This window comes from Pelobates fuscus, chromosome 4 (assembly GCF_036172605.1).
Source record: "Pelobates fuscus isolate aPelFus1 chromosome 4, aPelFus1.pri, whole genome shotgun sequence".
Lineage (NCBI taxonomy): Eukaryota > Metazoa > Chordata > Amphibia > Anura > Pelobatidae > Pelobates > Pelobates fuscus.
Genome location: NC_086320.1, coordinates 355,015,218 through 355,159,396, shown reverse-complemented (window position 1 = coordinate 355,159,396; position 144,179 = coordinate 355,015,218). Strand labels below are relative to the sequence as shown.

Below are 144,179 nucleotides of genomic sequence, written 5' to 3'. Positions count from 1 at the left end.
TGTTATAACCAGGAGGTCAGCATAGAGAAAGGATACAGGTAAGAAGAAAAAAATAATTAAATAATTTTTTCTCCCCTTTAATTGCAATGTTTACCCAGCTTTGCGTTGCCTGAATTGGATTATGATGTAATTTGGTAAATCTTTAATATAAATTTAAAAGAAAATGAAGCATCATATGATAAAAAGTGTAAGCATAAGTTATAGGTTATTTTCAAACCTTTATTCAACCGTGTAAAGTCTAAAGAATTCCCAGTTCTCGTGTAAAGTATACCTGTGACTATAAGATGCTAGTGCCTTTGTAGATTTATGGTTTATAGTGTTACATGATACAGTATATCTAAATAGGGAGCTACCCTGTACAAATGCTTCCTTCCCCAATAAATTGGATTGGGGAGAATAGGCCTTTGTTCAATATTTCCTCTTGTTGACAGAATGTATATCCGCCCAGAATTAGTTTACGACTAAGAGATGCATGATTGTCTTTGTATTGTTTATAAACCGTCAACAGATGTAGTTATGTATATAGTAAATAAAAGATCTAGTAATCTCAAATTGTCTAAGTAGAGTCCATCGTCATCTTGTCCTCTATGCAGTACATGGAATATAATTTAGCAATTGCAGACAGTTCTAGTAAAACGTGCAAACACTCTAGAACCTGGTCCTAGAACATCTTCTCATTGACCTCTGGGGACTTGACAGCAGAAGGAGCTCCACTTTAACGTACATTCACTGTAATTAGGTCCCCGTTGCCATGATAAAGGAGTGATTTAATTAGAAATTATGTTTTGTAAATAATAAATGAGCAGTTATATTCAGAATACTTGTACAATTTTGTAATTTAAAAGCTTTGCTAAGTAGATATAAAAAAGGTTTTTCTCTTCAAACTGTAACAGCCAGAATATCTAGAAGTATATCGAACGCCGGTGAAATGAGTCTCAGACAAACCTGATAACAAATATCTGAAGGCCTGAGAATGTTTGTTGGCAGTGATGGAACTGTCTACCGCTCAGTACGGAGTCACACAAGTAGCTGTGATTTACATGACCTTAAAGTGGTGATAGGTCAATGCCCGGTGTTCTGTTGCTATGGCAGTACACAGCCCTCTTGTACCCTCTTGTTACTCTCTGGTAACAATTTTCATTCCATGCTGAATGAACCCAAAATATTCCCTCCAGTTCACACTCCTATTATACAAGTTATTCTATTTGTAGTCATTTACATTGAGCTTTATCTCAAGAACTTGCAGGAACTTGATGTACAGCTTTAGTTGCAACCCAATGCAGGACTGTGTAGGAATGAGCAGTTATTTGTGGAGGAATGAGCAGATACCTGTGTAGGAATGAGCAGTTATTTGTGGAGGAATGAGCAGATACCTGTGGAGGAATGAGCAGTTATTTGTGGAGGAATGAGCAGATACCTGTGGAGTGATCAGCTTCAACCTTCGAAAAATGAGCACCCAGTTGTGTAAGAATAATCACCCACCTGCTGAGGACTGAACAGCCACCTGTGGAGGAATGAGCACCCACCTGTGGAGGAATGAGCACCCACCTGTGGAGGAATGAGCACCCACCTGTGGAGGAATGAGCACCCACCTGTGGAGGAATGAGCACCCACCTGCGGAGGAATGAGCACCCACCTGTGGAGTTATTAGCAACCACAACATTATTAAGATAGGTATATGTGTCAGAATACCATCACAGTACATGTGCACGGTTGATGTTGAAGAATGTTGTTTATTTTAATTTTTTGCGTTATCTATCGCTGGATAGAACAATGCAAACGTTGCATTAATTTTTCAAATTGTGATCTTACGCAGAAAAGTTGCAAGAAAACTGACACAAATAGAATACAGTCACATGTGCATATTCCTAAATAAAAATTCTAAAGAAAAGGCTCTCCTTTAAGTTCTATCCATTCATGTAAACTATTGTGACGGTGTCTGTGTATAAATACTGTGGAACTCCGGTACGGAATGAAAGAATTGTTCTGGTTACATTGTTTAAATGCTCTCAATACAATGCACCACCTGTCCTGTGATGGCTGACAGTATGCATAATTCACATTGACTGATACAAATAAAGCATAGTAGGCAGGCTTACCTGGGATAAATATATTTTTGATGTTGAGATGCCGGTCTTGTAAGCTGGAGGAAGGCGCTGAGTGACTGTGCTTTTAATTACTCTTTGGATTGAAATTCAATATGAAACATAGCAAGTGATGGCTGTAATGCACCTCTCTCATCTCTGAAATTAAGCACTCGAAATATATTTGCATCACATCACACAAAAAAATCTGACTGCCAAAGTAGTTCTCTGAGAGCTAATAGCGCAAGTGTTGGACAAATGAAGACTTTCAATGACATACAAGTCCAATTTACGAAGCCAAATGACTCATATTCCCAAAGCGCTGAAAAATATTTGTTAAGAAATGTTGGATTAGTAACTCTATATAAAACCATAGTGATTGTTATTAGAGATTGTAAGCCGCGGGTGGGAGGGAAAAAAAATAAAAGAAATTGCTTTAAAAGTGAACTCATGAACAGCTGCTCGATTATACACCTTCAAATGCATTCGTTAACCCTTAGATTACCAGGATGCTAGGCAATTATAATAATTATAATAAAAACACTGCCCAGAGTCCATTGGTTTATCCCTCGGGTTACTATCAAACCATTTAAGAGCTGTTTGATATAAACTAGGGCTGTATATTATTATTATATAATATTTTAAAAAGCGCCAACATATTCTGCAGCGCTGAACCAAACTGGAAACATAGATAAATTACTGAATTTTTCCGATTTGGCTACTTTGGCCTTACATTTAAATTCTCTTTGAATTCCCATTTTAGTGAATAAACCTGTGAGGATTTTGTTTTCTAAACTCCAAATTGCAGAGTAAAGGAAAAATTGTCAAGCTGGGATTATAGCTGAGTAGGAGATTTTTTTCTCAATCACCTATTCATGCCTAAATTTTGCAACTCAGTTGTCAATCCACCCCAACTCAGTGTGTAGTGATTAGTGAATAAACAGCTTCGTGCTTTATAGGTTGTGACAGAACGCTGGTACGCCATCACTTGGGCATCAAGGCTCCTTTGTTTGGGTGGGCACTGGTGGGGGAGCCATTTAGACCGCCAAACTTAGACCTAGCCATAACTAGCCTTGTGTTTAAGAGCTTTTCTGGGAAGCTCCCACCCTACCTGAACACAATGCTTTCCCCAGCTGTTCCCACTTCCTATAACCTCCGATCCAGTACCAACACTTTACTTAGTCTACCTCAATACAAAAAGAAAGCAGCCCGATCCTCCTTCTCCTACAGAGCACCGCAATTGTGGAATGACCTCCCGCACAATTTAAAATCTTCCCTAAGCCTAAAGTCCTTTAAGAGATCCCTCTCTACATACCTCAAAACAGAATGCACCTGTCATGGTTGATTATATATTTCCTACCTGTTCTATGTTAAATTTTGTATTTATTGTGAATTAATATTGTTTTTGTATTTTATTGTACACTAACTGTAATGCAATGATTTGTGGACCCAGGACATACTTGAAAACGAGAGAAATCTCAATGTATCTTTCCTGGTAAAATATTTTATAAATAAATAAATAAAATAAATAACATGGAGCGACAAAATGGCGCCGAACCAGAGACTGTGTGACCACGTGGGTGGGGGTTGGGACTTTCCCCTATGTGACTGAGGGAGCTGAGTCACCTATTGTTGACTGTGTGTTAAGCCCTTTACCTCATGCATAATGTTTTCCTGTGTATGCAAAGTAGGTGTTCTGTGATGGTGTGTCCTATTGGTTATTAATGGGTTTAGTGTGATTGGCTGTTTGTTTAGGCCCAGTTTGATTGGTTGCTGTTCCAAACCTTTGTGTGTTTACTAATGGGTTTACTATTATGCAAATACCTGGGTGTGTCTAATAAAAGTCAGTTCCTGTTCAAACTGTGTGTGTCTGCTGTTCTTGGGGGAGAGGTGTTAGCTGAATGGGCTGATATCTGTAGTTTGGCTGGCGGGAGGAAGCTGTTCGGATGGCCCGGGCGTGCTCAGTCGGGGCACAGGGGACCCGTCACATAGGTGTTTTGGTGGTTTTGGCATCTTCCAGTTTTTTGGTGGTGTAAGTTCAACGCCAAATTTATCAATATCTGTGATCACTGATGAATGATGACATTTTCCCTGAGAAGTGTGAAAAATGGTCAAGTGATTGTTTAAGGTTTTGTTTTGTTCTTATAATTATATGAGAATATTTTGCTACACTCATTCCTATTGTCTAGTTTATATGATCCACTATGTCTATTATCTAACACTTTAATAAATATTGTGTATTTGCTGTTTTGTTGCCAAACCCCAGTATTCCCCCCAAAAACATGAATGCTTTTAAAAAATGGTGTTGTAGCCATGACTATGCTAAAGAGAAGTAAATTCTAAATCTCAATGTAAGGATGAACAATGACCGCTGTATTCACACAGTCAGCTTATAGCTGGAACATTAAAGTGAGTCACCGTCTGGGGACTTTGGAGAATTCGCTGAACATCGGTGACATCGCTGGTGGTGATCCGGTGGCCAGGTTGGGACAGGTAAAGGTGAGATTTACTTACCTGAATCTGTACCTCGCAGACGCAGCTATCTTCCTCCGGCAGATCCTCTCAGCCGACGTCCCTGCTAAACTCTTGCGTTTGCGCGAGAATACAACATTGAGGTCTATAGAGGATCCCACGAAAAGTGATAGGTGAATGATTATTGAGGGTATCTCTTCACCAAACATTGAATTGTGAGTAGAAGCACAAAAATCACAATAAAAAAACAAAACAAAAGGAATGAGGTAATATATCCTATTTGCTTACTTTAAATGCAAATGTGTTTACAATGTATCTTTACTCAAATCAGTGATTTAACATAGAGGTAACGAATTGGCAATAAATGAGCACATTATATGTTTATTCAAATATTTGCTATCATTTCAACTATTTTATAATATTGCATTATGCCCAATGTAAAAAAAAACAGAAAAGAAAAACTTTATTACAGTAGAAATAGGCACAGAAACATTTTGTTTACTTGGTTTGCCAAGAGATTTTCTGTATATACGTTCTTTGCATCAGTCTGTGTGTTAAAATATACATACAAAAGTAAACACTGCACTTAAACTCCCACTACTCCCGGGCAGCAGCAGCAATGGCTGTAATACACAGGCAACCCCAATACATACAATAAAAAACAAAGGAAAAAAACATTAATAGCCATTGGAGTGATATTAAAAAACTCCAGTTGGGGGGCGGGGCTTGACAGCCAAGATGGCCGGTCGCACACTCCAAGAGCTCTCTCAACACAGAGCATAAGAACGCTGATACCGATCAACGCAAAAGCTTTGGCGGCCCACGATGACCGGAAACAGATATAACACAACCAGACAAACAAAATGATACCTGTCCGACACCAACGGGACACTGAAAAGCCTACAACGGCCATGCGGCCTAAACAGGAGCGGATCCTGAGGCTCGGGGGAAGCGGCCGATCCCCTGGCGCGGGATGCGCTCACAAACAAGAATTCACCTTAGCCCTGTTACTCCCCCCCCCCTTTGGACCGGTGGGGGACATCCCGGTCCTCGCAGGGGACGGTTATCCCCACACAGCTGTCAGACCAAGCGACACAACCCACAACTAAGCGAGACCGACTAGGCCTCACTAAGATGGAGGCACGGACGCTACCCAAGGCCAAACATACAATTATTAAGCCACTAAGGGACACCCTGGAGTTCTTCAATCAGCTATGCACACACCTGTGGAGGGGGCACAATACCCAGAGACAGCCCTACAAGCGAGTGATAAGAGAGATGGCAGCCTGGATCTGCCCGGCTACCCGGCGCCGCATATGGGAGATCCCCCCACGAGAAGCAAAGGCGGCCTCCCAGCGGAAACGCAGCCAAAAATCAACTGGGATGAAGGGGGCACTGAGTTCACCGGACTCCAGCACTCAAACCCCCACACTCCAGAATAACTCCCGCCAGTGTGCCCAGCCTGTTTGCTGCCCGACGGCCCCAGCAACCCTCGACAGAGCGGGCATCTCCCTGCCCAGGGGAACTCTAAAACCTCACCGTAACGCCTAACAGGACATGGTGAGATTGCTGGCTGGCGGGCGGATGCACAACATAATCAAGGTACAGTGGGGGACCCTACCAGCGAAAGCCCATACCTGGCGATCCTCAATAATCGGGGGCAGCGGGCAGCGCCCACCCTGGCTACGGGACTCTATACGCCCTCAGGCGGGCAAAGGTTGAAAATACCTGAACCGCAAGGACTTAATGATCGTCCACCTTACCCACAAAAAAAGGGGGATTTGGCATACAGTCCACATACAAACCGGACGCTTTCCTGCTTCTTATTCCCCCTGACTTTCGATGTGAAACAAATTTTCAGTATACCCAACAGCCATGAGTACACCTTTCTCAAGTTACCTATTGTGCCTCCTATTGCATGCTCTCTATGTCTCACCCGTGTGATAAGCAATACCTGTATGTACATATAGAGAAATAGGAAGCAGCACCTCAAGAAACGTTACTCTGGCCGTTATGTACCTGCTGCCTACCATCTATTATTGTTTTGTTTTCTATTACTGGGATTGTTTTTTCAATCATTTCCTGCTCCCATATTGTCCCTGCCTCATCTAAACACCCAGTGGCAGTTAAACATTTATACTTAATCACATGTCACACACAACATGTCGTCTAGCTGACACACTCACACTGTCTATGCATGCAGCCAACCTACATCAAGCTTTCTGCTTTGATGCCATTTAACCCCCCCGATAATCTCTCCTGCCACACACATGGCACAGGGCAACTGTCATACCCACCATAGCAACACTCATACAATTAATAAGCCCTAGGGGCATCACTATTCTCGCAGGCGTAGACTACGCTTAGTCTTTAAATGTTCCTGATATTACTAGACATGTGTATTTTATTTCACGTAATTACCAGCCTGGATGAATCTAAGGTTATAGACAGTTCTACCTAGCCTGACTTCTCTTGTTTAAAAAAAAACAAAAAAAACTGTGCTGTTAATGATTGCCATGTTATTGATAATCTTGTTTTATTCCATCGGCTTGTATTTGCTGGCGTGGCAATATAAGCGTGTTTTGTTACTCTAAGCACAATAAAAATAAAGAATAAAAAAAGCACAAAAAAAAAACTCGAACCATCTAAATATGTAGCGTTTTTTTGTTTAATTATGTTTAACTTGTTTTCTTATATGACTTAGTTCCCTTACAGCCGCACCATGTGCATAGCGGTAAAATGTACAAGTCCGGGACCAACAGGTGGCGCAATGAGAGTCGTGAGAAACTGTGGCAGCTATGCAAGCAGCCATCAAGTCTGTATGTCAGCCATGTCTGTGGTGGATGAGGCAAACATCAGATAAGGACAACTTTTTTTTTTTTTTTTTTTTTATTCTTTATTTAGAATTTTTCATACAATAACAATGACAGTAGTAAATAGTACCCTGGGTTGCATTACAAGCCATAACATGTTCAAAATAGGCATTTAAATAGGGCAATAAACAGCAATAGGTGTGCGTCAATACAGTCGTCTCATACCAGGGGTGACAAAGAGCCCATCCGAGATCCCTGTCCAGGGCTCCTTTCTGGGCTATAAGCCGTGACCCTGGCCGAGCTCCGGCAGAGTAGCCCCAGCCGCACCGCCACCCCTACACAGGCCCTCTATCTGTCCCCTCATCCTGTGCTTACGTTTGGCAAAAATGCTAGAGCGTATACCAGCCTTGGCCCAATCCACCCCGCATACATTTATATAGTACAGGAGGACAAGCATGTGTGTTGTGTCATACCGTCACCGTAAGATGCGATGATAGTGATCTATGTGCATAGTGCCAGATCAATTGATAATGTAGACTGCGCTACAAACACTCTAGAAAAACACACACGCAAAACAGGGGCCCTCCTCTCATATCATCAACTGCCATTGATTTGCGAGATAAGAACAACTTTTAACCTATACAATCACTGGCAGTTTGGCTTGATGGCAGACTTGTCCTTCACACGATTAACAAAATGGCAGGTCGGCTTTTAATGGAATGGAAAAGGAACACAAAGTATCGAGCTCATGTCTTCATCAAGATGGCGCAGACCGTTCTCATTACTAAACCTTTGCAAGTGCATCTGTTTTTCATTCATTCACCTCGTGGATATATCTTTAACCATCAAACTTTCCTCCCTGACTATAATCAAGGCATTGACAGCAGGAAAATGTAAATGCGAAGTGTCCTGGCTGAAAAGACACAGATTTAAACATTTTTCAGATTCAGTTTAAATTTTAAGGAGTGTCCCTGGGTTATAATGAAAGGCAGGTTTAGCTGGGATGTGAAGAAAATTGGCCGCGCAAGAAACCTTTAATTTTCTACGGATCACTTTTTCCTTAGAACACGCCTGCAAAAAGTAATGTCAAACATTTTCCAGTGTAGGTTCCAGGTATAGTCACTTGGTGTGTGTTTCTGAGAAAGTACTTAAAACACCAAAATTCACAAGCAGATGTTCAGAATTTTGTATCTCCAATCATTGCAGGTGCCCTGCTGGCTACACTGTTAGATGCTAAACCTGTATTAGGCAACGACTCTTCGAGAGAAATCCAACCCCCTTTTCCTAACAAAGAAAAAAAATTAAGCCTTCTCTTTAGTGAGTGACAGATTTCTGGAATCTGTTTGTTTATGTTAATCACAATATAGGAAGGATTTCAAGCAAAAGTGTTTATTATGTTACCCTAGTAATTTAAAACATTTGTCCGCTTTAACATTCTTTCTTAAATGTCTGTATACGTGTTGCGAGTTATTCCTGGATGTTTTGATTGATCTTCCACAATATAAGAAAGAAGAAAAATCTCATAAAATGTCCAAAACAGAATATTCAATCTTAAAAATTAAACAATCCTATTGGCAATGCTGGCTGACAGTTCAGTTTCAATGATGACTGAGTATTTCCTGCAATGAGGGTTTCTGTAATTTAAAAACTATTAAAAAGGGATTAAAGGGCCGGTCTAGGGCAGGGGTAGGCAACCTTTTAGCAGTACTGTGTCACAACAAGATCTTGACGTCCCTTGGTGTGCCGGTCCTATTTTTTTTTATATGTGTATGTTGCCGTATTGTGCTTGTGTTATTTATAGGTGCTGCAGTTAATTTGTAATGTTGTATTTGTGCGTATGTGAGTTGTTGTATTGTCTATGATCATGAGTAGTTTGTGGTATTGATATGATAGCTATAAATGTGGGCTGTGTATGGGAAATTGTGCGTCTAGATGATATGTCACATTGTTTGGTGGTGTGTGTATTTGTGTGACTGCTTGTGGTATTGCATGTGAGGCTGCTTGTGGAGTTGTGTGCGTGTATGTTGATTGTCTGTGGTGTTCTGCTTGTGGGGACTGTGTGTGTGTTTGTGTGGGCTGCTTCTTTATTTGTATGAGAGGGAGGCTTCTCCTGCAGCTCTGTGTATATTTAGAAATGTGGATGGATACAGTGGCAATGGGTCTGGCTAGGTACAGTTCAAGGGCAGAAGCCGTGGTAGCTGCTGCAGTCTGCTCTTCTCCATTTGAAGATTCCCATTCACAAGTGCTGGGAGGATGTGTCCTGAGATCACTTCCTCTAAGTGATGCAATGTGTAAATTTAGGATTGTCCCTCACCACCTGCAATCACTGCTCGGTTTGCACTAGCAGATATCTGGAGTTCCACTGGAACTCCTGGTAGGCCAGAGCCTGTTTGGATCTGGCAGCTTTGAGTGCCGTGCAAAGACACCTCGAATGCCATGCATGACACACGTGCCATAGGCAGGACCGGCGCATCCTATCAGTCGCTCATTCAGTGCTCACTCAGTGTGCACCTCCTGTCAGGTGGGATAATGTATAATAAACACAGGTTACTGGCTATGGGAGGATAATGTATAATAAACAAAGGTTACTGACTATGGGGGGATAATGTATAATAAACACAGGTTACTGGTTGTGGGGGGATAATGTATAATAAACACAGGTTACTGGTTGTGGGGGGATAATGTATAATAAACACAGGTTACTGGCTATGGGGGAGATAATGTATAATAAGCACAGGTTACTGGCTATGGGGGGGATAATGTATAATAAACAAAGATTACTGGCTATGGGAGGATAATGTATAATAAACACAGGTTACTGGCTATGGGAGGATAATGTATAATAAACACAGGTTACTGGCTATGGGAGGATAATGTATAATAAACCCAGGTTACTGGCTATGGGAGGATAATGTATAATAAACACAGGTTACTGGCTATGGGAGGATAATGTATAATAAACACAGGTTACCGGCTATGGGGGATAATGTATGATAAACACAGGTTACTAGTTATGGGGGGATAATGTATAATAAACACAGGTTACTGGCTATGGGGGGATAATGTATAATAAACACAGGTTACTGGCTATAGGGGATAATGTATAATAAACACAGGTTACTGGCTATGGGAGGATAATGTATAATAAACACAGGTTACTGGCTATGGGGAGGATAATGTATAATAAACACAGGTTACTGGCTATGGGAGGATAATGTATAATAAACACAGGTTACTGGCTATGGAGGATAATGTATAATAAACACAGGTTACTGGCTATGGGGGATAATGTATAATAAACACAGGTTACTGGCTATGGAGGATAATGTATAATAAACAAAAAAAAATAATGATACAAAAAAAAAAAGAATGCAGCTTCAGAATGAATCTAAATTGTAAGCTGTCTAGGAGGTGGGAGGGTCTGGGAGGGAGGGTCTGCTGCTGATTGGTTGGAATGTGTCTGCTGACTGTGAGGTACAGGGTCAAAGTTTACTCAATGATGATGAATAGGGGCGGACCGAACATCGCATATGTTCGCCGTCCGTGGCAAACGCGAACATGCGATATTCGCCAGGAACTATTCGCCAGCGAACCGTTCGGGACATCACTATGTCAGTGTTGAAGGAGACCGAAGCTGCCCCTATTCTAAGTTAAAGACCCGAGACATGGATACAACCCAATCTTAGGAGTAGTGTTCTGATGTAGAAGATGGATTCAGTGAGAGTAGTGGTGAAATGTGTGTGGCATGACTGAGTGTGGGTAAGTAAGAGTCAAGTATTTTAACTGGGCACTAGTTCTAGGTGGGATAAATTGGTATAGCGGATGGATGAGTAGTTTGGTTCGTTTTAGAGGTTTGTAGAGAAAGTATATAGTGATCATGATTTTTAGCGATATCCAATATTTTTAAGGTGGTCTCAAACAAACATAAAATGCTATATAAAATTTGTGGGAATATCGAATAGTCGTGTACAGTAAATCAGAGAGGGCTCAGAATATCGAACCATCGATCGGTATCCAACCTTGTGCAAATGGGGAGTTTGCGGTTGTGCAAATGAACTGTTTGTGGTTGTTTGCGGTGCGTTAAACGGGGAGTTTGGTCTGTCACTGTGAAGCAGGCGTAACCCTCACACTACCTGATCGATACAACATCATACCTGATGTTTTAAAGCACGTTATTCCAAACAATTTAGGAATGTTAGGTGATTTATGCCCTTTATGGATTAAAACCAGACTCTGCATCAACTATGTAATTTTCCATGGGAGTTTTGCCATGGATCCCCCTCCGGCATGCCACAGTCCAGGTGTTAGTCCCCTTGAAACAACTTTTCCATCACTATTGTGGCCAGAAAGAGTCCCTGTGGGTTTTAAAATTCGCCTGCATATTGAAGTCTATGGCGGTTCGCCGGGTTCGCCTGTTCGCGAACATTTGCGGAAGTTCGCGTTCGCCGTTCGTGAAGGAAAATTTTATGTTCGCGACATCACTAATCACCACTATGTATCAAATTTATCTACACGTTCACTTGCAATTTTAGCCAGGATTCAGCTACATAAAAACCACAAATTTGGTATTTCACTAAAATTACACAAATTTGTTTCCTATAAATATGGGAATATAATATATTTCAATGTGGAATTCCCCCTTTTCAGAGGGAGAAATTCCAGTTATGCATTGTGATAATTGCTAACAAATGTATACTTTGAGATTATTTATATTTAAACATTTTATTCTTTCCTCTCTGTGGCAAAGAAAACACACAAGGGAAGCCATAGAATGAGTTTTGTCGTGGCAATGTGGGTTGTATTTAAAGCAACGAGATGTTTTATTTTTTTGCAATCCTCATTGTGGTTCCCATGTGTCTCTGGCATAAAGCGTGCCAAATCCAGTTGTATTTGAACCACTATGTGTATTTAACTCCTCACTTGCTACACAAAAAGTCCCATTTCTCTCCAATAAGAGGGTCCAGAGAACCCCAGCATAAGTTTTCATTTTATATTAGTTTATTTATTTTAATTCGTTGCCTTAGGGTTGCTAGCGATACTGTGTGTGTGATGCGCATGAATCAGCAGAGAAACATTCGTGATCTCACAGTGCAGTGCATGTAGAAATTATACGATCAGGTGGAAATTCTGACCCGTCGCACATTTCACAGATGCAACACAAATGAGAGATTTAGCAATAAAATCTTCACCATCTGCTTAGATTAGCCAAACACTAAACACATTCTGTGAGATTATACAGGATCACATTCACAATTTACGGTTAAAAAACAAAAAAAAAATATTAGTAAAGGTCTCCTTAACTGGAAATGTAGCCTTTTTAAATTAACTATACATTCAAATTGTTCTATGCAAAATTGGGGATAAAGAAGTGGATTATGGAGTCATGTGACATGCAGCTACACTTCGCTAATTAGAATCTGAGTAAGAATTTCCAGATATAACTTTACATTAAGGAGAAAGAAGACTTTTCTGGATTACGAGGATAATCAACTCGCAATCTCACGCAATCTGCTATCCGCATTTAATGTATGTCATTCACATGACTAAAACAAGCAGACGATATATAACTGGAATTCTAGGTAATAGAATGTTGGTAGAATAGATTATCTTAAAGAATTCACTACAGAGCTGGTTATAAGGCAAATTACAGCATCCGTGTCCTTTAATTAAGTGCTACATGTTGAATACAGCAACATTACCACCGATCACACAGTTTTTACTGAGCAAGATACCAGCCCTGTTATAGGTCGATTTGTTACTGTGTTCTTCTTGTAGCGCTTAACAAACGTACACTGTCATCTGCTAGATATTATTTTCCATTTCATAAGCAAACAAATGAGATTGGCACTATAAGCACCACATCGACTTTAACTTAATAAAGTGGTTTTGGTGTATAGAGCAAGCCCCTGCAGTCTTACTGTTCAATTTGTTGTCATTCAGTTTCTTTATTTCGTTCTAGTTACACCTCCCCTGGCTGTGACTTATTCAACATGCTGTCTGCAAAGAGCAATCTAATTTTTAAACTTTCCTTATTGCACAGTGTTTAATTTAGAATTTCTTATCTCCTGCTCTGTTAATACCCACTTAGTTACAGTGTGTGTTTTAGGTAAACATGATTTTTATTGGTGTTTGGTACATGTTATTTTTCCGAGACATCACATATATAGAACATTTGAGCAAACAGGCAGTGAGAAGCGCAGGTCTCTAAGAAAGCTATGACTGTTGTCACTTTCGTGTTGCTTATGTTGGACTCGCATGTCCTCCAGATCAGAGTATGAGATGTTCGTATCGTCTCTGTACACTTTAATTAGGGACATATTATCCATCTGCGGGTGTTCAGTACCTTTGTGCGGGGTGTACTGCCCCTATTATGTTGTGTGATTGTTATCTGAGTGTGTTGTGTTTTCCGTAGCGGTCTTTATATAGAGTGATTAAGCATCCAAACAGTGAGACGCGTAGTTCTCCAATGTAGCTGAGTGCTGTTAATACAATGACGTTGCATACAGTGGACTCGCAGATGCGCAATAATAAAACATAACAATTTTTATTCCATGAACTATACTAAAAGATAGGGCAACCAACTGCGGGTGTGTTGTCACTTCTTGTGGGGTACAATGTTCTTATCGTGTTGTGTGAATATGATTGTTATCTGGGTGAGTGTTTTTTTTTTTTTGCATTTCAGCACTTAAATAGATTATTGAAGTATCCACCCAGTTAGAGGCATAGGTCTCTAATAAACATGATGCTGACAGTTGGCAAGTTGATGTTACATATTTTGGACTTGGTGGTCCGCTAGGTTGAGACCTAACCTGGTTGTCTTGTACTCCATAGTTTAAAATCAAAGAGAAGGTAAGCATTTGCGGGTGCTCTGTTCCTTTGTGTGGGGTATAGTGTACCCATTGTGTCAACCACTTTGTGTTCCCCTTGTTTGTATGTATGCATTGTGACATGTTGTTGTCCATACTGCTTATGTGTTGGTCTATGCTCTATGTTCATTTGTGGGTTTTTTTCGTCTATATTTTTGTTTTTGTTGTGTTGAAAGAGAGAAGAGAATGTGTGTGTGTTCCTCATACAGTCGTGCGTCGACAAGTGTAAAGGTTATGTTTTGGTCTGATGTTTGCAAATGACATGCGTTGTCTTCTACCTTAATTCTTGTGTCTGGTGTTATCTGTAGTTCTGCCCAAGGTTGTTCGTGTGTGAGTTGTGTATGTTTGAGAGAGATTGTGCGTGAAGTTGATAATCTACTCATCCTCCCACTGTTGTTTTCAGTCTACGTGGGGTGGGGTGGAGCGTAGGTTTTTTGTTGAGAGCATGTGTCATATTAGGGGGTGCTGTTGCTGCATGGGAAGTTTTCATGTGTGTGTTTGTTGAGACCGAGTTTTTACTGTGTCTAATTCTTAGATTCCCAAGTTTCGTGTCCTAGTCCCTATATTTGAAGGGGTTTCCTTTCTGCTGTCTCCCAATTCAGTATTTACCATGGAAGTGGGTGCCTTCCCCTTCCTCAGCGTTATTCATCGCCCTACTACGATGTTGTGAGGGGGTTCCTGGGTGTATTGTGCATTGTGGTTGGAAGAGGAGTGAAGATTTAGGGAGTTGAGTGAGACGTAGTCAGGTAGGTCGGGAGAAGGGGGCTGTAGGGAGGTATCGGATGATTGGATGCTCTCCCTCAGTCCTGGACCCGGCCAGCCGCGCCTCCCGAACCCTGCCCAGCCATGTATACTATCCAGGGTTTCCACCTTCCTACATGTTTTGTTAGACTACCCATCAGGGTAGCATGGATCTCTTCTGCGCATCTGATATATTCTACTCTGTTAAGCCATTGTTCAACTGTGGGTGGTTGGGTTTGTTTCCAGAGGGTAGGTATTAATGTTTTGACAGCGTCAAGGAGGTGTCGAAGGAATGGCTTTTTGTATTTGAGATTGGTTCTTGTGTAGAGTGGAGTAGTATGTTCTGCATTGATATCTATGTTGTGTCTCCCAGGACGTCTTTGATGCAAGAGATGATTATGCTTCAGAACGGCTGGATTCGGGGGCACTCCCACCAAATATGTTTCACGGTTCCGACATCGTTTTCGCATCTCCAGCATGTTGCTGGGGTGACAGTGTGTGTTTTTAATATTGTTTTGAAGCATTAAAGTTTATTTGGCTTACACCCATTTTTTTCTTCCTGGCACTTTTAAACTCTACTCTACATCCAATCCCTGGCAAGGATTGCCTTCAGGAGAATATACTCAACATTATATCTTTGGTGGGGATCATATAACCCAAACACTATCTCTTAAGCCTTGTACTGCTCTACTAAATGTGAGTAAATTACCATTTATATTTTTACCTGTTTTTTGTTTTACTCAGTAAGCACTATTGTTTGTTTTTTATATTTGACATTTTTATTTTCATATGAATGCTGTGAGACTTACACCTAAAGAGCTAAATATCCACCAGTGGGGATGATAGCTCTGCACGCTGTTTTACTCAGAGCTGGTCTATAGCTCCAACAAATGTGCTACACTAAGTATTTGACTATCTGCATTATTATTGGTTATTTTCTGTTTTGTTACATATACTTATCACCAACTAAAGCCTGGATAACTCCAAGCCAGAATCTTCAAAATAATTGTTTTATTGCACACAGTATTCAGCGCAACCTGTTTTTTTGTGTTTAATACCCAGTTAGAGCCTGCAACAGTCTCATGTGTGTGATTAAAGTTTAATTAACAAAGCAGGAGGTATGAACTCCATGTGTCTTATCCCCCCAGCCTCCCCATGTGTCTCATTCCCTTTCCCCCCTGCCCCTCCATGTTTCCTGTTTTAACAAATTGTAAATTTATTTAGTTTCCGTTTGTTTAAAGAATTAAAACCGATGTGATGTAGCTCCATGTGTCTCTCCCCCCTCCCCCCCTGCTCACCGCGAGACCCGGTCCGCTTTGACAGGAAGTGCGATTGTCAGACTGCAGTCTGCTCACCACGCTACACACAGAGGCAAATCGTAAACGACAGCCTTCCTATCAATATGGCTGCCGTTTACAATATATCGGATTTTTCCTTGACTATTAGGATTATTTGCATTCCCTACCCCCTCCAATATGGCTGTTTATCACAATATCCCCTATCCACATATATGGACTTGAACCCCCCCAGGAGGTCCCCATAAGCGGCTTCTGTTTCCTCTAAGGTGTGTGCAGAGTATCCCACTATATAATAAGGGAAGGACAGAAGGTGAGGAAATAAAAGACAGGTAGTTCCTTAGAGTTCCTTCACATTTCCCTGTTCAGCTGATGCCTTTAGGGGGTAGGACACAGTCCAGCGTGATGTAGAGGCACTTCAGGCTATGCAATTTAGATATTTGCAACTGGTTCTGTGGGTATGTCTTCTTCCTTGTGGTCTCCGATTTGTGCCATGGCCGATAGCGGGTTACATGTTGAACAGCCTGTCTCTTGCTGCCAAACCTGGCTGTGTCTGAATCCAGACGCGGGCTGGCACACAGAGGTGGGGAATGTCGCCTGCTCCGCCGCCATTTTCTCACTCTTTTAACTTCATGAGCCGCAGACCTGCGCTTGGGTTGTAGAGGCAACATCGTAGGCGAGCAGCCTTCTGCTTTTACAGAAGCCTGTTGCTCTCTGAGTGCTAATTTCTTCCAGAATGTCTCACCACAGCATTGAGGAGATCATGTGGCATCCACCATGTGCTGTGACTCCATGTCAACAGTCAGCTCACTCAGCATCAGCCCTCGTGTCTGCCACAGCCAGGTTGTCTGCCAGGGGTGGACTGGGACCCACTTTGGGCTCCCAGTAACGAGAATGCCCGGACAAGGTGTCAATAAGTTTACCAGGGCATCCCAAGCATAGGTAGTGCACTTTGTCGTTGGTATCAGCTCAATATCACTGGGTTTTCCTAGGGCTTTGGCAAATTAGTCAGGAGCCCTTTCAACATGCGTCTGCTCGGTTTGCATGTCAGGCTCTGCCCCCTCAAGTCTCGTTTTTCACTACTCTTTCTTCCTAAATTTTTAGATGTTTTAAAAAGAAATGGTAAAAATCTGATTTTGTACAGTTTTTAACACAGTCACATGCAGTTGACGTCATTTTGGTGCAAAATTCAGTACTGGTATGTTTGAATTTCTATGTTTGCCATGCCTGACCATTTGTTTCCACTTGATAAAGCCCTGTGTTGGTGATTAATTTCAAAGCTATTTTAATAAAGTGATTTTGGCTACTACTATACTGTGAGTGTGCCACTTTCCTTTTTTATTGCTTTATTAAATATTTTATTGCCTGGCATCCATTTCATCGTTCCAGTAAGAACCTCACTAAAGAATCCAAGGTGGGGATTTTATACCACCCACACCTTATCCATTGAGCATTTTGCCTACTCAATTAAATGTGAGTAATATTTACACAGAGAGCAGAGCACTATTGGTGTTGTTTTTTATTTTTTCTGGGTTTTATGGTCCCCATACCGCAGTGATATCTGCTGACTACATCTTCACACATATCCTAAAGGTGGGGATTATAAAACTACATAAGTTCTATGAATAATCAGAACCATATATTGTTGTGACATACTGCACTAATGGGTTTTTCTCTGTTTTTGTATATTTATACAGATCCCAAGAATGTCCTGATCTGGCACCTCCATAGAGAAGAGACTTCCCTAGAAGATATGGCTGTTCTCCTTGCAAGTTTGCACATTTATTTTGACTTTTTAATGGTTATTTTTAGCTTTTTTACTAGTGGGTTTTATTCTACTGTATCTCTCTCATTTGGAATATCTTTTATTACAATTCTATTGGCGCAACCTTCCTCTCCTTTTGTTGTATTGTCCTTGTATCCTGGCTGAGTACCTCTGCCAAGGACCACTTCCTAACTTTAACAGGGGAAAACCTCAGCACTTCTGCCCCAGTCGCTGTGGTTTGACTGGGGTCGTTCTGAAGCCTCTCCATCCTGGAACAGGATAGGGGACTAGCTCTATTCCCTCCCAGGGACTGGACGACACACAGTCCTGGGAGCTCTAGTCCTTACAAGGACTTTCCCCACCGTGATTATATCCCGTCCCCTCCCAGTAACTAGATGACACATAGTTCTGGGAGTACAACTGATTTTAATGAGTCAAACTCAGCCTTTTATGCACAGACCCCAGCAGGGGGTCTCCATTGTATTCAGCACAAGCCCCTCCCAGGAATCTCTGGACCTGGGAGATAATTGCGTTAAAGACCGGCAAGCTAATTATCTCTCAGGAACAGAGAGCCAACACAAAAATATAAAAATATAAAAGTTGTGTTGCAGCCACTTTTTGTTAGTACATCTGAGCATCCAAGTTCTCCAAATAGCACTCAGATCCATGCAGTGTAGGGGAAACGCCACCATGTTAAAGTTCTGACCGGCCGCACACGTGGTCATATGCCCAAAATAGTTCCAGGGCATTTGGTGCTTTTGCCAGTCAATTTTCGGGAGCTCCTGCGGCTGCAAAACGGGGTTCTCTGCCTGGCTCTTATGTAGTGTTGTTCCCCTTAGTCTCAGCTACCTTCCTCCAAAAGGTGCTCTCCAGGCAGATTTCAAAGTGATTCAAAACCACAAACCAAGTTGTCCGGGAACCACACGGTCACCTCATGCTAAAAACAGTTCCATAACATTTGCGGCTAAGTACTGCTGAGGACTATATGTGAGTGTGGTTAATGCGAATGGCCACCAGGGAGCTAGCGAATGGCCGCCAGGGAGCTAGCGTTCGGTTCCATTCGCATGAAGGGAAAGTGCCGAACCAGGGGCACCCAGGGAAAGATGCTAATGGCGGCTGGGCAGGGTAAGTCCCAAACGGTGTCTCAGACCTGGACCATTTTTAGATAAAAGATTTGATTCTATTCATTCTCCCAATTAATGTTCATTTATTTTCTCATCTATTAAATATATACCTTACATGGTAGGCACACATGATAAACAACTCTTTCATAACATTTTTCCATTTATTATCTCTGGTTATTTATTCTCCTGTTATGGAATCTAATACACAGCTTACCTGGGTCCTTTATGCAAAGTCTATCCCGAGTTGAACTAATGAGTTGAAATTCTGATTGATTGATGTTGATTTAGAGTTACATTTTCTCTTCGTGACACATTTCATTCAGTGGTTGTTGGGTGTATATTTGCGGAGGCTTGATTTACTCATTCTGCCAGACCGATGGTCAATAACAAGAATTTTGATTAATAGCAGGCATGATATCAGCACATCAAGGATCAGACTCTAATGTTAGATCAAGCTGATCTATGGATACATTATAGCTTAATTGTGCTTTGTGTATGTTGAGGACTCCTATGTGACACCATATGCATTGCTCTACACATTGACAAACTACACCTTCATAACGACCCAAAATCTGTCTTGGGAATCCGGACTTTCACACCTTCTTTATTTTAGCAGTAGCTGCCAACCCAGTTTTTGTTACAAAATTCCAGCAGATAGAGATTAACTAATATCGAACATCTAATAACTAGGATATAGATAAAACCAAGAATATTGTGGTTATTGGCGGAATTGGAAACCAGTAAATTAGGATATGGAGACTAGAATCAAGACAGATGTGAATCACAAAAAAGGTTCACCTTGCAGAGAATCATTATTCTTCTTCTCAACATTTGCAGCGCTCAATAATATTATAAAGGTGGAAATTTAACAATAAGGTAATTGCCTGAAAAGAGATATGTCTAAAAATACATTGTTTACATTAAAAAGCCTGCAGGGAAATTCTATAGACACCAGAACAAGTACATTAAGCTGTAGTTGTTCTAATGACTATAGTGGCCCTTTAAAGGTTCCTAGCAAATAGAACCTCGATTATCAATGTTTGTGTTCAATCAAATCTATAGACAGAATAAAGCTACACACTGACAACTGACGTACAAGGCTGGAAAATAAATTAAATGAAAAGACAAGGTTGTTGTAATAATTTCTAATAAAAAGGAGTTTGTCTGTTTGTCAATTCTCCAAAATTCAGTTATGTCTATCATTGTGTCAGTAACACTATCTGTCTGTTCTCCAAAAAGTCATTAAAGTGTGACTAAAACTTAGACATTAGCATTGTCATTCTCTAAACTGTCAATTTTTTTTAGAAGTTTCAATTTTAAGCTAAAGTAGTCATAAGTCAAGTTGTAGAATTCTTCAAAGTTGGTCACTTTCCACAAATTTGGGACTGGCTGGAAGTCTTGAGCACAATTTGTTTTTAGACATACATGCGTCTACTGAATACTGAAATATATGTCTATTTATTTATATATCTATATGCAAATATAGATGTGTGTCTAGATAGATAGATGATAGACAGACAGATAGATATGTAAAATAACAGATGAAATGAATATCTTGTAATGCCTTTTTTATTTCCAAGGAGGGGAATTCTCCCGAAAGCACTCCCACAGAGAACAAAAGAAGTGATTCAAGGTTACGCTGAAGGCCTCTCTGAGTTCCCTTGAGATAAACACTGCCATATAGAAGACCATTGTACTTAAACATCCATCATGGTGGAGCCTCATTCGAACAGGTAGTAATACCTCTTAAGTGAGCAGAAAGAAAGCGTGAGATGTGCAGATCCAGAACTGCCTACATATTATCTTCAGTGCAATCAAATGTCTGCTCGATGTGCGACAGAACATTCCACGTCCGAATTGGACTGATCAGTCACCTTCAGACACACGGAGCACAGATATTGAGTGAAAAACATGGCGAGGTCTTTATGGCCAACGATAGACGAACATCATTATCTGTGTCTTTTGACAATGAAGAAATAAAGGTAAATATTTATTCATTTTTATTCAAAATTTCAGTTGGTCTACTGTATAGTGAATAAATATTAAAGCAGTGATTTATGACCGATAAATAGAGATTTAATGGTTGGTTTAGGCAAACTTCACTTTTCCTTTATTGAAACACAGATTTTAACTAAGGATTCAGTGGTAAAAGGATGTTGTCCTATACCCTTTACTGATATAAAGGTGTACTGACATCATCGTACATTCATGTACTTGTATAAGAGGAGTCTTTACAAGATTGTATGAAGTCAAGCAGTCTAAAAGTAGTGTATGGTCTGTGGGGTTCTATTCACTAAACTGTGAGTTCTCGGGATACAAGTTACAAACGTTTTCAGGACAAGCTGTTTTAGTGGATAAACTATACTGAGGAGCATTTTTATTAAGCTGCTAAACTGGGGACAATTGACCAAGGAATTGCTTATTTAAGGACACAATTTAGAATTTTGAACTTAGTTGTAGAATTTGGCTAGTTTAGCCTTAAATGTACAATTTGCTTGTCAATTGTCCACAATCGTTTAATGAATAAATCACATAGGGGTTTAGAAGCATGTGGTGGGAAAATGTTTTTGGTTGTTACTGAACAAGAACTTTGACAAAATTGAAACAGCAAACAAGCACGTAGGAGAAATTCTGTCATGCCAAATCCTCGGAAGGAAATTCCATACTCCAACCTTTTAAACTCTTTTTAAGTTTGTCCTATTTTGTTTCAATATTTACCAAGAATGCATTTGTCTGGACTTACACGTTCTTGAGTTTTCACACAAATAATCCAGTTTAATTTTTGGTTATAAAAGTTTGAATTAGGCTGAGGTTTACCTGGAATTGAGAGGGTTAACGTTTGAGATCTGCACTGCCATTTTTATTATATCTTGCAGAGGAGAATTAGGGCATTCAGAGGGCATATGTATAGAATTTTACACAGAGTTTAGAGAATTTATTACACCTTTGTACAAGAACAAAAATTCTGCCAGTACTATAAAAATCGCCCATTATGTTTCATTGGAAGAGACAAAAATGCAAAACTCCAGCCAAACTCCAGAAAAAAAATCAAAACATTTCATTTCTCCTTGACTCATAAAATACCTAATTTAGGGTCGGAAACCAGCAGCTGAGGGTGTATGGACCATAATGTCAGCGAGAAAAACCATCAGGAAGATCAGAGGAAGCTGTGGCCATGAATTATTTCTTTTTAGTGACCCAAACTTGCCACATACAGTTTCACAAGTATCGCTCTAAATCATGAACTTTAGTATTAACAAACAATGCAGGGATGGTGAGAAGATAATGTTGTAAAATGCTGCAAAATTCTCTAGAATGGGGAGAGAACCTTTAAGCACATTTATAAAGATCATCAATAGATATGTTTCTACTAAAAAAAAGTACACATTTCGGCATGGTGTACTTTATACGTGCCAGTTTAAAACAAAGTGAATTCAAAGGGAATTTCACATTTAAAGCCAGAGTTGCTGAACTGAACGCATAGCTGGCTTAGAGAATTTTTCCATTTTGGCTATTTCGAGCTTAGATTTGAAATTCCCTTAAAATTCTCATTCTAGTAAATAATCTTGTAAATGTTCCTTTGCTTCCCTAATATTATTGATGAGAGGGGGTTATAGAATTTGCTCCATTGATGTGGAGTAATGAGAGGTAAGCCAGCTGTTGTGTTCTACCTCACTTCATAAGGAGAGAGCTATGAATGAGGTATCTGTAACTAGGAGTACAGACCCATGCTCACCATTAGCTGGGTTCTGACAGGTGCATAGTCGCCATATGGGCAGGGGGAGGGATATAGGACCTGAACCCAACCCACCCAATAATACAACGACACTCAGAGGGTCAAAATGGGTCAAAATTGTAAACAGCTTTAATGATAATACAGATAATAATAATAACGTATGATTTACAATTATATATATAACCTGCCACATCGTATCATCTCTCCCATATTTACATCAAGGCAATGACCCACCACATAACACATTTTCCAATATATAACAACCATATAAATATAACATCTAATGTGCCAACATTGATCAATTTCACCTGGTAGGCGTATACCCAGATAACCCTACACCACCGAGGTTCTGAGCCACAAACGGACTAAAAACCTACCAAAACATGTACGAACAGTGTAGCCTTTTAACCAATCAACTAACTCCCCTTACTCCTACATTAACTAAGGCCCATTATCCTTAATGTTCCTTACCCCACCCCGCCGCTGTGACCAAGCAGGGAAAAAAGGCGACAAAAGGGAGGGAGGAACCACAAAATGGCCGACCCTTTATATCAACCAATCCCCAAACACTGATCCACCAATCCCCACTTCTGCTCCCACCCTCTAGCCCGCCTCCTAGCCCTATCAGGGCCCTATTCCCTAAGCTGCACTTTCTCCATGGGCTTCATTACTGGCTTACCATGCTAGTAGTCCTATTTCATGCTGTGCTTTTTATAAGGCGTTTTTTTTTATTGTGTTGTGTATAAACCAAATGATTTGTAGGAATGTTCGACATGTATTTATGGTTTGATGCTCTTTATTACTGGGGCATTATCAGATTTGACCAAGGCTGCTAGAGGTAGCTTGAGAAACAATGTAACACTTGCGATGTATAGTGTAAGTTCACACTTAAAGTTTGGGATGTGTTTGTAGATATTATTTATTTTTGGGTCATTGTGTATGAAATATACACATTATGTTTGGTCTCATTTACCAAGATATTCTGACAGGCTTCACAGAGATCAGAAGTTCCTGTGCATAAATAAATTGCATTGTACATTTTCAGTCAGGTTTGGAATGCATGAATTACCCCTCGTAAAATTCGAGAGGACCTGCCTGTCTAGAACATGAGATGAGCCAAAAAAGTTTGTTTAATCTCTGATGAAACCTAAAAAAAAAAACCTGAGAACCAAATGTAATTTGCAGTGGACTGCCATTTCCTTAACAAAGCTCTCAGAAATACTGGTAATTTCCTAGTACATTGAGTATTTATCTTTTGTCTGTTGGTGTAATTTGTCTGTTGGTGTAATTTGTCTGTAATATATTTGTATTTGTTTGCACTGTGACTAGTTTTTCTTGTTAATAAATGTTCCATTATTAAGTTATGCCTTTGTCTGGTATAAAGGTAGTGGTATATAACACTAGGGTGGTTTCATATACATTTTGACTAAATTGTGTTTTGTAGGTATTATCTAATTCAGCTGGGGTATTATAGGACACCCCGTTCTTAAACCGTCCTGGTGGTAGCAATATTTTCTAGTGTAGAGAAAGTTTTTTTTGTTTTCACCCATGGAAGCAAACCAGGTGCATGCCTGGAGTGGCCTGCTTTGTGACAGTACGGTACATTAAACAGTAGCAGGATTTTGATCACAGAATAACTTCCATTTATACCAAAGCAAACGGTACACAATGCTATTTCTGCCATAGTAATGACTGACTGGTCATTTTACTCATTTGCTCACTGAACGTTGTGCAATGTTTCTCTTGATTTGTTTGATACTAAGTATGCACCAGATATAATTCATTGAAAGTATTTAAGTTTTAACCTTTTCCCTTTGCAGATATATTGAACTCCAGCACCTGAAAATAAAACCAATAGTCTCTCTCCACTACACCCACCTGCACTCTTGTTGTGTGACGTCCCCTGAGAATGGGGTCATCTATAAAGACTAATTTTGATCAACAGTTCTAAAACTGGAGCAATCAGTGGGAACATTCTAATGGCTTCCATGGCGATTACTCCACTTTTAGAACTTTTCCCCAGATTTAATATTTACATATGAAACCAACATGTGTCTGTGCCTTATTTGTGCGTACTATATTGGCACAGGGGCACGATGGATGAGCCGCTGCCTAATTCTCAGACATTACTACAACTGGAGATGGAATAGGACTGAGATAAGGCTTTATAGAGTCTCACACAGATCAGGAGGCCAAAACGGGGACTATTGCTGGGAAGTAAAACTGGACTGAACATGGAGAGAGGAGTAACTCAGACTGAATAGGTTTCATACCACTGAGAAATAACATATGATTAAATTACATTTAATCCATAAAGAGATTTGGAGGCAGCAGTAGTGGTAGATCCAAGGAGACATCTGACTGCTATTTTGGGGTCAAGAAGGAATTTTTTCCTAGTTTGTTGCAAAATTGGAAGCGCTTCAGACTGGGGTTTTTTTGCCTTCTTTTGGATCAACAGCAAAAACATATGTGAGGAAGGCAGAACTTGATGGACGCAAGTCTCTTTTCAGCTATGTAACTATGTTTCCTGTTATACTTTAATCAGTCTTGGTGTTTTTGGAGTAACTAATTTTCTGGATGGAAATGTAAACATGAAATTAGAATTTACACTTGAGGCTATCACTAGAGTAAAGATGTGTCATTTGTCTGGGGTATTCGCTATATCAACAATTTTGGGCAATTGACATGAAATATGCTAGTTTTAGCCCTCGACAGTCACATTAAAAAACAAATAAACCTCTAGCTCAGCCAATTTGGCCTATAATTTGCAATTCACATTTTCATTCTCCACATTCTTATGTCTTTTTTTTTTTTTTTTTTTATAAATAAAGTTTAATTTAGTTTTATGTTGTGGTATGGTCTTTATGCAATATTAAATACATACCTAACTTTTATTTAAAAAAACCCAAAAAATAAAAACGATAAACTGTAATGAATGTTCTGTGTGCAGATAAAAAGAGATCTATTTACTAAAGTCCAAACGGCCCCAATCGAGCCAAATAATCAGAGCACCCTGATGGCTTTTCCCATCTTGAATTCTCAGTTTGAAATATTTTTAGCACGGTGATTGTTCTTTTTTCCTCGCATTTTGTTTCCGACTTTGGGTCCAATAGTGGTCTAGGGATATTGTGTTTTTTTATTTGGCGCTTTGTGGGCATAAAATATGACAATAGCTGTCCATTCTACAGTTTAGTAGACATGCCCCCACTTGTAACATGGCAGTTAGGGCATAACAGAGGTTTAAAACCTCCCTTAAACTAATATGGGGGTCATAGCAAGTGAACAATAATTTGCAAATGTGCATCCTACTGGGCCACAGTTAGTTTAAAATCAGTGCTTTGGGGGGGCCGAGCTGGACGGTCGCAGGCAAGCAGAGCTCCTGGAACACCGCATTAAAAACGACTAAAACCATGCCTTTAAAACGAAAAGCAGACCGACAGCAATGATGCCTTAATCAGAGGGACTGCTGGATCCAGGGAGAGGCTGGCTCATCGAGCTACAGTCCCCTGGCGGAGAAATTTTCGCTGAACTACCTGAGGCCTTCTCCGGCGGTGAGTGGGGCAGATGGCTGCTGCCCCACTATCCTGCAATACAGCACCCAACCTGGGGCACAAATCTGACCAGACCCGGCCCTGTTCCCCCCCCCTATGGGCCAGGGGGTGATCCTGGTCCTCACCCTAAGGCCTTGACTGGGATGCCGCGGCCAAAGCTGGGGGGGTCAGACCGCTAGGTCCAAGATGGCGGGCGCCATGTGCGCAAGTGACGAAGGGAGGATAAGCACCCAGCACCAGTGCCCACGGCTGACTATGCGGCTCCTACCTTCAGACCCGGCTAAGCCGAGAAGCAAGATCGTTATCACTTACCCCTGCAGCCATTTGAATTAGCGACATCAACGGTGGCACAGGGGGGATAGAGGTAACCCGCGCACAGACTATTGCCGCCTGAACGGACTGAGCCTGTCACCGGTGCGAAGACAGACCAACCACTTACCCCACACCCAGCCTGCAACAAAACCACCCAGGAACCGACAACCACATGCCGACAACACCAAGCTCCCCTCCACGGTTGACGCCGACCCTCAGAGAACCAAGAGGGACAAGCATACTGAAGCACAGCTGCAGAGGAACCAGCGATAACCTTACAGCGCAGCATGGGTGGACTGTGTCCTGATGCCTGCTCTGGTGGACACTCGCTCCATGTTACACAGATAGGGCAGAACAGGTATCGAACGATAGTGGGACTCCCACTGAGTGTGAGGTCTCTGGACCACCAAGAAGACGGCTCCCTGCAGAGGCAGCATGGGTGGTCCCGGTCAGCAGGGGTGATAATAGCATTAAAGTGATTTACCTAACTGTAGCCTGTTGCTAACCAAGGCACGATTATTGTTTAAGCATAAAGCTTTACTTTACTTTCATAATATACATACTAAGCATTGACCCAGCCTAAATTTACCATATAGCTACTTCTACAATCGATTGTTTATACTTGTCATTAATTTAAAATGTGCTTGTTCATCTTGTGCCCCGCATGTTGAGCGTGGGAAATGCTGGAGGACTGCTCTTGTGGCACCTCTTGTCTGCCTGTACTACACATATGCACAACACAAATAAAGAATTACAAAAATCAAAATAAAATCAGTGCTTTGTAAGTATTCCTCATCCTGTATCTTTTATAGGGTTCTGTTTTTAAACCAGACACCATATACATCCAGCTGATTTTTGTAAATTAAGTTGCTTTGACTGAAATATGACCAGAATGGGCTTCAGTAAACATGAGAATTGCTATTCCAGGCAGAGTCAGCCCGGTCATTCTCACCGGATTTTGTCCATCCGGAAACAAATTGGGTCATTAGTAAATAGACCCCACGGAGTAAAAATTGCATCTCATTCTGTGGTATAACTTTATATGTATAAGTTCCAAAATAAGCTTCAGTGTCCTGCAACATCCACTAGGTGGCAGTGTTGTGCGACTTTAACTCACAGAAGTATAAATTTAAATCCCATATACATCAATACTCTCTAATCCTGGTTTACATTTTATATGTGGGTGTATTTAATTTCGTAGATATAGCAGTATAATTTAAAGGAACATTCCAACATTAGAAGTATATTAATTTTAAATGCTAGTGTTCTTTCAATGTAGATGAGTGCCCCACCATAAAAACAAAATACAGGTTTTACTCCCCATTTATCCAGCGCTGTGCAGTTTCCATAGAGCAGTTATTATTACTATTTTATTATTTACATAGCGCCATCAGATTCCGTAGCGCTGTACAGTTCCTCCTCTTCTTCTAAAGTCGTCACTTCTAGTGAGCTCAGTCTAGTCCAATGCTTCTCATACGGGGTTACTTACTAAACAATTCATTTTGATTGGATGGATGGTCCGAATATTTAGAATTCACGTCAGATTTTATCAATCTAAACCAAGATTTCAAGCAAGTTGAAATCCTGAACAAAATTATTGTTCATCTGGAGCCAGTACTTTAAAATCGGGAAATGTATGATACATATAAGGTACAAATAACTTTTGGGATCAGGGGCATTTGGAATTTAGTAAATAAACCTAGACAGAGAATTATTGGGGACCTACTGGAGATGAGTGGGCAATCGCCACAATAGGTGTTTGTAAGTAACATTGTAAGATGTAAAACTGTGTGTGTGTGTGTGTGTGTGCTCTGTTCTTTAATCTGTGTACTGTACAGATTTAAAAAAGACATATTTGGGTTAAGTGGGCAGATCCCAACAAGTCAGGGAGAGAAAGGCCACACCAACTTGAAACATTATTAGCCATTACTACAGATGTTCTTCTGACAAACAAATGTAAACGGTTCTCACAAACAGCAGTGTTTACATTTGTCACACAGCAGGGACATCATCTATAGTGGTAGAGGGTCTAACAGGGTTATTAACTAAAGTGTGAATGCAAAGAGAATTTAAATATTAAGGCCATAGTAGCTGAACTGAAATTGTAGCTGGCTTAGAGAATTCGCCCTGATCGGCTATTATGGCCTTACATTTGAAATTCACTTTGAATTCTCACTTTGGTGAATAACCCTGTTAGAGTGTCCCGTTAATATAGACATATACTGACAGTCTGTATTTCTTTAACAAAAGACATTATTTGGAATAAGGGCAACAAAAATTCCATACTCGCACCAATTGGGTCTAAGCACCATCACTACTACAGCCCACAGACCGTTAATATATTATCTGCCTATAAAACATTGACCGGCTTTATTCCCCTTTACAACGTAGTGTATATGTAGAGAATGGAGGGGTTCCCATGTATATTTGTGTGAGTGATGCACGTATGGAGGCTGACTAACTCTTTACTGCCTCCTTGTGATCTGTTTTAAGAAGGCTGCAAATATTCATTTATCATTTAGGGCAGTTTTGTAAGACTGCGCGTTTATTAGAATTATATCATGACAAATGTACAACTATAGTAGCAAGTGCTTTCAATGCTAGTGGAAGTTTTACTGAATAAGATGAGTTTAGACGCCACCTGCTGGCCAGAATGAGAATGCCACAGTAAATTAAGCAGGAAAACATATTTTTACTGCCCAGCGATTTATCACACAGGAATTAACAGGACTCAGAGTCGACACATTACCATGGAAGTATAATCAAAAATAGCAACAAAAAAAAAACATTGCTGTGAATGATGGTTCACATATTTCTGGAGTTTGTTCCTTTAAGGAAACCATAAAAATGAAATTGATATTTGCAATGTATCATTGTCCCTTTCACCAGTCTGTACTAATCCACCACCTCTCACCATTATACCTTTTAACCCACCAGTGTTTAAATCATCTGTACAATCAGGCCGGATTAACGGCCCCATAGGGCTGGAGCAGTGGTTTTATGGACCTCCATGAGTATATTAAGGAAAGCTCCAAGCACCATGACCACTACAAAGTACTATAGCGGTTGCGGTTATTGTAAGTCGTTTAATGGTAACAATTTGACTACCTACCTGGGGTTGTCCAGACCTCACTCCCCACCTCCACTACCTGGAGCTCTTGCTTAGGAGCTTCCGTACGCTCTCCTGAATAGTTCAGCTGATAACTCCTAACCAAAGACCTACGTCGTGCAGTGCAGGTCAGCTGAGAGAATCAGGCTTTATTTTTATTTTTTCAATTGTCCCCCCAATGTTTTTGTCACTGGTTCCCCATTTTATATCTGGAAAATACTTTCAATTTTTGGCACCAGATCTTCTTCCTATCTCCACTAGCATGGTTGTGATGTCACAGAATTCCTCTGCCTTTCTGTCCAATGTTTCGGATCTTTTGCATATCCTCTCACTAAGGACTAGGGAGCAACACAAGAATGGAGACAAGTGATGTGATGGCAGGTGGATTGTGTGAAAAAATAAATATAAAAAAAGGACTTGACAGCCTAAAGGAACACTATAGTGTTAGGAATACAGATCATGCCCTATTGGCCGTTTAGGTTCCTTGTCCCCACCTGCAGATAGTTAAAAAAGGTATTGTACTTATTTAACCCCTTAAGGACCAAACTTCTGGAATAAAAGGGAATCATGACATGTCATGTGTCCTTAAACACTGCAATAAAAACATTGCTGATCTGTAGAAAAACAATATTTTCACCTGCAGTGTTTAAATGGGGGGACAGGGGACACCTAGCCCACTTAATTGAGATGAAGTGGTTTGATTACCTATAGTGTCTCTTTAACCTCTGTGACAAAACGACATACTTTCCCAAAAGTTTATTTCTGCGTTAGGTAGATAAATCTACCGAACACCGACCACCCCTCTGGCTCAGTAAAGGGACACTGCAGGCACCCAGACCACTTCTGCCCATTGGAGTGGTCTGGGTGCCAACTACTCTTAACCCTGCAAGTGTAATTATTGCAGTTTTTTTTATAAACTGCAATAATTACCTTGCAGGGTTAACTCCACCTCTAGTGGCTGTCTAATAGACAGCCACTAGAGGGCACTTCCTGGATTATAGCACAGAAATCCTGTGCTAGAGCGTCGCTGGACGTCCTCACGCTGTATGAGGACCTCCAGCGTCGCTCATTTCCCCATAGGAAAGAATTGAAAAGCATTTTCAATGCTTTCCTTTGGGGAGCGCTAATGCGCATGTGCGGCATTGCCGCACATGCGCATTAGGTCTCCCCGGCCGGTGGGTGGGATCAGTCTCGCCCACTGGCCGACTCAATCACAGGGAGGAGCAGCACGGAGGAAGAAGCAGCAACGTGGGACATCGTCGCTGCCTCTGGTAAGTCACTGAAGGGGTTTTCACCTCTTCAGCAACCGGGGATTGGGGGGTGGGAGGGAGAGGGGATCTGCAGTGCCAGGAAAACATTGTTTTCCTGGCACTGGAGTTTCCCTTTAAGTTCAAAGAAAACCACGGGATTAAATGCTCTCCCTGTGTGGCCACTGTTCGTCTAATCGAACGCCATGTGCTGGAGAAAACAGCGGCCATCTTGTTGCATGAAAGGAGGCAGCGGGACTTGGTCATCGAGTGTCTGGAATGCCAAGTCAGACACTCGAACCCCGCAAAACACCGGTCAACAACTTTTCCCAGACAAGCCAGGAGAGCGCTGTTCGGTAGGTTCGTTCACATGAACAAGGTGAACAAACGCTACCTATGAGCCAGGGGAACTGTTTGTGGTTTTGTTCGGTTTGGAACGCCCGAAATTTACCAACTGCTACCCCTTAAACTATGGAACTGTTTTGGGCAGGCGCCTCATGAGCGGTCGTTCAAAACTTTACCCCGGTGGCGATTTGGCTGTGTTTGTGGTATCTGAGCGCTATTTGGACAACTTGAGTGCTCAGATCCAAGCTATCCCGGGATACAATATTTATGGGGGTTCCTATAGGTTTTATGTATTTTTGATATTTTGTGTTTTAGGCAGAGTCATTATTCCTGTTGTGCCCTTCATCTAGTCTCAACTGATGTTTGGGTATGTGACTGATGAACCGCTGGATTTACTTTCATGCTGCACTTTGATTCTTGGGAACGTACGAATCAGCGCTCCGGCCTGCCAAGTTCGGGAGCATACAAAAAGGTATACGAAATGCCAGCGGTCGTTACAAGCTCCATCCTTTGTCAAGTTTTGTCAAGCATAGAGGGAAAAAAAAATACATAAGACTAAGAAGTCCTTAATTTAGGAGAAAAAGATCAAAAAGGAAGCATGACAATGCCACTTTATTTAGCTCCGCCCATTGCGGATATAGGCACCGGGTGCAAAGTGATATATTAATCAGTGAGTACAATTAGGAACAAGTCTGTGTGTGTGACTTCCCATCGAAAGACACCAGGGACTTCAGCAACTACAGAGGAAAGTTTACCTTTATTCTATATGACTATGGGTAGGCAAGTGTGTCAATCAAGGTTATTCACTAAAGCATGAATTCTTGGGAATGCAAATTCAAGACCAAAGTAGCCGAACTGTAACTTTTTATTTTGGCTATTTTGAATTCCCAACAATTCTCAGTTTAGTAAATTCCTATGTGAAAGCAGTGTGATTGGCTCAGATCAACACTTCTGATGATGTCAGCAAAGGAGGCAGATCAGGGGCAGAGCCAGCAGAAGCAGACTGGAATAAAAGGTAATATTTTACTATATTTAGGGGAAAGCGGGTGTTAGATGGTGGTTTTAACACTATAGGGTCAGGAATACAAGTTCCTGACCCTATAGTGCTCCTTTAATACAATAGTCTTAGAAACAAAATTAGGTTTTATTCTGTGAATGGTCAATTGAAGTCTGACTGGCATAATTTAGGCTAACAGATCAAAGCCTTTAATATAGAGGAGTTGACCTATTTTGACAAATAGACTTTTTTTAATTCACCGTTTAGAGAATAACCCGTTATGTCAAAGTTACATTATTCATTCATCTGTTAGCGTCTATTGCTGCAACTGACATTTCCACTTCACGTTACAAACCCAACACATTCCCAAAGGTAATATAGCAACTAGAATCTTCACAAAACCTTCCTTACATTAACGAGAAGATCTAACAGACTGTTTTATGTAAAATTGCATGTGCTTGTAGTAAAGGATCGCTACAAACAATTCTCATTCCTCAACTGTACTGTATGACATTCTTACAGACTTTACTACCAGGAAAAAGATTTTACATCGAAAGATGGAAAGAACTTTTTAATTACTTCCCAGAAGTGTCAGGATGGCAAGATATTTGGGGATTCCCAGTAGGAAGCCAATATGCCGATATTAAAAGAACATGTGTCTAAAATTATAAATATTGTAAGCCACACCTTTGGAAATGTAAACCAGATGGACAAGACTTCTCCTGATATATGAAAGGTGGTGGGATGAGCGGACAGATACACTCCATATAGACACTCTGATGATCTCAGATACCAAAACTCTCGTCTCAGAATGTTCCACGGTTGGATACTTTTAGATCTAAGCGCCTTCTAATTGACATTGCTGCAAGGCATGGGGTTGCAGGGGGAGGGCAGCTTGGGAGGCTGTAGCCTCAGATGTGGGACTCTACAGCCCCGAATCTATACTGGTAATTGAGTTGGCAGGATATCAGCGTATTTTAATTTTTACTCAAGCAGTTTCCAAATGTAAAAATAATATAATGATCAATAAGGATACGAAGGGGAAGAGGGTGGTGCTACCCAGGTGTCAATCAGAAGGGCATGCTGGGAAATAGAACTTTGCTGCACACCCATTACTATTATTTATATAGCGTCATCAAATTCCGTAGCGCTGTACAATGGGTGGACTAACAGACCTGTAATTGTAACCAGGCAACTGTACGTACAGGAACAGAGAAGTGGAGGGCCCTGCTCAATGAGCTTACATTCTAGAGGTACCCATCAATGGCTGGATCACATTGAATACCCAACGATGCAGTATGTGCTTTAATTTCAGTTACCCTTTCATTGAAGGTCCCTGCAGAGGTGAGCTGAAGTGAGAGCACACCCAGGTTTCTTTCCAACAAGCAAGATCCCATGAGCAGTAGGAAGCAATGGATTCTGAGTGAGTTGCGGTCTCCATTTATTCTCGCCCTTTCTCACACCAAAATGCACGCCGCCTTCCTTGTGGATAACGGAGGATGCCTGGCTGGGAAGGGTGGCAAGGCCTGATTCCTACCTTGGTAGCATTTGAAATCAAATACAAAGAAACAAGTCCTGCGCTCAAACTCCCATTACTCTGGGGCGGCATCAACGACCATAGTACACATCAGCCAAAATATATATAGTAAAAACCAAAAGTTACCTGCGCTCTTTCCACATCCCTACGTATTTTTAAACAAATGGAGGTTTTTAGTTACCTCCAATGGCTATGAGAGGGTATGCCCACCTGCCACGTCAAGGCAGACGTAGCAGGTGGGCATACCCTCTCATGGCCATTGGTTAGTTGACAGACAAATGTGCAAGTTGCTCTAATTTGGGCAGGGAGAGGGTTAATGGTCAGATAAATGTGGCAGTCAAACTGGAGAAGGAGAAGGTAACTGACAGGGGATGTTTTTCCTTGTTCCCACTTGCCACTGCTAAACAGTCACATTTTTGGGGAATTAGAGATTTTGTATTGTCTGGAATAGCAGTGGGGCAAAAAAATGAATGCACCAGGGTCCTTTGTTTATTAGTTCTGCTACTGCAGACAGTCAGTGCCACCCAGACCACTTCATTGAATTCAATTGGTCTGGGTGCCTATAATCATCTGGGAGATAATATTTTTACCAAGATTCTGTGATGCGATCCTGGAGGGTCCGTATCACGCTAAACAGGGTAAATTTCTATTTGCCAATGCTAGATATTCACTCTCCAAGGGCTAGTGGGAATTTTAAGCCATGTATGTATTTGTATATTTAAACATCAGACATATCTTACAAGTTGGACAACATGACTATAACTGATTATTATGGTCCTAAAGGTACCTTTTAATATTCAACACAAAACCGGTAGTTCTGAGTCAAAGCCGATTAAATAGCCATCGCCATGGAAACTAACTGAATGTCGGAATACTTTACCCATAAATACTCAAAACAAAAGGTCTAAAAACTATAAAAGCAATTCTTTCTTTTATATTAATTGTTAATAAAATCCTGGCACAGTTAGCTTTTTCCCTGCGTTAGAATTTCTTTTATAGTTATCTTTTTGATTTCCAATAAAGTATATTTAGGGTTATCCGCTCAGATAAACTGACTGGCATAATGAGGCCATAAGTGTGTTTTTTCTTTAATCATTTGACTTTACCCAATAATGTGTTTTCCAATGATGAACGTCACCCTTAGAGTCTTACCATCTCAGTAGTGTACGTACACCAATTTACCTTACAGCCCCATCAGTAATGGCTGTTCCTAAATCTGCAGTTTGTATACCACATTATTACATACCACAAATTACATAGTCCAGTAGTCAGAGTCAGCATGTACATGATGCAGAGGCAGTGGTGGGAACCGTGGCAATATACAGAGCCACAATCTGAAGGTAATCTAGGTGCGGGGAGTGCGGGAAACCACAGAAGCACTCCGAAGAAACACAAACACTCTTTTGTAAAGTTTTCATTATGTAACATTTTAATTCAGGTTCTTATATCACAAAATACATGTTTTAAAGTTTACATCAGGTATGAGAAACTGAGATGTATTCTATTATAAAGTACAAATTATTAGATGCATTTTACCTGCCTTCAAAATGCAGACTAATCTTTCCTGTATATAAACTGTACACAAAAAAAACAAAACAAAAAAAAACAAGGCACTATACACTGTTAAACTAACCCATTCAGTCTGGCGTTTAAGCACAAACACTGTGAAATAATGCTTGCGGTGCTTGTATGCATGGCAACCTCATGGGCTAGATCACACATGGGAGAGGGAAAAATAATGTGGCTACACACCATGAGACAACATAGCAATAAACATTTGGATATCAGAACTTTACTCTGCCACCACTAGAGGGCAAAGCAGAGATTAACAAGTCAATACATTGATCAGTTCTTTGAAGCCCTTGATTTGGGATTAAAAAAAAAAAAAAAACACGGTTTATGCCAGGTGTAGCAAAAGATTCAAATAGCTATGATGTTAACTATTGGGTTTTTCCAATATTAGTTCAAAGTAGGCATTGATACATAACTTGGTTTGTGTAATAACACAAATTTTAAACAGTGAGTATATTGCATAGTTAAATACAAAGTTTATATAAATAAATTCTATAGGATCGAACAAACAAGATACATTTACAAAAGAAGGGAACTGCTTCAATATAGTTATCATTGCAGCAAAGGAATAGATTTGTATTTCGCTTAAGTGCACAGTAGATAATTTAACCCTTTGGGTGACAGCAGGGCACATATCACTAATGTAGCATTCACCCCCTCTGAAAAGAGATTGCCTTTGAAAGGTTCCCAGGTACATTTACAAAAAGGACACGATTCAACAGGCAGCACAATGAGATTTCTGTTTTCCAGCCAAAACTGCGACAAAGGAAGATGTGGAGCGTTTTACAGCCATATTCATGAATACAAAAACTTAACGTGAAACGTAGAGGTTTGAGGAGACAGCAAAGTGCAAATCCAACAGTGGTGAGTGGTTGAGGTCAAATCAGCATTAAGAGAGAACGCTGGACCTGGACGGGTCCCAGCGAAACCGTGCAAGATTATCTTCAGAAAAGTCCTTTTGCTTTTTTAACATTGACCTGTTTCCAGGATGGCAGTGTGCTGTATTCGTCTCTCGACATTTCTAACGCAATCTGATTACAAAAAAACAAAAACGACAAAATATATCAGTAAACTACTCCTACTAAAACAGACCGTATTTCACCACATTCAATGCTGTTAACTCTATAGCATTATAATGACTGCATGAGGAGTATAACTGAGGATACAGTAGAATTAAGATTCCACTAATTAAAATGAACTTTTAGAAACCAACGCCAAAGCCTGGTAGACTTGTCCTATTTTATCATAAAAGATCCTCACGCAGACAATCCTCGTGACACCACAAGATAAGCTCTGTTTCCTTCGCAATAAAAATATTTAATTTAAAAGTTAAACTAAACAGGAAATTACGCTCCCCCCCAACATAATTAGAATGTTTGTCCATTCGGATGGTTTACAGTTTAAAGTAAATTGTGGGGTAACTTTCTTACATAAAACCTGCCTTGTCACTCATACATTTCCGCTATATAGAGATCTAAAATTAACTTTTTCATTCATCTGTTCATTCATCAGATTTTCTATCTTTTTGGTGCGGACGTGTAAAAATTCACCAGTGTTTTGGACATAAGATTCGAAGACTGCCATTAACCCCATTTAATTTTTTTGCGTGCATTTATCAGTAAATTCACTTTCTGTGCTTCATGCATTTATCTCAAATCGTGTGTTGGCAAATCGTTTAGCATCACTCAATTTTAACCATGTCAAGAGCTGCTAGCAAAAGGACAGTTTGTCATAAGCTACAGAGAGATGGCTGGATGTAGTTTATAAGAAACCTTACCTCAAAATCCTTGTCCGAAAGATACATTTCAAGCTTTAAGGGGTCCACTCCCTCTGGGAGAGGGCGAGCCAGTAGCTGTTCTAGGGGATAGATCCTTTTACAAAGCTTTGCCAGAACATCTTCTACAAGGAATATCTGATTAGAAACTTCAGCATCCTTATGGGGAAAAAAAATGGAAATCTGAATTAACTGCACAGCTTCTTTCCAAAACCTAAATCTATTCCAAATATATTTAGTTGACACATACAACAAGCTTTAAGAATTCCCAGACAGGCCCTATATTGCCCCGGTTGATGATAATTCATCCAAATCAGATTCTAGCATAACATATCCCATTGGAATTAATACATTTAAAGAAAATAACAAAAACCATGATATAAAGAGGTTCCTATATCAATATAAACAAACAGAAACCAAAACCCATGGGATTTAGCAAAAACTGATAGAATATTTCCCCACATGAATAGGGGCTTCAACTCCTGTTGCATTTGTACCTATGGACAGCGCTGCGGAATGTGTCGGCGATTTATAAATATAGTGTAAAATACTATGAGGATAGAGCGGGGGAATTTTAAAGTGACAGCTGACACAGCAGAAGAGGGAGAAGAGGGGGGAGATTTAAAAAAAAAATAAAAATATTTGCAAGCCCCAGTTTAGTGAAAACAAGAAAACCGATTTAATACAGAAATCACTGGACTGCAATTACTCCCAAAATGGAGGACATGCATTTAATGTAAAGCACATAACAGACCATCCACAGCAGGAATTTGTAAAACAGTTAATAAAAAAGACATGGCAATATTTTGTTGCAAAGGGAAACATAGTTGTTTTTTTTTTTTTTATTCTTTATTTTTGTTGTGCAGTACATATTCACAATCTGACATAGCCAAAGCAAATTCTTTGCATATCTCAGCATAGTACAGGGACATCCCTGTATTTGCATGATACATGTGCACATTTGAACATGGTTTTTAACTTTGAGCTAGGTACAACGATAACTTGGCTAACAACGTAGGTATAACAGTGTGCCTAGCAATGATTTCTAATGTTAACCGTGTAATACAGAATGAGAGAATAATCATATCTGCCCAAAAATGCAAAAGTGAACATGAAATATGTACACATTCACGCTTTAAAGGCCACTATCCATTGCATGGCAGCAAACACAATGTTGGAAGATTTTCTTGCCGAGATAGGATAACAAATGTCAATGCAGCTTCTCCAACCAGAGAGACTGGTGTGCGAGGATACTCATGGACTACCAGGAGATGAGCCATCTATTGCCTACCCGCTTGGATGCAGTCCAGGTCAGAGAGTCACGGAACCATCGAGCGGGCTTAGAAACCCGGCAAACTGCTAGGACAGAAGAAAGCCCAGACATACCTAAACTCAGCGAGAGGACAGAATAAAGAATGAGAATGTGAAGCTTTTGCAAATATGTTCTATCCTATCTCAGCAAGAGGGAGGATCTACCCACTGATGCTTATTGCCATTTCGCAAATAAATACTCTACTTGTGTTTGGAAGCATTTGGTGGAATATAGCGATGATTCACAATCTAATTTGCACTCACCTTTTCAGTGATCTGAGCAATATCTTCCCGGTGCTCCCAGCTTGGAAACATGTTCGTAAAAGTAAGAGGTTCAAGACCAGCGTGTATCAGGTAGGACTTGGGAGGCTTTTTAGAATTCTTCCCTATAAATACACACCGAAAAACTATTGGAGTACAACATACAATTGTTACCCACGATAACATGACAATTCATATAGTCTTAAAGAATGTCAACACTCCAATTCTCAAATACTCTATTTTCCACGTTCTTTTAGAGTGATCTACTGTCTCATATGAGATTCATAACAATACATTTTGACAACTCGCAGGTGATTGATTACACAGTCTTACTGCATTTCAGGCCCACAATAGCGAACAGAACCATAACAGCTAAAAACAACAAAGTAAATGTGGAGACACAGCATTTTGTTTTAGAGCTGTGTGTGCGTGTGTTTTTAACAGGATGGTATCTAATAAGAAACAATGTAGGAGATCCAACACTTTAAAAATCTTTCTTCTCACCTATGCAGACTCTCACAATATTCTGGTTTGCTCTGGACAATTTTTTTTTAAAGATATATGAAGTACTACACTATATTTCAAAGCATTTGAAGGGAAGAAAATTAATTAAATACTATATGGATCATACAAAACCAGATTTGTTTTTTTTTCAGTATATTATGTTTGCAGCAAAGAATGAGAATGCCAGAATCTGGGTAACAACTCCAAAAGTCAGAAATGCATGAAAGGGATAACAAATAATTTAATAAAAAAGTAACACACCGATTGTAAAGTTCAGTTAAATTTTAATTAACAAATCAATCACTTTGGATTTATCTCCACACATGGCATTATCTGTGAGCCATGTAAACTGTTGATTCAGTGTAACTTCCATCTGTCAATCAAAGATTTCTCTCGTTTAATAGTTTTTGTGTGGTGTGTGTTCACAAATTATAGTGTTGCGTGTACAATAGGATCTTTGCTCATATATTGGTTTAAGATGGTTTCTTACACATACAAGAGATACATTATTAATGTATTTTTAGCTGCAGTATTTGGTAGGATCTAACATTTCAGCTTACATTCTTACTAGACACAAGGGTGACATAGGGGCTGTAAGGTCTGTAGCTATGAATGGGCTTTGAGCACCAAGGAGCCTGGAGTCTACAATACATATAGACTCAATTCCATAGTGACCAATGTGAAGGAAGACACAAGGTCATTCTCTGTATACATGGATTTATTGATTCAACAGAGGAGAAATGCAAAGTAGCAGGGTCATTGAGATCTCTATTCTCATGACAGGAGACCAGACATGACCGATCCTTTTATTAGAGGGTTTGGGAGATGGGAATAGTGACAGCTTAGAGCTCCTTAAAAGTATGTTAGAGAAGTGAGAATGCACATGTTCAGATGTCTAAAGAAAATCCCTGCAGACTTTTTCACTGCCTTTTTAAAGTAATCAATGCCACTAGATGTGTTTCTAGGCAGTAATGTAATCACTAAGTTGGCTACTAGAGGTGCTTCCTGTGCGAGTGCTGCACATTGTGCAGGACCTACATATAGCAACTCCACGCAGAGCTGAACACTCCCCATATATATATATATGCACTGATCCAATGCATCTCTGAGGAGATGCTGATTGGTACAGAGTTTTGCTGCACATGCGCAATAGCCTCCCGATGTTTTCCTATGGGTAAGCATTTCATTGCCTGAGATAGTCAAATTTGGATAAATGGTGAGCAAAATCACTTTTCTAAAATGCAGGCAAGGGGGACAGAAACTTAAATTGTGATTTTACAACTATAGTGTTAGGAATACATTTGTATTCCGACACTATAGAGTTCCATTAACAGCCAAAAACAAAACATTTATTGTGATTTGATAGTTTGAGTAAAGCGGTCAAATGTTATTCAAAAAAAAATCTGCCTTGGACTTTCTTCCATTTGTGCCCAAACCTTTACTTCGGAGTTCGGGGCTCCCTTTCATTTTCTTACAAGTCAGTGCTAAAGTTGCTAACATTTTCTAAAAAAAATGCCAATAAATGTATAATACAGATCAGAATTGGCAACAACTTCTTCCCCAAGCAGGAATATGAGATGTAACCACGTATACCTGGAACACATTACCTTTACAATACTGCAACACTGTCTCCAATGCACTTTTCCGATCTGTATCCCATCGGATCCGAGCTGATCCAGTGATAACGTTCTCCACAGGCCACCACCCCTGCCAAAGGTATACCTCGTGATGATTGTCAACCAAGAAGAGAGCTATGGGTTACATAACAGCAAACCAGTCACCACGTAGAACATTTCTAATGTATCGGCAACAAGACACCATAGTGCATGCAACCATTTTACACGTGGTTTAACAAAAGCTTAACAAATTCCATACCTTACTTAAAAGAAAAACATTTAGGTATACAATTTCAACATGCCGACTTCTTTTGAAGCATTATGGAACTCAGAGTGCCTGTATGTATTTATATATATATATATATATATGCCTGAAATTATCAACTACTAGTTCTCTCTTTAAATGCAATACAATTGTTGAAGCCCTTTAAGAGATGGCCAGTAACCAGCTTTGCGATATCAATGTCAGAGTTATAACCTCTCCACAAGCAGGAAGGTGGCTGCAATGCTAAAACATATGGAACAGATTTCTGCCAAATGTATGTAATTTTCTAGAAGAAAAAAAACCCAAACCCCTAAAAAAAAAAAAAAAAAAAAAAAAAAACTAAAAACTTGGTGTGATTAAATCAGTTGTCTTAGAAATGCACAGAACATATGAGCTCCAGATGCATAGAAAATTGCATAACACTTTTTTTGCACATTCTACACATGTACACATTGTGTGTAATGGAAAATGCACATAAAAATGTTTGTTAAAACGTTAAAGCTATAAATTAAGAGGGTCGAGTACTAAAATAATGAACACACTAGTCAGACATTTAGTCTCCTTCATTTGGTTATAGGCACAAAATATATCAAAGCGTAATAAATTGGGTAGTAAATCCGGTGTTTACTTATTGGAAGCTATGTCAAAGCTCCCAAGCTGCTGTTATTTCAGACTGCCAGGGTTCCACACAGACACGCTAACTGCTGTCGGAAAATTCTGCAAAAATTAGACCTCACAGGCCTTCATGAAGATTCAGACTTGGCTTCCAGAACATAGTTTGGCCACGCGTTTTAAGAGTAGCTATAACAGTGATACAGGGTTACAAATTATATTCTATACATGCACACTTTGCTTTATACATTGATTGCAGCAGCACTATATCGCTAATGAGAGTTGCGTAGATTACCGATGAACACTTCAAGAAACAATCGGAAGGGAACAGGAAGCAGACGTTTGCCGCCTCACTTTACTAGGGGCCAGGGTTCTTTAAGTCAATTGCAATTCATGTTGTCCCAAGCCCACATCCTGCGTGATATTGCCACTTGCTAAACTACCTTACCACCCCGGCTCCCTAAAGAAGATGTAACTATGGCTAGGAAAGAAGAACAGGGGCGTAGTTAAAGAGAAAGACCGTAGGATCGTGATAGGAGCATGGCTGAGGGAAATAAACATCTGACTGCAAGGGGAAAGAGTGGAGAAAATGGTTGCTGAGCAAAAGATGTACAAACCTATCTTGCAATTGTACGTGGAGGTTGAGTTGGAAAAGACACAAAAATCAAGAAAAAGGAGGAAAGACGTGAAAAATAAAAACGTGAAAAGGAAATTAAAATATATAAAACAATTAGCAACTCTTATTTCTAGCTTGATCTATTTTCTATTAGTGTTCATAAAAGGGATGTATAAACTACAAACGTGGCTGCAGGACTACAGTAAATGCATCTCCCTTTGATAAATATCTAGCATATGATTCAATAGAGCTGGCTTTAGGGGAGAGTAGAGCTTCTATCCACTACAGCAATTCGAGCAATCATCAAGCTTCAGACAAGTAGACCGTGGTATGTTTTATCTGAAGAACGGATATTTTCATATTTAAATGCACAAAAGGTGTACCTGGCTGAGATGCTGTATAAAGATCCTCTTGCAGGAAGGGCATGGAATTAACTACAGTGGGATCTCTTGAAGGATACATGAATTCAGAAGCTGTGAACTCTCCAGACGAACTACTTAGACTAAACAGCCGTGGAGTAAAGTTAAACTTCCCAGGATCTGATAAAAACAGAAAAAACAGCTTGCAGTTTATATGAGAAAAATCTTTAAAATAGTTTCCCACATTATCATATGGTATAGTCATTCATTAATCTTAGGAGACAGATGTTGCAACTTATTTTAATTTTTTTAAACAAGGAAAAAAGTAAAATTTTAAAAAAATATCAAAATCATAGCACATTAAGTAATCTGTACCCCAATCTCAAGTTTGAGTATACTCAAGGCATGTTATACATCCTTGCACATTTAGAAAGGGGGGCGGGGGGGGTGGAGAGGGGTGAGGACCTGCAATCCCACTACTTTCAGTTAAAAGTCAATAAAACTAAATTCTGAAGAATTGACAGGTGGATTGCAAGTCCAATTCCCAGCTTAGCCTTTTACCAATTAAAAAGTGTAAAGCTGTTTCTATATGTACAGAGGGTAGAGGTAAATCGGCAGGGGAAGAAAAAATAAATAAAAACAACCCCCCCTTTTTAGAGGAGAGCTAAGCAGCACCAAGGTAACGTCTTTGCTACAAAAAGTTGTATATGTGTGTTTGGGGGATTTAATACCACTAGGGGCAGGGACACTACAGCGTTGGCAATACATATTTGAATTCCTAGCATTATAAAGTTCCTTTAAATTCAAATAGGTTTGTTAATATTTTGTAGGACACTTGTGACAAATCGTATCGGCTTGGTAAGCAGGATTAGCATTTTAATTCACACAGGACGTATATAAGAAGTTACCTTGCATCATACAGTCATAAGCTTTACGATCTCGCCTTCCAAGAGCCTCCCAGAATCCTAGTGGTTCAGAACCCTCATCGCATTCGTTGATCGTAACCTTGCTACTGCTGTGTAAACCGGCTTCAAGGGGACATCTGCATTGCAAATAAGATAAATAATATGATAAATATAGATAGTGAAATATGCAGTAAGACAGCCTTTTTGGAAACGATTATTATCCTAATTTAAAAATTTATGCTTTCAAAGTCACAAAATAGTGAGAAACTAATGACAACTTTGTTTAGCAGCTAAAACTCGTTATGAGTGAATCCCTGCGAGTGGGACTTTACAGGGGCTTCTAAAACGCATACTCTTGGGACCAACTATATTTGTAATTTATCTTTTGATTCCTATGGATACAACAGCTGAGTCTGCAGATTGGCATCCAGCTATATTATCAGAGTATGCCAATGCCCCATATGGCACATCAGGGTTATCTGACAAAGTATCACCTGGTCAAATTCATTTTTAAAATGTGATATTCTGGCAGATTGACGGGGTTTGAAAGACACGGTATGTAGACAAAATATGTAAATAAGTGCTGTGTATACTGCTGGGATATTTGCCTGCACTTTGCGGTGTGCTCGTGTTCAGCAAAGTAATGAATACAGATTATCAGAACAGTACGAAATAGTAAGACAGGATTACTGCTAATATTTAGCATCAGGGGTTCAATGCAGAATAACATGCTGCTAAACCGTTTGGATTCTAACCACAATTAGATCATCTCCCAGGGACTGGCCCAAGAACAGGACTAGGGTAACCGCCGCCACCTTCACAGAGGAAGGGTATTTGGAGATATTCATCCCTCATCATTCATGCTAGTATTAGGGGGTAACAAGATATGATAGTGCTGACATTCAGCAGCAACATTTCATTTCTGTACTCACCCATCTTTGATTCTGTTGGCTGCGGACCGCCCTACATCCTTCGTGTGACTCTGTGCTTTGCAACCATACCAAAGGTAGATTAGTGCTTTATTAACATTGAGTAAGATCATCGAGGTCCGGGAGCGCAGGCTGCTGCAGTGGCAGGCAACTTCGATCAGATTCCCTTCCACAGGAACCTCTCCCCGCACACAGTACAGCCTCCAGTCACCTGTAGGGGGAATAAAAGGTGTAATCAGAGGGAGAAGATGCACTAAAAACACACACACATTCAGACTCATTTATTTTACTAAACACAGTTGGGTCAACTCAAAATAAATAAATAAATAAAATTCTTAAATGTTAGAAAATAAAAATAAATTACAGAATTCTTGCTAGTGTATCTGCAATCCCCACTGTATTGAATACATTCCAGAGAGAATGCTTTTAAATTCTCTTTCACACCTTAGTAGATTAGTGTTCCAGGCCTGTGAGGTGTTTGCGATATTTGATGCATGGTAGGATTTAGGAATAGGTAAGAGAAGGCAGCACACTTTTATAGTGAGATTCAGATTGCAATGCAAGGGGTAAAACCATGGGGATTCTTAACGGGTCAGGAAGTGAAATACAACAGCTCAAACTATTCAGCACAACTTGCTTTGTGTATTTTCCTCCTCCTCTTCTCTTCTCCCAGAATGGACAATCATTCCTCCTTGGAAACACTGTAAGAAACATGGAGGCTCTTTTCCCTGAAGTACTTGGACCTGGAATTAGAAAAACAAATTAAAAACTTATTCCACATTAAATCTTTCTACTCATGCCAAGGGTGCATATCTACAGCATGCACGGAGTAAAAGGTGCACTTCCAATACAGAGGGGAGGTGGCGCCAAAGAGACTTTCTATGGGAGTAAAAAGTAGGTTAATGTGTACTCTACAAGTGAGCAGTTATGTAGAAGGATCCATAGCATGACAAATTTTAATAAAGCAAAATCTGTTTTTTTTTTTAAGACATTAAGCATAAAAAGTTTAATTAAGCAGTGCAATAGTATTGGTTTTCATGTCACTATATTACTCAATAACGGCCTTTTTTGGCCACGCTTTGTGTAAGAATCATGCAAGAACAATACATTAGGAGTAATTGCTGTGCGTTCCATGTTGCGAAATTGTATAAAAACAATATCATACAAAGGTAAACAAGATAATCAACACAAAATGATCTGCGGCAGAGAACAAAGACTACAGACTTGCCTGGGCACCTCTTTCTTCATCGAGTTCGATGGTCATAAGGGCGGATGTTCCCTTTTCACTTACAGTCGAATGGCGTCCCTGCCAGAAAAAGTATGCGCACTTCTCTTTTCCTGCTACTCGTACATGCTCTGTCTTTTGTCGCTGTCCAACTATCGAGAAAAAAATAAATAATATATTAAAACATGCATTTACATCAGAAAGAATTACAACCGTTATGAGGTCCACTTTCAGGACATTCTTCTAGTTTGGAAAGTTACTCAAAGGTGAGCACTTCAATAAGCTATAGTGGTTATGGTGTCTAGAGGGTATGTTTAAGATGCCTCACTCTTTCCATCAATCAAAATGCAACAGTAAAAGGAGATACTCCACATTTAGAATTATAAATCTGCTCTTGTAACACAATAGACCGGAGGAATGTGGGCTGCTGGCCTAATGCTTCTCTCCGTACAAACCCCCATTATGTGTGCCAGTTGTCTGCTTATCATCACGTGTGATAGATAGATCCGTATTATATACTTTCCAGTTTAGTGGAAAGGACACTGCTAGCCAACAATATGGATTTTATAAATATATCAAACACATGTTTCCAGTAACTATTAGTGTGGATTTACACTTATGAAGTCTCGTCTCTTGCTTGTTGGCTGGAGAACAACTTTTATACATAACAACCCTTATTTCTCATGGTTTTTAAAAAATAAATAAAAAAAAAGTCCAGATTTGTCGGAAAAGTATGATGTCCGATACAATAAATGCTCTAAATACATACATTGCTCATTCAACTAAAGGATTAAAAGAATTCCGTGCATCAGTGATCTAAATGCATTTAATGATGTGCGTACTTATTGTGATCTTGTTTAGTGATTAAATAAGTTGGAGAAACTGTGAAAAAGTGTGTACCTGGAAGAATTCTCCACCTTTGTCGTTATTCAAGATTTCAAGTTTAGGAATTTATACATGGACGCTGACTGTTAAAGACTCTTTAGACCAAGCATGTCAAACTCAACGGTTAACACGGGCCAAATAAACAAGGTTTACGCTTATGTGGTCCGCAAAAAAACAAAAACTTCAGTTTACATAGAAACGTAGGTTTATTTCAGTATATATATATAAAAAAAGTTGCCTGACTGACACTGGATGTCCTCACACTCTTAGGGCTTCAAAGTAAACAAAAAAAACACATGACTGAAATGGTGAATGTATGCTGTTGCACAGCTGTAAAAAAAAACAAATGACGTTATCTTGTTGTGTTGAAGTCCTATGAGTGTGTTCTTCACTTTGGCTGAGATCAAACTTTATGATCTCAGCCAATCCAATGCTTTCCCAGAGGAAAGCATTGGAAGGCTAGTGTGCATGTGTGGCAAAAAGCTGCGCGGCCAATCAGCATCTCCGTGGGGAGCGTTGAGCACCTCCATGCACACCCAATCTAATACACTGTCCCCTCCCCCTCCCACCAATCTAATACTGTCCCCTCCCCCTCCCACCAATCTAATACTGTCCCCTCCCCCTCCCACCAATCTAATACTGTCCCCTCCCCCTCCCACCAATCTAATACTGTCCCCTCCCACCAATCAAATACACTGTCCCCTCCCCCTCATCAATACACTGTCCCCTCCCCCTCATCAATACACTGTCCCCTCCCCCTCCCACCAATTAATACACTGTCCCCTCCCACCAATTAATGCACTGTCCCCTCCCACCAATTAATGCACTGTCCCCTCCCACCAATTAATGCACTGTCCCCTCCCACCAATTAATGCACTGTCCCCTCCCACCAATTAATGCACTGTCCCCTCCCACCAATTAATGCACTGTCCCCTCCCACCAATTAATGCACTGTCCCCTCCCACCAATTAATACACTGTCCCCTCCCACCAATTAATACACTGTCCCCTCCCACCAATTAATACACTGTCCCCTCCCACCAATTAATACACTGTCCCCTCCCACCAATTAATACACTGTCCCCTCCCACCAATTAATACACTGTCCCCTCCCACCAATTAATACACTGTCCCCTCCCACCAATTAATACACTGTCCCCTCCCACCAATACACTGTCCCCTCCCACCAATACACTGTCCCCTCCCACCAATACACTGTCCCCTCCCACCAATACACTGTCTCCTCCCACCAATACACTGTCCCCTCCCACCAATACACTGTCCCCTCCCACCAATACACTGTCCCCTCCCACCAATTAATACACTGTCCCCTCCCACCAATTAATACACTGTCCCCTCCCACCAATACACTGTCCCCTCCCACCAATTAATACACTGTCCCCTCCCACCAATTAATACACTGTCCCCTCCCACCAATTAATACACTGTCCCCTCCCACCAATACACTGTCCCCTCCCACCAATTAATACACTGTCCCCTCCCCCTCCCAATTAATACACTGTCCCCTCCCCCTCCCAATTAATACACTGTCCCCTCCCCCTCCCAATTAATACACTGTCCCCTCCCCCTCCCAATTAATACACTGTCCCCTCCCCCTCCCAATTAATACACTGTCCCCTCCCCCTCCCAATTAATACACTGTCCCCTCCCCCTCCCACCAATACACTGTCCCCTCCCACCAATTAATACACTGTCCCCTCCCACCAATTAATACACTGTACCCTCCCCCTCCCACCAATTAATACACTGTCCCCTCCCCCTCCCTTTAATTAATACACTGTCCCCTCCCCCTCCCACCAATTAATACACTGTCCCCACCCCCTCCCACCAATTAATACACTGTCCCCTCCCCCTCCCACCAATTAATACACTGTCCCCTCCCTCAAATACAATGTCACCCCCTCCCTCAAATACAATGTCACCCCCTCCCTCAAATACAATGTCACCCCCTCCCTCAAATACAATGCCCCCTCCCTCAAATAAATACAATGCCCCCTCCCCCAAATTAATACAATGCCCCCCTCCCCCAAATTAATACAATGCCCCCCTCCCCCAAATTAATACAATGCCCCCCTCCCCCAAATTAATACAATGCCCCCCTCCCCCAAATTAATACAATGCCCCCCTCCCCCAAATTAATACAATGCCCCCCTCCCCCAAATTAATACAAGGCCCCCTCCATTCAAAAAAAACAAAAAAAAACGCTTTGTCGTCAATAGTAACAGTTCTGAAAACAAGTCTTTGTTCTAAGACTTGCTTTTTATGATGGCAGACACATTTTGTAAACTTCTACAAACTATAGCCACTTACCTGTCGTGCTCACCATATTCTTCACCCCCTCAAATTAATACGATGCCCCCCTCCCCAATTTAACACACTTCACAGGAAGGTCCCCCAAGCCCCTCTTCCCCTACCTTAAGATGAGCCACCTGTACCGCAGTTCCTGGCCTGCGGGAGCATGTGATCAGCCGTGGGAGGAAAGTCAAGAATCAGACAGGAAAATATCCTTCCGGTCTTGCGGCTGGTTGCAGCCACAACACAAAGTGGCCCCAGGGCAGGTAGGCCGCAAATATGTCAGTTTGACCTGCTTGCTTTAGGCCATAAACAAAATATGGAAATATTGTTAAAGGAACACTATTGGGTCAGAAACACAAACATGTACTCCTGACCCCATTATTTTTCTTTATTATATTTTTTTTATATATATTTTATATATTTCATTATATTTAGGTGGCTTATATCCTCCCCTCTCCCCCCACCCAAGGGGAAAACATTGGATTGGCTGAAATTGTGCAGGAGGTGGAGCGGGGCGGGGCAAAAAGTCAGCAAAAATGTGGCTTAAACAGCCAAGCAAAGTTGGCAAATTTCTCCAAATCAGTGCTTTTTGTCTATATTTTGCTTTTTATAGTTTTCAATTCAGTCAGTGGCGGCTGGTGAAGCTTAAAGATGGTAAGGGCTCTACCCACTTAATCCCGTTTAATCAATAATTTACCCAATAAACCGTGCCCTCTTCAAAAACAAACCTATAGATACTTGTTGGAAACAAAAACAACTTTAAATAGATTTAACCCCTTCTATTAATGCGGTCATCCAACGAGAGTTCTAAAAGAGAGTACAATAAGCAGGGGCTTGTCTTTTAGGGCATCTAGGATAAAACGCCTCATACATAGCCAATAGAGGATAGCAGAAATCATGATAATGGTTCCCCCTCCTCCCCATGTCTTGTATACTGTGCTTCCAACGATGGCTGAAAATCACGGGAAACTGTGAGCAACTACTGAAGTTCCAAATGTCATTTTGACCTAATTTGACCGTGTTTTTTTCTCTCTCTTCATTAATGAAAAAAAAACCAAAAAACTGCTTTGTCGTCAATAGTAACAGTTCTGAAAACAAGTCTTTGTTCTAAGACTTGCTTTTTATGATGGCAGACATTTTGTAAACGACTACAAACTATAGCCACTTACCTGTCGTGCTCACCATATACTTCCATTTCACCACATACGCATCTCCCTCATGGAACTGACCAATGCTCTGCTTTGGCAGCCTGCTATAATCAAACTCCAGTATGTGCCACACGTCCACAGAGCTGGTGGTTATCTCGTACTGCCTGCTATCCTCCCCTTCAATCATCCCATAACCACGAGCAACATTTAACCCGTCAAGGACCGAGCCTACAGTAAGCTGGGGAACTGGGACCATCCGCATGATGTCATAGGGTTTGAAGTCGGATTTTGTTTCTTCCTGCTGTAAACAATAGAGATTTAGTCATAAAGCACAAGGAAGGTAACTTTGCAACATTCTATTTTAATATTACATGAAAATGTAACAAATTAAATGTTTGATATACTGTTGTGGAACAGACACACACACACACACACACACGTATCTTTTGAACTAAAGGTCTGAATAATGCTGAGCTTGCTCTCCTACCAGCTCTTTTGAAGATACAAAAAAAACCACACATTTACCCAGTGCTTATCAGGCGGATGCCAATGATCTAACATGTAGACAATTCCCAACAAATAGGACTGCATTCACTAAGCATAGGGATATTCCAATGGTGCCTCACAGACTTTGGTGTATACATACCCCATACCTCACAGTGAAATTATTGTTTATAAGCGGGTTTATTTTGTATATTTCGGATCGCACGCATGTGCTGCTGCTTTTGTGCCCTGGCTGAAAGATCGTAGTTTTGATCTGGAAGTGGGGAAATCTCAGACGCAAACGGCAACAGTATTTCTAAGACTTGTAGATACTTGTATTTGTTTAATTAATTAAGGTACCGACGATGTATAAATACACGGTTATTGAGAAAGGCTTTGACTGGGGCCAAACCATTGCCTGTGTTTCAATAAAAAGCTGCTTTTGGGTTTAACCCTTTTAGTGCCCAGGGAGCTTTCATTTCTGTACACTAAACATTTAGACAGACCAACTGCTGCCTATAGAAAGCTATGAGAACACCAACATACTTTGATATGTTGTAGCATGCCAATATATTTAATTTGAAAAGCTATAGGGCCTTAGATATTGTACTAAAAGGAAAAAAAACAATAAATACGCAAAACATTAACATAAATTCAGCTACATTAATGGATAATGAATAATGTGGATTGGTTTAACCCCTTAAAAGGACACATGACATGTGTGACATGTCATGATTCCCTTTTATTCCAGAAGTTTGGTCCTTAACGGGTTAAAATGTCTGTTCAGGTAAAGAAAAAAAAAACACAACACAAAACCAGTGTTCCACATATGGAGCTTTAGAATTTGCCTTTTGTTTTGGCGGTTCCTCACACATAATCTTCTCATTTGGTCTCTTCATTTCGGTCCAATCCAGGAACTTTTCTTTAAATAATATGGTTTCATTGTGCTCTGTCAGTCGACCAAATATTGCCCAGTCAGGTCGCCCGCAACCTTTTCTGAATAATGGAAAGGGAGTATTATTGCAGAATCACTAAATGAAACCTACAAGATACAGCAGATACACTTTGCACATGTCTCTAGTACACAAATAAATTGTGGTTTAGATTTAAAGGGACAATGATATAAGAACCAGAACACATCAAGGATCGTTGCACAGGGGAGGATGGAAGGAGGCCCCTAATAACAGTAGTAATTTCTACAAGTCATTCCAGGTATAACACCGTTTCTGTGCTTGACGTAGGACTGGGCATAAAGTCAAAGTAGGAAGTTTTACTCCTTTGCCATTTAAATCAATTTAACTTATGGGGGATGCAGTCCACAACATTTGGAGTGCTGAAGGTTGCCTATCCCTGCACTAGACTAAAGTGTTCTTATTTTTAGGAGCTTCTTCAAAGTATGGGGGTGACAGGCGCTGTTTGCTACTGCAGCTTGCCTTTATTGTGCAGCAATTTTACGACCTCTAAAAGTGCTCTAAAAGTGTGAATCAATAATGGCAACATCATTAACACATTGTTCACTCCAAAGCCCCAGCATTATCGATAAAAAAAACAAAAAAAAACACCATTTTTTATTTATGGACTGCCCTTCACCTACCTTGGTATTAGAGAATTACACTCTCCCGGATCCAAAGGATTAATATCACACGATTCATAATCAAAGACCCCATTCCATAGGTGCTTTGCTAGCTGGAATGCGGTCTTCCTCTGAGCCAACGTCACCTCTTTACCATGCCACACATACACTTCACTGCCAAAATCCAACACCAAGACCTACAAAGCCAGAGTTGTACAAACATAAGAACATCAATGCTCAGTGTATATAGATTATACGGTTAATAATTCACACAATCTCACTTTTCACCCAATACTATATCTATTTCACAGTTTTTTTGTTTTTTTATTATTTATTTTTTGTGTAAAAATATACAAGCAGACTTTCAGAGTGACAGCCATAATAAAAGAACTCTCTGTGACCAAGATTAACAAGTGTTGAGCATTATTGAAATAAAAATTAATTGCAAAACCCCAGGTAGAAATCAAAAGCAGGTTATAAACAGGAGATTTGGCTTAGAACATAAATATACAACATGTCTAAGGTAAGGAGTAGGACAGCTGAATATGGGGCATGCCCTTATATGGTAGGGGAACCTCAGTTTGCGACTGATCAGCAGATATCCTATAGGGGCCTGGATTATTTTTCAGTTTTAATACTGGACGGTGGCAGGAGAGTTCACTGCATTCCGGTACCTATTTTATTAAAGGATATTGAAACCCACTAAAGACCTATTGGGATTGCACCTTTTAAATTTCCGGTCGAGAACTAGAAACTTTGATGAGATATAAACCTGGCCAGGCCTACCCATCATTTAACACTCTCTTTTAAACTTTCCTTTCACTCAACCATTTACATTTTCAACCATATCCTTGCTAGAAAGAAAGCAAGTGAGAAAGGTTCTTTGAGAATGGCACACGTCATTATAAAAAATAAAAAAAAAATAAAAGCAGGTTTCTTTTTCTCCTTTATTCCATAAAGTAACTGCGGTATAGATATTTCACTTACCTCCTTGGATTGCAAAAGTGAACATTTGGGTATTTTACCCCAGAACTCATCAACAGGGACAAGTTTATCATCGACTAAGCGATAAATACAGTTGGTTTCGATCATTGCATTTTCATATCTCTCATCTTCTTCCGGGCTTCCAGCCTCTGGTATGAGCAGGGGGAAAAAAAGGGATCATTAAGAATCTTGTGGATTATTCATGCCCTGAACTCATTTCCTTTTGGGGGAAAATAAAAACAACCAAATAAAAAGTTACCTTGAAATTCAGTCTGTCCACTCAAGAGTTTCCAAAAATCTTTGGCTGCATGCGTGTGTGTGTTTATTCCTTCTTCAATTGTCTGTATATACGATGCCCTGCATCCAAGCTCCCTTTTGGTTTGAATTATTGTTGCCAGCTCAGAAGCCTTGAAGAAAGAAGAAATAATATATATATATTGGTACTATTGAGAAAGGAATCATTCTGGAGAAGTAAAAAATATTATAGGGAAAAATCCTGAAAATTATCAAAGAACAAACATTTTAGCAAGGCTCAAAATTCCCCAACCAGTGAGCAAAAATGTAAAGGGGCCTTATAGGCTCCAGACCCACTTCAGCTTAATGTAGTGTTTCTGGTGTCTACCTCTGGCCTGGGCCAGCAGGTTGATCACTGTAAGCATTGCCTTTCCTGAGAAAAGGCAGAGTTTACATAGTTTACATAACTGCCTATGACCACTTCTAGTGGTTTTCACTCAGACAGCCACTAGAGGGACTCCCAGTGTTTGGTCATGCTTAGATTGCACTGGTGCTCAGAGACTTGTTGCTCTACACGGAGACACTGAACGGTCCTCACAGATATGCAATGACAATGCGTCTCTACGAGGAGATGCCGATTGGAAAAGCAAATGCGGTAAGTAGACTGGAGTAATTATGCATGCTGGTTGGAATACCAACATGTACTGTAGAATTAAAATGGACAGTGAGGCATTCTGTTTTAGGCCAATGTCCATACACCGCATATAAAAATGAATGCTTAACTGAAGGGAGCAATTACTAAACGTTAGAGACTGGTGCAGGCGACTTGACAATGTCCTTGTTTGTGTGCACATGCGCATAGATGTGTGTGCGCATGCTTCGGTAAACCGATTATTCTGCTAGTCCTGACACTCGTCCCACCATGTAAGGTTTCGAAATAGACAAGTCAGGCATGACAATGAATCCAAATCAGTATATCAAAGAAAAAAGGTTCCCCGAGTAAAAGAATATTACAAAAATCAAAAAAATTACTAGTAACATCTATACAATCCCAACTTTCATTAATAACACCACACTTTATTAAATTAAGATATACACCCCATCCCCCCATGCTGTGACATGACAGGGAGTAAAGGGGGTGTGATCGTAAAGAAAGTGTTCTTGATAAAAGTTGGAGTAGTATAGGCAGTTACATTTTTTATTTGTTAGCCAATTTGTTTTCTTCATACACATTATTGCTTATCTGGACCAATTAGTTTGTTTTTGCATGGATCTTTCTACTGGAATTTCCGGACTTCAAATGATCTGCTAAAAGCAGACAACTTGTCGCGTGCATGTACAAAGGATGACATACATCAGCCACATCCTGGCCTCTTCCCCAGCAGGTGACATGGCACATTTGATATGTATAGGGCTGTCCAAAAATGACAAACTCTTTGAAAAGTCTGAGTCACAAAACAAGGACATTTAAGGACAATAACCTTTGCTTTTTCAATGACGTTTGCGAACTCTCCAACCCACAGGAAGCAGTAATGAGGGGTGATCAACAGGAAACAGTCCCCACTGTTCAAAGAGGAAGCACGGGGTTCAACCAGCCTTGACTGAACATGCCTCCGTCCTAAAAAAAAAAGCAAAAAAAAAAAAAAGCAACACATCAGTCCTTATCCAAACAGACTCCTTTAACCCACTGAGAACCAGGGCTATGCTGGCGTTGGCTCATACAGGTTCATATTGGTCCTTCTATTAATTGCCAGTGAATTTAGAATCAACATTAATAATAAAATGTAGAAAAAGTAAATTCAAATTTTTTTTTTTATTTTTTTTTATAGATTTTGCTTTTCACACATTTATATTGTTTATTATGTCATCAAGTATTTGTCATTTTACATTGAGGGCGTTTCAAAATTTAAACGTGAAAGAGTTAAAAGCTCTCTCAATTGATACATTTGCTATCAAAAAGCATACTTAAAAAAAAAATACAAACACACATTTGCATTGCATAAGTGACTTGGTTCTTTAGGCAAAAAAAGGAACACACTCAACAAATGAGATCTATATATCCCGGAATACAAATCATGGCATTGTGAGTGCACAATGTGTTTTATATACAAGAAAATGTAAACAAATGAAACACACCGACACTTACTGCTTTACAGGAGGAGACTCAGAAACAAAGGAAATAACTTACAACCATAACGGATAGATACACACTGTTCTGGGAAATTAGGTAAACACAAAAATGTGGACTTCTACGGTTTGTTTTTTAACACAGCATAAAACATATTTGTTAAATATAGGAAAGTAGTGAGCATTATATTGAAATTCCAGGCCAGTGACCGTTCACCTTTAACACAGACCTCGAGGAGTTAAGAAATGAGCGGTGTGGTTAGAGGCGGAGTGGGAGAGCGTACAATGGTACAGACTTTTCTAACGTACCTTTAATCTGTATTAACATAAGCTTCTTATAGGGCACAGCACTGTTATTGGAGTGCTGCTCCGTTAGGTTCACGCTCCGCAAACTGACGCTGCTAAAATTTTCTTTACTGGCCAGACCAGCAAGGGCTACTTCGGAGAAGTTGGAGTTTTTAGACACTGCAAATAAAGATGAATTTATTTAGTTTTATATTACACTGATCCAGTGATATGCATGATGCATGAAGATAACATTAAAGAAAATTAAAACACAAATACTAGACAATATTTTTTATTATTTTTTTTTTATTGCAGAATTGGAGATTTTATGTAGGGGCTTATTTGTCTATTTTATGATTTTGGTGCCGCTCCCAATCCCACAGCGCACCTTACTCTGGTGCTTCCTGTGCTTGTCAACAGCGGCAGCCATCTTGGATTGCATAGCAGCACTCGCATCGAGAGGACCTTCGTGTTTTGGGCCTCCTGTGCTGCTCCCTATCCTTGCTTGCGTGCTGGTTCTCTTGCAGGCTCCCTTGTCCTGTCCTCCACAGTTTGGTTCTCTTCGAGGTGGCTTCCGAGTGCTGAGCCCAGCACTATTACTTTATTGCTTAACTTTAGGCCCCACTGTAGCCTCTACTAACTGAGCGTTAAAGGTTTTAAAGCGCTTTATGTGTGGCTCAAACTTCGGAATCCCTGGGGGAGAGGAGGGGGAAGAGTTCAGGCTTCGCCTCCACCAGCCAGCAAGGGACACACACACCTAATGCGCATAAAAAACATTTTATAATGCTCTCCTATGGGATTTTGGGAGACGCTGAATGCCCTTATGCATAGTGTGAGGACATCCAGCGTCAGATGACCAAAACGGTCTACTATTCTGAAGTCCCTGGTAGATCGAAACTAGAGCTGGAGTTAACCCTCCAAATGCAATTAATGCACTTTATCAAAAACTGCAATAATTACAAATGCAGGATTAAGTGGCCTTGGGCAGTGCACTCAGACCACTTCAATGAACTGAAGTGGTCTGGGTGCCTATAGTGTCCCTTTAACTAGTTGCACAAGACCAGTGGTACACAAACAACAATTGTCAATTTCTTTTGCACCATGGATTAAAATCTGCCTGTGTTTTGAACAGTGCCCAAGCTGTAGTTTTTTACTTTAAAGGAACAGTTTTGGAATCTGGACAGGTATATGCAAACTTGCTCAGCCAAAGAATGATGTTATGGATATGGATGAAATCTGTAAATGGGACTGGACAATCCATACCTCGGAACTTTGAACAAAGTGCTAGGAAGAGCTAATTTCAGAATAAAGAATGGCTGAAAATTGTGAAACACCACAATCTCCTTCTAACTGCCAAATTTTACATTTATACTTTTTACAAGGAAACCATAAATAAAGCCTAACAGAGAATATGGTTTTAAACAGATCTTTGATGCCATTATAAATCAAGTGATTTTTGGGGGATAGTTTATCTGCAAACAACACCTAAATATGTACATACTTTTCTCTACTTTCATTCGCTTTGACTCCATGAAGGCCACATTCAGCCGAGTCTCGGTATACTCCTGCAGAATGTCATCTCTCGCAGCCAGCATTCTTAGAGGGTTCCCAGAAGCTTGCACTTTACGCACTGGTCTTACGGCACGTTTATGTTCGGCAACAGCAGAGGTCAGCCTAGGAGTAAATAAACGAGATTCATATCATCATATAATCACTTTCTGCTGTGCGCCAATCCGTATAGCTGTCCAGTCTAATTACATTAATTATAGACTAACATAGTATGTCATATTCTGAAGGTAGCTATTAAATGATGATGGATAATTGCCTGCTGGCGTCTATATACAGCTGTGAATACGCTGTGTAGTTTACGGTAATTGAGCTTTACTGGCTGCATACTTTCCATGTAGTTAGATATACTATGAACGCAACTCTAGAATCTGTGGCATCAGCAACTTCTAACAGCATTCACCCAGAGACATCATTATACAACATCATGTAAGTCATCCTTTCATTTAAGCATGTTTTACTTAAAAGGGACACTATAGCACCAAAACAACTTTAGCCTAATGAAGCCGTGTTTGTGTACAGATCATGCCTCTGAAGTTTCACTGCTCAATTCTCTGCCATTTAGGAGATAGATCACTTTGTTTCAGTCTTTGCAGTCCTAGTCATACCTCCCCCGGCTTTGACTGACACCGCCTACATGAAAACAGAATGTTTTCATTTTCAGATCAGATGTTCACTTACTTTAAAAGGTTTTATCTCTTTATAATAACCTTAATCACGCACAGGAGACTCCTGCAGGGTCAAGAAAGCCATTAACAGAGCAGGATATCAGAAATTCTAAATTAAACAGACTGTGCAATAAAGGAAGTGTAAACATTACATGACTCTTTACAGTAAGTGTTTAGGAAGGCTGTGTAAGTCATGCAAGGAGGTGTGTCTAGAGCTGCATAAACAGACTAATTTAACTCCTAAATGGCAGTGAATTGAGCAGTGAGACTGCAGGGACATTATCTATACACCAAAACGGCATCATTAAGCCAATGTTGTTTTGGGGACTATATAGTGTCCCTTTAAGGAATTAAAAAGGAATCGATGCCCAAAATGTGAAAGGATCATGTTTAATGAGTAAAGTAGCTTGCAACCTATTATGTTCTGCACCATTAGAATATATATTTGGAATAGATACATTTTCTAGAGATAGTAACTGATGCTTATTGCAACCTTTCTTATAACTAGGGTAACGTAGAATATGTCTGCACATAGATGTGCCCCTTCTGCTTCCTACGGAGCAAGAAAGTTCTCTGAAGCAGAATGGGGTGGTCTCTGTTCTAGAAATGTTCTGTTTGTGGGGAAAACTAGCTGCTCATCTCAACTGCCGCACCAAGTTTTCACCTCTGAGAATTTTGGGTAGAAATATAAAAATAAAACTGCAGTTAATTTAAACAGGAGGGACCGACTATCTTTTAGAAGTGTATTTCTCTGCAACTTGCACATGCAGGTTATCTTTACTGGTCTAAAGATTTTTAGGAGGACTGCTAGATAAATACTTAAAACCGATAAGCTGACCGTTTTAACGTAAAAGCCCAGCGCTGCATGCCTCTCCAGGTTTGGTCCCACTGGGATACACAACAGCAAGTGCACAAACTTCACTCCATAAAAGGAATATCAAATTATTTATCACTTCTTTAGAATAAAATATCAGCACCCACTCACTCACAAACCCATATTCCAACATACAGCAGTAAGATCCATATTTGTGTCTTTTGCAAAAACATCTTATCTAGATCCCTGTAGAAGATACACACACACACACACACACACACACAAAAAATAAAAAATCTATATTTCACACTTCAAGCTGTAACTACAGCCTAGGGGGAGATTTTTTTCCGAATTGGCAATTTTCTCCACCTTGTCCTTTACAGTAAAACCTTATCCATTATAGTAGCAAGCATCTGAGAAATCTGCCCCCCAATTCTTTAACCTTAATGTCTTCAAAAAGGTATGAGTTGCTACTGGGGAATCGAATCCATTTAAGGTAAAGCACGAACGTGCAGGGCAATGTGAGTGCATAGATTACAGCGTGTGCCTGTAAACAGGGAGAAGAATGCTGGCAATTTTTTGCCTTACAGCAGGGGTACTCTTAGCAAAGGCATCTAGAGTCAAAACAAGCAATAAAACACGCATGACGTTCAACATCTATTAACGCAAACCCAACTAAACTGAAAGCACATGGGGAATGGAGAAGACATTTATATGTCTTTAGAAGCATGCCGTGCTGTTTATACCCAGCAGAACATTTATTGGATTTTTATTTTTTATGCCTTGTGATAAGCTGACTTCTGATGCAATCACAGGCATGTTACCATGTACAATCTATGTGTTAGATGATCGGCACAAGCACATCCCTTGGCTATTCCAAACATTGCTTGCGGCACACAATTACTGCTGTGGAAGGTCCTCTACGTTAAGGTCACTACCCAAAGTACAAGAAAGCATTCTGTGCAATCTCACAAGCACTCAGAATGAAGTGTTTTGGCGTTTTTTGTTTTTTTTTGTCATAGTGGAGGAGACACAGCAGTTTCCCCATTTACAAGATGTCTATTCGTCTGCAAGCTACCCCTGCGGTTTCTCATTAACGTTCAGATGCTCAATGCAATGTTCCACATAGACCATAGAATGTAATAGGTTTCCCTATAGAGAATTAAGTTAAAATCTTAAAACTTTGTTAATTACAAAGTAGAAAGAACAAAGGTTTTACTTCACTCTAGAAACAAGGAATTAACCCGAATGCTACATTCACGATACATGCAGCATGTACTAATATTACTATATATGTTTTTATATAGATTATGTATAGCAATGGTCATATAAGGAAGGGTTTTTTTACTTTGGTAACTTTGTAGCCTCTTTTTTTAAGTCTATAAAAATAAACAAGCCGCTAGACAGCTACTTGTCACGAAAATCTGTAAATTAGATGCAATGGGGGAGAAAATGTGTTTTGAATGCGATAGTGTGTCACTGGAATAAACTGACCAGAGGAAGTCACGGAGATAGCAAACCCCAAACTAAATATGAGCAGGATGCGAGCATGACAGGATTAAAAAAATAATAATTCAGTGTTATAACATTTTAATTACTATACTTCGTGAGGTTTACACTTGGGAAAATCTATGAAAACAAACTATAAAAATGAAATGTGCAACCCTTATATTTTCTGGCAGGAAACACAGTTTGCTACATGAACCCTGGCTTAAAGAGCACATTGTGCTTCTAAGACATTTGTGATGTCTACAGTGTGTGTACACAACTCTGGTTCCAGGTTCTGGATCTACAAACATCTACAAACTCATTGCTGTAAACCACAGGGGAGATAAATCGGAATCTTGGTGGGATCGCTCCATACATTCAGCAATAAAAAGGTGCTGCAATAGGATATGTGGAGGTCAGGAAAGCATGGGAAAACCAGAGAAAAGACGGAGAAAGCCAGCTCAGCTGACTCTACATAGTCTATTTCCTTCTGTAACTGACATGCAAACAGTTCATCTTTTCCCATTTTTCAATGGACGGAGGGCAGGAGCAACCCATTATTGCAACCCTAGAACATCCTGTATTTACAAGAAAAATTGATATGGTTAGTACTACTTCAATAACATGAAGATGGATTCAAATATTAGGGGTATCGGAAGGTGAACAACGGATTCTAGGTGAGCAGATCACAGCCATGGTCTACCATCTGTAAAATATGGCTGAAATGTCATTTTAATATATTTCAGCCTGTGCAGATTTGGACTTTATAGGTGGAAGGCCCAAATATCTGAAAATGGTTGCAAAACATACTTGAGAACTCTATGGGAGAATGCGACCTTCATTGTTGAGAATGACACTCTCGTCACCAATACTAGACTGTAATGCATTTGATAGATTTTGAACTCCTTAATATGCTGTATTTTTGCATGTATTTTTAAAATTAATTCGAAAACAAAACATGCATAAGCAAAATCTTTAGACCACTAACCAACACCTTACAGTACTTCCTGGCTGAAAACAAAAATTAAAATATACATTACTTACTTTGGTTGTTCAGAACTGAAGAGGTTATCAAAATCATCATCAAAATCGAATGGCACAATGGTGTTCGGAATTTCCAAGGGCCGATAAAACCGTGAAAACGTTTCGTCGTCATCTAGTTTCATCACCTCTTTCACAGATTTACTGGTGACTGTCAGCGTGGTATCTTGGAGCCCGCCAACTGCAAACATATAAAAAGAGATCCACAAAAACACGTTAAAGGGACACTCCAGGCACCCAGACCACGTCTGCCCATTGGAGTGGTCTGGGTAATTAGTGCAGTTTTTATAAAGCATTGAATAATGCTTTCCTATAGGGAGGTCTAATGCGCACGGCCATTGTCACGCATGCGCATTAGGTCTCCCCCGCCGGCTGATGTCGGCAGGGGAGGAGCGTGGGTAGAGCCTGACCCAGCACCGAGGGACATTGGCACTGGATTCAGGTAAGTCAATGAAGGGGTTCTCCCTCTCACCGTGGGAAGTGCCAGGAAAACTGATGTTTTCCTGGCACTGGAGAGCCCCTTTAAGAACATAGGACATTTTCCAGGTGATCAATAGTAAAACAAAAGACGGTGCTGTATTCATCAGGGGGTTCTACAAGAGTACTCTACGTTCAATTCACAATGTAGGCATTTCCTAAAGCATTTCTCTGGAAAGGTTTGGTTTCACAAGAAATCCTCTGTTTACGATCATGCACATTCTGAATGCACTATTAGCCCTTTTAAAGGCCCACTGTTCACTTTAAAACCATAACCACTGTAATTCATTTTAAGGGTTCCAGAGTCTTCAGGTGCTGCTCCCTCGGTCCACCTGAAACCTTGAAAAATAGTGATTTTTTATAAAAAAGAGGTCAAGTAAATGGATGACATGTCACCTTTCAAGGCCAGAAAGGTTGAATTTTTATTTTTATTTTTTTTAAACTGCCTCGAAAACTGTTTGCAGAAACTTGGGAGAGATTACATCTGAAGCCCTCTGCACTATAACTACAATGTTACAATGCAGATCGTGCCCCTTATGATCGAAAGTTCAAATCCAAAAGCAGCTGCAAAGTTGAGGTTACCCTAACCTTGTAATCAACTTCCTAACCATGCAATAGGACACCGGGTCATATGATGTATGGAGAATGGTATTGCAGCTTTTTTGATGTGTTTAAAGGCAGCACAGGATATTGTCTACACCTGACAGGAAGCAAGACATTTTGGAGAACTCCCAAAACTTGAGAATGAAAGACAAATTGAATGATAAATGAAAAGAATATTATAGCTCACCTCGGTTATGTAGTTTCCCCAAAAATGATTCAAGCTTATCCAACTTCCTGTCTGATTCCAAATTCAGTTCCGGTTTGGCTTCAATGTCTAGAAAAGATTAAAATGTAGTTTAGGACACAGAGACAAATATGTTACTCCTTGCTGATTTATGCTTTTATTTTATTTTTTATTCTTTTTATTCCACCATTTATTCTACAGGTAGTTGCCTAAATTGAACTAAAGCAGAGATTATTTCATTGCCCCATTGCAGTCTGTCATGAATGCGGCCGCAAGGCTCATCTTCCTGTCCGCCCGCAACTCCCGTGCCTCACCCCTCTGTCAGTCCTTGCATTGGCTTCCCATAAGATATAGGGCTCAATATAAAAGTCTGGTTCTTGCTTTCAAATTTCTACATAATGATACTCCCACCTAGCTATTCTCCAAAATACACAAATATGTCCCGTCTAGGTCTTTGCATTGAAGATTTCTCTAGGGCTGCACCGTTCCTGTGGAACTCCCTTCCGTTAAGACTCTCACCCAGTCTCCACGCCTTCAAAAAAATCATTAAAAACTCACTTTTTCACAAAAGCATATCAATTAAACTGTTAATGGCTCCAAAACCCCACACTAAGTCTTCATTGAATACTATTCTACCAATCTACTTCCCTAATACTTCCCTCATCCTTTGTGTCACTTTACCCCACTGCCTCTAGCTTGTAAGCTCTTGATAAAACTGAAAAAAAAAAATAAAGAAAGAAAAAACACAAACCTTGGACTTCTCTCAACATGTCAAAGTTAATAGCTGTAAAACCTTTTCTGGGAATAGCAAAGACTTTGCCTTTAAACTAGTTTGCACAGTGCCAGCCCTTTAAGGCTCAATCTTTCTTTGTAACAAGTGTTTCCTGGCATTAGAATCTTCAATGTTGGCCTACCTTCTGAAGGCTTTGAGACAGCTGTTGTCGATTTCAGTTTGAGAGGGAGCGGAGAGCCAACAGGTGTTATCGCCGTGGGCGATGCCAAACCTAAATCAAACAATAATAGTTGCAGGTAACTGTCAGCAAACTGACACATTTACAGGTTTTGTACAAATGCCAGAATATTCAGCTAGAATAAGCAAATTTTGTAAGCCTATTTAACATGTGGAAAACATTCAATTATTTTCTGACAGAGAAACAGACAGATTTTAAATGTCTAGTGTTGTTGAAGCATTGGATGAATGTGTCACTTAACCGTTGAAGTGCTAGAGGTGTATGTTAAAGGTATTGCTCGGAGACTCAAAGGGTTTATCCTGTGGGATATGTACACCGTATAAACATCGTCAATCATTGTAACATATTTAAACAATTCTATGTGAAGCTACAATAGTTTATTCCTGGTACATGTAATAACCTGAGGGATTCCAAATAGGGTAGACAAAATAGAACCGAACTTAGTTTATGGCTACAAATAGGTCAACACAAAATCAGGGATGTGGAGTGGTATGCCCAGAGACAATTCAACGGCGGAGAAGGCATCTCTACAAGGAAATGCATTTTTGTGTGTGCTGTTCCTTAAACCAATTTTTTTTTTAAAATATATATTTTGGTCTTTACTGCAGCACCCCTACTGGAAGACGCATGTTCCAGGTGTGCCCCCAATTTTCTTTTAATTTCAAGCTGCCAATTTCACAGAAAAAAAGTGGCAGCCTGTTTTGCCAAAAAGTGATTGCAGACCAAGAATGGCAATGTACAGAGTAATGCGTGTTGGCAATGTCTTTATGAAGACATAGTGAAGCGTTATCACATTAATGCGTTCTAACCAAGTAATATTCCTTGCATAGTAAAAGAAAATTGCTTATAGAAACAAAATGTATTTTGCAACCCAAATATCGTTTGTGAACAAATTCAGTTAATTCCAATTTGCTCTCGAGTTTGAATACTTCGAGTAACAGATCCAGTAATTAATAGATTTAGTAGGTTAAAGGTACATATAGAAATAGATTTTTAGTACAGTTAACTTTAAAGCTTTAGCATAGGTTAGAAATGAAATAACATGAATGAATGAAAAGAAATTTCTGATTAAGCAGCACATCATGTCCACATGTTACATCTATGTGACACATAGTCTGGCCATAAATGCCCATCAGTCGATTGGTATGGCAACTCCAACTCCTGATAGGCAATCAAAACACAAGCAAGTGAAGGTTTTAGCCAACTTGGATTAAATAAATAAATAAATAAAATAAAAGGAAACAACCCCCTCCTCCCTCCCGAAAAACCCCACCCACAAGTCTACCAAATATGATCAGTGGATGCACAATAAAACCAATACACGTTTAACCCCTTAAGGACCAAACTTCTGGAATAAAAGGGAATCATGACATGTCACACGTCTGTGTCCTTAAGGGGTTAAATGAACATACTATGCATTTGGACACATTTGGACATTAAGGGAGATGCAAATTCATTTCAGTCACTGGGCTGATAATAAAGATTCAAACCGTTATTGGTTAAAGGGAAAGAGATAATTGGTCTAGGGAAAGAGATCATTTTATTTTTAATTCCATGTTTGGTGTTTCTACAAAAACCCATCAAAATTAAAACAAGCATGGCGTTTATTAGATTGGGCAATTGGCAGCGGTCAGCACAGCCTTAGCTAGGTATGTTATTCTGTTCATAATAAAAATAGGAAATTGATAACCATTAACATGAAGGGATCACTGGTCTACGTAAATGTTGAAAGACTGGTTATAGAGGCTCATACAGTTATAGTCCGTACAAATTATTCCGGCAAAGTGAAAATGCCTTGTAGCTTTCCTTATATGGAGACCGAAAACCAACAATTAAAACCAATACAGTTATATGACCATTAAGAGAAAGATTTTCAGTATGCTTCCCAATGGAGAACTTAAGTGATTTCACTGTCCGACATGCATGTCTCCAGAGTAATGCAAGATGAGTGCAAGTACAGTAATAGCCCCATAACGCAGCACTGACTCATGCCTAAATTGGATTATAGATTATATCATAATACTTAATATCTTTTACCTAGAGCAATGCTGTCCAACTAAACATGCAAGTCATTCTAAAAAAAAAAAAAAAAAAAAAACCAATAAAAAAAAAAAAGACATTTAAAAATATGTATCGTTCATTATAGTGTCGTCCAAGTAACCTGCAACATCAGTAGTTTATTAAGTGGCCCCGAGTTAGGAGAAAGTTCATAATACGATCCTTCCTCTCACTGGCAGTACCTGTGTTGGATCAATGATAGGAGTGGTTTATAGTTGACTGGCATGGCCCCGTCCTGTTGTATTGAGTGTGTGAGGGTGGTCACAGTCCAGTCTCTGTGATTGTAGCTTGAAGAAAGAAGTAATGACAGCAGGGGAGGAACCCCGTAATATATGGATGGTAATGGGGTAGAATTAAATAAAACTGAATGGAGTAGCAAGCTCAGTGAATGAATGTAGGCTTGAGTCGATAAGATTGGTGGAAGAAAGAACAAATAGTGGCACAGGGATGTGTGAGAAAAAAAATAATTTTGGTTGGAAAAAAATAAAATAAAAAATTCTGCAATCTGTTATAGGCACGGCAGGAATTCTAGGAAACAGCAGCAAAGAAATCTACGTATGGGAAAAATGTTTTACGTGCACCATTATTTAAACTAGCCCCCAAAATGAGGTTTGTGGGTTGGGTCCAATATCTGGCCCTCTACCCAAAATCTGTCGGACAGCAAGATGGGGACGGGAAGGGAGGTTTGCATACAAACCTTTTTTAACCATACGACCAGCAACTGAAAACTGTGTGGAGTCATTTGCCGCACCAAGTCCTTTCGATTTCCACGCCTCTTCCCTTATAGTGATTTGTTGTTTACGTTCTTCAATGGACATCTGTGTAGTCGATGTTGTAGATCCATCAGTTACTCGCTGCTTTAAGTAAAAATTAAGAAACAAAACAAACTTTAGCAAGATTTTTTATAAATACAAATGCTACACGAACACTGATATCTTTGGGGCTGTAGAGGTACATAAACTATACTTTCTATGAAGCTTGGCCAACTTAAAGAACTGTGTAAAAAAAAAAAAAAAAAAAAATAGATGGATACTTGACCCCAAGCATCTTGAGCAGTTATGCTTTTTGCAGTGGTCATGGTGGTAGGGGTCTGGATGTGCAGTATTTCAGCTTGAAACAATGCACATCCAGCATAGATTTGCACTTGTGTGCGACGGCAAGTTACACCACCGGTACACGAGACATTGGCAGCCCACAACTCTGTTCTGCCCAATGTAAATTCCGTGCATATTTTAGGTCTGTCATCAGCACACATCGGACGGATGGACGGACAAAATAATGCCCAAAAGGGCCTTATTCATTTTTATTAATATTTAGAAGGGTTGGAGTAACTCTTTAAATTCTGTTTCGCAAATAGTTTTGTATAGCTAGTTTTGAAAAGCAGTACAGATAGCAGTTTGAAACCACTGAGTGTATAAAAGACACAAGAAGACAGAGCATTTAGCTTGGAAGAAAACAAAGACAATGCAAACACTAAATACCTATCCCACCCCACACAGTGTTCCCTACATAAATACACACTACATCCTTATCCCACCCCACACTATTTAGCTATGCCACCCCACACTATATTCCCAAAGACTAGTTTTTAAAGGGGCGCTCTAGGCTCCTGAGCCTACAGTTTAATGTAGTGGTTCTGGAGCAAAGAGGTTGACCCTGTAGGCTCAGCAGTGAGAGCACTGTTTTTTTTCTGTAACCATTCATGTCAAAGGATATAAATGGCTTCATAAGGTTGCCTCCGTTAATTATAGTTCTATTTTTTTGATAAAGTAAGCTACAATTCTCATTAGGAAAAATGATTTTGTTTAGGTTCACTACCTACTTGCATTTGTTCATTGCATTGAAGTATTGTTCGGTCTGTGTCCTAAATTACTATCAATAAATACCTTATTTTAATAAGGTTTTGAAAGAAAAAACAAAACAAAACTTGTATCAGGACAAGTAGATTGTCACAGCGGACAAGTAGATTGGGCAAAACGCTTTAGTCCCTGGACAAATAGTCTTTAAAAAAAATAAAAAAAAAAATTCAACACTCCTGATCTTAGGGGATGTACGTGTAAATATCCATAAATACTCTACAGATGGGAAATCGGGTGGGACGTGAGTTTCTTTGTGGCAAATTCTAATTTCAGAATATGAATACAGTAAAAGAACAGTGTATACTTTATAATCCTTCTGCATAAACATGCAAAACCTACATCACCAAAGACAATGGGAGAGGCGGACCAGCAGTAAATTGTGGGAACTTGCAATAGACAGATAGAAGCTTGTGTAAAACTGCTCCTGCCAAAAATGTATACAACGCTAAAATGTATAGTTACATCATCACTAATCTATGGTACATAATATAATATTCACCAAAAGAGTACAATTGTTTGCATAACAATAAAAAAAAAAAAAAAAAAGGTTTACATGTCGGATTTAAATTTTCTAGTATAAATGTGCCAATTGTTCCATGGCCACATGGTAAAGAAAGAAATCCCCCCTTTGGAGACCCTTGTAAAATATTAAATTGTGCTTCGTTGCAAGTCTGCTTTAAATGTGTCAGTCTACATTAAGAGGGATCCCTAGAACCCTTGTATTCCTTTAAAGAGACACGTTCCAAGACAAACAAACCCCCCCCACTATTTAGTAGTTATACCCCAAATGGAATCACGCAGGCATTTCAGAACACATTTTGTTAATTGGGTGTATATCTAATAACAGCTAGTTCTAGCTGCAGTTTCTTGTCTGCAACCTCTGCATGCCTCCCCTCCCCCTTTCTTTCCCAGCACAGACTTCCTGTTGCTGTCCAATCACAGTATTCTCAATGCAACTTAATGAGAAGTCTTTGCAAGACAGGTGCTCTGGGCAATTGCTGCACCATGAGTTTAGCTCCACTGAGCTAAACAAACCAGGAAGTAACAGGAGCAGTTGTCGGATTGGCAGTCAGGGGGGTGTAAGAAGGTTAATTCATAAACATGCCAATTTCTATTTAAATCTGCACCTTTTTTTTTTATAAAGAGACTTTGGGGGTCGGGAATGTTCGTTTAAGGCTGGAGAGTAGTACTGCAGAACATTCCAAAAACACAAATACAGAGTTCCTGAACCACATGATGGCGTCAGAGCTGTCTCCCACACCAGCAAGTATTTAAATGATCTTTCGGCCATGAAGATAAAAGCCACTGTACAAAGGATGCTCAGTTAAACGTTGTATTCCCCTCCGCGGTCAGCAACAAGATCTGAAATTCCCTCACTCTGCACTTTGTCTTTTTGGTAGTCATCCAAAAGCAGGGATATCAGGAATACTAATTAACTTATTACACAATAAAGACATGCAAGTCATGGCAGCTGTAGAATTTAAAATGACTAATAAAAGGAGATTTTCTCCTCTGCCACAGAAACCGTGTACAGCATATTGTTATTCTCCAGTTCAATTCTTAGTTACCAAGTTATTTTATCACAGTGTGAATGTAAAATATTGATGATGATCATACGGCATAACTATGGCCTATAGGCTTTAGCTACGGTTGGGTCTCTAGGACAAAATAAAGAGATAGAAAACATTCCGGAAATTAACTTGATTAGGTTCTATGATTTGTAACACTGAGCAACATGTCCCAGCAAGCGGTGATCAAATCCGTGATTGCCCCAGTAACGCAGACGAAGAGGTCTCTTTTTGGGGTTAAAAGGGGTTAAAAGGATGTAATCAGCAAATAAGACCTACCAAGCCTGAGGATTGGAGGGAGCTGCAAAGATAACGCAATGTCAAAATTACCAAAAATCTAAGATTGTGTGTAAATCGGAACTTAATATTAAACAGCAAAATTATATTAAATGGATTGAAGAGGTTTTGTAACCATGTGTAAACATAGCGGTCACTCTAAAGGCCCATTGTAACCTGATTAATATTAAAATAGAGGGATTATTTACCAGGTATAGCATTAAGTGTGTTTAGGCAACAGATCCTGCCAAAGTAACAGAAGACAAAACGCAAAAAAAATAAATAAAAATAAAGATATAATTTCTGCTTTACTGCAAGAAATTGCTATGTATTTTTTTTTTTTTTTGTAAATCTGTTTATTAAGGCATAGTAAATAATACAGAGTTGGCTCGCAGGCCAGATAAACGAGCAAAATTTTCAAGGCATTAGCAAGACATGTATACAAAGTTTTAATATCTAGTAAATTGTGATATAAACAGGAGCAATACGATTAACCTATATCGGATCAGGAGATCCGAGCTTCCTCTTGTGGGTCAGTAGCAGGTCCCCAGCTGTCAGGTTCAGATATGTAAATGAGCAGTACCTCAGAACATTCCCAAGGTATTTACGTGGGTGCACCAGTGACTATTCTAGGTGTGACGTTGCTTTAGGTTAGGCAGAGATAGTTGGCATGATCTATCCCATGAGAGCAGAGTTAGGAAAATTGGGTCAACCGTTAGCAACGTAGAGGTTTAGATTTCTGTATTTGACCCTAAACTTAAAGGGATACTATAGTGCCAGGAATACAAAGCTGTACTTCTGGCACTACTGCTTCCCCCCTCCCTCGCGCCCCGGTAAATAAAGAGTTAAAACCCTTAATTTACTTAACTTTTCCCAGGGGCGATTTTTCTTTGATGCTGGGGCAATGCTCCGCCCCGCAGTGAGCAGGGTCTAATGCGCCTGCGCAGCAAATGCTGCACGCGCATTAGACCTCCCCATAGGAAAGCATTGAATCAATGCTATAGGGAAACTGACACTGGAGGTCCTCATGCAGAGTGTGAGTATGTCAAGCATCAGATACCGGAGATAAGGTCCGTTTCAATTCAGAAAGAACTCTAGTGGTTTTTACTTTGCAGCACAAAGTGCAAAAGGGACACTGCACCCAGACCACTTTAATGAGCCTACAGTGTCCCTTTAACTCCTACATTTTGTAACAGGAAACTAAAATAAAAGTCAAACCATATCTGATAACTTTGGATTCTCTCAGTGTGTTTATATGGCTGTACAAATAAATTACACTTAACATAGCTACTACTCAGCAGGAACATGAGAACATTCAGATCAACATTTAAGTAATGAAAGAAAACGTCTGCTATACGAGGCAGAACCTTGAAGGCAAGAATGGGACACCTGCCCGCCCCTCCCCATAAAAATACACCCATAAATAGTTCTCAATAAGACACAAACTAGAGCATGAATAATGAATTTAAATAGGAGATCATGTTCTCATTGTCTAAACTTCTCATTAAAAAGTATCCGTAATCTTTACACTAACTGTAGTATGGCCAGGACCAATCTGTGCCACGAGGCCACTAGTGGTCATTTGTAATCTCAAGGCACGGCACAGGGATTTGTTAACCCAACAACCACACTCTGCATGCTGCCCATGTAGCCACTTATTAAAGTTGAACGGATGTGTGAAAATTTTATATATTCTAATTCACCTTCCATCTCCAAGGATGACGTTCAAAGATTTCAGGGCTTGACTCCCTCCTGCTAGAATTACTGACCTTGAAAAGCAAAGAAAAAGATACAGAGAAGTATGAAAAGAGGAGACAGAAGATGAGGAAACAGGTTGAAGGACAAGCAAGCAATCCATGCAGTTAAAAGGTCGCATTCACCCACTCAGACACAGTTAGAACAGCAGCACAGCTTGGCTCAGACAAATCACACATGTAGTGTTAATCATTAAAGCCATGTTCTGAAAGGGTATGAGATGGTCAGGCTCTAAAGGGTCTCTAAATATATATTTGTCAAGCATTAAACAAAAAAAAAAATTTGCATTGCATCCATTATGGATGCAATGTAATGGGTTCCTTGATCGCAGCTCCCTGTTAATCATTACTAAAAGCTGTTCCCGTTGCACCTAGCAGTCAGCTTAAAAAATGCAATTATAGAAGAGGTGAAACAAGGTTTCAGTTTCTCCTCCTCATTTGCAATATGTGCCTTGGCTGTGCCAGGACTGAACTGGATTATGATGTCGTTTATAGAAGAGTAACATTTATTTTGTAATTAAGAGCTGTGAAAAAACAACATTATTATTAAGTGTTTTGATTTAGGAGGGCCAGTACTTATTTTATTTCAAAATCCGTCTACCCTGTCCTAATGTCCCAGAATTTTAGGAGCTTCAAATCAATATGGAATATGATTTTATAACAGATGCATTATTGTAATTTATATGCCTGCGAAGCTCTAATTTCTAAATATATTTAAAAGGTAGTTTAGTTTGTAAACAACAAAGGATAAAAGGAAAACAGCAGTGCAGTCCAGGAGGCCGGATGCAAATCAAGGGCTCGTGGGTTGCACCCTGTGGCCACCTATAGTGGAGCTCCTAGGATGAGGGCATATCCCTCTAATAGCGTAAAAGTAGGAAATATAGTGTCCCACTGAGGGAACCTAGAGGCTACCTGAAAATTGTGCTACCTAGTGAGGTGTGAAAGAAAAAAAAAAAAAACAGAATCCTTGAAGCACGTTTCGGCGTGTCAGCACGCAGTCGCCAGGAACATTTAACTGTGGGCAGCTTGTCTCAGTTTATATGTCCTTCTGATTAACTAACAAGTCCCATCAGCTGTTCTTCGTGGGAGGACACGAAGGAGGGCATTCCGGGTCATCAGCCCGCCCTCTAAGTAACCAGATTGGTTAATACTATGAGTAGGAGTGGCAAGGTGGGCTGAGAGCCGAATAGAGCCACACCTCGCATGTTAAGATTGCCGACAAGCCGAAACGCATGTTGAGCAGTTTTTTCATTTCACACCTCAATAGATAGCACGATTTTCAGACCATTATGAACATTTTTTTTTTTTTTGGGGGTGATTTTTTTCACATTTAGATTTTCCTTTGGCAAACTGTAATAGGGAGAGATGGTTCAGGAAGACAGTGGCTTCTCCACTGTGTCAAGTAATCTAAGGGAAAGTCTTTTGAGTTATTAGGTTTAATAAGATTCTCCAATCTCCTACTTATCTTTCCCTCTTACCCAACATGTGTACCTATCGATTTAGTCGGCTGCTAGAGGGAATGGGGGACTTAAGCACCATAATCATAGTAGTAACAGTAGTAGTTACATTTTTGTTATACCATATTCAAGAGCTTAATTGTTTTCATGTGGTTCCCCGTGACCTAGAGCACTCTTGATAACATATCCCTGTTGCACCATTTAGCTAATCTCTTCTTTTATGCATATCCCTAGATTAATGAAAGGTAGGGTTTCCTTCCCTTTCCCCCCTCTTTTTTTATGCTAGTGGACCCCCTGCCTCTAGTGTCCCTCAGTAGGACACTATATTTCCTAGTTTGTAAACAAGGTATTTTGATCTTGTTCACGAGTGACACCACCCTCTAAAATGAAAGGATATATTTGACCATAAGAAATATTAGCTAGTATGGGTCTGAATATACTGTGGCCCCAAGGTGCTCCTTAACACAAAGCTTTACAAAAATGCTCGGCCACACTTCTTGGCACGGAAGCTGCACTCAAAATCTCTTTTGCAGGTGCGTACTTTTTCTCACCTGATTTATAGGTACAAAATACTGGCATTTATGGGCAGCAGGTATAGCAGGAGAATAAACAGAAGCATAGACAGGTTCCTATGGACAGGGGCAGAAGCAAATCATGAAAATTAGGAAGTATATGGAGCAGAAAACCAAGCCAAAACAATACAAATGGTAGTGAATGTAGTAATGTATGGGACAAGTGCACTCAACATTCACAAAATTAGCCTACACAATGTATTCCATGCCCTTCCGAAAAAACAAACAAAATAATAAAAAAAAAAACTGAAAAAGAATAAGCTCATGCGGTATAAAAGTAGCTTACTGCTAACCCACAAAATATTGTATTAAACCGAACACTTTGTCAAGAGCACAAATACATAAAGTCCCACCATGTCTAATGAAAGTCTACTCTCAACTGTAGAGGAGAAATTACTCAACGCAGTTTTTCAAATGCTAAAGATATTAACATTCTCTTCCCGCGTAGTTCGATCATAAAGATAATTAAAGGGATGTTACCATAAAAATTAGTTTAAGCATTGAAAAGGTATTGCTGCCAAGAGTAGCTCCTTATGGGGAAACCCAAGCCTACCCCCCAAAAATATCTCCTCAAATCGGTCTTACTGCTCACGGTTAAAGCTAGATCTGAGCACCGTAGACAGGTATACAAATGGTTTAAAGAGATTGTTAAGCCAAAAGGGGCTCATAACCGATATAATACATTAGTGCTTAAGCCCAATTGGTCTACTTACAAAACACTACAGGATTTAATTGGCCTATTATTTAGATAAGGTTCATGGGTTTCTCAGTATAGCGAAAGAGCGAAATACTCAAGAGCCCACAATTAAAGGAAATCCTTTTTTCTTTTCCCATCAAGTTAACATTTTATGATATTCTTCAAATTATATTTATTTAAAACATTTTTTTTAAAAAGTGAGCAGAAGTTAAGGCTGCGATTTAAGATATAATGAATGGCAGTGTCCCTTACAGCTGGATTAAGGAAAGGTGAAACAAAACAAACTGCTTCTATAAAGACACAAATGCAACAATTTTAACGCTGCACAGAAGACCAGCACAAGAGGCCATATTACAAATGCATTTTCCAAGCAGATATCGTTCAGACCGGCTTACCCATAGCCGATTAGACTGGACATAATCATCTTTAACACCTGCTTCTTCCTAAAGGTTAAAACAAACAGGATGATGCCACAGACGTTGAATAGAAAGTGTGGAAAGTATAGTGCGTTGATCCTGCACAAGTCTTGTCCAAGAGTGATTCTTAGTGGTATAACCTTTTTGTACGCCTGCCTGTATTCTAAAACAATCTCACGAGATGTTCAGCACGATGTTCAGAGCCTCTCTAGTAGCAAATTCGTAACCTACACATCACTGAAAAGGACAGGTTTTACAGGCACGCCATCACCCTAATCATTTAGGCAACATTCTAACAACTGTGTAACGGAATTAAACTATCACACTTATCTGGGCTATTAGATGATTGCAATGCGTTCTGCCAATACTTCAGACAAAATAGCTCTTGAAAAGCTCTAAAACGCTTTTTAGCATTCTTGTAAGTTTCTAAAGAGATATGACAACCTTGTGTTGCATGAAACCCCAGGCTGCCTATTTGACTACAGATACTACAACCAACAGCCCCAGACAAAAGCCCACTATTAGCACAGAAACGCGCGTCAGGCAGTTTGTGATGTTGTTTGTTTTCATCCTTTATTTGAGCGCATTAGGTCTTCATTTTGTTGATTTAAAGGGACACTATAGTCACCAAAACAACTTTACCTTAATGAAGCAGTTTTGGTGTATAGAACATGTCCCTGCAGCCTCACTGCCCAATTCTGCCATCTAGGAGTTAAATTACTTTGTTCATGAACCCTAGTATCACCTCCCTGCATGTGACTTGCACAGCCTTCCTAAACACTTCCTGTAAAGAGTCATCTAAACTTTATCCTTCCTTTATTGCAAGTTCTGTTTAATTTATATTTTCTTACCCCCTGCAATGTTAGTAGCTTGCTAGACCCTGCAAGAGCCTCCTGTATGTGATTAACCCCTTAAGACCGCAGCCAAATGTATAAGTTGTGAACCAAAAAAAATGTAAACAAACCACAGATTTTGACTATATGTCTGTTCAACAATAATTTACCTCTTTCATATTAAATGCACCCACACTTATTATATATCATTTTGTTCAGGGGAAACAGGGCTTTCATTTAAAATCAAATATTTAGGTATGGAACATAACGTAATATGAATAAAATATAAAAAAATGAGAGAAAATATGATTTTTTAAAATTTTCTTAGTTCTATGTGACATTCCAACTGTGAATGTCATAATACTGTTTGCTTTCACTGCAATAAAATACACATATTTGTATTCAGCGATGTCTCACGTGTAAAACAGTACCCCCTATGTACAGGTTTTATGGTGTTTTGGGAAGTTACAGGGTCAAATATAGCATGTTACACTTTTCAGTTTTTTCCACATTGAAATTTGCCAGTTTGGTTACGTTGCCTTTGAGACTGTATGGTAGCCCAGGAATGAAAATGACCCCCATGATGGCATACCATTTGCAAAAGTAGACAACCCAAGGTATTGCAAATGGGGTATGTCCAGTCTTTTTTAGTAGCCACTTGGTCACAAACACTAGCCAAAGTTAACGTTAATATTTGTTTGTGTGTGAAAAATGCAAAAAACTAATTTGAAAGCCAATTTTGGCCAGTGTTTGTGACTAAGTGGCTACTAAAAAAGACTGAACATACCCCATTTGCAATACCTTGGGTTGTCTACTTTTGCAAATGGTATGCCATTATGGAGGTAATTCTTATTTCTGGGCTACTATACGGTCTGAAAGTCAACGTAACCAATCTGGCGAATTTCATTGTGAAAAAACTGAAACGCAAGCCTTATATTTGACTCTGTAACTTTTGAAAACACCATAAAATCTGTACATGAGGGGTACTGTTATACTCAGGAGACTTTGCTGAACACAAATATTTGTGTTTCAAAACAGTAAAAAGTATGACAGCAAAAATATCGTCAGTGTAAGTGCCGTTTGATGCGAAAAATGCAATAAATTTCACTTTCCCTGACGATATCATTGTTGTAATAAATTTTACGGTTTTGAAACACAAATATTTGTATTCAGCGATGTCTCCCGAGTAAAACAGTACCCCCCATGTACAGGTTTTATAGTGTCTTGGAAAGTTATAGGGTTAAATATAGTGCTAGCAAATTAAATTCCCTATACTTTCGGCATGGGTGGTCAGGCAGGTCCCGCTAATTGTAATTAATAAAAGGACCTAATTATGTAAAATTATTACATAAATATATATGTAAAATTATTATATATACACGTGTGTATATATATGTATATAATTTTTTTACTATTTTTATTTATATATAGGTATACATATAGTGATGTATACGTATATACTTAGGTATATACATATATATATTATTTTGTTCTACGTGTATTTTGATATCTATATCTATATATATATATATATATATATATATATATATATATATATATATATATTAATATCAAAATACAGTTAGAACGAAATTACACACATATATATTTAATTATTTTTTTTATTTTTATTTTTTTTACGTATTTACATATTTTTTTATTATAATATATATATATAATTATAATTAATACAAACTGCAAGTATCCCGCACTCAATGTACCGGTCTTGTGCTTGCCTCGGTGCTGCCTCAGCCTTCAATATATTCAAATGGAAAGAGTGCACTCAAAGGTCTTCTTAAGGATATAAACAATTTATTGTGCCAAAATTTCAAAAGACATACAAGTCGACGTTTCAGTCCTCGTGGGACTTTTTTCAAGACAATGAAAGGCAGGAAAACAGTGATTTAAATATGCATTACAGGTGATTTGATTGGAGAGTAGATTATATGAAAGAGAGGCTGTGCAAACGTGAAAAAGATTGTTCAACTTTGAAAGTAGGGATTAACCCCTTGAGTGCCTAAAGTAAAAAAAGGCCTGACAGTGATTGTGGTTACGGCCAAACATCTAATAATCTGCGCTCGCAGACATATTTTAAAATTCAAGGATAAGAAATAAGAAGTACCAAGGCCACCTTAAAATGGCTAAGAGTTTAAGGATCTTTTTGAATATTTTAACAAATTTGTTAAACCGTGTTAGACAATATTTTACATTTGCTACATTTTTAACACTAACATACGGTGGCTGCGTATACATTGGAATTCCCAATATAGAACGAAACATTTTAACAAAACTTCAAAGTATGTTTGAATGCCCCGCCAGGTTACTATGTATACAGGTTTACGGCCATACAGTCTATAGAGTCTAGCAGGAGCCACCATCAGCCAACATATTCTAGAAAAAATAATACTATGGATAATATATAGTTGAAAAAAGTCTCATGGATAAATCACCCGTTATGATTTTTCTTTAACCTTTAGTACAAATATATCAATGTATCAATTACTGTGCTCTTCTTTATCTTTTCGGGGTGAAGCAACTGAGTGGGTTAATTTCATTAAGTCCCCCCGGGGACAAAGTTCCTAATGTAAAGATCCAGAAGGCTTCTCTTTGAAGAAGTAAGACATCTCTGTCACCCCCCCTGTTCGGGGCCGGAACATGTTCAATGCCCATGAATTTCAATGTGGGCAGTGTGTGTCCTGCTTCCAAAAAATGTTTGGCTATGGGTGTGGTTGCTATGCCACTAGATAACGCAGTCCTGATAGTGGATCTGTGTCCCCTCATGCGCTCCCTGAGGTCATTAGACGTTTTACCGATATACATGAGTCCACATGGGCAGATGATACGATATATTACATGTGTAGTGGTACACGTGATCCTTTGCCTTATCTTGTATTCTTTGCCTGATCGAGGGTGGTAAAACACTTTGCCCGGGGTCATACTATTGCAAGCCATGCATTTCAGACAACGATAGCAGCCTGGGTTTTGAACAGACTGTTGCGCCATAGATATATCCGTATGAACCAGATAGTCTCTTAGGTTCCTATTTCTCCTATAACTAATCATAGGGGTGTTTTGAAATATCGTCGGTAGTGTTTTATCTTTTTTGAGAACCTCCCAATTGTGTCTTATTTTCTGGGACATCACTCCCGATAGTGAATGGAACGTTTGAGGGAAAATCATTCTATTTTGGTTATTTTTGATTTCAGGACCGTCTGTGTAATTTTTCAGTGCTTTTGAATATGCACATTCCAGCAGTTGTCTTGGGTATCCACGTTGTGCAAACTTTTCAAACATTTCTTGTACCTGGTTTGCTGCTTTTGTAGAATCAGAGTTATTCCTCAGTATTCTCATAAACTGAGATACCGGTAAAGATTTTATAAGGTTGGATGGATGGTGACTGCTGGCGTGTAGTAGCGTATTGCGGTCAGTTTCCTTGGCAAATAAAGTATACCCCAGCTTGTTATCTTCTATGAAAATTCGAAGATCCAAGAAGTCAATTTGTTGGTTGTTAATTTGATGGGTAAGTCTTACTGGTGAGTCCAGTTGATTCAATGACCCTATCATATCATGGAGGCTTTGTTCATCTCCTGTCCATATGATGAGCACGTCATCGATGTATCTTAGGTATTTCAAGATATAATGACCATATTTTTGAAGTATGTGTGTCTGTTCGTATGCATGCATATATGCATTGGCATACATGGGTGCCATAGGGGCACCCATCGATGTTCCGGATATTTGTATATAGAATGCTTTTTCGAATCGAAAATAATTAAGTGTGAGGCATAGTTCCAATAATTCAAGTATATATTCAATCGGGGGCTCTATGCGTTCTTGGTACTGTGTTAGTACTTGGCGCATCGCCTGGATTCCCTCCTCGTGGGGAATTATGGTGTATAAACTGCTTACGTCGATGGCTGCTAAGTAGACTCCTTGTGGGGGGAGTTCTATAGAGTTTAAGGCTGCTATGACTTGCGCAGAGTCCTTGACATAGGTAGGTAATGACATTACTGGTTTTTTAAATTTTGCGTCTAACCATTTCCCTATGGGTTCTAATAGTCCCCCGATCGCCGATACAATCGGACGTCCTGGTGGGCACTCCAGATTTTTATGAACCTTAGGCACTGTATATATGATCGGGCACCGAGGGTGGGTTTCAAACAAATATTCATATTCCGTAGTGGTGAGGAAACCTGCTTCTAAGCCTCTTTGCAGCGTCTGTTGGACAACTTTACTAAATTCGAAGGTGGGATCTATTTGCGTATATTCATAGACTCTGGTATCTTTTAGTTGTTTAAGGATTTCCTCCTTATAGTCGTCATATTGTTGGATGACTATTGCACCTCCCTTGTCCGCTGGACGTATGGTAATGGACATGTCTTTAGCCAGGCTATTTAAGGCTTCTCTTTCGTCTTTAGATAAATTCTGATGTTTTTGGTTCCGGGTAGTTGTAACTTTCATAGTATCAAATTTTAACATTTGTGAGAACGTTTTTAATGTAGGGTTTAGATTGGAGGGGTCAAAGGTGCTTCTCATTTTGAACTTTTCACTGTTCTCCTCACTTTGGTGTTGTTGATTAGAACTTTTGAAGAAGTCTGCTAAACGGAGCTTTCTGTTAAATTGAAATTGCTCAATTTCCCATTGGAATTTATTAATATTAGCAGTCGGAACAAATGAAAGTCCTTTATTTAGTAGCATAATTTCTGTAGTGGTAAGGTTCCTGGTGGATAGATTGATAATAGGGTTAACTAGCGTCTCCTTGGCGGTCGTCCCCTGTGTCCAGTGCCTTTTCCCTTTCTGTCCCCTCCTGGTGTAATTTTGATGTTTGGAGGGCGCTCTGTGCCTTGGTGGTTCCCACTTGCGGTTTCTCTCACCAGACCAAGTCCCGGTTCTAAAAAAGACGTGTTATATGATGCTGTGGTGTTAGAGTAAGCCCCCTCTCTTTGCGAATCCTTATAATCAGAATCAGAGGCCGACTCTCCCGAAGTAAAGTCGACTGTAGATGCAATTGGTTTTCTAATTCTAGGCTTGTAGGTTCTATATGCGGGTCTGGTGTTGTCTCCTGATAGCCACCTGTATACTCTGTGCTCTGAGTAATCAGCTTGTACTTTGGTAAGTTTTTCTCTTTTGAACCTAACCAAATCGTTTTTATATTGTTTCAGATCTTCCGTTAGTTTCTGTATCAATGTATCACAGTTGGGTGCTGTTATTGTGGTTGTATGCAATACTTCATAATTTGAAATTTTGAATTTAGTAATTTTTAATTCACGACCTACCTCTTCGATCACCACCAGCATCAGGTCCAGGGAACACTTGTTTAGTATACCAATCCACTTCCGACACACTTCAGGGTTGTTTCTTCCAATAGTTGGAACGTTCTTGATCCGAAAACCTCTAGGGATTTTTTTCATGCGGTAATAGTCGGCTAAGTTATAATTATGTATATATTTAATCAATATCCTTCTACGTGTATTTTGATATTAATATATATATATAATTATATATATAAATATTAAAATACACTTCGTGTATGTGTAAATGTGTGCGTATATATATATATATATATATATATATATATATATATATAAATGATCTAAGTATATTTTATTTTTAACTTTATTTTTTATAATTTTTTTACTTTAAGGGGTTAAGAGGGGAGGAGAGGGGCAGAGACAGTGTCAGCCAGTGATTTTACATCACAGGCTGACACACAGGATCAGTGATCACAGTGACTGGCTGTCACTGTGATCACCTCCTGCAGATCGCGGTAATTGGCCACAGGGGGAGTGCCTGGGTGGCCAGGCATGCCCCCCACCGCGATCTGCAGGGGGATCCTGCCTGCAGTTACTATGGGTCAGCCAATAGGCTGGATACAATACCCATTCGCTACCCACAATCTGGCTTTTTAACCCTCCAGCTTGGGATTCTAATAAACTGGACATTGCTAGATAAGGGAATAGTGTATTACTTTATTTACCCTTTGACGGTCAGTGTCTATCCATTTTACCCTCCAGATTGGGATTCTCAGTCACTAATGGAATGTACCTGCTAGTTGACTTTGTTTCCATAGAGACTGCTCTATTTTAGCACCATTTTTAAACATCCCAAGCGTCATAATCAGCTGATCAACAAATAAAGGATGATACTACAGTAAAAACCTTACTGAACACACCATTTAGTGATTGAAATACGTAATGACATTATACAGGAATACAAGATTAAACTGTCTTTTGAACTCAAATTTGACATCCAGGATAATGTAACAGGAAGACACTGACATTCACAAATCAGTTTAAAGTTGTCTCAGTGAATGTGATCTACTCCGTCTCGCAAAACCAGCTAGGGCAGCCTATGATATATCTAAAACACGGAGATGGGAACATGTATCAGTATCTTGGACATCAGAGCAGTCATGGAATAAGGAGACAACTTGGGGCCTTAGTTGGGTCGCTTTTAGGAAGAGTAGCAGAGTATGCAGCGTGATTGAAGGATATGCGCTTTGTCAATAAAGACAAACTTCTGGCAGTTCGTTCAATAAAGCAGCAGGAGAGACTGTACATTTGTAAAGAGCATACTGCCATGATGATTAACGTAAAAAAGGTAAATCTGCAAATCCCCCCCCAAAATACAAAACTTGGAATTGCACACACTCCATCAATTACTAAATTTGAAAAAAATTGCAGAGGGGCTCTTTCATTTCCTACGGCCATATTGCACATATTTTATACAGTTGCAAACAGGCAAGCCAAATAAATGTATCTTCTCTGCGTGAGCCAGATTTTGCACAGACTGAGGAATTGCTAACGATGGCTATTTGTGAAAAGGATCTGGATCCAGAAAGGACAACTTGAAGGTTGGTGGAGCAAAACGAGCCCTGACCCACAGGAGATGTTATGTCAAAGGTCATTTTTCTTGGCTTAAGACAAGACAACCTTTTCTCCCTTTAATCAGTTTTTATGATGTTCGGAGGATCAAAGGCATGACCTTGACATGACCTTGTCTTTAAAGAGGGTCTGTTAAACTAATAAACCTCCACTTTTCAACATCAAGCAAATTAATAGACTGCAGCATGTGGCAGTGAGCTGTACTTTGACTTCATATGGTCACATTAAACATATACCTAGAAAGCATAGATTAGATTTAAAGAGAGAGGGCTGGAACCCATTACATGAACCCTGCAAAGGTTCAGTGAGGTAACTAGAGTTTAAAATCAATAAACTTGAAATCGGGGAACACATTTCTAAGATGGTAAGTGAAGGGGGGGGGGGGGGGCGGGGGGGTGAGAACCCAGTACAAGAAGCTGTACTGGGTTCTCCCCTCCTGCCCCCCTCACCCCCCCCCCCCCCCCAAGTTTTTAGAAACCTAAAAAGAAAGCTGCTTTTGTATCAAATAGAATGTTTGGGTATTTTGAAACTATATTAAAATGAAACTAATACAGTTACAGAACTATGTACAGAGATACTGTTGGGACATGGAAAATTACACGGAACTTTCAAAAATTCCATGTGGTTTCGGTTTTATAGAACAGGTTTATATATACTGTTTTTAGATGGCCAGGCTGAGATGTAGGTGATCAGCTGTGCATAACACTTACTTGAGCAGATATATATGTAGCGCATGGCCTGTTCATGGTATGTAGTTAAGCAGGTACACAGAATACCCATGATTGCTGGATTGTTATAGTTCTTTAATTCTAGGGACATGGTCTCCTGCTTTCTGACAGACAATTCCTAAGTGGTTTGGCACCCATAGCACAGTATCTTCATGCACCTTGATGATGGGGGAAAACTACACACCCACATAAGCAAGGGTGATTCACACAACCTGGAAGCCAAGAACAAGTTGAAAGGGCTAGATTAACCCACTCCAAGTGTTTGGAGTCTATCAACACAGACAAGATGGCTCTTGGTAACACAACAAGTGTAGCCCCCCCTATTATCAGGATTGCTAAAGAGGGGATGGGCTATGTGAGAAAATAAATGCCAATGACAGACATTGTTATTGCCAGGCTGGAACTCTTAGCCAAACAGATAGATATATGGAATGGTGCCCACATTTTTATAGCACGATTTATACACAAGGCATTGATCTGAGATAAAGTGCCCTTTTAAAATGAAGAGGTTGATAAAATTGCCTCACTTAAACGCACCAGTGGAAAACAGAATACAATTCAAAACAAGCCAAGAGCACAGGAGATTATCTACTGTGCTGATGAGAATGCCTCAATTACGTGCTACAATTTATATTGTACTTCCTTCCATACACCTCTATGACACTGCATGCTAAAGCAACATACTCCTGCCTAGATCTGCATTCAGAAAGGCAATACTGATCCCAGTCACACAGACTGAACTAGTGGACTCACAAGGCTAGAACAGTATTTCTGCATGTTCATTAACAGCCATGAAGAGGTTCGAGTGTGAATGAAACTCTGGAAGGCTAGCTGGCACAGCTGCATGTCACTTCACCACGCATGTATAACCGGTTAACACGTGCCTTCCACGTCATACCTACTGATGCCGGGAGGTACGCAGCGAGAAATGAGACATCAATGGGAAAGTAGCTTTTCCCAGCTCGCTGGGAATCTGAACATTCCATTTCAAACGTAACAGAACATGTAAAAGGGAGAGGTACACAAAATATGTATAGGATATGATGGTCAGCCACATGAGAACATGTCAACAATGAAAAAAAGAAACATTACATGTTCAATCAAAACTGTCTCTCTAACATTCAGATTTGAACTATTGAAGGAAATTAGGAAGCAAGTACCCTCTAAGAGCCACTTCAGCATACAGCAGAGCCACTTCCATTAGAGGCTGCTGCACATTTAAAAAAACAAAATAATATAGTCTCCAATGCCAAGAAATGAAGTGGCTGCAAAGCATTTTCACACAAAGCAAGCATTTCACAATGGGATTGGAGGGGTCAATTTGCTATCAAACAAGGGTGCACAGAACATTTCGTTTGTTCAGGAGCGAATGCCTTCCTCCCATGTAAACGTTAAGTGTAATATTCTCTCATGTGGTTAGAGTTAAGCATTGGAATCCTACGCTTTAGGATTCAGTAGCAATTAGCGATAATCAGGCATGACTGTGACATCTTCCAGCACAGGAGCAAGTAAAACAAAGCTTCTTCCAAATATGGCTGTCATTACCTTCTTTTTCAGCGACTGCTCAATTTCCAGCAGCTGAGTGCGTGTGCTGCGCTCAATGACTGACACTTTGCTGTACTCCTGCTTTTTGTTAAGTCTGTTTCTCCAGTCCTCTTCCCCGCTCTTCTTTAACAAGGCCAACCTAAGAAGGAAGAAAATGTTACATTGTGTAAGCAGGGATCTTTACTACAATCCGTCACAGAGACCATGTCACCATCATTAGACAACGCCAAGACAAACTTACATTGGGGACAATAAATGACATTTAAACAGTTTCCTTGATTTTTAATATATCACGAGTCTGTAATTTAAAAAAAAAATAAATAAATAAACTAACGTTTCCCTTTAACTCAGGAAAGGACTCCAGTGGGCTGTAGTATCTCACAAGTCGCATGTTTTATTCTCAGCAAGACCGACCCAGTCTTTTATCCTTCTTAGGTCAGAAAAAAACGGGTATTAAGTTGGGTAGTATACTGATCCGAAGATGCAAACGGAATCTAGCAACCAGCTAAATGCACTATATCAGGCTACATACTTTTCAGGGTGATTCATAAAACCGGGTGTCATTTTGAACATTGTGGGGTATAAGATTATTTGAAACATTGAAGGATTTGCTGGACATTCCAAGCGATGTCTGCACTGTCAGATCTGGCAGAGTTATATTTGTGCGATTGCTTTTATACTATGGGGTGAATATGACTTGTAGCTAGATATTTTTGATCCTAAAAAGGACTTATCAGCATATCGGTGATCTCTGGATAAAGCATTCACTACGTTAACTATTCAACAGCTGAATGCAACAGACAGGAAAAAACCTGAGAGCAGCGATATGTGGATGCACAAAGTGCTGCAATAGGGATTTATTTGAAGGATATATAGAATATATATATATATATATATATATATATATATATATATATATATATATATATATATATTTAAAAAAAAAAAAAAAAGTACAGCAAATGTTTCAGGGTTCAACGCTTCATCAGTGCAAATGGCCTTACAAGACAAAGTAAATTTACTAAATAGACAAAAAGTGCTCAATACCAGCACCCCTTTGGAAAATCTCCCCCTCCCCCACAGGGGATGGAGCTGACAGCAGCATGGAGCTACCTTTTGTTAAATATTTTTACAGGCTTGTTTAAAACCTGACCTCATTTACACTGCGGCCACTATTCAAAAGCTGCTGTGAACTGTATACATACATTGAAGGGGTGTATAAGCACTGAATGTTTGTGTAACATTCCGGGAAAGATGTCTGGGACGGGAAGATCTGTTCAAAACTCTACTTCGATCACTGTGTACACTGACAGGAGTGGGCACATCAACTATGTACTATTTAAATAAGCTATCTGCCAAAAGGAAGAAAAAGAAGTTACCTCGAGACACTTTAAAGACTATAGGGTAAGGAGTACAAACAAAAGAGGCGATAGGCTGGCTCCAATGCATAATCTTCATCTTGGGTAACTAACACAGTCCTGTATACGAAGCGTTGAAAGGCAATCCTTTTGAAAGTTGAACCTAAATTGGTCAACATGGCAATTAATGAGCCTGGGTAGGCCACTAAAGTCTTGTTTGTCAAATCTTTTGTGAAAGATTTAAGGAATATCGTGAAGACTTACCACCTTGGACAAGGCGCAGAGCTCCATTTAAATGGTGTTCTCATCCAAGAATTTTGAGGGGTCAAACATGGAGCTGGTGCCCGTGGTTTAACGGACCGAGCCGAGGCTCCTCCTCTGCACTATTATCTGCCCTGGAATACAAGCCCACTCCATTCTTCCAATCGTGTGAACGACATTGGGCCTCACAACGAATACGTGATGCAGTTCCCAGCAAGAACTTTTGTCCCGTCAAAGCGTGGGGGGCTGACTTTTCTCTCATATATTGGCTATTGCTAACTTGGAATGTCTGGGTTCTGCAAACTGTTAAGGGGTACCGTTTGGAATTAATTTCTGTTCCAGTACAGATATCTCCGCCTCAGAAACTGATGATGTCTCAAAACGAACGATAATGAATTTACAACAAAAACGCTATACAAGAAATTCCATGGCAGGTGCCGGGATCCATGAGCAATCTTCTCTTGGTCCCAAAGAAAGGCAGCAGAGTTTGTCCCGTTTTCAAGCTAAAACCATTTAATGCCTTCTTCCAATATCAGCATTTTTAAAATGGAAGAGATTCATTCTAAGAGATTTACTGCTGCCATTACACTGGATGGTCAAGTTGGACCGACAGGATTCCTATTTGACAGTTTAGATTGCAAAAGATCACAGTGATTTTCTCCATGCTATTATATTTTATATTTTCCCTCAGTTTTTCTTAAAATGGGCTGTAAATATTAATTGCCAAGCCCTGATTGAACTATGTTGTGATCTGATACAACACACCAACATAGCTCCCTCTCCAAAAATAATACATTAAGAGTACAGTCTCCAATAAATCAGATGATTCTGTAAAAATGCAGCACATAATATGAAAAAACACCTAGCTTCTAAAATATAGCATAATTCACCACTTGTAACCATAAAGCTTACAAATTATTAATTTAAAAACATATATTTCTGTGTGATTAAAGTGATCTTACAGGATTACATAATTAATGCATAGTAGCGCCCACTAGTGGCAACTAAATGGTGTAAAAGAACTTTTAAATTCATTAATGCAAGTTTTTTTTTTTGTTTGTTTTTTTTAAGTTATACAAATTGTATATGTCCCTTTGAAACAGAAATACACCACAACAAGCAACAAAGATGAAAGATCAGGACTGTAACAATGAGTTAAACTTTCGGACACTTGTGATGGAGTGTGAAATAAAGACTTGTTCCATTTAGAGGTTACTTACATTTCATAGTTTAATTCTCTGTCATTCTGTGCTAAAAGAGACAAACTTGCTGTATCACTTCAGTGGGTTTAAAAATGTAACCGTGGATAATAAGATATATTTGTGGTCATGACTTGAGATGAAAAACCTTGAACAATAAACCACAGCCAGGCATTTTAAAGTTTGTGTTTTTCTTTTTTCCCCACCACAAGAGAGAAAAATATATGTATATAAAAAGAAGAACCAAATCAAAAGGGATTAATCTATTGCAAATGGAAAAAAATAATAAATAAATAAAATACGCTCATTATTACAAATAATTTAAGCTTTTTTTCTGATTTCCACTGAGCACTTTGGTTGTGGATAATAATATGCCAGGCTCATTCCTGGCAGGACTGCGGCTGTGCCAAAATATATCTCATCCCGGTTCAGTTACACAACAGATTCAATTAAGAAAACTGTTCACACTGCAAAACACACAAAGAAAGCTCATACTGCATACATTCTGGCCAGAAGAGAGGAAATGGGGCAGTATTGAAGAAATTTCAGCACAGCTTTTTAAAAATATATATCTTAGAAGACAATCAACTGCAGGTAACACCTTAGAGATTATTTCATACAAACCTACATACATCTCTTATAAATCTGATATACATTGTGTAAATATTCATACTCCCAGACACGACATCTTCACATCAACTCATACACAGATCATGTGTTTTTAGTACATGATGCAAATCTATAAAAACTTTTGAAGGTTGCGTGATTATCAGTCTACCACCTGGATCACAGCAGCAAACATTTAAGAGATACTTTTTAATCAGCAGATCAGTAACATTTAGTACCTGTCTCTGATTGACATGGCTTTGCCAGACAGATCTTGATCCTCGTTGGATTTGAAGTCTAGGTCAGAGGAGATCTCAGCTGTTTTTTCGGAGAATCTGTCCGCAGTCTGTTCCAATGGATGTACTCTGTCGGATGCTGCAGGCGGAGTGTGAGAAACGGGCAATGGTGAGATGTTCCCAAGGAGTTCAGAGGCCGGCTCAGCAAACTCTGCTTATAGTGAAGAGAGAGGCTCAGCATTAGTGAGCAGTCACATGGCAGGCAGCAGCCTACTTTAACCCTTCTTACATAATCTGCAGTTACCAAAAACATCTGTTTCCATTTATTGGTATTGCTGACTGGGAAGGGCAAGCTCTGTGAACCCAGCTGGGGAGTTTTACACCACAGTGCAGGCTGAGGATTATAGGAATTGTATGTCAGCAAGCTCAAGTACTAGAATACTTGTACCCCTTAATTTTATAGTGTGTCTAAATCAGGGGTGTAACATCACTCCTCCCAGATTAAGTTTTTCTACAACTCCCTTAAAATGTAAGGCTGGCAGATAATGATGGGAGTTTTAGTCCCACATCACGGGGGTAATCCACAATTAAGCACTAAATGAATATTGACAAGTTGGACCAAAACATTGAGAAAACAACTGAACTAAAGAATTCTCAGATCTTCTATCAAACTTCACCCCAAATGGATTTCAAGTTGATATTAATTGTTCAACTATTTATTTAAATTTGGTGTTTTCCCCCCCAGTAAATAATAGCTGAAAGGAGGGAAGACAAATCACAAAGAACCACAGGAATGCCAACAATTAACAGTGAACGAGAAATGCGAGCATGTATGAGACTAAAACAGACAATATATTGAGTGTAAATATACAGGACATAATGTCAGGAAGATGGTCTGCTCGATCCCTACACCAGGACCAACACAAACATTAATCCTGTGCTAAATGCCTGACATTCTAGACCTTGCACTCTGAAACTACATGTCCCATGATGCACTGCCAGACTAAGTTGTATATAAGGATTGTCAAACGATTAGCTAAATACACAAAACCACCAGCCATAAGCCTGAACATGTAAAGCAGGTCTGGTTCACAGTACATTCCATATAAAAAGTTACTGAAAAGTTTAAAGCAACCAGATCAGAGAACTCTTGCATTGACAGCAGTATCAGACTACGCATTATTTAGAACAATACAGGAACTCTAAAGCTATAGTACCCAAAAATATTTACCGATTTCATCAACTAATTTTACCAGTGATCAGACTCCATATTAATTTGTGTATATATTGTGTAATAAGCTATTTTATATCTACACATACCAAGAGTAACATTATATAGATGACATTTTTTACGTACAATACTGGATACAGAATACATATTTAGTTTCAATATAAATAACAGAACAATATTAAATAAATGGGGTCAGAGGCTGCATACAGCCAATTACAGCTTTAGGAGGGTTATTTAAACCCAAATTATTTTTTGATCAGTGCCCTGTCGTGGTTTCCCTTTGCTGGTTATCTGAGAGTGTGTTCCTGATCATATTATTTTGTTTTTTTTACTTTGGCTTCATTTTGACTATCCTTGACTTTTGGCTTTCCCTCATCTTTGTGTCTCATTCTGTATCCCTGACTTTGGCAAGTATTTTGACTGTTCTTGGGTATGTTCTATCCGGCCACTCTAAGGTCCAGTGAGACGTTATCCATCGACCTAGGTGTGATACTGTTTCTGCGTGCTGGATCAACCAGTAATCCTGATTCCTATTGCATCATTTCCTTCAAATATAGATTTAAAGGGACATTGTTTGCACAGTGTTTGGGGTCCCCTGATCCTATCCTTCCATTCAGTGTTAAAACACGTTTTAATGTTTTAATACTCTAAGAGAGTCCCCAGGAACCCATCCCCTTCTATGCTGCATGGACTAATCACACTTTAGGCTGAGAGGCTGATGTGAGCTTATCGTTCTCAGCCAATCAAAGCTCCCATTGATATGAATGGGTATGGCTAGCATTAAATGTGGAATCTCTGCCTTAGCCATGCCTTCAGAGGGGACGAGCTGTGGGTGGCGAGGGAGCCTTAGTGTTAAACTGCTTGAAAATGGTTAAACACTAAACGAAGGGACAGTGCCAGGAGACTTCAGTCACTAGAAACCAATTTAATGAGATGAATAGTTATAATGGCTACAGTGTCCTTGTATTTATCTTCCGTCTGGTTCCCTTTTCACTATGCACAAGCTCCCTTTTGGACGTTATGTTAAGTGGCACCTAGACAGAATAAGTTCACACTTCCCACGTTTGGGGCTAAGAGAAGGAGTGGCCTATTTTTTTCGGGTACAGTGGCCAACTGAAGCCATCATACCAGCCACATGTTGCTAAAGAGCAGTTAATGTGGACGCACATACACAAGTTTTTATGCACTTTAATTTTCCATTTTTATTTTGGCCTGTGTTCCAGATAAGCAGGGATGTTGGAAGTAGGACACTGGATACCTGCACATGGCTGTCATGGAGTCACTTTAACCTACAGCTCCTCTATACATTGTGCTAGCCGTTATTTTATTACCGGCAGAACCTTCGTTCTGCGCCTCAGCAAAAACTAAAACTATGGAACAGCTGTGAGTTCACCACATTATAGGTAATATGGCTCTAATGTCTCAGCCTCTGAAATGCAGAAATCCAGTTTGGAAGAGGTGAGGAAGCAGAGTGTCTAAAATTTAGCCAGCAGAGTTGGTCATTTGCACAACACGGGAGTTTAACAGTTACTTTTTGCTGAATTGACATGAAAAACTCGAAACCGGACAGGTGCCATCAAAACTTGACACACACAAGGGAATCTCTAGAACAGTAAAACATGTCTTATAAGGACAATCTAGAACAACCAGTTGAATATAATATTCTAGAAAGGCTTTGTAAACATATGAAAATATGCCGGCAAGGTCTTAAAGGGACAGCTTCACAAAAAAAAGATTAATATCCCATTTCAAGTTCTTTTATAGCAATACATGTTTCAATTTACACATAATATTACTTTTTTTGGAAGGATTACATACTAATTGCTTATATTAAGTTCGCTGCCTAATGATCTAAACACAGTAAGCCTTGGAACTGGCCAGCTGACTGCTATACAAACTGTAGCATCAGAAGATGGAGCGGATTTAGCAATGTTTACAAAAAGGCAGAGTGGAGATTGAAATAGTGATTCTCAGCATGTGACAGACATAAAGCCAAAACACGTGCAATTTGTAGATATAGCATTTAAAACATAGTTTAAAAGAACACTCCAGGCACGCAGACCACTTCTGCCCATTGGAGTGGTCTGGGTGCCAACTCCCACTACCCTTAACCCTGCAAGTGTAATTATTGCAGTTTTTTTTTTTTTTTTTTTTATAAACTGCAATAATTACCTTGCACGGTTAACTCCACCTCTTGTGGCTGTCTACTAGATAGCCACTAGAGGGCACTTCCTGGTCCATCGCACAGAACACCTGTGCTAGAGCGGCGCTGGACGTCCTCACACCGTGTGAGGACCTCCAGCGTCGCTCAATTCCCCATAAGAAAGCATTTTCAATGCTTTTCTATTGAGAGCTCTAATGCGCATGCGCGGCTTTGCTGCGCATGCGCGGCTTAGCTGCGCATGCGCATTAGGTCTCCACGGCCGGCGGGATCAGTCTCGCCCACCGGCCAACGTAATGAAGAGGAGGAGCGGCGACCTGTGTCTCTATTTCTCCTCCGCCTGACACGAGGTGGAGCCTGTGTGTCAAGAACTGGAGCCGCCATGATTTTCATTTCTTAGCTGCAGGGAATTGTCAGTGTCTATGAGTACCCCGCAGTGTTGCAAGATCCTGCATAGACCTCAATGCTGTACTCTCGCGCATGCACGAGAGTACAGCAGTGATGTTGGCTCCTGGCATTTCCAGAGGACAAGCGCAATCAAGATGATGGCGCCCACGAGGGACCGATCCAGGTAAGTAATTTCACTTTTACCTGCCCCCCCACAGCCGCCAGACCACAAGCAGAAATGTAATTGAATTCTGGCAAAGTCCCCCTGACTGTGACAGTGCAGCTTTAATATAGTTTTGACTATTCAATGCTTTCCTATGGGGAAATTCTGATGCTGGAGGTCCGTGAGGACTTCCAGCGTCAGATAACGGACCAAAAGTCAGTTTGGATTCCGGAAGCCCTCTAGTGGCTGTCTGGAAGACAGTCACTGAGGTCAGACTTAGAGCTGCAATGTAAACATTGCAGTTCTCTGGAACTGCAATGTACATTGCAGCACTAAGTGCAAAAGGGTCACAGCACCCAGACCACTTCAATTAGCTGAAGTGGTCTGGGTGCCTACAGTGTCCCTTTAATGGGAAATGTAGTACACAACATCTTGAGTGCTGAAGGTTGCTTACTCCTGCACTAGGACGTTTTCCAGGGGAAGTGTTTAAAAGGAAACTTAGCATTATATATGTGTTACAGTTCAGTGTGTTGGTAATGGCACAAAGTCTTTGGATTGGATACCACCCCCTGTTCTGAAAATACATATTACCTGTCTAAAGCCATCCAAGGTTGGACAGCTGCAGACATATGATGTGGAAGATACATTTTATTCTGGTGCAAAGAGGCACAGTTTCAAGGAAATAGTTCAATAGAATTGAGGAATAGCATCATACACTCCTAGCACCATGACCACTGTATTAAAGGGTAGTGGTTATAGTGCATAGTATCCCTTTTAAACTACATTCAGCACCTCCATGCAGAGGGTGGAGACGCTTAACGTAGGTTCTGCACACTGAGATAGGAAGCACCTCTAGTGCCCATCTGAGTGACGGCCACTAGAAGGGTTACTAGGCAGCAATGTAACTGTTTACATGAAAAACCCTGCAGGAACAGGCAATAGACACCAGAACCACTACATTAAGCAAAGTGTTACATTTCTATTATTACATTTCAATCTCTATAATATTTGAAAATGCTGCAGGTATGTTGGGGCTATAAAAGTCACAATAATTAGTTGATGCACCAGAACCATCAGCATATCTGAGACCAGGGGGTGGAGCAAAGAATCATGTGACCAGAGTCAGAACTGTGTTAAAAAAATTAAACACTTTTGGACAACAGTGCAAAGCATGAGTTTTTCACTAGACATAACTCCAGCCTTAGACAAATGTGTCATGTGCACATTGCAGTACGTACAAACAGTAATGTTTACAAACAGAAAATGCATGACCATATGTATTTAAATAGTGTGATTAGGTGCAGTATATACATGTACAGACTAGGATTTATGGTTTACACAATAAAGTGTTAAAATAATTTTATAGGAGTATAGTGTCTGCAATCAGAATAAAAAATAAATAAAAAATAAGCAATACACATTGACTGTTCAGTGCTCTAAATATATATTTATATTCAGAAATTGACTGCTAAAACGAGCTTACTGTACATAACTTGTACGTTCCCTGCAAATGATTAACATTCCAAAACAAAATGTATTTTTCAGTAGTTCAATTCAACATACAATATATTTACATTTACCCAGCAAGCAGAGATCACCACATTTTTCATTACAATCCTTCTAGGAGGTAAAGCTCAAAAGGACATTCTGGAAAAGCTTGATATACGAGTTATAGAATTAAAACATCTGGAGAAATGCAAGACTATTTTCACCACCTGGCTCTGGAATAGAATATGATCCAAATCCTTATAAACGGCATATACCGGCACTGGCAAAGCTACATTTTCTCTTCTAAACTGCAATAAAGAACTGGTGTATATCGAAAGAAAGACCAAAAAAAAAAAAAAAAAAGAAACCAAAAAAAAAAAAATCAACAAAGTTTCTTATTAAATATCTCGAACGTTAATAAAGTCGCTCCTTACCTGTGAGATCTTTTGCTCTTCGCATGCTGGATTCTGTGTGTGAGCTTTTCTTAGGAGGTTGTATTTCTTCACGATCTACCTGCAGGGCACTTTCAGCCACTTGGAATTCTCCATGCAGAACAGGATCCAACAGTGTTTGGGGGCTGAACACCTCTACGGCACTACTTGTGGGAGCTTGCCTGGGTGAATTCTGGTCCTCAAAAGGATCAACCTCTTTTGCTGCATAAAGCACAGGATGGGTGGATTCCTTGAGGACAGGGCTGAATTTGCTGAAGTTGCTGTCTTCTGTTACAGAAATTCTACTCTCTTCTACCACTGGCTTCCTCAATTTTTTTTCGTCTGTTTTTTCTTTTGGAGACGGACTCCAGGAATCTGACAGCAACAGGCTTCTTTCTGAAGTGTTTCCTGTGGCCGACGACGAAGTGTGCATCATTGTAGAAGGGCTGGAGAGGCTGGTGACTTTTTCATCGTAAATTGATGATGACTTTGTGATATTCATGTTCCCTGGGGACATCGGTGATGGACGGGAGGTTAGAGTTGCGACAGTAGAGACAACACTCTGAGATAACGGAGCAATCTTTTCACCATTGCTTTTAAACTGATGGAAAAGGGGAAAAACATCACAAAATCATGATGTGCAATAATACATTGAAATATTTTAGTGGAAGCAAAATATGCTTTGTAACCGTTTGATCTGCAGCTCAGAGACATTACAACATAAGACTATTTAGCAGTCAATATACGTATTTATCTCAATTATTTTAAATGCGTTATTAGCAATACACGGTTTCACAAAAATCTGGAAAAAGTTACCAAGAGTTATATGTGCCATGGGGTTTTTTGAAATCTGATAGAATTAACTTGCATTCTAATATCATATACACACGTCAGTCTGCACCAGTATTATAGCAAGCTATTCAAGGGTTATCTTGTGTCAACGTCACTAAAAGGTTTAAAATGTCTCAGCCTTCCTTCCTTCTATTTAAATAAATTTTATTATTAAAATAACACTTTCATAAACCACTAATATATGAACAGTACATGCACTACTCATATCTCCTATAAGTATGAACGCCATAGAAATATAAATATGGCAAGGTTTCTGTTCAATATTTAATAGAAATTTTTATTTTATTTTTTAAAGCAGACATTTGCAGCCACTTAAGTAGCTCTTACATTAAACAGAATGTGTCTGGAAAACAAGATCCATCATTTAAATGTATACTTAGTTAGCTTCCTGCCTGGAGGAAGACTGTTCCATAAGAAGTGTTGTATAAAAAAAAAAAAAAAAAATACAGCAATCTTCTAGACTATCCAGACTCAATAGATTTGTTAACAAGCTTTCATCCTCCGTTAAGCAAAGAACTCAATAAACACACAACAAACTAGCAGAAGAAAAAAAAAAAAAAACAAAGAAGAAAACACACAAAACGTAACAAGTGATAAAAATTGCTTCACAAAAGAGAAAAGATAAACAAAATGGCAACTTTTAACTTTACATTAATTTTAATATAGCACACATCACTGGTAATCTGTTCTAGGACTGGAAACAAAATGGGTCATATTGACCCTTTAATTGAAACGGACACATTTCAGTCGGTGGCATTCCTGTGAAATGTAATACCAGGGCAACACACTCAAGATTTCATGTTATCTCCCCAATTGAAGCTGGTTAGCGTGCGTCCCAGAGGCAGATAGGGACCTCCTTGAGAAGTACATGCAAGCTTACTCAGTCTCAGCCTATAGATCCCAGGCAGGCAGAGTCTGTTCTCTTATTCTGCAGCCCTGTCACCAGAAGCCAGTCTCATCTGACTTTTCCTTAACTACCTATTGAAAGTTTAACTCTCAGATTCCTGACCCTCTGCTTCCTGATTGAACCATTGCTGCCTGTTTTTAACTCTGGAAATGAAATGCATGCCTTTGCTCCTCTCTTTCCTGGCAATTGGATCTCTAAATTTTCCTTCTATTGCCTTATTATAGAAGGCAAGCTCCCTCGGAGCTGGTGTTCTTGCCATAAAGACTTTACTGGAAGCAGTGGTTCTCAAGGGTGTGCCATGTTACCTGCAATCAAATTCAAGCTGTTTAACTCAAGGACCCAAGCCTAACAAACTGGCCTCTTTAGATATATACATTTTTAGCTTTGTTTGCATTCCTTAACTGACCTTTTTAGTGCATTTGTACTATATTTTGTACGTCATGTAAATTACTTTTTTACTCTTGGGATGTATTTACTGCATAATGGCTGTATACTCCCTACTATTCAAGCTTTACATCAAAAAGTACTGCAGAAGTTGCAGTCAAGGAAAACTTTTGCTCACAATAGGTATAAAAATAAATAAATGGGCCATTTGGTCAATATAGACCAGAAAAATCAGTGCAAATTAAGACATACCTGCTCTACTTCTACAAATGTTACTGGCTGAGTTTGGTAGCGTGCATTCATTCGGCGCTGTCTGACATCCATTTTATTCCTAGTGGACACCTCTTTTGTGACAGGTTGTGAAAGCTTATTGAATAAGGCCATCTTCTCAGCCAACGAGAGGGAGCAGGTATCCGGTTCTTCGGGATCAGCCTGTTCATTGGTTTCTTTAGCCACTTGTTCTTCCATGGCAATAGCTTTTTGGTGTGCAGAAGCCTGCAAACTAACAGATACAAAACAGGCAAAAAAACATTTTTTCCAAATTATTAAAACAAAAATTGCAGAGTTTGAAACTGTAGACATTGGAAATAAAAGATTTCACGTACAAAAACCATGCAGCGGAACTTACACAAAACATGCTGAAATACAAAATATCGACCAGTTTGAATATTGAGGCGACAGGGGCTATGCATGTCATCCCCCAACACTGAAAGTTAGTGGTGTCAAACAGATGGCAGGTTACAACCATACTATATTAATTTATATCTGCGAGTAATACAATTCCAGTGAGCTTCATTTAAAGAGAATGATATTTAACCTTTTATAATGCATTTCTCTTTACTGTAGAGCACACAATTTTTTTTATTTTTTTTTATTATAAAGCAGCATTCTGCAGTGAGACAAGACTCAACGATTGGACATGTTGGTCATCAGTTCACATAAATTTCCCCACGACTGGAAAAGCATCCATGTGCAGCCATCGGGAAACCAGATTCCTTAGAAATGTTCTTGGCTCCTGTCATACATTTAGACATCTCAATCTATTCATTGCGCAATGCTGCGGGATATTTTTGTCTTTCAAGGGAATTCTCATACTCCAATATTAAAAAAGTACTTTTTACTGTATAGGGCTTTTTAGGACACATGCACACAGATTTATAATATATATTTCTCCATTTTATTTGGTACAACAGTTGTATATAAATCCCCCCCCCCCCACTCCCCATCTGCTGTATCAAAACAAGGAGAAGCACAATCTAGAATTTAAACTACACACACACACACACACACACACACACACACACACACACACACTTAAAATATGGGTTTATTTTCAAGATGGAAGCCCATAATAAATATTCAAACTCAACACAACCATGCACACTGCTGCCGATCAATTAAGACAGGGGATGTCCCCACACATTTACAGCATTACTTCACAAAGGCTAGCGAAACTACGCTGGCAAAAATCCTCCACGCAGATATGGACATTGGTTTATCCCTTTTTACTATTCTAAAACATGCAAAATCAAAAACAAGTCTGAACTCATTCACCCTTTAGTGAATATTACTGGTAGACTATTTCCTCCTAGTCAAAGTAAAAAGTATGCAAGGAAAAAAAAAAAAACATACAACACAAATGTCACAGGCTGCTTAAGACACAAAACATTTGCAGTATACAGTGAAGATCTGGAAACATTCAAATTAAACATCATAGAATGCGGACATGCCCCTTCATGTCACAGCAACTGAGAAGGTTTTAATTTATTTCCTTGAAATTGTACACAACTATATTCACAGTACTGAACACCATGTCCTTGCATTAACTTGTTAGCAGCGTTGATTACGCAAGTAGATTCGCCATGTGTACGTGCCAGTCTAAAACGATGTATATATTAACAGTAAAATATTGGAACTCATTAAAGCGGCACGGTCACCCACCGCTCCACTCCCCTGAAAAAAAATGAAAAAATAGTATTTCATAAAGAGAATCTTTCTGAAATACCGATGACAGAGTTGAATTTCACTGAAATTCCAACCCAGTCAAGAGAAATATGGAGACAAAGTAGGGACTACTTTGTCTCGGTATTTGTTCTACGCCTGACTTTCTAAGACTCAGGGACGAGTCCAAGTAACAAGTGACGGCTGCAGGGAATTGGCTGATCTATGGAGGATCACTCTCAATAGACCTCGATGCTGTATGTCAGCTCCGAAGAGAACCCAGCCAAATCAAGATGGCCTTGCCTGTGGGGGACCTGCCCGCCTGGCCACTGGATCCCCATCTGTGATGTCACCGTCTTGGAGACTTTGGGTATTCTGCAAAGTCCCCCAACAGTGACAGTGCCGCTTTAAATGCTTCATCTATAAGTATGACCATGCTAAAATGCTCTTGGGATCTTCGACAAAGAAATTCCAGAAACAAGCAAGAAAAAACCCAAAATAAAAACAGACAAAAATATTAAGACAGAAACGGTTAACCACACAACATAACATTGGTTAGTATTTATCAAGTAGCTAAGACCTGTTTAGTGCCAGAGGGAATAATAATAATAGGTCTAAGGTCATGCTTCTGCAGGACAAACTTATTTATGAAACACTGACGACAACAGTTAAAGGTTATTTTAGACAATTACGGGAGGCATCTGCCACCTCAGGTTGTCTCTTTCCATGCAGGCAACTCCCATTAATACCTGATACGATGCACAGAGCTCTTAGTTACAGTACGGCTAGGGACTCTTGGTGTTACAGTGTGTGTGGTCACAGTGGTCACAGATTGCGAAGCCGTGCTTGGCTCGCTTTAACGGTGTAATAAGGGAAAATAGCAAAAAGGATAAAAAGAAGAGAGAAATAAAAAGTAAAAATAACATGTTAAAAAGCAGATACAAAGCCAAGTAACATTAACTGCAGTGGGTTTTTCTCTTAAGGTGCAATAAGCATTCAGACAGTCTAAGAATAAGTAAAGCAACAGAATCAAAAGAAAGAAGACAGATTCCTAAATAGGACGACAAATTACCTCTGTCAAAAGCACCACAACTGATGAAATTTAAAATTATGTTTTTTGCGATCACCACCTAAAATCTAGAAAAGGATCTTAATATTAATAACTGGTGGCAACTGCTTAATAACTAGTGGTGGAAGAGATTTTTACTGTATACAAAATTCTAAGATTAAATACATAACACAAACAAGTCAAGAGCTACAGACTGGTATCAGTCACCCATGCTCCTACAGAACCTAAAATAAAACTTAAATTATCCTTAATCAATTATGTAAAATATTACATAACAGCTGTATTCAATGTCATAATGGTATTTTATTTGTTTAGTGTTGTGATTTTTATTGCACTTAAAGAAAAAAATGTGAATATTTTATTATAAAAAAAAAAACATAATGCAAGAGATTTAATGTTAATTTCTAAGCAAAGACGTGATAAAAAGGAGTTTGTTCAACGCGTGGCAATATAACAGAGTAGTACCTACACATATTTTAGGGCTTTTCATTGAAGATTTGTAGAACCCAACTCAGTCATAATTAAGCCTTTACTGCAGATCATTTTAAATGACACTAATAACATTAAAACTGTAGCTTCTATAATTTAAATTCACCATGTTCTAAATTAATGATTATTCTTTGCAGTGTTTTAAGTCAGGCCATTTCATTACACTTCTATGGTTTGTAATTATTGTATCCATGCATTCTAGACACACTGAACACTGTAGATCAACTGGGCAGTGCCCTATATACACACCAGTCTCTAGTCTTGACCTAGCACTTCTAAAACCCAGTATTTACTCAGACATGCAAAAATTCAACAAACCCAGTACTTACGTGGTAGCAATCACCACTTCCTCCGTGGTTACAGGCTGTGTGCGCGACCTGTCCTGGGCACGGCGGAGTCTCCTCTCCACGGCAGCATTTCGGGATCGTGGCTTAGTGGCTTTTGGTTCCAAGGATTTTTCCATTTCCTGAAGCACAAAATACCAGATGTTTAAAAAAGGGCTCGTTGGAAAACATTACGGCTGCAACATCTTATTTGTATGGAGTGGTTGCCCTGAATCCACCCAAGTCAAGATTATAAAGTGTTGGTTGGCAGAGGAATCCATGATAAACGAGGTAACACCATCCATTCTTCTAGGATGTACATACAAGGATACAGTGCATAATATCTTAAGTTGAGTTGGAGCATTCTGCAACTGCAGTCTAGACCAGCGATCTCTGCCTATTATCCTGCTAGGAAGATCGATTGATGGATAAGTACTCAGAGGACGCTCTAAGCTTTTTCTTTTAGATCTTCCTAATCGTATCTCATTATAGCTGGTCTTGAAAGAGAATACAAAAAGCACCACAGCCTGGCTGCATGATGTGAATCATCAAAATATCAATAACCATGGTTTTACTGACTGTGCACTCTGAAAAATCAGCAATTAGTCTACACGGACCAAAATTCCGATAACTGCAGTTTACAGAACCCCTGCACGGCTGAGGTTCGCCAATTATGTGTTTCTCAGCTGGGAAACTGTATGTTTGTTTGGCAGATAGCCCTGTGCCACTCTTCTAAACCAACCTGACAGAAAACATAATCTGTGTCAAATTTGCCTGGTTGCAGTGGCTATTGTCATTCAGCAACACAAGGTTGTTAAGAGGGGAGGGGAAATAAATAAAAAAAGAAAATACAAAACCCACGGCATATTGGGACCTATGTAGTTAATAGATGAAAACTAATATATAAAGAGACTGTTAGAGGTCAACTACTTTTTAATTGGCAATTCTCCTGCTTACACACTGCTTTCAACAGGGGTGTCCAAACATGGCCCTAAAGCAGTTATTTTCTATTATTTAACAGCTGGGAGGGAGGGTCAAAATTTGGACACCCTTCTTTTAAATTAAACTCAAAAAGTATATATGTGGTTATATTAATATAGACATGTCAAAAACTGTGTTTTGAAACAATAAATCAAATTATATTTAAAAAAATATATATAATTAAAAAAACGTATATATGTTGCTGAGGATGTTACAAGTCCTTCGAAAGAACAGCCCAGCTATCTAATTGGGCCACATTGTTGTTGGAACAGATAGACCACAGATAATGAGGCTGAAAATGTATGTTTTATAGAGATTCCATGTCTCTGCTTCTTTGCAAACAGTTGTTTGTAACTACAGCAATTACAAATATTACTAAATTTAAAGAGAAAAAAAAAATCTGCAGCTAGGGGCCTGCTCCTTTCCTTCCATATATCCAAGGAAGAAGCTATACCATCTCCACTGACTGTACAAATACTTAAACTGTGTGCACACAGCATTTAAGTCCAGAATTTCTGAGACCATGTGCAAAACTGTTCAACCCAACTCACAAAAAAGAAATTATAGTGCCAATCTCGGTTCCATCAGTTGCTGGTGTGTCCCAAAAAAGTGTCCCCTTTATTGAACGCTCAACATAGGCATAGGCTACAGAGCATTTGATTTTGAGAGCAGAAATGCTAGCAAATGTATATATTTTAATGTATTGCTCTTTGACAGATGGGAGTAACCGCATTTTGCATCAGTCCACAGCATAGAGGCCTAGGCCAAACAGACTGAAAGGAGCACACTCCCTCAAAGCCAAATTTATCTAGCAAGTATTTACTGGGGGAACATAGGAACGAAGAGGCTGGCATAAGGGTGCCATCACAGGCATAATGGAGGAAGATTGCAATGCTCGAGCAAGTGTTCAGAGCAATGAGAGGATAGCAGAACTGGAGAGAGGGTGTTACAACATTGCAACACTCACGGAACATTGAGAAAGTCACACTGGAGAAAGGGGTAGAAGGTAACTATAGGAGCTCTGAAAACACTAAAATAAAAATAATTGTGATACATTATTTACTGCCTCAGGAGCAGTTTTAACTTGAATTCAATCTGTCATAATAGGTTTACTAAGTTTTAAAGAGGACAGAATGAGTTAACGTGTTAATATGTGCCCTAGAACAGGGGTAGAAAACATTCTGCACTCCATATCTTGTGAACTACATCTCCCCGATGCTTTGCTAGCATTATGGCTTCAAGAGCATTAAGGGAGAGGTAGTCCACAGCATCTGGAGTGCCAACGGTTTCCCGCCCCTGACCTAGAACGTCAGAGTGCTATACCCGGTCTTTGAGCCCTAGGAACTTAACGATGTAACATGGCTCCCAAGTGTAAGGTTTTACTAAACAGATTTGGTTTCGATAAACCATTTTCTTCGTAATGACATTTTCCAGTTACATACACGTTTCTAGAAATTACAATTTTCACTTAACAAAGGCTATTTAAAATCTGACCAGCAATGGATTAGGAATCATGCAGTAGGTGTTGGTACAAACCAATATTCAATTAATTTTATATTTTAAAAAAAAAAAAAGAAAAGAAAAAATTACCCGAAAAAGAAGCCTCTTTGCAGCCACACTTAGTTTAGCTCGTTCATCTACTTTTGCTTCCTCTGTTGGTAGAAAAGAAAATATAATGGCGATTACAGTGTGCAAGTTTAAGGTCCCCGGTCATCAAATGATACAGCAACCTTTATAGAACTTTCACAGTCCAGCTCACAAAATATAGTTCTTCCTAGCACTTTCTGGTGCAACAGTAAGCAATCTGACACTAGAGGATGGGTCCCTGGGCTAGTTTGCAGAATTCAGATCCACTCAAAAAAGTTGGGTAAAACAAGGTGTTTATTCTAACCAAAAATATTATAGCAGTTACTAAAATAGATTACATTTCAACATTTATCTACAACTAGTAAATCAATACAATAAACATTTATCAAACTAAAATTTTGTGGAAGGCAGTCATTGGGAAGCGGTAAAAATTTGCAGCTACGTACAGTCTTTTTACCCCCCACCATTTATATACATTTAATTTATACATATCCACTTTGATGCCAATAAGTATTTTCCAGACTGCCAGTAAGACCGGTTTTGTCCACATGCATCACACTTAACTCAAAACAAATCGCAATGGTTCTCGTTTGGACCAATAAAACTGTAAAGAATATATACATGCACACACATCTCCTTTATTCTAACATTGCCAATATCAGCTATTACTAAACCATCTCCAGCGGCAGTTTAGCCATGCCATCCTTGTGGAGACCTTAAAATAAGCTAGACGAATAATGAATGTTAAAACAGATGGTTGACAATGCTCTGGGAAAACCGGAGGGATTTTGCATTCAAATAGTTTCACATGAGATATTGAACCAGCCTGAATATTTAAGATCTGACCCAAACTGGGGTATATATAAGACAGGAACGCAAAGGGATGTAAGGGTCAATATACCCCGCAGATCCTAAAAGGGAATTGTTCATCTAACAAAGTCACTTGAATTAGGCCTATGGTTACCAATCTAGTCCGCAAGTCAAATGAGTAGTCCAGGTTTTGTCAATATCCTGGCAATGCCCCGTTCATTCACCCCAGTGAGGGCTAAAAGGGTCGTTTTTACTTCTCTCTACTCCCTCACCACAGCCAGCCGGTCTCCCTGGCCAAAATAATATTACAGCAAAACATGGGTCGCTTCAATCAGATAATTAAGTCTGACTTTTCTTTAGCGGAAGACCGCCACTAGAGGGGTGTTAATATTGCAATCTTAAAGGACCACTATAGTGCCAGGAAAACATACTAGTTTTCCTGGCACTATAGGGTCTCTAGGTACCCCCAACCCTTAGGGTCCCCCTCCCACCGGGCTGAAGGGGGAGGAAGGGGTTAATCTCTTACCTTTTCTCCACCGCCAGACTCCCTCAGCATCGGCTGAATGCGTGGCAAGAGCCGCGCGCGCAGTCCGTCCATAGGAAAGCATTCTTAATGCTTTCCTATGGACGCTGGCGTCTTCTCACTGTGAATATCACAGTGAGAAGCGCGGAAGCGCCTCTAGCGGCTGTCAATGAGAGCCACTAGAGGCTGGATTAACCCACAGGTAAACATAGCGGTTTCTCTGAAACTGCTATGTTTATAAAAGGGTTAATCCTAGATGGACCTGGCACCCAGACCACTTCTTTAAGCTGTAGTGATCTGGGTGCCTATAGTGGTCCTTTAACAGTGCTGTACCTACTAAATGACATGTTTTAGAGGGCAGGACTTCAACTAAAGGGCCACCCAGACCATTAGATGAAGGTGTCTGGATGCTTTTAGTGGTCCTTTAATGTACACACACACACACACACACACACACACACACACACACACTCTAACACTGGGATGCTAAATTCAGGCCAAAATATCAGGCAGTGAACAGTGCAGAGCTTTTCTAGACTTTTACATTTGTTTCAATAAACACAATATAATAGTTAATAAAACGCATAAGAAAGGAGGAAAAACATGGTACAAGGTGGCTGATATGTGCTGGTTACTTGCCTTCAGTAGGCTGCACTGGGGGTTGTAACGCTGACCTATGGAAAGTATTAAAGTATTAGAATATGTAAGAACACTTTAGAACAACTGGTTTTCAATCAAGAGTTTCCAAAAGTCATGCAAAAAAGTTACATACAATGCAGAGACACAAAGTGGCAATTTATAGGTATAGCACCACACTCTTTACTTACACAGTAAACCAATATTTAGCAGTCAAACAAGGGGAACGTAGAGAAAAAAAAATTATAATTTAGGAACGCAGTGCTTTTAATTCAAATATACTTTAAAGTACGTAAATCTAGCTTCATTGCGAAACAAAAAAAATAAAAATGTATATATGTTTGACATGAATCATAACTGTACGGAAGCCAAGCTTATACTATCAAACGAGTCATTTGAAAACATTCGTTTACTTGATGTTCATTGGGTCAACAAAACCTGTTTTCCTAGAGGTATCACACACTGGTATGTGGTACATGTAAAGGAAAATAAATTATGTCAATCTACGTATTTGAGATTTTGCCATGATTTATGGAGCATTAAAAACATGGCAATACTTTTCATAAACAGTCCATCGCCATGAAGAAAAACTAGAGTCATAAGTAGATCTAGGAAACCCATACACTTTGCTTTGTTTTATACTATAACAAGGTTTAAACGCAGAACTAGTTCCCAGCGTGTTATCCCCAACACCAATAAGTAACAAATCAACATTTTTCTGTTATTAGAGGTAATTTGATTGAAAAAAAAACTACAAAAAAAAAAATGTGATAATCCACAACTTATATAAGCAGTCATGTTTCAATTTGATCTGCTAGTAAAACAGATTTAAGTAGAGGGGGAAAAAATCTAATTAAAAAAAAAAAAAAAACACTATTTATGTAAAAAAGTGAAACTGCAGATAAGCATGAAAAGCTATAAATGCCAAACATACAACACTTAATCAGCTGCTCAGTTCATGGGCATGCCACGGTAAAAATCTTCTTCGCAGTTCGGATGCCTACCTATCAGTCTCTTTTCGCTCAGCTGATGTTACAGGTTGTGTTCTAAATCTTTCTGAAGTTTTTCTATTGTCGCCAGGAGAGAAATAAAGCCTGGGCCGTCGAGGGCCTCTTCCCTGCTCAGTACTGGCAGACAGATCAACACCTGATGTTGGCATTTCAGCCTTTGGTTCACTTTTTAGTCAGGATGAAGGTTATTGAAAAGAAAAAGAAAAAGAGTAAGAGTAATGGAAAGAAAAAGGAAAGAGGAAGGGATCTTATCACACCAAACCAGAATACTAAAATAAATAAGTGAAATGGCACTCTCATGCAAAAAATAAATAAATAAAGTGAGAAAAGGCTAAAACAGGCTAGGTGCCAGCACACAAGTGATACATATCTGCTGCTTTAACCAAAATCTTAATAGGTGAATTTTAGTGGATTCACACTGAAAACGGTGCGGTTGATCGAGGACGTGCAGGGTGACACACAAACCATAAGTTAAAAAATAAAAATTGAAGAATTAAATCTAAATATCACCCACAGGTCATCTCTTCTGCTTGTGCCTGCGGTCTCTAGATATGCACTCCTGAGCTGGGCGACAGATACTTTTGTATTCACAACACCAGTATCGCCGTTGGTCACCAGGGCATTTTCTTCAGTACCTAAAAATACCATCTCTTTCTGAGGTTCAGGATCTCTAATCTTAAACACTTCCAGCTTCTGAGAACCGGTTGAGTCAGACATCGAACGCGTAAGCATTTTATGCTTCATTGTGGAGACCTCTTTGCTGGGCCCCTGAGGTTTGACAGAAAATAAAGGAGGTCCACTTTGCAGATACATGATGGCTTCACTTTTTTCTGCAGTTTTTTGGACCTTGTCCTGAGAGCCTTGAGACACGTTCATCAGTTCTGCTGTCTCTTTCCTTGGCTTATTGTTAGAAAATGGCGTATGCATAGGTTTTTCGTCATAAAGGCTATGTGCTTTACCATTACTAACCACAGGTTTGAATTGGTCATGTAACTCGTTCGGGCCTTGAACAGGATGTGTCTTCTCGTTGACTACCTCAGTGGCAGCTCTGGGATTTCTTAGAGAGGTGGTGAACGCAGAAACCATTACGTTTTCATGCTCATTTTGTGCCACGACCTTTGGTGTATGAGCAATACCAGCAGGCTGGATGTAGCCATGTATTGGTTGACGAGCCGGGGATGGCGGTTTATAAACCCTATCAAAAGCAGAGGTTTCAGACTGGAAAGGCATATAGTAGACCGGTACAGGACGATGATGCTTTTGAGGAGAGGTGTCCGTGTCAGGTTTGGGACTCCCATGAATGCTCTCCTCTCTGCCCATTCTCCCTCTAATTTTTACTCTTCAAAAAAGAAAAGCAATTAGAATTCCAAAAGATAAATAAATACATAAAACGAAATGTAGAACATGATAAAAATTTAACGCAATGTAAATATTTCACTAGACGAAATTAATGTAAAAAAAAAAATCTAATAAATCATTTCTAGCATTCAAGGTTCAGCAATTTGTAAGTTGTTAGGACATGAAGCAAAAGTCACTACTGATATTAATTTCATTGCCTATGGTTTCCTGGGTGAAAAAAAGATTTTAATAATTTTTCACATTCCACACACACCTGGTAATAATAAATATATAGAACTAAGAATGTTGTGATTTGATCATTAGAATCCATCCCAAGTGGGAAATTCCATCAACCATGAGATAATGCCAGATGCAGTCCATCGTGAGCATAAAATATGATTTACCAATATCAGCTTGATAGCCAGTATCGAATCAGAATTAAATTCCTGTGTGGTATGTGTAGCCCTGGTCCTCTGTACAAGAAAAAGTCATCCTATTCTAATATTGCGCATTCAACTTGACTGGTTACTAGTCTTTCTTTACATTTATATTGATCTATTTAAGTCACTGGATAAAGAAGACAAAATAAAATACCGTATTTATCGGCGTATAACACGCACCGGCGTATAACACGCACCTCATTTTAAGAAGGAAATTCCAGGAAATTCCCCCCTCATCCCATAGTGTTCACCCCCCCTTTTAATAGTATTCTCCCCCCCCCCATAGTATTCTCCACCCCCTCATCCCATAGTGTTCCCCCCCTTTCCATAGTATTCTCCCCCCCGCCCATAGTATTCTCCCCCCCATAGTGTTCCCCCACCCTCATCCCATAGTGTCCCCCCCTTTTCATAGTATTCTCCCCCCCCTCCCATAGTATTCTCCACCCTCTCCCATAGTGCCCCCCCCCCCTCATCCCATAGTGTTCTCCCCCCCCCTTGTCCCATAGTGCACTTTCCCTCCCCTTGTCCCATAATTACTTACCTGTCTTGAAGTGTGGAGCCACAGCGCGCACCGCGGTACAGGAACTTCAATTTCAGGTTCCGGTTTCCGGCGGGACTGAAAGGAAGTGTGCACACTTCCTTTCAGTCCCGCCGGAAACCGGAACCTGAAATTGAATTTCCAGTACCGCGGTGCGAGCTGAACACAGGCCCACGCTTCAAGACAGGTAAGTAAATATGGTATATCGGCGTATAACACGCACACATCATTTGCCCCCTATTTTCAGGGAGAAAAAAAGTGCGTGTTATACGACGATAAATACGGTAAATATCTGTTACTCTCTACTTGAGTGTAGCAAGAGATTTCTGGCGTTTTCCCAGCAATATGTGGTGCACAACTTAATCAAAGATGCTGGGTTTGACATGGAATGCAATGAAGGAAGGGATAAAAACTAGTCAACGTATACATGTTCTTCTAATTTTTATATAGCAAGTGAGATTTAGTGCTGTGTACTAACCGTTCTGGAATTTCTTCATTACCAAATGGAAGACAATAAGGCTAAATTCGGAAATTAGCAATTTTTTTTTTTTAATTAACCTCAAAACACCTAACATTACCGTATTCGTTACATCCTAGAAACTTCTACAGGAGTATCCACTGCTGCCAAGTATAAAGGAACACTATAGCACTAGGAACACAAACATTTATTCCTGATACTATAGTCTTAAGACCTCTCTAGGTTCCCCCTCGCTACCATTCCACTTTTTAGGCTGAAATCATAATCCTGGTGATTATCTCCGTTAATCCAATGATATTCCATAGGGGATCATTGGTAGGCTTGTGCTCATATGCAACTAAAAAGCACACCGAGCCAATGAAATGCTGCTTTAGGAGCGGCATTGAGGTATATCAGAGTTATAGAAGAGGTAGCGCCTGTAGTGGCACTCATCTTGACAGACACTAGAGTCGTGTTAAATGGACACTATAGTCATCACAACAACTACAGCGTAATGTAGTTATTCTGGTGAGTATAATCATTGCCTTCAGGTATTTTCATGCAAACGCGGCCTTTTCAGAGAAAAGGCAGTGTTTACATTGCCCCTAGGGACACCTTCAAGTGGCCACTCCTCAGATGGCCACTGGAGGTGCTTCCTGGGGCAGTGCTGCACAGTAGGCAGAACTGCCGTTCAGCGTCTCCACGCTCTGCATGGGGACGCTGAATTTTCCACAGAGATGCATTGATTCAATGCATCCCTAGGACGAAGTGCTGATTGGCAAAAACGGGTTGGCCCCGCCCCCATCCTGTCTCCTATGGGAAGCATTGGATTGACTAGAAATCTGCAATTCTGAGGTCATCAAGGAAGGGTATAGGGGCGGCCCCGGAAATAAGGTGAGTTTTAATTCTTTTTAAGGGGGCTTGGGGGAGGAGGGGGGCAAGCCACCTAAATGTTGGGTTTAACACCTATGGTCAGGAATACAGGTTTGTGTTCCTGACCCTATAGTGATCCTTTAACCTTATATTACACTGCATGATTCAAAAGACAAGGGCACTTCACCAAGACAACTTCACGGAGCTGACGTGGTCTCGGTGCCTTTAGTGTCTCTTTAAAGCAAAACCAGACAGTTTCTGCTATACAATATACTCTTGAGGTATATATATATATGAATGTGCCATGTTCTGAAAAGGGATATAAAGTAGTAAACGCCAGGCAGTAACCATGGAAACCAGTTGAACAAGATGGTGTAGTCAGTTTATGACTCCATTCCTTTTACATCTGACTTTTTAAATTCAGTCCAGTGCATCACAGTTTGTGATATGCCGACATCTTAAACATTAAAAAAAATCAGACCTAAACTGAATTTTAGTATACAGAAAGGATAACGTGATTGAAAGGCAACCTACATTTTGAGACCTAACATGTCAGTGCGTACTGATTGGTTGACAAGTTTACCAATCAGAGCGCTCTGTCTTTCAAAACATGAGAAAGACTTTTTAAAAAGGCTTTTCCTGGCTTGAAATCTCCATTGGCAGAGTGTGTGTGGGGTGGAAAAAGAAAAATATGTGTGTTAAAAGGACTCATAGAATCCATATCCTGATTTCAAGCATTGGGGCATGGGTTTCTGCAGCCCGGGTTAAAATCCAGACCAAATTTAGCCTCCAGGCATTACAGGACATGAACAATATCAGGATTCCGAAACCCAATACTGCACATAATTGTTTTGCCATTTTCAGTACAGGACCATTCAGACTTTAGTGAATGACCTTGTTTTTCTCATGTAGGACAGCTTTTTGGTAATTGGTGGAGTTTCTGCCACTACCTCCTGCCATTTCTAATCTGATTCGAAGACACATTTTCTCAATCACTTAATAACTAGACACAAAGTAACCTAAAAGAAGATCCTGCAGTCTTATTAGATCTGTACTAAATCCAGCTTTGAGTGAGATTAGAACGTGACAAATTCCTGGCTGCCATCATCTGGAGTTTTGGATGAAGAGGTTGGTGCCATAGCTAATTGTGGGATATTTCATATTTTGGGGTAAACGACCATACCATCATTTAATACACTTCCCCCTCCCCCCCCCCCCCCACACAAAAAAAAAAAAAAAAAAAAGATTGGATTTTGCTCAAGATATTCTTCTTATTAATTGTTTAACCTCCATGAAAACTCTACATTCGCCATTAACTCTACCTGCTTCCAAATGTATTTTATTTTAGAATTTATAACAGCGCATGGATCGAGAGGTGCCTACCGCTCAACAACCCCCATGAGAAGCACTTGCACAAGTAAATGGAAGTACAGAGTGACTCCATCCTTGAGGAGCAGAATCTGTGCGTGCTGTTCATTTAAACTTCTATCTGCACAGCATCACAGGCAGGGCATGAAGAGAGATCTCTGCTAAAAGACCACTTTAGACCCAGACCACTTTAGCTCATTGAATTTGTCTGGGTGCAATGTCCCATGTCCCTTCACCCTACAGTGGTATTTATTGCAGATTGAGAAACTGCAATAATTACCTGTGAGGGTTAACTTCTCCACTAGTGGCAGTCTACCAGACAGCCACTAGAGGGACTTTCGGAATCGAAACAGACCTTAGGTCCTTTATCTGACGCTGGACGTTCTCACACTCTGCAAGAGGACCTCCAGCGTCAGATTTTTCCCTTTAAGTCCTGTAATAAAATGAATCACATAGATCTATCTAGATAATGCATAAAAATTGTGTTGGGGGTAAAAGGTAGCCCTGGAGCAAGCCTATACATTTTTCAATTTCAACACGTTCACTGCCAGAAAGGTATGCTTCTGGTATGTTAACGGTTAAGGTTACATGCTGACGTCTTCCATATATAGGCTTCAATTTAATATTGGTAATAAGCTTTTCAAGTGATTTAATATTTTTGGATTCATTTATAAAAAGATTGTGAAAATTAACCCCTTAATGACCAGACTGTTTTTCTATTTTCTTACCGTTCAGGGCACACTTTTTATAAATTTGACCCCAAAAATCTGTTCTACATCTACAACCGCCAATAAACTTAATTTTTTTCTAAATTGTGTCCTGTGTTTAGAAATACCCAATGTTAATATGTTCTTAGCTTTTTTTTGCAAGTTGTAGGGCTAGAAGTACAATTAGGACATTGCTGTTGCATTTTAAAAAATATTTTGAATAGATAGTAACATTGGAACACTTATCGGTCAAATCTCTGAATCACACCTCACATGTACTTTTTTTTTTTTTTTTTTTTAAAGTAGGCAACTGAGGGTATTCAATGTGGGGTATGTCCAGTCTTTTTTAGTAGCCACAAACACTGGCCAAAGTTAACATTTATATTTGTTTTGTGTTAAACATGCAAAATACAATTATGAACGCTAACTTTGGCCAGTGTTTGTGACTAAGTGGCTACTAAAAAAAGACTGAACATACCCCATTTGCAATAACTTGGGTTGGCTTCTTTTTCAAATGGTATGCCATCATGGTGTAATTCTCATTCCTGGGCAGCAACCATACGCTCTCAAAGGCAACATAACCAATCTGGCACATTTCAATGTGAAAAAACAGAAAATCAAATCTATTTGACCCTGTAACTGTCAAAGACACTATAAATTCTATGTGCATATTTATGTTATATTTTTACATAGGTAAATTTTATTGATTGCAATTTGAGTAAAACGTATCACAACAATATCATCAGTGAAAGTGCAGCTTGTGTGTGAAAAATGCAAAAAAAAAAATCATGTCACTTTCACTGACAATACCATCACTGTGATACTCAATCTCTCAAAAACTGAGCTCCTTGTCTTTCCTCCTCCTAATACTGATCCTCCTCTTTCGCTCTCCCTTCAAGTTTGTGGTACCAACATCAGTCCATCCTTGCAAGCGCGCTGTCTTGGCGTCATTCTTGACTCTGGTCTCACCTTTGAGCCTCACATCCAGCATGTTGCCAAATCCTGTAGATTCCATCTTAAAAACATAGCCCGCATCCGCCCCTTTCTTGCACCAGATACTACCAAGGAGCTTGTCCATGCTCTGGTAATCTCCCGCATGGATTACTGTAACCCTCTCCTTATTGGTCTTCCCAAAAGCCGTACTGCACCCCTACAGTCCGTAATGAATGCTGCTGCTAGACTGATTTTCCTCTCTAGTCGTTTCTCTCACACCTCACCCCTCTGCCAGTCCTTACATTGGCTTCCTGTATGCTATAGGAGTCAATTCAAAGTACTAACTCACACCTATAAAGCACTGAACAACTCTAGCCCCTCTTATATCTCCTCACAGATCCATAGGTATGTCCCTTCTCGGTCTCTCCGCTCTGCCCGTGACCACCTCCTGTCCGTTGTCCGCACTCGTACAGCCAACTCGCGCTTGCAGGACTTCTCGCAGGCGGCTCCCTATGGAATAGCCTGCCTACCGCCATCAGACTCTCCCCTAGTCTTGCATCTTTTAAGAAGTGCCTTAAAACCCATCTCTTTAGGAAAGCTTATGGCCTCCAAGACTAACCAATACCTCACATACCTGTCTCTTGCCCTCTCCTAAAGGGCAGTCCACCTTATTTGATTGCAAATTCCTGTCCTAATGTGTTTTACACCCCACCTCCTATAGAATGTAAGCTCGATCGAGCAGGGTCCTGTTCAACCTATTGTTTCCTGTAAGTTTATTTGTAATTGTCCTATTTATAGTTAAATCCCCTCTCATAATATTGTAAAGCGCTACGGAATCTGTTGGCGCTATATAAATTGCAATAATAATAATAATAATAATAGGTTTTACAGTTTTGAAACACTAATATTTGTGTTCCTTCTCCCGAGTAAAACGGAGTTTTATATTTACCAACATTTTTTTTATTTTACAGATGCAGGCAGTCCCCCTGCAGGCAGCACTATGGACGCCTATTGCGGCTATCTGACCGATCACATGACCCGCAGGGGCGATTAATTTGTTGAGGGGGGACTGCTACAGTCCCCCCAGACCGGGAGGAACACCGATTACCGGCAGGGGAACGGCAGCGATAGGGAAAGTAAGGAGGACTGAGAGGACGTACCAAGTATGTCTGCGGTCGTTAAGGGCCGTTTTCTGTCGGACGTACCTAGTACGTTCTCGGTCCTTAAATGGTTAAAAAGTGACAGATCTCATGTGGGTCCCATGGCCACAGGTAAAGGTAAGTTTTATTTATATTAAGCAGTCCCTCACAGCCACCTCCATCTTCACCTTGCATGACACAGTATGTCCTAATTTTTTCCATTTTGGAAAAAGTGCAGATTTCAATAGAAATCGACACTTTTATAAATTATGCTGGTTACACCCACCCCCTGGCTTTTCAAGGTAACAACAGGTCATGTTACTTCCTAGTTCAATTAGCTTATTTGCACAAAACTCAAGAGGTAGCAATAGCCCCAAGCACCTGCCTTGCAAAGACTTCTCATTGGGAAGTCTGCGATTGGACAGCCACAGAAAGTCTGGGCGGGGTTAGAAGATGAGGGCTTGCAAATGCAGCAGACAAGAACTGCAATTTTTGCAAGCTGTTTTTAGATATATCCCCCAATGGAAAAAAAATAAATGCATAAAAAGTGTAAGAAATTAAGAAATGTGTTATTTTTCAAGTTCTGCATGGCATTTTAACTGTAAATGTCATACTACTGTTAGCTTTTACGGTCATATAATACAAATATGTGTTCACCAATGTCTCACGATTACACCAGTACCCTCCATGAACAAGTTTTATGGGGTTTTGGAAACTTACAGGGTCAAACATAGGGCTTGCCAACTAAATTCTCTGGACTTTCTGCCTGGGTTGTCAGACAGACTTAATTCCAAGTTATATTTATCTATTATTTCTGCATAAGTATATATAATTGTATTAGTTATATGTTGGGGAGGTCTGCCTGACAACATAGGCCATCCTCTGCAGATAATCAATCACGCTGATCCGGGTCACATGATCCCAGTGCTATTGTGATCACATGACTGATCTACAAGACTGGCTGCTTGGGGACTGTCTCTGTTGTCAGGCGTACCCGGCAAGGAGGGTAGGTATGCGGTCTGTTGAGAGGGCCCGATCGTTAGGGCGTGCTATACCACCCTAACAGCATTAAAACCCTCCTTTTATAAGATGGAATAGCATGCTCCAATGTCAGGAGAGTGTTAAAATGGCTCTTTTTTTTTTTTTTAAATACAGATATATTAATACATATATTTTTGGGCCTTTAAATATTTAGGGGAAAAAAATATAGAATTTCAACAGTTTATCAAAAATATTAAATAATTTTACAAGCTTATCAAGCATTCTTACATTGAGGCCAAAATGAGTTTTAAAAAAATGCATCAAAATAATGTTTTATTGTAGCATAATTTGCCTTATTTTGTGTGGCTTCCCACCAACCTGCACAATGTTAGAAAATAACAATGGAAAGTTATCTTGAAAGGGCACTTCAGAATTGTGTATTTTTCACCCAAAACCACCAGGTCAATTAGAGGGGTTGCACATTGCACAAAAGCAAAAACATGTGCTTTTTATTAAGAGCGGTTAAGATGGGAAGTAAGAGGTTAATTTGGAAGTGTGTTAAGTTCATGGAACCAACAACCAAATTAAAAGTGTGAGGATTAGGCACAAGCTCTGGTACCTGGAAGGCCAGCTGATGAGAGACGGAGTGTCCCCATCTGAATCTTTCTGAAGGTACCATTCTGGTTTCGGCTTCCCTGCACTGTCACATAAAAGAAATAACCTTAAAAAAAATAAATCAGTCATCTAACTCATACACTTTCTAGCAAGCCTTTTATTGGTGAGCAATATAACACCCTGCTTACCATTCCAGCACTCCCAATAGTTAACAGAACCAAGCGTCTTTTTTCCTGCCTCTTTACCAAGGTTGAATGAAAGTGAACCTTTAAGTTGAATGGTTCTCAACTCAGTGACTTAATTGGAAAACATTTGGCTAAAGCAGCAGTCTTGCTAATAAAACCCTTCAAAAATTAAAGGGACACTCCAGGCACCAACACCAACAAATGTTATGCATTTTTTGTATAATAGACTTTGGCATTTATTAACTGTATTTTTTGCATGCTCACTTGGGGGGGATGGGGTGGGAGTCTTAAATAAACACTAATAGAAGCATGTATTTCGAACAGACTTTCCCTGCCTTTTTATATTAGTGGGGCCCCAAAAATGCTAAATCTGTTTTACTCTCCTTACATCAAACACCGAGCTGGTCTCTGTTGACAATCACAGCCAATCGAATGCTTTCCCATAGGCAAGCATTGGGGGGGAGCTAGTGCATGCGTGGTAATTGCCACCCTGTTGCAATTAGCATCTCATCATAGTCATTAGATCAATGCAGAAACACCCGTGACTAGAAGTGTCCCTAGTAAGCAATGTATTTTCTTTTTTCCTTTTCTAAGGCAGAGTTTGAATTGCTCAGACAGGAGGAGACGTTTCTTTCTTCCAGAACTTCTATTTTATGCTGTAATGATTCTGATTAAAGGGACACTATAGTCACCAGAAAACTACAGCTTATTGAATTTGTTCTGGTGAGTATAATCATTACCTTCAGGCATTTTGCAGTAAACACTTGTTTTTCACAGAAAATGCAGTGTTTACATTACAGCCTAGGGATAACTCCACTGGCCACTCCTGGCTACTAGAAGTGCTTCCTGGGGCAGTGCCGCCTAGAGAACAGCACTGCCATTCAGTGTCTCCACCTTCTGCATGCAGACACTGAACTTTCCTCATAGAGATGCACTGATTAAATGTGCATTCAAGGGGGCTAGACGGTGGTTTTAACACAATAGGGTCAGGAATAAAGGTTTGTGTTCCTGACCCTATAGTGTTCCTTTAACTCTGCCCTACCTCTATAGTTCTAAAATACGTTCTTGATAAATAAAATTCCCCCAATAACAATTGTATATGCCATCAGGATGCGCAGAAATTTTTGTAAAAGTTGTAATTCAGTTGATCAGAGAGAACTAAGTTTTCGCTAATCACCTCCTCTCCCCTATACAAATTGCAGATACATAGGTGTGATGGCTTGCAGGCTAGAGAATAATTCTTAGCAGAGATTAGAAGCATGACAAAGAGCTTGAGTCTTGCAGGGTTAAACATGTTCAAAATAAGAGATTCCTGATTGGCAGAGCTCAGTGTTGATGGTCTAACACAGTCATAGGCAACCTTTGGCACTACAGATGTTTTGGACTACACCTCCCATGATGCTTTGCCAGCATTATGGGTGTAAGAGCATTATGGGAGATGTAGTCCAAAACATCTGGAGTGCAGAAGGTTGTCTATCCTTGGCTAACATACAGAGATTTTTCTAAATGGAGTAACTTCAAATATAAGCTTCCATTATGTATTTCCCTTTTTATTTCAGACTGGCTGTCTTGAGACATTTCTATACAATCTACTTAAAAAATAAATAAATAGAATGGGTTAATTCTGCCTGGAGTGTCCCTTTAATTATCAATAAAGTGCAGGGCCAGCAGAGCGCAATGTACAAATATAAATTAACGAAAAGGCATATGCCTGGTCTCAATGGAACAACTGTATATCCTTCTATATACATATGTAAACGTTTGATTAATTTCCAGGAAAGTTTGGGAACAAAAAGGAGGTTAGAATGTACTGTAAAAAAAAAAACAATATTAAAAACGCACAAATGTGTTGGGATAATGCATCATTTAGCCTCATGGTTCTGTGTTTGAAGCCCAAGTTAACAAGGAGCCAATAAACACATCTGAGTGGATGACAGTCTTACAAACCTTTAAAAGGTTTCATTTATGAACAAAAATAAACAAAATACACAATAATAAAACAAGCCAAACAGAGAAGTGGTTAATTCTCTATATATGCTTAGGTGTTTTTTTTTAAACAGATTTCTTTTAATTCCAGTTTCCTCGTAAAATAATCATTAATGAGTAATAAAACATTTTACTACCAGAACTTCAAATTGGATCTTCCTTGTAAAGTCGGCCTCACTTCTACTAACCTACAACACCTTACAACTGCTTCACTTGTCAATTCCTTGCACTTTTAACAGTTGACCCCCAGTGAACCTGAGCTCTGACATCTTCCAGTCTCGGAGCATATGCTAACCTGTGTTTTTTTTTTCTTGCGTCAATAATAATAATAATAATAATAATAATAATAATAGCCACATTTTAGACAAGCTTTCTGCAGCCCCCACTAAATTCCACCGACTGCGGTAATGTGCTAGACAAATCTTACAATTCTCGCTCCTTTTCCTAAATTAATATTAAGGACAGGTTCTTTCTCCACTATGTTCTTTGTGTTTAATTTCAACACCTCCTCGCTTCACCCACAATCGCCTATCAACAGTCCTGTATACTGACAGCTTACAGGTCCTTTGGAGAATATGCTCCCATATCAACATCTTTATACCAATAGAAGACAATATAACATTTAGTCAATTCTCTATATAATGACTGCAAGAGCCCTGGAAATAACTACTGGTCATGGCCTTCCAGCATTCTGTGTTTTATAAAACTGTACCTGACCATAATATTAAAGAACACTCCACTGCGAAAACTGAACTAAAAATCACTGTTAAGTAGATATACTCCCAATGAAAACATGCATGCATTTAATGGTGACATTTCTATAGGGGGTTTATCTAAAAGCAGCTTGCAAAAGCTTTAGATCTTTGTCGGCACCCTTTACAAGACCTTCTCTTCTAACCAATCCCAGACGTGTGACCGTCCAGTCAAACTACACAGGTGCTCTGAGCAATTGCAGCTCTTTATTTTAGCTCCACTGAGCTAAACAATACATATATATATATATATATATATATATATATATATATATATATATATATATATATATATATATATATATATATATATATATATATATATATATATATATATATATATATATATATATATACACACACACACACACACACACACACAAACATACATCTTTTCCTAAATTATGTTCCAAGCAGTTGTATACTGCAAACACAGATTAAAAGGAATCCATGTTTAAAATGGAATGAGGCAAAAATGTGATTCTTTGTTAAACTAATTTGCATATGCCCACCCAGAATCCTTTGCGGATGTAACATCACTGCAGATTTGGGATTTCTGTGGGAAAAGCAAGTCTTATGGCTTGACTGGTGTGCAGATTTTTGTTTAACATTGTATTAACTATCCACAGACTTCAGATGGAAGGGGTTTTCAATCACAATTTTCCCCACCATAACCTATTTGGATTATATATATATATATAGTACATTTCTATTAAAATCTGCAGTTTTTTTCTTCCCCATTTTAGGGTCCCTTTTGGACACTGCAAGCGCAGTTTTAGGTTCAGAGGTTCCTTTTTAGAGCCCATATTCTATAGAGTTCATTCTCCAAAAAGGAGGGCAAAAGTCATGCAAACCACTCATTCATTTATTTTAATTACCTTTTAATCACACCCCTTAAAATTGGGGAAGAAGGAACCAAACTCACTGAAATTGTGAGAATGTTTATGTTGGCTTTTCTTTTTTTTACCTGCTATGGAGTTAACTGAAGACACATTTTGTTAGAACAGCTGTGCATTAGGTAATAGTATTGCGGTCTTTGGACCAAATGAAACATGACCTGTTTTAAAATGGGGACCTGAGAATCAGGCAGATTGTCAAGCAGATGCTGGTTTGGGAAAAACAGCATTGCGAGATTTTTCGTTCTCTACCTCCTTAGAGATTTTCCAGGCTTTGGGAAAGGTACTTTTATTTTCCAATAAAACATTTGTGCAGTTTCAGATTTCTCAGCTGCAAAGTATTAAGCTAGCTTTTGCTGGATTTAAATAATCTGGTCTGTGCCACGAACCGCAATATGGCTTTTTACCTCCTTTAGAGTCCCTATAAGAATTATTGGGAACTCTTTTTTTAACTCCATTACAAAAGAATAATTTGTTGGAAGATTTAGAGTTTGGAAGAATATGGGACACTTTACGGAACCAATCGATTGATCCGAAGCAGTCCAATGGTTTCTATAGCGATTGCTCCAATTATATGATGCCACCTTTTTTATTGGTACACTTCTAAATCTGTCTCAGACACATTTACAAAGCTGAAGAGGGAGCAATTCTATTGTAAACTGGTTAGCATGTCTCAGACTGCTCAATATCTAGTATCCCATCTCAGAATTGTTGCAGTTCAGTTTTGTCTTGAAAAAAAAATATTCAGATCCAACTGTAGTATCTTTGAAGCTAAAGTAAAGCATTGCTATAAATAAGCTTTTAAAGTGATATGCCCCATAAAGCAAGGTTGATTACAGTCAGGCCAGTTTAGAGCTTCTTATTTATACGAACCAAGTAGTCAGGAGGAGAAAGAAGGAAAATCAGAGACACAAATATATCATGCAGGAGAGGAAATCAAATAATTAAATAATTAGGATATGGTGCAGGACGACGACTGCGGGACCAGATATAGTTTACAGATCGTTTCTACAATACCCACTGTGTTCGAGTAAAGCATATAGCTAATTATTTAGATACCATGATCCGGACTTCTACCCCAAGATTTCAAAGTTAAAATGAACTTCGCTTCACCTCATTTCTGATTATCAATTAATGATGCATAGTTCTCGTTGGATACAGTCAATATGCGGACAGTGAAAATTAATTTGGTCAAGACTCTATTGTCTAACAATTCTTTTGAAATTATTTAGAAGCTCTGTTGTACTGTGACAAAGAATCTATTTACTTTTTTTTTTTTTAAAACTAGTTATCATAAAAAGAACCACTATAGGGTCAGGAACACAAACATGTATTCCTGACCCTATAGTGTTAAAACCACCATCTAGACCCCCTGGGCCCCTCATGCCTCCATAAATATAGCAATATCATACTGTATTCAAGCCTGAAGCTGTAACTCTGCATGTGGTTTGCCTAAAATAAAACAAGCAGTCTGCTGACATCATCAGAAGTGGTGGCCTGATCCAATCACAATGCTTCCCCATAGGATTGGCTGAGACTGACAAAGCGGCAGATCAGGGGCAGAGCCAGCATGATTCAAGCACAGCACTGGCCAATCAGCATCTCCTCATAGAGATGAATTGAATCAACGAATCTCTATGAGGAAAGTTCAGTGTCTGCATGCAGAGGGAGGAGATACTGAATAATTGGATGCATTTTAGGCAGCCATGACCCAGGAAGGATCTCTTACAGCCATCTGAGGAGTGGCCAGCGAAGTTATCACTAGGCTGTAATGTAAACACTGCATTTTCTCTGAAAAGACAGCGTTTACAGCTAAAAGCCTGAAGGTAATGATTCTACTCACCAGAACAAATTCAATAAGTTGTAGTTGTTCTGGTGACTATAATGTCCCTTTAAGGCTCTTCTGTATATCAATGTAATCAATGTATGTCTATCATCTAAATTTTTGTATAATACATCTATTTGTAAATATAACCCAATTTTATTTATGGTTGTTGAGGTGTACCAGCTTTGTGATGGCAGATGCCTCAAGTGAAGCAGCTCAGTTGATGTGAATAAACAGCATTTCACAACTATAAGCACGGAGTTTAATTCATTGTCTGCCACTTGCCTAATATAGCACCATGGGGGAGGCAGAGTGAAGATTAACTGCAATTTTAAACTTTTTTTTTTTTTTAAACCAATGATTATGTATGGAGGATTGTGAGCTAAAGATCCAAGAACTGAAGCACTTTTTTAATGTAAGTATTATGTACAAATAAAATAAAATAAATTAAAGCGGCACTGTCATGGCCGAAACCATTTTTTTTGTTTTGTTTTTTTAAATCCCCTCCCGACTCCACTAATCTAATTGTCACCCTAGTTACCCCCAAATGCCCCTAAGCCCCCCAGCTTACCTATTTTGTAATCTTTATTTTCTGCCAGGACCTAGGTCCTGTGCGCCACCATCTTTGTGTGGCTAGATGAAGCCCCTGTGGGACACGCCATCTGCCCACACTAGATAGTGCTGTGAAATTCCTGCGCATTTGCTACGGGAATTTCGGCTATTCATTCGTCAGAAAGACGAAGAGATGAATAGAAATTTCAAACGAATGAACGAAGACCCCTTTATTAGTTTGTTTGGTTTATTACAAGGAGGGAGCTACCGGCATAGCTCCCTCCTTGTACTATGTAAAAATAGAAGCGGCAGGAAGCAGTACTCCCAGACACTTCCCAAACCCACTCATGTCCTCCCTCACTCTATGGGGGTCAATATGACCCCAATAATAGCGTAAGGGAGATTAAAAACTCCCAAATGCCCCTACTCACTATGCTGCTCCGTAAAAAAAAATAAAAAAAAATAAAAACAGTAAAAGAAACACAAATATAAAACACTGCCTTATGTTTTAAAGAAAACTAGAGCAGACAGGAAGAAATGAAGAACAGATCCTGACAGAGGGAGAGAAGAGGAATCGATTAAAGAAAGGTAAGTTCGGCATGACAGTGCCGCTTTAATCCCATGGTAGAAAACGTGCGTCTTTTAAAGCATGTTGTTCACTGGATACATTATTCAATCTTTCTATACGATATTTGAAACTCTGAAAGAAACACTTACTCTAGCCTGCTTTCACTCTGCAGCGGCTGTTCAGCAGTTGATGTGGGAGATGCTGAACGTTTTGGCGATGAAGTCTGTGACGCACGACGAGGAAACTTTGGTGACCGTGGTGCTTCACCAAAAACAATGTCTGGTCTGTCTTGTGCAGATATGCAAAAAGCAGATTTAATGTTGCCATCTAACTCCGAGATTCCATGCACCTGGTTATTGTTTTCCAGACTTTGCAGAACGTTTGGCTCTGGAAAGTTCTTATTAAAGTCATGATGATTTTTTAACTGTAAAGATCGAATGTTTTGTGGCTCCTTATTTTCTAATTGATATGAATAATCTGATCTACTAGCTTTGTTGTCATGTAACTCGTGCATTGCTGGTCTCTTTTCAGAGGTATCGCTGTCCTTGCTTGATGGTGTATATTTTGAATGATACTCTGCATCAGCCTCAGGGTCCAGAGCAAGTCCATATTTTTCAGCTAATTGGCGCCTCCGTTCGGCTTTGTACCGAGCAATTCGTTCTGCTTTTGTTTCGTTTTCTTGTGCATCCATTGGTCCAGAACTGTAAGAGGAATCGGCTGCCGGTCCCGTGGGCTGCACTTGACTTCTTAGTCTAGTGTGTGTTTCTGGGGATGTATCAGAGTTTTTATCTTCATTTTCAAGCCCTGCATGATGGGAAACAAGTATAATTTATCACCAATCAATAACACACATGAACACAAAATGAAAAATTTGCAATGGTGTTTTGGTGGATTTGGCATTTCTACCTAGATAAAAGCTTGTGAATAAAGTTCTAGGTCTCTTGCAGTTTGCCAAAGCTGGCACTTTTAGACTGTGTTGCAGTTTAGGTGATAGGAGCAAAACATTTGAAAAATGGTGAATGAAGACCAGCTGCTTGCACCACCTCAAAGGGAAGCAAGAACTTGAATGTTATCATGTGTGAAACAAAGTCATTACAGCCTCCAATAATTTCAATATTTAGCTATTGACCTGTTTTTAGAGTTATTTAAAGTAGTGCCCATTACATGAAATAAAGCGGTGCATAGGAGATAATGGGCTTCTTACCTGTATGAGGACTAAATGAATCTGTTGCTCGCATATACCTTGGCGTATCTTCATCTAGTAAACTGTTTTGCAGCATTACGGGCTGTGTGTCATTTTCAATACCTTCTAACCGTCTTGCAATTCTTTCCTTTCTGCAGGGCAAGACATCCAATAAATAAAGCTTATTCTAGCAATTACCCAATCCCCAGCTGTAACCATATAAGTTCACTACACAGGATACGCGCTGGTTAACCAAACTTGCGTACCTCTTCATTTCTGAGAGTGCTTTCCTGCTCGGCTCAAAGAGTTTCCTTAATTCTGAAACTGGAGAGAGAGACGGGGAAGAACATATTAGTTAGAAAAACACTTTAGGAAGTACAGACAACATGCCAGAGATTTGAGCACAGTTATTGCCCAAGCATGCCCATACTAACTTGACAAAAAAAGCAAAGATTCTAAAACAATCCCCATGGTAACAGAATGTTAGCCACTTCCAGAATTTTGTCCTAAAATTGCTCTTTAGGCATGGCCCCCTTGGTATTACAGGAAACCGTTTCAAAGCATCTCCTCATAGAAAATGCATTGAATCAATGCATCTCTGTGAGGAACGTTCAAAGCCACCACGCAGAGGGTGGAGACAATGAACTTTGTGCAGCACGGACCCAGGAAGCACCTCTAGTAGCCCTCTGAGTGGCTGCCACTGGAGGAGGAGTCCCAAGGCAGCAATGTAAATCTTTTTTCTGAAAAGGCATTGTTTACATTGAGAAGCCTGCAGGGACTGACTATACCCACCAGAACCACTATAATTAAGTTGAAGTTATTCTGATTATAATGTCCCTTTAACTTTTGCCATCATCACTAAACTGTTCCCTCATGATAAATACTATTTGTAAGATCGTTCTTGTGTGTTACACCCCTTCCAGCTTTACATTTAAACTTCTTTCCAATTCTCAAACTCTAGTAGACTATCTATTCAGTTCTTCAGTTGGGGCCGAAGAAAGTTTGTTTTAATTTATCATGTGAGTGGTCGAAAATGCTGTTACTGGTATTAAATTAAAAACAAACGTAAGGAGAAATAATGACTGGCACAATATGCCAACTATGAGGTGAACCAAAAGCCAAGAAACATTTAAATCTTCAAGACAAGGTGACAGACAATTCCTATGTTATCATATCACTGTCCTGGCATATATCATTGGTCATGAAGAAGTTAAATGCATTTGTATTGTTACAGGTCGAGGCATCTCCCATTCCCACCTCTTTTTTTAAAACTTTAAAAGGTTGGCTGAGGGTGCCTGGGATTGCGGGCCAATAGCTGCAGGGTCTTTAAATATCTGGCGGAAAGATTTAAGCAAGTGATCTCAAACTGCACCTGCGTAATGGGCAGCGATGTTGCCAGAAACTGCCTTTTTGCAACACTGAGAATGGGAGTTACAGCTCGTCTTTTCCAGCAAAAGAGAAGAAATTAGCCAAAAATGGTTTAGGATTTGAGTGATTTCACAGGTTTTCCATAGCTAGACTTTTCCATGACATGTGTCAGCATACAGTAATATTTTTTGTGAGCTGCACAGCTAGCGGAGACTCAAGTTCATTAAGCCATTCTAAAAAGTAAAATAAAACTCATAAGATCTTTTCTAAATTACCCTGCAGAGGTAATGTCTGCAGTCCCAAAATTTAAGATTTTGGCAAGATTGGGATTGAAACAGCTTGTAAATATCACGCTAAACCCAGATGGTCACCCAAAATTCAAATGCAATACTTTTATATTATATGTATATATTCATTAAATTCTCAGTTTAATAACTTTAAGACGACGTAGAATCAGCAATTTAAAAGGGATACTCAAGGGACAATTGGCACCAATGCACTGCGACTAGGTTAAGAGTAAAAGCCTCCCTATCCCCACTCCACCTCTTAGAGCAGCAAAATAGACTTTTAGCTACACTGAGTTTTCTTTCTTCGTTTTATTTTAAATGTTTCCTTGCTTGATGGAATCACCAGGGAAGCTAGGAGTCTCCCTGTTCACATATGTATTTGTATGATGAAATACATTGTTACATGAATACCTCCTTTCTATGATCACATTCACAAGCATTTTACTACCAGCACTTTATTCATCCCTACAAAATAATGGACACCTCAAAGCACAAACTCTACATTAAAATATATCAGCCCCTCTCCCACCACCCAAATTTGACATTCCTTTGATTTAAATGGGGTTTAAGAGTGACCGTGCATTTATACATTAAGGCTTTGGAACAGCCTGGAAAAATGTATGCGGATACCCCTGAACTCAAGGTACGTTTCAATCAACTCAACTCTATACAACTAAACATCCACCTTGTAGAAACCAATACTTCTCTATTCTCTATAACGGAGTCTCCATAAACAAGCTTTTAAACCATCCCTAGATAATTTGTGGCCAACTAAACCATAATGGTAAAGGTGGTTGAAACTATAGCAAGCAAATCAAGTCGATACTTTCAAACCGGTTTAATCTGAGCAAAGCAATGATGAAGAAAGGCTCGTTCTACAACTGACCTCATATTGTCCTGCCCTTTCCCAAGTTACTTCAGTTCCATCTTGTCTTATGGTACTTTTATCCGTTCCTGTATCCACAGCCAACATTTTACATCTGTCGAGCTCTCCATCTTTTTTACTTCCTTTATTCAAGCAAATTACATGCACTAACTGCCCATCATCAAAAAGAATACACTAGCTCCTACGTCTTTTAATCTCAGCAATCTTGACAGCATTTGAGTGGACATTAAAATGCGTCCGGTGAAGTGTTGTGATGCCACGAATTAGTGCATACGGGACCATCACTTTTTTGTTAGAATGCAAGTTAATGAAAACATTTTAAATGTTAGATTCCTACCTTTAGGAAGGGCAGCAAGTAAATGAGCATCAATATCCTTGTTCCCACAATCACCTTTGAGGTCGAAAGAAAAATGTTGCTGGAAACTGAGGACAGAAGAAAAAAAAAAAATGTATAAGTAAAAGTATTTGAGATACACATAACTAGCTTCGGTTGTTTCAAGAGATATTTCTAGGGTTTATCAATAATGTAACTAATTGGGGTTATGCACTAAAGTCTAGATCCCAAAATCCAGTCATTGTTCACATTATTTAAAGGACCACTCTAGTGCCAGGAAAACACACTCGTTTTCCTGGCACTATAGTGCCCTGAGGGTGCCCCCACCCTCAGGGACCCCCTCCCGCCGGGCTCTGGAAAGGGGAAAGTGTTTAAAACTTACCTTTTTCCAGCGGTGGGCGGGGAGCTCTCCTCCTCCGATCCTCCTCTTCTCCTCCCCGTCGGCTGAATGCGCACGCGCGGCAAAAGCTGCGCGCGCATTCAGCCGGTCACATAGGAAAGCATTCATAATGCTTTCCTATGGACGCTTGCGTGCTCTCACTGTGATTTTCACAGTGAGAATCACGCAAGCGCCTCTAGCGGCTGTCAATGAGACAGCCACTAGAGGAAATAGGGGAAGGCTTAACCCATTCACAAACATAGCAGTTTCTCTGAAACTGCTATGTTTATGAAAAAATGGGTTAACCCTAGAAGGACCTGGCACCCAGACCACTTCATTAAGCTGAAGTGGTCTGGGTGCCTAGAGTGGTCCTTTAACAGTGTCTGGATTTTGCAACTCAGGCTCCAAACAGGCCTGAATTTGGTCTGGATTTCATCTGGACCAAACACTGCCGGATGGCTAAAACCCAGACCTAATGCACCAACCCAGGTCCGGAAGATTTAGAAACATAGAAACATAGAATGTGACGGCAGATAAGAACCATTCGGCCCATCTAGTCTGCCCAGTTTTCTAAATACTTTCATTAGTCCCTGGCCTTATCTTATAGTTAGGATAGCCTTATGCCTATCCCACGCATGCTTAAACTCCTTTACTGTGTTAACCTCTACCACTTCAGCTGGAAGGCTATTCCATGCATCCACTACCCTCTCAGTAAAGTAATACTTCCTGATATTATTTTTAAACCTTTGTCCCTCTAATTTAAGACTATGTCCTCTTGTTGTTTAAAATTTAAAATGCACACAATAAAATAAATAAATAAATCCAAACTTTTTGGCCAGTGGCATCACTAGAAACCAGTGGGCAAATCGTTAGAAACCCTAGGTGGCATGAATGGATAATGACATGGTGGCTGGCCACCACTTGGAAGTTAAATACAATAAATAACAAGACTATGGGGGTCAATGAGACACCAATATTAAGAATACAGAGGGTTAAAACATTGCTGCTCAGTCACTCAAATCCCCCAATCCCACAGCAATGGGGCCTCTGAAATAAAAGGGGAAAGGGGAATTGTCCCCTCATGCTCCCACCTGCAGGCATATAATGGCGGACTTTTAATAAGTAATGGGGTGAATAGATCACCGTTTACCCTCCTGCCCCCTATGGCAACGGGTAGGGGCTCTTTTATTCGGGTGAACAACCCAACTCTCATTCATGAACATTGTTTAGGATTCGGACACTAAACTACCAATTTTAATCCAGACACCAAATAAATTCAGGTGATTGCTGCAGATTCGGTCAGGCTGTGTTTGGCTTTAGTAAATATTACAATTGCCATTTCGGTCAGAATTGTATCATTTTCACTAGACTATTCCCATCAGTGTTTAGTGAATAACTCTGATTAGGATGTAATTTTATAAAATAGACAATATAAAACTGCAAGTGTATCACTCTATTATGCTTGGAGTTTGCATTGATAACACATTCGGCTAAGAATGGGCAAATGATAGATCCCCAGATGTTGTGGAATCCATGATGCTTTTCCATTCTAAAGGCTGACAAAGCACCATGGCAGTTGGAGTTTTGAAATATCTTAGAATCTACTGTTTGCCCAACATGGCACTAGGCCATTATTTAGAAGCGCTTTACATGGTGGTGTGGGTTTTAATATTTTGTGGATCTATTTCCGGTTATGGTTATTCAATTTATTTGTAGTATGTTCTTTCATATATCATTCTATTGCTTATTGTGTTGTCAGCCAAAGAGATGTTTAATTATAAAATACCAACTCAAAATATAAACAGAACTGTAATCCTATGTACAATTGTAGTGGTAACAATCCCGATCTAGGTAAAACATTGTGCTTGAAGGTCCTCTCAGGTGTCCTAAATGTAGAACTCCAGAAACTTTGTGAGATTCAGGAAGTGTATTAAAAAATAAATAAACACTCAAAGGGGAACCTCCAACAAAAAAAACCAAAAAAAAAAAGTCTCTTGGCATACAAAACTTGCAAAGATGAGTGAATCTTGGTGTGGGGAGCAAAGAATGTGCGTTGGAAGAACATGAAACTATCAAATGCCCTTTTGCTCTGCAAAGGAAATGGCTTTGGCTTGTTCTCTTGAATGGTTTGGGTTGTCCTGACCACACACATACATTCTAAATGAGATGAAATGGCTCACATGCTTAGTCATCAAATCTGTGAGAGATTCTTAGAAAATAAACTTTAGCAAAATAGCTAGCAGCACACAATGATTTTATTCAGAAAGGTCCGTCTGAAGGGACAAAAGATAATGAAATATAAGAAGTGCACTATACGTTTTCTATAGTGTAATAAAATGGACTAACTTGCCCTCCCCTGCAAATTGCATTCATCAGTAAAGCAAAAAGGGAACTTTAAAACTTCTGCAACAGATTAGTTTAGGAATTAAATTTTGGAGTTTACAAAAAAACACATTATGGGGCACATGCAGATTTGTGTAACCCTCTGATCTCTCTATAGGTTATTTTAACGGTTCCCCTATACTTTGGGTGAGTATATCCGCTGTAGTTCTCCCAAATCCCCAGTGAAGCAGTGATTACAGCTCCCAATTCCCCCAAAATCAGCCTAGACTTGATAAAGGGTAGAAATGAAGGAGTTAAATCATGGCCAAATGGCCCACTTATCTACAAACCAAGGATGCAGCAAAACACGCCCAGAACACTCCCACAAAAGGTCCAGAAGTTCATGTATAGGAATGACGCAGCATAAAAACATAAAATATCAAAATACATTTAAAAAAAAAAAAAACATACAAAAAACATAGGAACCCCCACAAATTATAGATCGTTAAATAGCCCTGAACTGAGCACGTTCTCCAACTAGCGCTCAGATCCATGCAGTGTAGGGGAAACGCCACCGTGTGGAAATTTGTTTTTGACATGGTCAAAACAGTTCCAGGGCGTTTGGTGCTTTTGCCGGTCAACTTGCGGCAGCAATACCGGGTGCTCCGGCTGGCTCCTAGGCAGTATTTGTTCCCCTTAGTCTCAGGCACCTTCCCTCCAAAAAACGTTCTCCTGGGGGATTTCACAGTGGAATAAAACCGCGAACCACAAAGTCACCACCTGCCGAAAACCATTCCATAACATTCGCTAATGAGGTGACCGAGAACCCACGAAGTCAACATGCTGAAATTAGTTCGATAGCTGTTGCAGCCAAGTACTGCTGGGACTATTCGTGGGTTTGGTTCCCGCGAACGGCCACCAGAGAGCCAACGTTCTGTTCCATTCGCATGAAGGGAAAGTGCTGAACCAGGAATACCCAGGGCAAGCTACTAATTGTGGTTGGGGAGAGAGAGAACAGCCTCCATTGTCTATCATAGTAGATTTTACCAGTATAAACATTTTTTTTTTTTTTTACATATAATCAACAGTTTCTAAATAGCTATGGTTTGTCTCTTTTCGTTTTAAACAAACTTAGCATGAGCAATCTTTTAGTATTTTATTCATTTAAGTTGTATGCCAATAATATATACAAAAATCACTGGCTTCCAGGAATATTGATCCATCACGATCAGCCATGAATTGGCGAATCTGACATTTTCTCAGTTTCCCCCATTGGGAAAGCATTGGATTGGCTAAAATGGCAGGATGGGGATTTTGGCCAATCAGCACTTTGCCATAGAAATGCATTGAATGAATGCATCTCTGAGGAAAATTCAGCATCCCAATGCAGAGTGTGGAGACGCTGAATGGCAGTGCTGCCTACTGTGCTCCAGTGGCCATCTGAGGAGTGTGTCCATAGGGGAAATGTAAACACTGCATTTTCTCTGAAAAGATCGTGTTTGCATGAAAAATGCAAAGTGTCCCTTTAAACCTGCTCCAGTGCTAGATCACAACCCAATGCGTTCAAGTATTTATCAATGTGTACTCAATTGTATGCTCTCAAGGAGATGCAGACCGGTATCTCACCTCTATCTATTGGCACCATATGAAGGTCATCTTTGCGGAACAAACAGACAGGAGGTTTCACTATACAATAAGTCACACCTAATACTTTCCCAGCCAATTCTGTTGCAGCAACCTACAAACAGTTTCTGGATCCAGCAGATGCAGTCCATCCTGAAGATGGCAACATTGGCTCAAGAACAAAATTATTTGCTCATAGTGGACTAACATCCTTTCTTACTCCAATAGTTACAGAGCTCTTCAACTGGCTTTGATATCCCAACCTTCACTGAACCAGCTCTATTAGATAAACTTCTACATTAATTCATGTATAAAGCTCATTGTGAACCATACATATACCTGGTTAACAGTTATAGACGTCTCCTTTTTCAGAGGAAATTAAGCAAGTGTGAATGTTGCCCTGGAAGCAGCCATTCCACAAACTCCACACATCAGGTGTAAAAGCAACGGAATCTTGAGACATTGCGCACATTTACAGTAGGTGCTAAAAATTTGTGAGAGAATTCCATGATTATCACATTTGTTATTGATCCCAGTTTGCCTGCTATATTACCTCCTGCTACGTAATAAATGTTGAAGACATTTGAAGGTACAATTCCCATGATCCTCTGCCAGCCTTGAGCATCATAAGAATTTTCATATGAATAGTATTAGGGGGCAAAAAGATTGTCATCACTGGTATATCTGTAAAACTGGAGAGAAAATCTAATGAATTCAAACACGCGGTTATCTAACTCCCCATATCGTATTGCCTTTGTTTATACAATACTTTATATTTACACAAATTTACTGGCCAGCCTGAAGTATTTATGTTGTTTAGAACCACGGAGCACATTAAACAGCATGTGAGTTTTACATTTTCAGTAATTTTAGAGCAGTTTTAATTTTACTCTCTGCCATGCAGATGTTAACTCTTTAATTCCCAGCTCTGCAACTTTGGTTCACGTATTTGCTGCTCAGTAAGTTAAAGAAAGAACCATGTGTAAAACACATCATGAAGGACCACAGAGAGAAACATTGTTGAGTTCCTTGAAATCCCACAGTACTAAACTATTTCTAGGCACCCAAGGCCTCCCACCCTTTCAACTGATACTCTATTAGAATCGCTCAAGTCCAAGGGGAATGACAATAACCAAGAGTTGCTTTTCATAGAGAAAAGTTACTTAATTCAATCCAAAGCCTCCAAGCAGAGACATGGCAATGAGCATACAAAGTGAAGCTCTATAAATATAAAAATAAACTAACAAAGATTAATTATGGAATAAGTTTACAGCTGTGCTAAACTTCTGAACTCCCGCTTGTTTAGACTACATTCCCAACAAGTCCCAGCCAGCCACAAGGGGAAGGTACAAATGCGCAAGGCCTACATACAGCAACATTGTCCACATCATATCAAATGGTAGGTATCAAGTAGTCACACTGAAAATAGACAGCGTGGAAGCTTTCATTTCCGATACATAGGAAACTAAAGTAAAAATCATGTTGAATCAGTTTGCGCTTGGTGAATTACTTTGTGATTTGACATTAACCACATTATAATGGATGAGACATCAGGAAGTGCAGGTTGTCACCTTCGGAGATTCTGGAAGACTGACTTTACCTCCTCTGCTGGAAACATCTCTTAAATTTTACCCCCAAAGAATGATGCAGAGAAAACTTCTTTCTAATTTTGGTAACGCAGACGACTTTATAAGAAAAGATAGTGGCTACTTTAATTTACTGTATATTCAAAAGCATTTCAGAAGCAAGTTTTTTTTTACAACGCTAAGGCCATCATAAACCCCACAAAGAAACCACCTCTATTTCAGAAACATCTCACCCGAGTTACTAGCATGAATCAATGGGCCTAGCTTTGCTATATGCCTGTGATCATAAATATGGGATCTTTGTCAATCCCATAAAACAGAGTGCAGTTAAAGGTTCAGACCAAGTATTATAACAACTTTTCACAAATACAAACTGCATGGTGCTTAGAGCACCGCCCGTCCTCGTTTCTGAGAATGGCTTCAGTGACAGGGCTGGCAGTCAGACAGACCGAACACTTTGTTCCAGGTTGCCTTATATCAATATTAGTCCATATTGTGTTTGCAGCACACACAATTGGGACAGCACTCCCTGGAGAGAGCCCAGGCTATGGACTGTGCATGCACGGGCAACCATTCTCATTCTGCAGATAGAAAACAGCTGCTGTTTATAACAATGTTCAAATCATCCAATGTGATAACTGGAACTGCAAGTGGTAGATAAAAGCTTATCCCATAAATTTCTTCTGGACAGGAGATTACAGAATATAAGAGGCCAGAATAAGACTCTCTTGATTGGAGAATCTTAACCTGGTTTGGGAGGAGTGTGCTTGTAACTGCAGACAGATCCATTTAGTAATGCATTTTGAGGATATTTGATTATTTTCCCCATTAAATTTAAACATATGGAGTTAACTTTTTACACAGACAATATCTTTACAAAATGAGCCCTAGAACGAGAGGAAATTTTACGTGGGAAATCACATTGTAATATTATAGCCCAAGGCTGCATTTGAAAATATACTTGAGATTGACATACTTTGAGTCCAATTCTCTGCTCGACCCACTTCAGTCTGGTTTCCGTGCTCAGCACTCTGTGGAAACCGCTCTGACCAAAGTTTCAAACGATCTACTCGCTGAAAAATCTCATGGTCACTACTCTATCCTACTTCTCCTAGACCTTTCAGCTGCTTTTGATACCGTTGATCATAAACAACTTCTTCTCATTCCCCGTAAACTCAGTCTACGAGATATTGGTGCTTCCTTCCTCACCCAGCGCTCTTTTAGTGTCTTTTCCTGTCTCTGCCTCTTCCTCTCAACCTCTCTGTTGGTGTCCCCCAAGGTTCAGTCCTTGGTCCCCTACTGGTTCTCGATCTATACTGCCTCCCTTGGTCAACTCATCAGCTCCTTTGGCTTTCAATATCACTTCTATGAGGATGAGAGGCAAATCTGTCCTCCCCTGATCTCTCCCAGCCCCTCTTCACTAGTGTCGGACTGCCTCTCTGCTATTTTTAACTGGATGGCTGCCCACTTCCTTAAACTCAACTTGACCCAAACTGAAATTCTGGTCTTTCCTCCCTCAAGTGTTGCTACTCCTGTGTGTCTCCCTCCAATTTCAAAGGTGCTACCATCAGCTCCACCACGCAGGCTCGCTGCCTAGGTGTTCTCTTTGACTTCAACCTCTCCTTCATTGTCCAGTCTATAATCAAATCCTGCCGCTTCCATCTTAAAAATATTGCGTGCACCCGCCCCTACTTAACACCAGATGCGGCTAAGGGGCTGGTCCATGTCACTGTCATCTCACCTGGACTACTGCACATTTTTTCCCTCCTCACCAGCAGGAGCGGGTGCCTGTGCTCTGAGCCAGCCAAAGGGTCCAATCAGAGACGTCTCTGAAGATCCAGTGACAGAGTGGACACTGGAGATCAGTGCCAGAAGCTAGGCACAGCGCTGAATAAAACCTTATTTTAAACTTGAAAGTGGGTACCTTCTCCCTAGTGCCCAATAGGGCATATTACACCAGAAAGGTCCCCCCTCTCAAAAGGTTGGGACTAGTGAAAAATAAAAATGTCACCCTTGTTGAATTACAAATTGGGGCACAGTCACAGAATATGAAAAACGAGACATAATTGTCTGTATTAATGTATCTTCAACCACGGTCCTTTTTTTTCTGATTCCAAAATGTTACTCTCCATCCAGTAACTGAGCTAGCAATGCTAAACTACACTCAGTGATATTATTCATCACATTTTGTTTGGATGTGACGGAGGTTTTACCAGATTGGTTAATTGATCTGGGAAATACAGACAGAACACAGCTGACATCTACAGGAGAAAAAAAAAAAACAGTGCAACGGACAAGACTGCAGATGGCTAAGAGAGCCTGTAGTGTACAGAGGTCCCTCTACCCTTCCTCCCTGATTTTTTACATACATCTCAACATTTCAAATTGACAAAGAGGAACGGGGAGAGGCTGTTCTGAGAAATTTTTGCAACTAAAATGTAAATTAGAACAAGAACAATGTATCTTATGTGTACAAACTAATTTCTGAACACATTTATTGGAGTTTAAAGACACGTTACTGGGAGTAATATTGCTGTGGAGCTCTGTTCTACATTCACACCAACAATATGGAGCTCATAGAAAAGAGGGACATTCGGATCGAAAAGAGGGACAGTGGGTTTTAGTCCCAAAATAGCAACTGTCCCCCCTTAAATAGGGACACTTTGGCATCATGCTGCAAGAATGAAGCCATACATTTGATTTAGGTTGAGAACAGCTAAGCAAATGGAAAGGTAAGCAGAGAGTTAAGCTGTGAAATTTTGTCTTGCATTGCAAAATATAAGTCCGCTTTGACCACCACTCTCCATTTAAACAAACTAAATAATTCAGAAATAGGACTTTAAGAAGAATAATAATAAAAAAAACAAAAAAACGCATTACCACGTTACCTTTGAGTCTTGTCGTACTGTAGTGAAAGTTTGTGTTGGAATGTCCCTTCTCTGTTAAAGCCTGAAAAGAAAAAAAAAAAAAAAAAAAGGATAGGCATAGTTGTTAGTTTTATAGATTCACCCAGAATCCTCCACAGCAGTCATAGTCCACAGAGATTAAAGGATAGTTTATACGTTTTAGAAAACATTTCTTTGTTGTAATAGTCCCGGTAAGTCCTATGATGGGGGACGGGAGAACATTGTGATAAACGAAAACACAATATCACTAAATATATGGAATAATGGATATAAAGATTTCAGTGTTTCACCATATCCGAAAAATAAAAAGTAAACCCCATTCTGTATAACAAACACTATAATAATTAAAAGGTTAAAAACACAAAGATGTCAGATATCGCTCATCCGTCAGTAGACACAGCTCCTACTCACAAGACTCCCCCACTCTTGGCATGATGATAGGTTATTAGTAGGAAGTGGGTTAGATAACCCATGAACTTTCTACCGCCAGTGGAGTGCAAATCCGATACAAGTAAAACACGCTGAATCCCACTTTGAGTCCTGCATTTCTTGTGCTTTTAATTATATTGAGTACTCAAAAAACAACATACCTTCCTTCTTTTTTTTTTTTAATTCTTTATTTTTCTTGTGCATGTAAAGACATTTATTTTGTCTTGCGATGCCACAACAGCATTAGCAAGCCGATTAAGAACAGTAGGTTTAACATGGCATGCGATTTGACAGCACATTTTTATGTTAATATCAGGCTAGAGCTGGAACGGTACAATTGTTGGCATTTGATGACGCTGCACATTTTTGTTAGGATATATATATATATATATATATATATATATAGACAGTACAAGCTTATCATAAACTTACTGTTATACACATACAGATTAAGCGTAAGATTTAAATGAGTGTGTGACTATGCTTAGTTGCTATGAGAGGCCTCCTATTAACGGAGTGTGTGACTATGCTTAGTTGCTATGTGAGGCCTCCTATTAACTGAGTGTGTGACTATGCTTAGTTGCTATGTGAGGCCTCCTATTAACTGAGTGTGTGACTATGCTTAGTTGCTATGTGAGGCCTCCTATTAACCGAGTGTGTGACTATGCTTAGTTGCTATGAGAGGCCTCCTATGTGGATCTTGCTCTTGCTATATGTACTCTGTTCGTTGCTTTAGGGGCTCGTAAGCTGCATTTCGTCCAGGGGTTAGTTAAACAGGGAGCCTAGCCAAGTATGTATTCTCTGTCGTGTATTCTAGTAACTAAAGATTTAAAAACGTAGTAATTAACTTCAACGGACAAGCTGCAAAATTATAATGATTAAGGACCACTGGGTATGAAGATACATGAGGGGAGCAGTTCTTTCACACCCCTGTACGGGGGACCTACCCTTGGTTGTTGGCTAGCTCAGCCTATGCCTAGTATATAGTGTATTATGCCCCGGTGATTGTGGTCATTGGTGTTGGGCCTAACTGAGAGTTTTTCAACAGTTTTGGCATATGCTTGCAGGAGCTAGCAAAACACACGTCTAGCCATCTTGGCTGTCAGGCCCCCCCTCCCCCTTTTGTTTTTAATATAACTAATCCTTGTTTTACTTTTCTTTTCTCATTTATGTATCTAAAAAAAGTTGTGTCCCCTTTTTTACTGACTGTGCTATTTTCTCATTTTTGTGTGATTTGGAGGCTGCTTAGCCTCTTTCTGCCTACTCTTATAGATCATTCTGTTTTCCTCACTCTGGTTTTTTTTTTATAATTACTAAATGCTAACTTTTAGTTTTTTACTATTTTGGCCACATCTGCGGAGTACCACAGTGGTTTCTTGAAATTTTTGCTTTTACTGACAAGCCTAAGGCAATTTTATGTTGCCTTCAGTAGTGCAACTTTTAAATAATCCCATTTCTCTTGGACGCCATTTAAATTGCTCCAGACTGATAATGACTCCTTTACACATATTCTAATTTTAGAAAAGTCTGTTTTTCTAAAGTCTAAAACTTTTGTTTTTGTGTGGTGTGACTCAGTCACTGTTCTTATATTAAACCACACTGATTGATGATCACTGGATCCTAAACTTTCACCTACAGTAGTATCGGATACCAAATCTACATTTTTTTTTTTTTTTTTAAATTCTTTATTTTTGTTGCACAGGTGAGTACATTAGCAACGACACATGCCACAACAGCGTATATGTGTATAGTAAACAGATGAAACAGTGGCGTTTAACAGTAGTGCATTTTTGATTTATAGATACAGGCTAAATTTTGAAGAGGAGTTTCAACTTTAACATATATGGGCTTATTAGCTCAGTATTTCAGGATTTAGCTGTCCACTCTGTATTTTATTGTGCTGGGATTTACAGAATTGACAGCTTATTTCACGACAACAGAGCAGGTCCACATAGTCAAAAACATTGCAACAATAACATCGTGTGAGACAAAAGCACATTTTAGTATAGAGACATATGATTCTCAGTTAAGCGTTAGGATATTTAGGAGCCCTGCGTGGTAGACATAACATTCGACAAATAGGGTACGTGCAGGGAATGAACGTTTGTGCCATTCATGCCAGCAATAAGGTGGTAAGATATCTAGATTGTGTCTGGATGATGCTGTCGGTGGATAGGTGTTAGATGCACCTGCTTCGACGTAGGTTGATTTATGGTGGAGCGGAGCGCAGGTGTATCTACCTAATATATGCTGAACTTTGTCTCGACTTTATTTTTAAAAATAAAAATAAAACATGGAACAAGTGTGGTCTGCCAAGGAGAGTATGCGTGTCTCTAACTCTCGGGACTGTATCGTATGTCTCGGGCGTTATGTAGGTAAATATATTATACTCTCGTGTTCTCCTGAGTGTGTGTGTGGGGGGGGGAATATGAAGGGCTGTGTATTTATTGGCCTGTCGGCGTCGTTTAGTGTGGGATGTCAAAATGGTGGCGTCCCTTTTAATTAAATTGGGCGTTTGGAGAGGAAACAGAGTGAGAGAAAACTTAAAATATGCAAAGCAATAGTCTATGACTCAGTCTATGTAGCCATGTGATGTGAGAGTCTTCAGACCCATTTTCTGTGTCTGGCATCGGCTGCTTCGTTTTCTTCAGGTAAAAGGAGGCAGGGGTGGAAAGGGTAGGTTAAGTCAATTGCGAAATTTACTTGTCGAATAGGTAGTTCGTGGCAATAGTGACCGGCTGGTTAGAGAAAGGTTGGGGAGGGCAGGGCGTCTCTGCCACCTGTCCGAGTTGTCTCAGGTGGTGTTCGGCGTCTGGAGTTCCCCTCCTGGTTCTCGTGGGACAAATGGACGGGTAGTAGCTGGGTTCCAGGCGTGGGTGGTAGCGCTCGATCCTCAGTTAGTCATTGAGACCCCTGAGAGTCCCAACACCGGCAGTAGTCCCCTTGCTCCCTGTATGTCATGTACTGGGTGTGCGGCATCGCCATAATGTACCTGCAGTGTGCGTGGTGCCCTCCATCTATACGGGATGTTGTTTGCCCTCAGGAGGGCCGTGAAAGGCTGTAGAGAGCGGCGCCATGCAAGCGTGTTCCCCGATAGATCTGCGTAGAAGGACAGCGCCATGCTCTCGAAGGGGTATGGGGAGTGGTTGCGCACTGCTGTAAGGACTGCGGTTTTATCTCTGTTCTTCTGGAACCGGATGATCAGGTCTCGCGGTGCATCCGCCGGGGCCTTGACCGGTTTAGGTATGCGGAACATTCCTTCGATCTCCACCGCTTTCGCTTGTTTGGGTGGTAGGAGCGCGTGGAGCAGTCGGCGTACTAGGTGGGGCAGTTCTGCTTCTGTAGTATTTTCGGTGATCCCCCGGACTTTGAGGTTTAGGCTTCTCCTATGATCCTCAGTCACCGAGAGTCTCTGCTCCATTTTCGCTTGCTGTTGGGTCAGCTCACCCACTGTTTGTTGCAGCTGTGCTATGTGTTTCGCATTTAGGCTGGCGTTTTGTTCCAATGTGGCCATACGGCCTGTCAGGCCTCTCAGGTCTTGCCGGATTTGGGCCACGTCGGCCTGTAGTGTGTGTTGTAGGCCCGCAAGCAGATCTTTCAGGATCGCCGTTGTGACTGGGGCAGAGTCTGGCGGTGCAGGTGGCGGCCTAGAGGCCTGTAGTGGTAGCGCTTGTTCCTCCGCTGCCTCGTCAGAGTAGTCTTCTGACATGTCGGAGGCGAAGTCCACGTTAGCGGCCATTTTGGCTTCTTCAGCTCTCTGGGCCTGACGCCAGAGGTCCCCTATATTTCTGCTCATGCTGGGGTTGTCTGGCTTAGATTTCTTGGTCTTGCGACCCATGATGTCTTTGCCTTGCTGATGTTTTGTTTTGGGTTCGTATTTGAGGGTTTTTGGCCCGTTTACCACGGTTTTTATGGCTTGTTGGTGCCGAGCTATTCCCACATGCGGCCAGTCAGTTCAACGGCTTGGCTCCGCCCAATCTACATTTGTTAACACTAAATCTAGTATGGCCTCTTCACGAGTTGGCTCCTCAACGACTTGTTTTCGAGACAATCCCAGTAGGAAGTGTAGAATATGTGCGCTCCTGACACAAGCAGCTATTTTTGTTTTCCAATTCACATCAGGAAGATTAAAGTCACCCATGATGATAATCTACTAGTTGAGGAAATAGCTAAAATGACAATGAAGGGGGAAGTTATCTAACTCTTCAATTTGTCCTGGGGGCCTATAAATCACACCTACACAAATTACTGTGTGATTACCAAATTCTAACGTAACCCAAACGGACTCTATGGTCACCTCCCTAACTTTTATTAGGCTAGATTTTATGCTATCCTTCACATACAGGGCCTCCCCTCCCCCTTTCCTGCCTTCTCTATATAAAGAGCAACCTACGGCACTAGTGCCATGCACGGCACTCAAGGGGTCTTTGCACGGCACTCAAGGCTGCTAGACAGATACCAAACTTCAGATATCTGCTAATACGAAGAGGTGGTGAAGGACAATCCTCAATTTAAGCATGCAGCACGTAGAGGAAGTGATCTCAGATCACTTCCCCCCCCAGCACTTGTGAATGGAAATCCACACTGTAGTAGAGCAGCCCGCAGCTGTTGTTGCAGCTCCTGTCCTTGACTTGTACTTGGCCAGCCTGGTCCCCACTGGAAGCCAGGAAAGCCACCCACACTGCTAGATATACACAGAAATGCAGAATAACCCTCCCCTCATACAAATAATACAAACAGCCCACACACAAACATACACACAATCCGTACAAACGTAACCCGCTAACAATCCACATACATGCACACAACACCACATGCAGCCTCTCACATGCAATACCCCAAATAGCCCCCACACACTACCAAACACACAATGTGATATATCCACACACAATTCCACAAGCAGCCCTCATACACAGCCCACATTCATATATATCATACACGATACCATAAACTAATGAACATATACAATATAATAGCTTATATCCGCACAAATACAATGATACAAAGCAACTGCAGTAAAAATAACAAGCAGAATACGGCGGCATACACTCAATTTAAAAAAAAAAAAAATAGGACTGGCATGCTACAGGACATCACAATCCTATATCGGCACAGTGCTGCTAAAAGGTTCCCTACCCCTGGCTTAGAACCTGAAACTTGTATGATATGGCCTGCCAAGAGAACCCCAGAATCAAACCTTCTGTATTCTTTATTATAACGATTACATTATGCGGCACATGCTTGGAATTCTAGGTACCTCGCTTGCTTTCTAACTTTCTATATAGATTGTTGCATGTGAAACGCATGAGCCTTTGTCACTGTAATCTGCTTTATCCGGGCCAAGAAAATTAAGTTGATGCAAGTGAATAATTCTATCCCATTAGCACTCTAGCATGTTAAACTTAAATTACAGGTTTACCAATTAGCACCATGCAGCTTGAGGAAAAGAGAAATTTCAAAACATATGCATGAATTAAGAGTAATGTAGATTAAGATTTTTTTGCTGTATGATTTCACTGAATCCTTGCAGGTGCATCATTATCACTAAGGGCAAATCACTTTTATTTCCCTTAACAGGAGGTTCTTAAAAGGGAACTAGTCAACACAATAACAGGGTACAGAAGAGCTAATGGTGCTATAGGTCATTGGCACTGGGCCGTTACTTTGTCAATCTGTTTTAGTGAATATTGACAAAAGATACAATCGTTTTTATTTTCCCCTTTAAAATGGCACAGAGAATACAATTTTATAATCCAACTTTCGTGGAAACGTGTATTAGATTAGTACATTTATTTTTACCCTCTATCGGTGTGTCACTGGCAACAAGGTCTAAACCTAGATCTTTCACTCTGAAGACCAAAATGGGCTTCAAGGCTTTTTTCTCTCGATTCCATTCACACAAAGTATAAATTGCACTTGCATGGCAACATGAGGCAATTTGTAGATTGTTTTCCATGCAAGATAAAAAGGAGCCGAGTGCTTAACCCCTTAAGGACACATGATGGAAATATTCCGTCAGGATTCCCTTTTATTCCAGAAGTTGTGTCCTTAAGGGGTTAAAGTTGTAAAAGTCTAAAACTAATCCAAATAAAATCACACTGCAGACAGTCGAACGTCTCTCCCAGAATACACTAAATTTTGACACATTTGTAATTTTACGTTTCCAATTTGCTCTAAGTTCACAGGGAACTAAAATACCGCCAGGAAACCCTTCCACTCCAAGAAATCTCCCTCTATGGGGGAAAAGGGGGAGTTAACAAAAACGGAAACCATCCAGCCCATACATTTGGGTGAGGACATCAATAAAGGGGAAAAGACTCCGAGCAGGGTTTCTCCCATAGGTCAAGTCCTCCAGTTACGGAATATGATGACGACAGGTAAGACAACGTAGTGAATTCTCTCAGGAGGGATTGTGGAGAGTGTCTGAAGCAGTTTAGGAAGGCTGGCAGTAGGGATTTAACACAAGCTCAACACCTCTAGGTCATTTCTTGGTAAGTGGGGTGAGGGTTTTTTTTCCCCCCAGCTTATTCTATTGCAATCCTAGGGTTTAAAAAGCGCCCTAGGAAATCCAGCGAATTGAGGGCACAGTTCAGAATGCATCACTCTCCCCAGCTGTGTGACACATAATTAGTAGGGACACTACGCTCGCAAGTCACAAACCATTACGATCAATTCTAATAAAGCTGGAAAATCACAAGATTTTCTCTTGGCAGGAAAATGCCTTGAAAAAGGTTCTCTATGTAGAAATGCCAAACTAAACAAAAAGCTTTCAGGTTTCAGCTAATCTGCAAATTGTCCCAATTAGAAATTTACTGAAAACGGTTTTGCAAAGGGGGAAAAAAAAGGAAAGAAAGAAAAAAGACCAACCATTTTCTGGTTTACTACCGGTTACACTGATTTATTGCATATTGATTACCGTAAATTGGGATTGGTATTTACATGTTTGGAAGTTTTAGGGAAGAAAGCCTAACTTTGGAATTTATTTAGGTTAGTGTTTAACATTTCTGAGTTTGGAAGCAGGATAAAATTGGTCAGTATATTCCAGTGGATGTAAAGAGCGGAAACAAGTGATGATCTGTAATTAAACATTAGCTCGTGAAAATCTAGTGCTCTCTCCGATGACTAGCAATCCAATATCTACAGACAGAGATGAGAGGAAACCTTTCTAATAGGAGAGTTTAAGGAGTTCTGCACAGCTTGGGAAAATAAAAACAAAAAACCAAACCCACACAAAATTGCAAGAAAAAATCCTGTAGAATCCCAGTACATACAGCATGTTAAATCTGGGATAAGTGCCCTTGCATGTTCAACAGCAACAAGACAAAGTCAATCTAAGCTCATTATCAGATCGGTGTAATCTGTACGTTGTGATAGAAAGCAACATAAAAATAACTATGCTACCGCAAAAAGAGAATAAAAATGGATTTACTTTTACACAGAATATCCTCTTAACATTTAAAGAAATATACAAAAAAAATGTTTCAATTAATTAGATTGAATATACCAGACCACTAACCTGCATCCTCTGGACAAATGACACTTCCCACATAGCTGGAAATCCATCTGTTCCTAAACATTGTTTTTCTCTCCTGAAACCTCAGTTTGTAAAGAGGAGCACACCGGCAGCTGTGGGTAGATAGGGGTCCCCCAGCTGCAGGCCCGGTCTCGGCAGTCTTTAGAGGACAGCTTTCCCAGTGCTGCACTGAATCATTCAGGCAAGAGACGCTGAGTAGAGTGAGTGCATAGCAATGGGCTGGGAGCTGGAAGGACCCGAGCTAGTAATCAGATTACAAACAGAAATTAGGCACTGAAATGCAGATTGGGTCAGAGAGAGACTGGGAGATTTTGAGAACCCTTGCACTGGCCAAATTAAAACATATGTTTCAAGAGGGACAGAAGAAAAAAAAATGGAAAGAAAAAAAAAAAGAAATATTTAAACTGCAAAACAACTAGTATAGCCGGAAACAAAGCATATGAAAGGAGTGTTCTTTGTACTCCTGTGATTGCTTATAGGAGGGGTAAAGATTACAGGCACGTACGAGTCATAGTACATACTGTGTAACAAGGGTTAAACCAGATTAGTAGGTCATACAGGGAGCGTGATGCTAAAATAAAATGCAAGAAATATTCCACCACTGCCAAGGGAAGAATAAGTCTACGGCTGATATAATTAGGATATCAAATAACATCTTTGACATGACCCGTTACCATCCATTAGTAGCAGCTGTAGAGTATAAAGACCACCTTCCGGTCAGGGTATTTTCTCAATTTCATGACAACGATCTATATCAGGGCAGTCAAACCACAGCCTGCGAGATGTTGGACTAACTTCCAAAAGTGTTTTAATGCTGCAGATGAGCAGAGTTATGGGAGTTTCAGTCTGAATGTCTGGGAGCCCAAAGTTAGACAAGATAGATGGGTAAAAAAAAAAAAAAAAAAGACTCAAACTGTTGAATTAGCTAGTGAAAATGCCTAGGACTTCCTGATATTTGTTTCAAATTGACTTGTATATGAGCCTCAGCAAGCAGTATTGACCCATATCTGTACACCGCCACTTAGACTTTAAGCACAAGAGAAGCTCTCTTTTCTTCTTATATACTTTTTATTTTTGTCTGCTCGGCCACGTAATTTCTACCGCTGTACGGTCCTTAAAAGCGACCGTCATCCTATACTTCAATCTGTTCCTCTTCTCTTCCTTACTCCCAACATGTATTTTAGGATAAATGGATTGAAAAAGGAGAAGGCATAGTAGTGAATACTTTGAATGTATTTCTCCCTTGCTTGACAAAAAGGGTGGAATAATGCTGTGGGAATAAAGCACTGTCTTGCTCAGAGGCAATATCTATGGATGCTCCCGAGGTCTTGAGTGTCCTCCATAGTCATAGAGGACATGAGCTCCTGGCAAACTAAGGAGGCAACAGATTAAGGTGGTGGTGGCTGCGAGTGATAGCGAGTGCTACAAATTTCCCAGGCCAACGGACACCAACCAGTGAAATTACTTTATACAAACATCCCGGTACGTCACATTAACAAGAATAAAAGGAAAAGGTAAGCCAAGAAAGGGTTTCTGGGACTCAACTTGCCAAAGTACCTAGCCTATTTACAATATCACTGGCCATATTTCATCACAACTATGTACCACAACAGGCTAAAGAAAATTTCATTCTTAGGGTATATCTGGTTGATGTTCATAAAAACAAACAAAAGCATACTCCCCACATCTAAACACTTGGGGCTCTGAGGTTACTTTACTT

General features: G+C 39.8%; 1 protein-coding gene across 1 annotated transcript; it reads right to left on the bottom strand.

The window, feature by feature from the left end:
• Positions 1–35,395: 35,395 nt before the first annotated feature.
• Positions 35,396–142,649, bottom strand: SVIL (supervillin). The gene is made up of 41 exons (XM_063452600.1): positions 142,442–142,649; positions 134,479–134,539; positions 125,684–125,769; positions 123,072–123,129; positions 122,827–122,957; positions 121,772–122,426; positions 114,863–114,943; positions 105,984–106,808; positions 105,464–105,634; positions 104,463–104,497; positions 102,494–102,555; positions 99,929–100,065; positions 98,791–98,895; positions 96,353–96,602; positions 93,961–94,558; positions 88,100–88,310; positions 84,437–84,575; positions 74,426–74,473; positions 73,313–73,390; positions 71,254–71,319; positions 66,545–66,704; positions 63,733–63,822; positions 62,822–62,908; positions 61,558–61,735; positions 57,479–57,651; positions 56,002–56,157; positions 55,047–55,183; positions 53,591–53,738; positions 53,335–53,480; positions 52,369–52,544; positions 51,623–51,770; positions 50,313–50,589; positions 45,947–46,095; positions 45,356–45,461; positions 44,722–44,929; positions 43,793–43,926; positions 42,909–43,064; positions 41,024–41,167; positions 38,916–39,037; positions 37,344–37,499; positions 35,396–36,597 (listed from the first exon to the last, which is right to left on the bottom strand). Exons 1-41 carry the CDS (start codon positions 142,500–142,502, stop codon positions 36,511–36,513), a joined length of 6,996 nt encoding a protein of 2,331 aa, XP_063308670.1. The 5' UTR covers positions 142,503–142,649; the 3' UTR covers positions 35,396–36,510.
• Positions 142,650–144,179: the final 1,530 nt, after the last annotated feature.

Bases quoted from the DNA above. Each gene is read 5' to 3' on its own strand.
- SVIL (XM_063452600.1), bottom strand. From the start codon at position 142,502: ATGTTTAGGAACAGATGGATTTCCAGCTATGTGGGAAGTGTCATTTGT. The intron at 74,474-84,436 runs GTAATGACAGCC...TTTAACCTTTAG, and splicing joins AGCAGTCGCTGAAAAAGAAG to GAAGAAGCAGGTGTTAAAGA. The intron at 57,652-61,557 runs GTAAGTAATGTA...ATTTACTCCTAG, and splicing joins TTCAGTTCTGAACAACCAAA to GCTGACCTCTGCTGTTGCCG.